Raw genomic sequence first — 144,179 nt, forward strand, 5'->3', positions numbered from 1 at the left:
AAGCGAGTCCGGAGGCTAGAGTCTGGAATTGGACTACGTATTGGCCCACTGGCCGAACCCCTTGACGAATTCTCAGAATCTCAGAAGAGGAAGGAGACTCTTCCTGATTCATCGAAGATTCGTCAGAAGGTAACGAGGAAAGTGGGGTAGTCAGAAAGCATGGGGTCGGAGCGTTCCCATAACAGGGACACCCAGTCCAGGGCTGGTCCGGTAAGCAAGGAGACGATGTATGCTACTTGCGACTTGGATGTGGGAAAATTGGATGGCTGAAGAGTGAAATGTACATCACATTGATTCAGGAAGCCCCGGCAGGCTTTAGGAGTTCCATCATATTTGCTTGGTGGGGGTAAATGAAGATGACCTGGTACAACTGGCACCGGGGTTGGGGCTGTTGCACCAGTGGCCGCAGTTTCCGTAGATGTTGAAGGGGCAGCAGTGGAAGTGGGTTGAGGTGATGTGAGTGTTTGGAGAAACTGGGCCACTTGCCGCTGTGAGGCCTCTAACTGTTCCAGGTGGGTCATGATGCCTTGGAGAAGATCTGTAGGAAAACTTGAAGTTGAATGGAAGCCGGAGATGCTGAGAACAGGCCCGAGAGGAATGGGAAGGACTGGATGAAACAAAGCAGACTGGATCGGACTGTATCGGCTGCATGGAGGACCAGACGGCTACAGAGCACGGAAAGCAGGGCAGGGATTCCAACAGGCACTAGGATCGCCAGGAGAGCTCCCAGAGATACAGCGGTACTCTCCCGGTTGCCTCTGGTACTGCAGGTCCCGCTTACCAGCCAGCCAGATTTAGGAAGTATGGTTACATGGATTTCCAGTAATACTAAGGTTATTTAAGACAAGTTTAATGAATGAACAGTTTCTGATGTATTTTTGTTAAATAGTAGTAAGTTAGCTCAAAGCAAAAGCTTCGAAAGCTAGTCTGCTACCTTCTGTGTTTGTGCATATGTGAGAAAGAGATGTAGTTTCACTCTCTGCCAACAGATGGCAGTGTTTCGGAGACTTACGGACACAGACATATATATATATAGATAACAGGTGATAGTGTAACTGTTTTGTATCATCAAGGCCATGCTACTGTAGCGATTTCACATCACACAGACTATATAGTGTATGCAGTACATACACATAACAGCATATTAAATCTGTGTTACAATTGATATGACTGGAATATTTTTAACCCAACAATGTTTTTTACCAACGCTGCTATGAGAGATGTGCAAAATATCCGCTAAAAATGCCAGGGCCGTAGTTGAGGAATATAAATCACTTTGGTTATTGCCGGCAAATGATTTGAAGCCATTTAATTGAAGTTTAGTTAAATATTGCGCCCCCCCAAAAAAAACAGTCTCTGTGAGCGACGCTGCAATTTTTAGCGGAAATTTTGCACATCTCTTACAGCAACATTGACACTCAAAGGTTTAATCAGGGTTCCCTACCCTCCCGGATTGGAGGGGAGGTTCCTGGAAATCGGGTCCTCCTCCCGGGTCCCCCCAGAAAGGTGGGTAATCCTCCCGAATTCTACCTCACCCTCCCAGCCGCATCGTTGAATTACCGCAATTTGTGGCAATTCGCCGGGATGGGGTTGGGCTTAATATGCAAATTGCGTCATTTAGCCCCCGACCATCCACGAGGCCCTGCAAATCGGGGGGGATTTACAGTGCTGGGGGTGGGGCTTAATGACGTCTACATCAGGCCCCTGCCCCCACACGTGATGCTGACATATTCCTCTCCAGGCTTCTCCCGGAGAGGAGAATTTAAAAGTAGGCAAGTATGGGTTTAATATCAGGGATCACCTAACTTCTGGCATGGGAACAGGCACCACCACTTCAACTATACTTCCTGGAAATTTGTCCCCTTCTCATGTACCATCCTCTCCATGCATGATGGTAAAAAGCAGAAGAGACATCTTATACCACTTTTACACCAGAATACCGGATCGGACCCGGGAAATTGAACACGGGATATTGCCAGGGCATGCCCTGCCTCAGACCCCATTTACACTGCACTTCAATCCGGGTTATTCCCGGGTAAGGCCCTTTCACACTGAAAACGGATCAGCCCTGTCTTTCCTTGCTGGTGTCATTAAAAATGGACCTTTGGGCTGTTTGAGATGAGGTCACAAGAAAGGGAAAAGGGAGGGGGTGGGTTCTGCTCCCAGCATTGCAGCAAAGATGGCAGACGGAGTAGCTGTGTTGCAGTTTGTGCTGTACTTTTCTGCAATAGAGAGTTTGAAGCAGCTTCTCACCCTGTGCTACTTGCTTCACACTTGGAGTAGGAGAGCACAATTCTTGGCTGAGAGGTCTAGATCTCGGCACCAATATTTGTGCCGCAGGAGAGCGCTGATATCATCCAGCCTTACCTCGATTTTGCGGCTGACGACCATGCGGGATCGCAGGATCTGGGTCAGAGACCGGTGCCACGGAGAAGCTTTCATGCAGACCGTGGAATCTTTTCAGGAGGAGCAGTGGATGGCCCACTTCAGGATGTCACGTGCTACCTTCTATTATATCTTGGATCTACTTGGACCAGTCCTGACTATGCAGACCACCCACTACCGTCGGCCCATCAGCCCAATGCGGAGATTAGCCATTGCCATTTGGTGGTATGCTACCCCTGGGGAGTACCGCACAATCTCCTGTTTGTTTGGAGTTGGTATTGCCACTGTCTGCAGGATCATTTACCAGGTGACACAGGCCTTTGTGGATACCCTGTACCAGCGGTTCATCTGTTTGCCGGAAGGACAGCGCCTTGATGACACCATCCAAGGCTTCCAGAGGCGTGGTTACCCGCAGTGTGCAGGTGCTATAGATGGGACCCATATCCCCATCATTGCTCCCCGTGACAACCCTGCGGACTACTATAACAGGAAGGGGTGGCATTCTATTATACTTCAGGCTGTTGTGGACCACCAATACCGGTATGTACATATTTACAGTTTCCTTATTAGGAACCTTTGTAAATGAATTTTAATAGCTCTAACGATGAAAAATATTTTTTTCCCCCATTTAGTTTTACAGATGTCTTTATTTGCTGGCCTGGGCGTGCACACGATGCTAGAGTGTTTGCTAACTCTCAGCTGTATGAGATTGGTGAGGACAAGCGTGGGGGATGGCTTTTCCCTAGACAGGTAAAAATATATTGTACACATTTTTTTCCTCAGATGGACCAGACTTGCCTGCCTGTTCCTCTCCATGCATGATTGCTATCACCTGTGGTAATACCCTATTTTTTAAACATTTACAATTAGCTCCTCGCAGGTGATTGCAATCTTGCAAGGACAGGATCAGGTGTGATGGGCCCATGTTTTTTATTCTACTGTGGTTTAGACGTGTGTGGTTTAGACGTGTAATATTTCTTTATAGTAACTATACTCTTAAGGCTGCTTTGTATAAATAGTGACAATCGCTATTTTTTTTTTTATAGAAATCTATTTTCATAGATGAAGTAGAGATCCCGGTCCACATAATTGGGGATGCTGCTTACCCTCTACTACATTGGCTCATGAAGGGATACACACAAAATGTTGAGTTGTCCACGGAAAAGATAACCTACACCCACACCCTAAGTTCTGCTCGTATGGTAGTGGAAAATGCCTTTGGCCGGTTAAAAGGACGTTGGCGCTGCCTGATGAAGAGGAACGATGTGGACCTACAGTTGATGCCCCACGTAGTTGCAACCTGCTGTATTCTACATAACATTTGTGAAATACAAAAGGACCACTTTCTTCCAGAGTGGAATGTGCAGGACACAGGGGGCAATCCTGAAGCAGCAGATTATGAGGGGGAGCATGTTGGCAGTGCAGAAAGAATCAGGGCCACCATTGCAGCAAACCTTCCCTCAATGATTTGAAATAAAAATCAGACACAAATCTTCCAGTTGTTTGCTTTATAATGAAAATATGCATCAAACTGTACATACATTTCACATCTTGTTTATAGATGTTATTCATAATGAAAGACCAAGATATGAGAGTCCAACTGGGAATAGAGAACAATTGTAAAACTTTGTGCCCATACAGTTTAACGTCATAGGACACATTATAAAATAGAACTGTATGGTGACTGCTCCTATATATAGAGAATCACACAAATCTTAAGAAATAAAGTGCAACCTTTCTAAAGACTATAAAAACATCAGTGCAACCTTTTGAAAGATTTGAAAAATAAGTAAAGTGCAACATTTTGGAACAATATTTTAAGACTAAAAGTTGAAAACTTAGCTCAAATTCCGGTACACGGAAAACTCTGGGGACTCTAGGATTGGTGGGTCACTACTAGCAGCACTATTGCCAAAGTTATAATTGGGCCCTCTATATTCTGGTGTCAGCTGGTTTGGTTGGGTGTTAGTAGATGTGGCAGGATTGAAACTGACACCTCTATTGTAATGATCATATGGGTTGGGTGGGTACTTAGGTGGGTGGTGGGGATGTGGTGCAGGTTGTGTGAAAAAACCGCCAAATGTACGTTTTAAAAAGGACATTTGCCTATCTTGCATTGCCAGCAATTGAGACATAAATGCCTGCTGGTTCTGTCTCTCAGCTTCCAAATATTTGTCCATGCGAGCATCCTCCTTTGCTTGGACATCAGTATCCAATTGGCGTAGATGGTCAACTATCACCGATGTCATCGCTTTAGCCGCTACTTCAGACCGATTAAGCTTTTTCTTTTTGGCAGGAACGCTGTACACTGTAATTTAAAAAAAAAATTAACATTATACTTCCATGTTAAGTGTTATATAATAAACAGCAGTTTTGTTTGCCAAAATGTGCTAGTGGCCTTCTTCCACTTGCATGCTAGCAACATACTGCAACAGATACTGGGCCTCATCCCGCCATAACCCCACGTTGGTTGTTTTTACTATGTCAAATGTGTGTAAATATATAGAATGTCTACTTACAATTAGAACGTAATGGAGTGCTTCGATTGGGGAGCGTCGTCTGACTGTTTTCTTCCACAACATCATCTGTGGCTGCTTGGGCGCTGTCAGACTGCATGGAAGCATCCATTATATTCTCTGCTGCACCATCATCACCAAACAGCAGCGGTGAAGCCGGGCTCATGTGTGCTGACATCTGCGTGGCTTCAGAAGGCGTTGAGACTGGCGGGGACAGCTGGGAAGCCTGGGTAGTCGGTACATCATGGCTGTCCTGGCTGTTGTCCATCTGGCTGCAATGGGGTGCTATGGAGGAGGACAGGGCTACAGGGTTGCAGAGTGCCGTGTTTCCAAAAGCACTGTAGCACAGGTCATAGTGCACCCAATCGGGCCTAGCTGCACCACTTTTCTTGCGCTTCTGGTCATTCACTTTGCAGAACTGCTTCCGCAGAGATTTTAATTTGTTTACAACCTGCTGTTGGGAGCGATGAATACCTCTGGATGCCAGCAATTCTGCAATATTGCGATACATCACTGCATCCCGAACGGTGCCGGTCATTTGGCGGCGAATCTCCTCATCTGCCCTGATTTGCAGGAGCTCACGTACCTCCTTGTCAGACCAGTTGGATGTATTGGACATGATGGCTCAGATCAGGCTTGGGGTCAGCCAAAGTGGAAAACACTGCACAGGCAGTGTGTCAGATCAGGCTTGGGGTCAGCCAAAGCGGTTAACACTGCACAGGCAGTGTGTGCTGCAGCAGATGAGACTGGAGTGTGCTTGTAGCGTGGTAGCGCGTTAACGCTGCTGCTGCGCTGCTACATGCGCCCTGTGCGGGTCTCCAGCTGATGACATCATCTGCCAGAGCCGCAGAAGCTCCAATCAGCTCTTTGCGCCCCTCTACCCACCAAATAACCCGGATAATGGCCGTTTACACTGCCCTGAGCCCCGGATAAGCCCCGTGTCCGACCCTGAACATTTGCCGGGTCAGATTCCCGGGGAACAGTACCCGTGTTATTTTTTTTCACCCCATTTACACCATGCCCTGCCCCGGACTGGAGCGGCAATATCCCGGGTCCAAAGTCTGGTGTAAAAGGGGTATAAGTGTTGTACTTTCTAATATAACATTCATTGCTTGCAAGTTATATTTGGGGAAACATTTGACAAGATATTTAAAGTGAACTTTCTGTCATTCCACTTGGAACACAGATTTAATATTCTGTTATGTGTATATACACTATAATCTGTGTGATGCGAAATAACATAGCTCTGATGACACAAAACAGATGCAATATTACACATACTGTATCTAATACGCCTTTCATACAGAAAATTAAATTCCCGGGTGAAGCAGTTCCAGCCGGGAATTTCATGAAATACACTGGTCCTTTTTCTGTGTGAAAGGGTCGATCCGGATCTTAAACTCCGGGTCTCTGACCCTGCAAATGACCAGGGTCGGAGACCCGGAGTTTAGGATCCGGGTTGACCCTTTCACACAGGCGAAAACCCTGTGTAGCTGAGCAAGAATTACTCTTCTGTGTGACGTATGCGATACGATATAGTCCAAATTGCATACAATAATTTTACAGTGTATGGGCACTTTTAACTCTGAATAATGGTTTAGTTTTAAATTCAATGCAAGGTTGACATTGAAAAGGTTGAAAGAGAATTCGTTTAGATGAGGCTTACCTGGCATAATTTTTTTAATTATAAAACTTTGTGTCAGAACCTGAATATTACTATATGTATCATCAGCATAAAACTATTAATGATGCACAAATTCAGGTTTTTATCCTTCTTGTATTTGGCTATTTATGTATCAGAGAATCACAGCTCAGACTTTTTGTCCTTTCACGGTCATAAATTCACCTCAGGACAGCCGGAGCCCTTTACACAGCCTCTGCTGGAAACAAATTAGTCTCAACCTGTCCTGTGACATGGACTGATAAACTTGTGTCTGCAGCTAAAATGAGCATTACAGGCGTGCCAGTGTCTGACACTCTCTCACGTGCTGCATCTCAAAGCAAACACTTGCCTTTCGCAAAAAGAGTCTGAACTAAAGGGCTGATTCAGGTTGGATTAACACGAAGTATTTTAGAACCGGGCCTGCGCAAGAACCATTCTGCACATGTGGGAGGGACAGGGGTGGTAACTGAATAGTTATAGTTATATTCAGATAACTGAATAGCTTTATTTTCTTACCCAAGGGGCCGGAAAATGGAGCATAGCTCCACCCCTGACACCCATAAAGCCCCCCCCCCCAATTAAAACCATTGATGGTCATACATCACATAGAATGCTACCATCAATGGACGTTTGCACTATCACCATAGATGAAAACCATCAATTGCAATAGCGTCGATGACCATCTCTAATCCTGGTACTTACGTAGTATCTGGGCTGCCGATTTTCTGATTGTATGCCCTACCTTAAGGCATACAATCAGATGCGATTCGATGCGATTTTGCATAGGATTCAATGTTAACAAGGTCCTGTTCATTTCCCCACTATCCAAGTGGGCATAGAGTTGATTTTTTTTAAAGCGTGGCGAGCGCAGCGAGCCACCGAGCCCGAAGCGTGGCGAGCGGACGCGGAAAACATTTTACGTAATCCGACGCCGCTCGCCACGCTTCGGGCTCGATGGCACACTGCGCTCGCCACGCTTTATAAAATCAACTCTATGCCCACTTGGATAGTGGGGAAATGAACAGGACTATGTTAACATTGAATCCTATGGAAAATCGCATCAGATCGCATGCGATATCGCATGCGTTATCGGATGCGATTCGATGCGATTTTTCCGACCCGATTTTAAAATCGGACGCCCAGATACTACATAAGTACCCTAATCCTTACTAAATCAAGCCCAAATTTCTCACACTAATAAGGGGTATATGTATGACCAATTTGTATATATAATAAAAATAATGTGAAAAAAGGGTTTTCACACCCGTTTCACATTATTTTAGTATCTTCTAAATGCATTAAAGTGTTTTTTAGCCGAAGATTTCATGAAAAACTGCTCCAGACCCTTTCATTCCCATTTTTTAAGTAACCAGATTGAATTTTACATAATGGGAAATGCGATCTGGCCGAATTTACTGAAATAGAAATTTTATTTAAAAAAGTCCTGAGCCCTGTGATAATAATGCCATCTTCTGCTAGCCTAATCACAGGGCTCCCTGTGGATTCCCTACCCAGGCACAGCTTTCTCTGCCCCCACTGGTACAGCTTTCTCTGCCCCCAGTTTTCTCTGCATCAGAGTAAGTTAACATTGCCGGTACTTGTGTAGTTTCACGGCGCCACCGCGTCTGTGTTTGAAACTTGGCAGCTTGCCAGACGCTGTGTTTACTGTACTCTAGCTGTTCTAGCACGTGCCTGCTTTACATATGTAATCTATGTTATCAGCGTAGCACTGGGCAGCAGCAGTGCACGCTGCCCAGCGCTGACAGGTCACTGTGGTACTTGTAGTTCCACAGTGAAATAGACAGTTCTGCACACCGCTGACAACAGGGGCATGTAAACTGGACACCCCGGCACACCGCTAATGTACGGGGCTTCTAAACTAGACACCCCGGCACACGCTAAAATTTAGACGCTTTAGCGTCTAAATCCAGACTCCCTGCACCCCGGCACACGCTAAAATTTAGACGCTAAAGCGTCTAAATCCAGACTCCCTGGAAACCGCTAAGAAGGGGGCATCTACATAGGGGTGCACTGTGCAAAACACTCTTAAACCTGTTCACAATGACACTAGTCGACGTAACAGCTGTCGACCTTGTTAATTCCACTATCCACGCCACCCCGAAGCCTGGCGAGCGCAGGGAGCCCCATGAGGGGACGTGGTACGCATCCGACCGACCTTTTCATACCCCCACTATCCACGTCGGTGTGGAGTAGATCTTATAAAGTGTGGCGAGCGCAGCGAGCCACCGTGCCCGAAGCGTGGCGAGGGGATGCGCATAACTGTGAAGTAATCCGCGTCCCCTCGCGGGGCGCGCTGCGCTCGCCACGCTTCGGGCGCGGTGGCTTGCTGCGCTCGCCACACTTTATAAGATCAACTCCACGCCGACGTGGATAGTGGGGGTATGAAATGGTCGTCGGACGCGTACCGCGTCCCCTCGCGGGGCCCGCTGCGCTCGCCATGCTTCGGGGTGGCGTGGATAGTGGAATTAACAAGGTCGACAGCTGTTATGTCGACTAGTGTCATTGTGAACAGGTTTAAGAGTGTTTTGCACAGTGCACCCCTATGTAGATGCCCCCTTCTTAGCGGTTTCCAGGGAGTCTGGATTTAGAAGAATGGATATATACATACATACATACACACTGTATGCAGTTACCCATTGACCAAGTTTATACTGCCTTTACTCTGTGTTTTGACAGTGTAATATTCTCCCATGCAGTGTGCGGCCAGTAATGACAAGTGCAAGGGGGCCCCCCTGGCTAAAGTACCCCGGGCCCCCAGAAGGCTTAATCTGGTACTGACCGTTGACCATGCCTCCTCCCATTAGCCAGCCTAATTTTACCAGGTCAATGTTCACTGTTCGCCGAAAGTGAACAGTGAATGCCGGCCAGTTCTCCGTTTCATGCTTGCTGCTATTCGCTGGTGTATTTCAATGGGGTTTTCACTGGGATTCGCCGCTAGGATGGAGAATTGCTTTCCGCATGATTTTCGCCATGATTCACCGTTTTGCATTTTACATCTTTTATGGTGAACTGGAAAGTGATCTTTTAAAATAAAGTTGTTTTTTTTGTGTCAAAAAATCTGAAAGTTTATCCTGTGAAGGGGCATATATTTAATTTTTTTTTTTTTTTTTGGAAAAACTTTTTATTGAGTCAAAGCATCAAAACAACACAGAATACATTACTGCGCTCTCAGGCATGAGAGTCATATATCAAAAATTTGAGTATACAGAAAGGGGTTACATAGGGGTTTATTCTAGTTCAAAATCCTTCTTAGATGGACAAAACCATGTGCACTGCAGGGGGGCAGATGTAACATGTGCAGAGAGAATTAGATTTGGGTGAGTTATTTTGTTTCTGTGCAGGGAAAATACTGACTGCATGATTTTACACTGCAATATAGATCTCACTTTGAAGAAAAACCCCACCCAAATCTAATTCTCTGCCCCACCCGCAGTGCACATGATTTTGTCCATCTAAGAAGGATTTTGTCAGAAAGAATGGACTAGAATAACCCCCATAGTAACAATAGAATTTCCCATTTTTTGTCGCATGAGTTCAAAACAATAGTCGTAACAAATGGAGTTAGTAGGTTAATCCAGGACTAGCGGGGGGTTGTTGAGTAATCTCTGTTCTTCGTACCAGTGGGTATTTTGGAAGCATTGGTGGAGAGTTTGTTTAGTTGATGTGGGTAGGGTTTCCATATAACTGTTCCAAGTGGCAAAGAACTGTTTTGTACGTGAGTCCTTTTGGAGGGAGGCCTCCAACCAGTCCATGTGGAAAATAAAAAACAGTTTATCTCTGAACATTGCCAAGGCTGGAGGGGAGTTTTGGATCATATATTTAATTTTAAATTTTTTTTTTCCTTTTTTTTTTACATTTTTTTATACACATTCGCCAGCAGGGGGCCGGGAGACCAGTGAAGCGGTTCCCTGCTCGTGTCCCCTGCCAGCTCTCCTTCTCCCCCACAATTTCTGAGGCAGGAAGTGGTTAAAAATTGCAGTCAGGGGCAGCGAGCCCCTGCGGCATTGAATAGGGTGACAGGAAGGGCTGGCAGCGAATGTGCAGGATTCGCTGCACATCGCTAGAAACTACATTGAATACTGGCCTAAGTAGGTAAGTATATATATACAGTAGCTCTGTATGCATCATTGACATGTAGACTTGTACCTGCTTTTGAAGTGTTCTTGGTCCCACTGTACTGTCCTTCATTGGGGAGAAGTTAATGATGTCAGACATCCTTTTAGCGAATCAGAACAAAGCAATTGCCCTTTAGTTTGCTGCATCATCTCATTGTACTGCAAGGCAGTATTGAGTGTTCTGTACAGACTCTGGGGCACTGTCCTGTTGTCCAAAGGTTTTTTTTATTTTCGGACTGTCTACTACATACTTCCTGATGCACATTTCTTTTTTTTTACCTATCGAGTCCTCCACAGATGGTGATTGTTTAACTCAAATACAATTATCAATAAAATAAACCTCATCCTCGACTCTGTACTGTCCATTCATCACATTCAAGCTGTCTCTAAATCATGTTACATGCATCTAAAAAATATATCCAAAATGACCGTATATACTCAAGTATAAGCCGACCCGAATATAAGCCGAGGCACCTAATTTTACAACAAAAAACTGGGAAAACTTATTGACTCAAGTGGGACCCTCACTCGAGTGGGGGGGCTTTTTCCAGCATACAAAATGGTCTGAAAAAGTAGGCTTATACTCGAGTATATATGGTACCTTACACTTTGCAAAAACTTTAATCCATGCACTCATTATATCTGACATTGACTATTGGAATAGCCTCCTTACCGGTCTTTCTAAGAAAAGACTCTCACCACTGCTGCGAGACTGATCTTCCTGGCTAGACGTTCATCGCCTGCTGATCCGCTCTGTCAGTCTCTCCATTGGTTGGCTGTATATTACCGTATTCAATATAAAATACTTCTGCTTACATACAAAGCCATCGCTCTGACTACACCGACTTATATCTCTTCACTTATCTCAAAATATATCCCAACCCGACCTCTCCGCTCTGCACCAGACCTGCGTCTCTTATCCACACTCATTACTCGCTTCCATTTACACTTGCAGGATTTTTTTCGGGCAGCACTAGGGATGGCCATCATTGCCATTGCCATCGATGATTGCGATCGATGGCAATTCTGCAACTGGCCATCGATAGTGCTAAACTATGCTATGGATGACCATCGATATTTTTACATATCGATGGTCATTCATTGTGTTTGTTTGATTGGTCTGTGGGCCAATCAAAACACGGGGGCGGGGTTTTGCGGGCGTCGGGGGCGGAGCTATGCTCCGTGTCCCAGCACTTAAAAAAAAAAGCAAAACATTGGGTACTTGTTTTACTAGCACGGCGCCCACGATATTCAGTCGTATGGCATTGTATTCAATTTAAAATTGTATACCATTGTATGGCATACAATGCAATAAGATTTTAAATTGTATATACAATCTTTAATTGTATAAGCACCTTAATAGGTGCTTACAATGTTAAATGCAGCCCCACGCCGCTGCCACTATCAACGCCAACCCGAAGCGTGGCGAGCGCAGCGAACCCACGAGGGGCCGGGGTACGTGTCCTCCGACCTTTTCATACCCCCACTGTCCACGAGGGCGTGGAGTTGATTTTATATAGTGTGCCGAGCGCAGCGAGCCACCAAGCCCGAATTGTGGCGATCGCAGCGAGCACCACGACCTCCATACCCGTGGGGGTATGAAAAGGTCGGAGGATGCGTACCGCCGGCGCTCGCCACGCTTTGGGTTGGCGTTGATAGCACGAGTGGCGTGGGGGTGCTTTTAACATTGTAAGCACCTATTACGGTGCTTATACAATTATTTATATTATAGGGGGCACATTTAACATTGAAAACACCCATTTGGGTGCTTATACAATTTTAAATCTTATACCATTGTATATGCCATACAATGGCATACAATTTGATGGTATACAATTTAAAATTGTATAACATCTGCTAACATTGTATCGCATTGCATCACATACCATCGTATGCCTTATGGTATTCGATGCGATGGGCGCCGTGCTAGGAAACAAGTACCAAACATTGTTTTGCTGTTCCATCGATGGAGGGAAACCATCTGGTTCTCCCCCATCGATGGCTAAAGTATTCGACATCGGCCATGAACCATCGATGATTTTGAATCATTGATGGTCGATGGCCATCCCTAGGCAGCACCCACCTTATGGAATGCCCTTCGACGCACATTAAAGGTCCATACACACACAACGATGTGTCACATCGTTAACTACCATCATTCAATTTCACCCTTGAAGTGAAAATGAATGACCTTAGCATTACAGGTGATTGCTGGTGCACGATAGATGACAAACCACAAAAACAATGCAGGACCTTTTTCTATTGAAAAAACAAACAATGTTAACGACCATAGCCAAATTGACCTGCATGCATGGACGATGGCTATGGTCTTTAACGACTTGCGGGTACGCACATCGTTGGTAGTTGTCCGTCATTCACAGCATAAACACTAGACGATCTTAAAAGATTCACCTCCTAAATGACCTTGAACTAAGTCATTCTGGGTTGTTCAGGAGGTGATCTATAATGGGGTCGTTCATCATCATTAAGAAGACATTGCCGTGTGTGTATGGGCCTTAAGACTCTTCTCTAGTCTCCAAATTTTCAAGCGTTCCCTGAAAACTCACCTCTTCAGGCAAGCTTATCATATTCAGAACCCCCACACAACTTCCAGTATCATTCTTATCTAATTGCATCCAGGGCCAGTGTAAGGCTTCTCAGCACCCTAGGCAAAACCTTAACCTACTTCATCCCCCCCCCAACAAAAAAAATCATGTGGCCCTCCCAGACCCCCAGGTAGGGTGGGCAAGTCCCCTGCTTTCCCTGGAGGCCCTCTTCACCCTCCCCTTTGCCACCCACAACAGTACAAGGAGGGGGGGGGGCAGCAATATAGGGAAGTATGTCTCAAGGGAAAGTATGGAGGTGAGGTCTTAGAAGTTCCACCCCACCACCTGCATTAAGTACAACAAGGATCCTCATAGACATCCTTGATTTTTTTGATTTTAAGACTTGGTGGCGCCCCCTCAGATCCCGGCGCCCTAGGCAGCGGCCTAAAGCTGCCTAATGGTAGACCCGGCCCTGATTGCATCCCATAGGGAGGTATGTCTCAAGGGAAAGTATGGAGGTGAGGTCTTAGAAGTTCCACCCCACCACCTGCATTAAGTACAACAAGAATCCTCATAGACATCCTTGATTTTTTTGATTTTCAGACTTGGTGGCGCCCCCTCAGATCCCGGCGCCCTAGGCAGCTGCCTAAAGCTGCCTAATGGTAGAGCCGGCCCTGATTGCATCCCATCAGGACTGTCCTGTAATCTGGTGGTAATGCCATGCTATTGAATTCTATCCTTATGTATCCCTCCTATTATCCCTATAGATTGTAAGCTTGTGAGCAGGGCCCTCCTTCCTCCATGTCGGTTTGTATCTACCCAGTTTGTTTAATCACTGTTGTTTCCAATTGTAAAGCACAACGGAATATGCTGCGCTATATAAGAAACTGTAAATAAATAAATAAACCTCTCTGTGATAATACAGTAAGGACATTACTGCTGTAGGGAGAAAAGCATAAAACACTCTGTGAAACATTTGCTTAGCTTAGACTTTTTCCATGAGGAACCCGTTTTGAGAAGGGGAAATACTGAAGATTACATTTGCCAGACCTTGTGCTTTATTGCAGAACAGTATCGCAGGGATCAAATAATATAAATATCTAACTTAAATCACTGGTGCTGAGGCTTAAGTTTAAGGTCATGGGGGTCGGGTGGGAGCCGGTCTGGTCAGGTGTTCCGGTGTCTGGCTCATTCTGGCTTTTACCAAATTGCCATCTGCCATACATCGGCTGTGCTAGATTGATGTCAGAGTTGATTGGTTGCTTTGGCCAACTTCTCCACTTTATATTCCTCCAAGGCTTGAAACATCTCCCCCATGGTGCATGTATAGATGTATGGTATGGTTAAGGCATCTCCCAGCAATAACCTAGGATCTCTGGGAGATGCCAGAGGATGGAATCCAAGTTGGGAGGAGCCGGGACCATGGTTTTGTGCAGCGGGTGCAGGGGTTAGTGAAACATTTCACCACAAATGTCATCATCAAGGCTCTGGTGTTTCCAGATACCTGGTCTACTCTTGTGAATCTGGGAGGGCATCATGGCAATTTGTGAGTCTCTCGGACAATCGGATGGAGTTTGTACGCATGACTATGATTGGTTTATGTAGATAAGTGTCGCTCTGCAGCATACAAACTGACATGCTGTCGTTATAACCTAGGGGTTATGGTATGTTATGGATGACCACTCTTCATCAAACCCATCTAGTTAGACACCTAAAGATATTCGACCGCATCTAGATCAACAATAACGGAAGTTAGGCGCAAGCGTTAGATCGACGGGAGCATGGACGAAGGTCACATGGTCAACATGAGTTTTTTCACGGTTTTTATGCCGAATGTCACAGGGGGCCCCGTGGACACTGTATATGTGCACAGTATTCCCTAGCATGGCTCTCTGCGCTTATCATGCTTTGGGCACTATTATGATCTCACTCTATGGCCCTTGTTCTGATCGCTTCTCTCGGACAAGAATTCGGCCAGTGTACCGATGTTGTGCATATACGCATGCGCAGAACCATTTCTGCGCATGTTTGTACCCAGGGAGCGAGCGAACTCTGTGAAAAGTCCGGTTGCCGAGTGCTCGTTCCTGGCCTTCCGAGCAGAGGGTGGAGAGGGGCGTTGCGGCCTGATCAGGGGCATTACCATACGTGCACGCCCTGCGTTTCATGGGCATTCGAATGAAAATGCAGGGCGTGCGTATGGAAATGCGGTTGTGACGTGCGCGTGAGGGGCGGACAGCTGGCTTAACCGGATGTCAGCTGCCCGCCCATATCCCTTCTTTTCTTCGCTCAAATGTACGAGTGGTCTAGAGTGGTCTAGACCACTCGTGCATGGGCGAGCGCTTTTCACATCATTCCATGGTCGCTGACCATTCAATGATGGAGGAGGTTCCCACAGGCATTCAAATGGATTTCACATTCCGAACGGCCAAATTTGGCATGCGAATGGGCAGCGCCGGCGATCCATTCGCTGGGCGGGGTTTGGTACATTCACTTCGGCCCATGCACGGGACCAAGCAAATCAATCAGAATAAGGTCATATGTCCTCTTGGATAGTAAATTATGAACCAAGTCGAGCTGTGACAATCGGCACCAAAACAACGTGAAAACCTCATGTCGACCATGTGACCATCGCCTGCGCTCTAGAAGCGCTCCACTATCTTTAGGCGCCTAACTAGACCGGTATGACTAGACACTGCTGTAGATCCGTTGACCGGATACGTATCCTAGGCACCCTTTGATAGGAGCAAGGAATCGTTTACAAGAAAGAAATAATAAATAAAATAAAATGAACTCTATGAATGGAAATAAGTTTAATTGAATGAGTAACTCCAAATATAAGAGAAGCCTGTGAGAGGTCATAGGGTGATAATAAATGAGGATACTTATCATAAGGATGTTTCCCAGCCTCAGGCTAGTTAAGAATGATGTATGTTGCAGTTGGAGAGCTGCAGATTTTAAACAATTGATGCAGAAGAAATGAACAAGGTCAATGTCTCCTTGTGACAGCTGTGATAGCTCCCAGTTCACACGTAGATCTGCGTACATACAATTTACATCTTAGCCCCCACCTCTTCTCCCCCCCCCACCCAATGCACTTGTTGGCTCCTGAAGTTACACCAATTTATTAATTCTTTACTATTTTTTTTTCTTGAATAGACAGAAGTCTGATCTATATTTAAACAGCGATCATAAGGAGCTTTCTCCCATTTTTGTTAAACTGAGGAAATGATTCACTGCCTTTGGAAGCGAAGTATGCCAAGTCCCATGCACGTTCCTATATAAGGAGTCTGGGGTGTGAGGGAGGGGGAGAGAGTTTATGAGGCTCCTCCTGTTAGGATCAGAGGTTTCTGGTCCTCTGGGAAGCAGTGTCTGATCTGCACAGCTTCGGGCAGGGGGTCTCACTCCTCCCCCAGGGAGTTCCCACACTGCAGGCGGAAGCAGAGGGATCCTCTTTCCATCAAGGAGGTATCAGACATGGGGTCATTTGCCCCATCACTTGATTCATTTCAGCACTCCATCAATGACACTGTCTCTGCATTACCCTCTGGGCAATCCAGCAATTGTTATCCACCTGTATCACTGCATCACCCATTCATCCTTTTCTTTATCTGCATGATTACATCACTGTACAAGTGTACATTACTGTACCGACATGATTACATCACTGTGCAAGTGTACATTACTGTACCGACATGATTACATCACTATATCTGTATAATTACATACTGTAGCTGTACCTTTGTACTTACAGCACCATACCTGTGTACTACAACTTACCTCACATTACCTGCATACTTACAGCAAAGTATCTGTGTACTTCCATAGCTGTACCAGTGTACTTACATCACTATACCTACCTGTACTTACATCACTGTATCTGTGTACTTACATCACTATACATGTGTACTTACATCACTATATAGTACATGTACACTTACAGCACTATACCTGTGTACTTACATCACTATACCTGCATACTTACAGCAAAGTATCTGTGTACTTCCATAGCTGTACATGTGTACTTACATCACTATATAGTACATGTACACTTACAGCACTATACCTGTGTACTACTTACATCACTATACCTGTGAACTTACATCACTATACCTGTGTACTTACAGCACTATACCTGCCTGTATGTACTTACATCACTATACATGTGTACTTACATCACTATACAGTACATGTGCACTTACATCACTATACAGTACATGTGCACTTACATCACTATACCTGTACTTACATCACTGTGTCTGTGTATTTACATCACTGCACCTGTGTACTTACAGCACTATAACTTTGTACTTACATCACTATACCTGTACTTACATCTCTATACAGTGCATGTGTACTTACATCATAATACTTGTGTATTTACATCGCTATACCTGTACTTACATCACTATATCTGTGTACTTACATAACTATACATGTGTACTTACATCACTGTACCTTGTACTTACATCACTGTATCTATACTTACATCACTATACATGTGTACTTACATCACTATACATGTGTACTTACATCACTATACCTGTACTTACATCACTATACATGTGTACTTACATCACTATACATGTGTACTTACATCACTATATCTGTACTTACATCACTATACATGTGTACTTACAGCACTATACCTGTACTTACATCACTATAAATGTGTACTTACATCACTATACATGTGTACTTACACCACTGTACCTTGTACTTACATCACTATACCTGTACTTACATCACTATACATGTGTACTTACATCACTATACATGTGTACTTACATCACTATATCTGTACTTACATAACTATACAAGTGTACTTACATCACTATATCTGTACTTACATCACTATACATGTGTACTTACATCACTATACCTGTACTTACATCACTATACATGTGTACTTACATCACTGTACCTTGTACTTACATCACTGTATCTATACTTACATCACTATACATGTGTACTTACATCACTATACATGTGTACTTACATCACTATACCTGTACTTACATCACTATAAATGTGTACTTACATCACTGTACCTTGTACTTACATCAATATACCTGTACTTACATCACTATACTTGTGTTCTTACATCACTGTACCTTGTACTTACATCACTATACCTGTACTTACATCAATATACATGTGTGCTTACATCACTATACATGTGTACTTACAACACTATACATGTGTACTTACATCACTATACATGTGTACTTACATCACTATACATGTGTACTTACTGTACATCACTATACCTGTACTTACATCACTATACCTGTACTTACATCACTATACATGTGTACTTACACCACTATACCTGTACTTACATCACTATACATGTGAACTTACACCACTATACCTGTACTTAGATCACTATACATGTGTACTTACACCACTATACCTGTGTATTTACATCACTGTACCTTGTATTTACATCACTATACCTGTACTTACATCACTATACGTGTGTACTTACACCACTATACCTGTACTTACATCACTATACATGTGTACTTACACCACTATACCTGTACTTACATCACTATACATGTGTACTTACACCACTATACCTGTACTTACATCACTATACATGTGAACTTACACCACTATACCTGTACTTAGATCACTATACATGTGTACTTACATCACTATACATGTGTACTTACATCACTATACATGTGTACTTACATCACTATACATGTGTACTTACATCACTGTACCTTGTATTTACATCACTATACCTGTACTTACATCACTATACATGTGTACTTACACCACTATACCTGTACTTACATCACTGTACTTTTTTACTTACATCACTGTACCAGTAAACTTACAGCACCATACCTGTGTATTTACAGAACTGTACCAGAGTACTTACAGTACATCACCATACCTGTGTATTACAACTTACATCACATTACATGCATACTTATCTGCTTAATTCCATAACTGTACCTGTGTATTTATATCACTGTACCTGTACTTACATCACTATACCTGTGTTTTTACATCACTATACCTGTACTTACATCACTGTACTTTTTTACTTACATCACTGTACCAGTAAACTTACAGCACCATACCTGTGTATTTACAGAACTGTACCAGAGTACTTACAGTACATCACTATACCTGTGTACTTACATCACTATAACTGTGTACTTGATAGTGTACTTACTGTCCATCACTATGGCCCTTATTCTGGTTGGTGCGGCCAGAGCCGCACACGGGGCTCCGGCCGCACAAACCAATCCCCGCCCACCCTACGGATCGCCACGGCCGTCCGTACACGGACGGCTGGCGATCCGCATAAAAATGGTGGAGGCATACACCTCCACCATGGTGGGAGCTGCCCCCTGCATTCGATGGTCGTCGACCATCGAAGGCAGGTCCGCACGCCCCGGCAGCTCCCGCAAGCTGAGACCACACGGACAATCGTCCGTGTGGTAGCTTGTATGGGGGCTGAAAGCTGACATCCGGCGACGTCAGCTTTCCGCCCCCATGAGTTGCGTCATGCCCTCATTACCATGCATACGCCCCGCGTTTGCATGGGAACGCCCATGAAACGCGGGGCGTACACATAGGGAAATGAGGGCATGAAGCCTCTCACGCCCCTATACGCCCCCTTTGCGGCGGACGAAATACGTCTGCGGCGAAGGGGGCTGCACATGCGCAGATTGACCTCTGCGCATGTGCAGAGTAAAAACATCGGCGGTACGGCCGCACGCGGGCCGTACCGTCCGAATTAGAATAAGGGCCTATACCTGTACTTACATCATAAGACCTGTGTGCTTGTCGCTCTCCTCTCCTGCTTCGCCTCGCTACTGAGGCGAAGCAGGAAGTGTTATATCGGCACTTTTACCGCCGCTATAATAAATCTATCCCTTAATTACTGTATCTGCATGATTACATCACTATACATGTGTACATATATTACTGTATCTGCATGATTACATTACTGTACCTGTGTACTTAAATCCCTGTCCCTGCATAATTACATCACTGTAAATGTGTGTTTATATAACTGTACCTGCATAATTACATCACTTTACCTGTGTACTTATAACAGTTTACCTGCATGATTCCATCACTGTACCTGTGTACTTATATACAGTAACTGTACCTGCATAACTACATTACTGCACCTGTGTAATTTAATTACTGTATCTGCATGATTACATCACTATACATGTGTGCTTACATTACTGTATCTGCATGATTACATCACTATACCTGTGTACTTATAACACTGTACCTGCATTATTACATCACTGCACCTGTGTACTTAATAACACTGTACTTGCATGATTATATCACTGTACCTGTGTACTTAATAACACTGTACTTGCATGATTATATCACTGTACCTGTGTACTTAATAACACTGTACTTGCATGATTATATCACTGTACCTGTGTACTTATAACATTGTACCTGCATTATTGCATGACTGTACCTGTATGCTTATAACACGGTACCTGCATGATTACATCACTGTACCTGTGTACTTAAATCCCTGCCCCTGCATAATTACATCACTGTAAATGTGTGTTTATATAACTGTACCTGCACAATTACATCACTGTACCTGTGTACTTAAATCCCTGTCCCTGCATAATTACATCACTGTACCTGTGTAGTATATAACTGTACCTGCATACCTCACTGTACCTGTGTGTTTATATAACTGTACCTTCATGACTACGTGACTGTACCTGTGTACTTTAATTACTGTATCTGCATAATTACATCACTATACATGTGTGCTTACATTACTGTATCTGCATGATTACATCACTATACCTGTGTACTTATAACACTGTACCTGCATTATTACATCACTGCACCTGTGTACTTAATAACACTGTACTTGCATGATCATATAACTGTACCTGTGTACTTATAACATTGTACCTGCATTATTGCATGACTGTACCTGTATGCTTATAACACGGTACCTGCATGATTACATCACTGTACCTGTGTACTTAAATCCCTGCCCCTGCATAATTACATCACTGTAAATGTGTGTTTATATAACTGTACCTGCACAATTACATCACTGTACCTGTGTACTTAAATCCCTGTCCCTGCATAATTACATCACTGTACCTGTGTAGTATATAACTGTACCTGCATACCTCACTGTACCTGTGTGTTTATATAACTGTACCTTCATGACTACGTGACTGTACCTGTGTACTTTAATTACTGTATCTGCATAATTACATCACTATACATGTGTGCTTACATTACTGTATCTGCATGATTACATCACTATACCTGTGTACTTATAACACTGTACCTGCATTATTACATCACTGCACCTGTGTACTTAATAACACTGTACTTGCATGATCATATAACTGTACCTGTGTACTTATAACATTGTACCTGCATTATTGTATGACTGTACCTGTATGCTTATAACACGGTACCTGCATGATTACATCACTGTACCTGTGTACTTAAATCCCTGCCCCTGCATAATTACATCACTGTAAATGTGTGTTTATATAACTGTACCTGCATAATTACATCACTTTACCTGTGTACTTATAACAGTTTACCTGCATGATTCCATCACTGTACCTGTGTACTTATATACAGTAACTGTACCTGCATAACTACATTACTGCACCTGTGTAATTTAATTACTGTATCTGCATGATTACATCACTATACATGTGTGCTTACATTACTGTATCTGCATGATTACATCACTATACCTGTGTACTTATAACACTGTACCTGCATTATTACATCACTGCACCTGTGTACTTAATAACACTGTACTTGCATGATTATATCACTGTACCTGTGTACTTAATAACACTGTACTTGCATGATTATATCACTGTACCTGTGTACTTAATAACACTGTACTTGCATGATTATATCACTGTACCTGTGTACTTATAACATTGTACCTGCATTATTGCATGACTGTACCTGTATGCTTATAACACGGTACCTGCATGATTACATCACTGTACCTGTGTACTTAAATCCCTGCCCCTGCATAATTACATCACTGTAAATGTGTGTTTATATAACTGTACCTGCACAATTACATCACTGTACCTGTGTACTTAAATCCCTGTCCCTGCATAATTACATCACTGTACCTGTGTAGTATATAACTGTACCTGCATACCTCACTGTACCTGTGTGTTTATATAACTGTACCTTCATGACTACGTGACTGTACCTGTGTACTTTAATTACTGTATCTGCATAATTACATCACTATACATGTGTGCTTACATTACTGTATCTGCATGATTACATCACTATACCTGTGTACTTATAACACTGTACCTGCATTATTACATCACTGCACCTGTGTACTTAATAACACTGTACTTGCATGATCATATAACTGTACCTGTGTACTTATAACATTGTACCTGCATTATTGCATGACTGTACCTGTATGCTTATAACACGGTACCTGCATGATTACATCACTGTACCTGTGTACTTAAATCCCTGCCCCTGCATAATTACATCACTGTAAATGTGTGTTTATATAACTGTACCTGCACAATTACATCACTGTACCTGTGTACTTAAATCCCTGTCCCTGCATAATTACATCACTGTACCTGTGTAGTATATAACTGTACCTGCATACCTCACTGTACCTGTGTGTTTATATAACTGTACCTTCATGACTACGTGACTGTACCTGTGTACTTTAATTACTGTATCTGCATAATTACATCACTATACATGTGTGCTTACATTACTGTATCTGCATGATTACATCACTATACCTGTGTACTTATAACACTGTACCTGCATTATTACATCACTGCACCTGTGTACTTAATAACACTGTACTTGCATGATCATATAACTGTACCTGTGTACTTATAACATTGTACCTGCATTATTGCATGACTGTACCTGTATGCTTATAACACGGTACCTGCATGATTACATCACTGTACCTGTGTACTTAAATCCCAGCCCCTGCATAATTACATCACTGTACCTGTGTACTATATAACTTTACCTGCATATACATATTACATCACTGTACCTGTGTACTATATAACTGTACCTGCATACCTCACTGTACCTGTGTGTTTTTAGAATTGTACCTTCATGACTACGTGACTGTACCTGTGTACTTTAATTACTGTATCTGCATAATTACATCACTGTACCTGTGTACTATATAACTTTACCTGCATAATTACATCACTGCACCTGTGTACTATATAACTTTACCTTTATAATTACATCACTGCACCTGTGTACTATATAACATTGTTGTTACTATATAACTGTACCTGCATAATTACATCGCTGTACCTGCTTGCTTATATAACTGTACCTGCATGACTACATTACTGTACCTGTGTACTTTAATTATTGTATCTGCATAATTACATCACTGTACCTGTGTACTTATAGCATTGCTAAAGTACCTGCATGATTACAGTGTAGGGTGGATTTTCACTCTTTCTGTGATCAGGTATGAATCAGACCCTAAGTGCAGCATTGCCACACCACAAAAATCTTCAACCATTCCTAATGCTAAACATCTTGAGTTGATCCCTACTATAACATGGAAACCATAATTGTAAGATTTCCTATTAACTTCCTAATAACACCACTTTGCTAAAGGTCAAACCAATTAGGACTAAGCGACTGTTATCTGTATTTAGCCTGTAAAATGCTCTCTGTACTCCTACAGAAGGAGGAAGGTGCACGTATACAGAAGTGATTTTACCATATAGTAATGGGGCTGTCCGCCGTCCCACGCCCCTCTCCACCCCAGCGAACAGAATGCGCTCTGAAAAAACATTGGCCCCCATGCGGATTCAGACTAGCTGCGAACAGACCAAAATAAGGTCCTTTATCTCCTCCATCCCATTGGCTTTGACCTTGTCCCTTATGACTCTACCTTCTGCAACCTATTCAGCATGGGTTTACCTTCTTCCACTCATCATCCAGCTTCTTCACTCATGACCTGATCTTTCAGTAAGTGGCTTAAAGTTCATGGAGTTACCAACATTATGACATTTTGCTTGTGGGTTCTTTACAACACTACCCAGATATACATGAAGTACCTGCAGCTGATGTCCGATATATGTTTCTGATCAACCAATTCAATCAACTGACATAGAAACATAGACAAAAGATACCCTGGATTGTTCTTCAGGCACAACAAATGGCCACGGTAGTGTGGGGCCTAACATTGTGGCAGCCTTATGGTTTAATGGAAGACTGGGAAGCAAATCAAACTAAAACTTGTATTTTCTGAATTCTGGCCTAGCTTAGGCCTCAGCACTCTACCGCCTAATGTTCCATTCATGGGCAGCAATGAAGAACTTACCTTAGAGCTGATCTTTCACTCTCCAGGCCAAGCCACGGACTCAACTGGATTGAGCTCTAGACTGCACGAGACTGGACTTAAGTAAAGTTGATGATGATGTGTATGTAGTTGAATTTCTTCTGATTCATCAGGAAATCATTATTTCCAATTTCCACTCCTGTTGTCCACAACTGGATAATAGTTCCCTATCTGGGCACTAACTATACTTCCCATTTTCCACATTTTCTTTCAGTTCCTCTGGCGAAATGTACAATTTTTTCATGTACTATAGTTTCATTGACTAATGCAAGCCACATAGCCACGTCTGGTCCCTCTCTTGCCATCCATTTCCTGGCTATGCAGGTCTTGGCCAATGTACATACAGATAGAGCCATCCTCATTTACCCTGTTCATTGGATTAAGTGAGTAATAGGATCACTATGCTAATCCCCTACTGTATTGTTCTATGTATTGTATTACTGCTGAGAACAATAGGATAGCCATGGCTGGCCATGGTGAGCCACGACCTAAGGAACAAAGTTGACAAGGGCTCCAACTGAATAAGATTTGTCTATAATTTTTATCTAATGAACCCTCTTCGAATATTGACAAAACACAAGTTTTCGGTGTGCAGCTGTCCATAGGTATACCCTTTAATATTAATATGTCAATGACTGCTGTCCAGAACTCAGTCAACTTCGGGCCAAGTTAACTTCGGGCCCAAAGCAAATGCCAGAACGTCCCATTATAATCCCGGCATTTGGGGCAATTTGCATTGTCCCTACCCCAAAATTTGTACATACATTCCAGTGTCATATAGGTTCTATGCACCAGGCATAATTGTATCTGTTGGAATCTTACTTGGTTTCTTGCTTTCCCTATATTGACCAAAGCTTTACACCATGCTTCCTCCATTATGGGTCCAACCTCCATCTCCCATTTAGTTTTTATATTTAATAACCTGTCCTTCTGACTAGTCTGGCTTAAAGCTTTATAAAAAAACAAGGTTTCATGCCTCATAGGAGCTTTTTTAGTTCATTTTGTTGTCAAAGAGTCATGCAGATTAGGTCGCCCTCTATCGAACTGTATTTCAAGACCATGTCGCAATTGAATATATCTAAACAGATATTTATTAGGGAGTGAGCATTTTTAATGAATGAAATGGTCTAAGTCCGTTTTCATCATACAGTTTTCCTATCTCTTTTATGTCTCTATCCCCCCAAACTCTCGTAACCTGCAACTCTTTTAGTTCAGTCAAGAATGGGCATTATGTAATGTTGTCTTTGTGTCTATTCCTTGACTCCCTAATAGACCTTCCACTTGCCTCCAATAACTACCTGTCTAATTATTGGGGGACATTTACACTTCAAATTACCACTTAGGAGAATCTGGAGGGGACTATGCCCTGGGCCACCATTCCCACCAGTACATATAACAAGTCAAACTCCCCCCCTGTCTGTATCCATTTTTTTAAGTGTACCAAGTGTGTCGAGAGGTAGTACAGCCAAAAATCCAGTAAAGCCAGTCCACCTTGCCGTTTACGTTTGGTAAGTATATCCATTCTGAGACGGGCTCTCTTATTGCCGCATAATAAGGAGGATATCAGACCCGCTATTAGCTGAAAAATGAGTCAGGGGAGATAAAGAGGCGAGTGTTGAAGTATATAAACTAATTTTGGTTGAATGATCATTTTAACCAAATTGATCCGGCCTGTTAATGTTAGAGGTAACTTGCTCCAAGGTCCTATTTTTGATTTTATATAGTCAATTTGTGGTGTTAAGTTGAGAGACTAAAATCTAGTGATTTCTCTTGAAACCCAAATGCCTAGATATTGGAATTCTTCCGCTATCTAGGCAGGGGGGGGGGGGGGGGGGGAGGAGAGTATCACTTAGAGGGAGAATACAGAATTTACCCCAGTTGATCTTGAGGCCAGAGTATTTCCCGAAAAGATTAATTATATTCAAGGCTTCAGGAAGTACCTCGGGATAATTTTGCATAAACAACAATATATCGTCCGCATGCAGTGCATTACGGTCTTCTCTTGCACCTATTTTTAGGTCCTCGATCAATGGACTGCCCCTGATTAAACAAGACAGAGGTTATATGGCAATTGCAAATAACCCCAGTGACAATGTCATGTGCCCCTCTCCACCCCGAAACTGGAAGAGATATAGCCATTGATGGAGACCCTTGCCACTGGGGCCATGTACAACATTTTTATCCAGTTAATAAAAACAAATAAATTCCCACCCATTCCAAGGCTTCTCATAAAAACCTCCATTCGATAGAATCGAAGGCCTTAGCTGCATCAAGAGATATCACTATTCATTCTTCCTTTTTTCCTTGCTGGGTCTGAAGATGGCAATAGAGCCTTCTCAAATTAAAACCTGTTTCTGTTCCTGTAATCTCGGGTCATTATCCTTTTTTAATAACACTACTATCAGTGCTTCAGTTATAGATGCAGGTATAACCTTGCTAGCATATAGATCATTAATTAAGTCCAGGAATTTTTTTGAAAAAAATTTCTTATGTTTTTTATACAGTTCCTGGGGATGCCGTCTAACCCAGGGGCTTTACTCCCAGGTATCTCCTTTATTGCTGCCTCTATTTCTGAAAGAGCTATTGGGCCATCTAGCAGGTTCCTAGAGTCAGTTGATAGAGTAGGGTATTCTATTTTCCTGAGGTATGAGCAAGTTTCTTTGGGAGTATAGCCCTGTTGAGATGTGTATAATTGTCGGTAGAATTTCCTAAAGTCCTCGCTATTTCTGGGGTTTGCCGAATCGAGCCCCCTCCAGAATCCCTAATCTCCATTACTATACTCAGACTCTGCTCTTGCCAACCCTGCCAAAAAGCTCCCAGGTCTATCTCCTTCTGCATATCTAGCATGTCCTGCAACAAATTCTCTATACATTGCCTTTTCTGCAAGGCACTTACGCCAGGCCTCTTGGGCTTCCGCCCATGCCCTTTTGCCATCTTCGGTTTTACCCTGCAAGTATTGTTGTTCCAAGGTGCAGCAGGATATCTCTAACCTCTGTTCCTCTTTTTTATAAGCAGCTTTCAGCCTAGCTATCTCTTTTTTTCAATGTACCTCTAAGGTTGGCTTTGAATGTATCCCAAATGATTTCTTCTGATGTTGAACCTTGATTCATTTCGAGGAATTCCTGCCCTGGAATTCTAAGCTATCCCCTACCTCTAAGTGTATTAACCAAAAAGCATTTAATTTCCAGAAAGAAAATCCCTTTTCCTCTCCCAGATCCAGACTGATCGCCAGTGGGGAGTGGTCAGATATGCCTCTTGTCAGCTATTTCACCCCCTGAATTTGGAGGATCCAATCAGCCGTGACCAGGGCCATATCAATCCTAGAGAACGAGGCATATGTACTGGAGAAACAAGAACATTTCTGTTCTCCCTGGTGTTTCGTCCTCCAAACATCCACCAGGCCCATTTTCTTGACCATGTTTGGATATCCATTTCCCTGGGTTCTGCTATTCTGATTTTACCTATTTTGCTTATCTAGTACTGGATCTAGTATGATATTAAAGTCCCCCAGTAGCAAAGCCGGGACATAAGGGAATAGGGCTATAAATTTGGCCGCTTTCTTCAGGACCTGGTAGTTAAAGGGCATATATAAACTGCCATTATTAGAAATGCCAAGGATCCTAACATACATTTAATAAAAACATATCTTGCCCCCGGGGACAGTGTGGACAGACTCTGCTGAAAACATATCTTGCCCCAGGACAGTGTGGACAGACTCTGCTGAAAATATAATACCCTTACGGATTAATACTGAAACTCCTCTGGAGGCGGTTGTGAAGGAAGAAAGAAATGCCCACCCAGGCTTTTTTGAGAGACAACAGTTTGTTCCCAACTAGATGTGTTTCTTGTAGACATATAGGGGGAAATTTACTAATATGAAAAACCTAGTTTTTCGTATTAGTATTTTCCCTACGACTGCATACGACTGTTTCAGTCGTATGCGAAGTCGTGTTCCGGAGGGGAAATTACAGTACTTGTGTATTATCACGGCTCCCACGATTTCCATCTTATGGGATCTTATACAATTTAAAATTGTATACCATTGTATATGGCATACAATGGCATACGATGAGATGAGATGAGATTTTAAATTGTACAAGCACACTAATGGGTGCTTTCAAGGTCAATTGGCCCCCCTATAAGATTTTTAATTGTATAAGCACCCTAATGGGTGCTTACAATGTTAAATGCACCCCCACGCCACCCCCACTATCAACGCCAACCCGAAGCGTGGCGAGCGAAGCGAGCCCGCGAGGGGCGGCGGTACGCGTCCTCCGACCTTTTCATACCCCCACTATCCATGTCGGCGTGGAGTTGATTTTATATAGTGTGGCGAGCGTAGCGAGCCACCGAGCCCGAAGCGTGGCGAGTGCAGCGAGCCCCGCGAGGGGACGCGTAATACTTTACATGTATGAGACCAGGGCCACAGACCATGCCTCTGAATCTGTATTGCATCTCTGAGTGGTAAGGACAAATGCAGAGACTGACAGCATCATTGATGTTCATCAACGATTGCACCACCTTTTGTTGCCATTGATGATGGCCATCTCTAGTGTCTATATTAATTGGACCGTAAACAAAAGTGTATTTTCTTAAGAAAATTAAAGCTTTATTACACCATGCAGAACACAGAACTATACTGCTATCTAATGTCAACTTTTTATACATGTGCTTCTGCGACTGTGATTGATTGTGCTTTCAATGGTCTTTTTTTAGAATCCAACAATGTCTAGAGATCCCAAAAGCAACAGCGCAGAGCAGGTTCCCTTTTTGGAAGAATGGAGGGCGCGGAGAGAAAGAATGAGGTTGCGCTCCTCATCATCTAGCTTTGCTGGGAGCAAGTCCATAGACATCCAGGTGACTCAAGATGTGGATCACCAAACAAAAACCTGGTCTACACATGCTGGGCAAGAACTTGGAAAAGAGGTTGAAGGATCAAAGATAACAGCAGCTCCCAACAAAAGTCAGACTCTTGGGTCTGCAGATATTGAAGCCCATGATCCAGTAACATCTAAAACCAAAGAGAAAAAGGAGAGTACACAAAAGAAGCATCGTACTCAAATCGAGAAACGGAAACTACGGGAGAAAAGGAGACCCACTGGAGTAGTAAATATGATTCCATCAGAGGCAAGTGAGGAGCTCTTATCATCTCACAGTTTACGGACAAATCTCCAGTTTTTAAAGACAAATGAATATAGATAAATGTAAAATACTTGTTTTTATTCAAGGCTCATATTTGGGTATGATACCATTAAGTTATATACCGCCATAACTTACACATACCCATTAGTCATTACTGACCTGGAGTACAGGTTTTCACTTAGTTTGTTGGCTATCCAGACATGTTTCTTCCTTCTTCAGGATTTTTCATATACGAAGCTATAGGGAGGTCTCGTCAGAGTTGGTGCATTTCCTGCCACCAGGAAGTAACATTCTGTTATAACATTGTTTCCCAGTTCTCAAGTTTCCCAACACCTCATGTTTAGAGGATTTCTGTCTGTGGAAGCAGGTAGGACTATTACTGTTCCAGCAAACTAGATTAACTCACATGATTATGATTAAAAATAAATACAACACATGGCTTGTTGGGGTTACTTGAGGACTGGAGTTGGGAAGCCATGTACTATAATCAGGGCTATTTTTGTGCAGGCTCCAGCAGGAACTGAGGCCCTTATTCTAGTTCACTCTTTATGACAAAATATTTCTTAGATGGACAAAACCATGTGCACTGCAGGTGAGGCAGGTGTAAAACCCCACCCAAATCTAATTATCTCTGCACAAGTAACACCTGCCTCACCTGCAGTGCACATGGTTTTGTCCATCTAAAAAATATTTTGTCTGAAAGAGTGAACTAAAATAAGGGCCTCAGTTCCTGCTGGAGCCTGCACAAAAATAGCCCTGACTATAATTATAAATAACTGTCCAGCATAAGTGTAGAACAGTAGAAGCATACACATTTAAATGTGGGCTGGCTGCACTGTAACACATAGACCCATAGTTTGGGGTAGCCCTGCTCCTGTCCAGTCTACTTTGTGATACCAACTCCAGTCTAGTTTACTTGTCTTCTACCATCACATGGCAGAAGTCTTCACTTGCTCTTTAATATTGTAAAAATCAATGATTCAGTGTATATGACCATATTGCCCCATACACTTTATAGCACATATCTGGTAAATGTAGGCATTTATAGAGTGGACCTGCTGCTGTTAGTAAATAACTCCTGTGGATACTCTACAGGACCCTGATGAGAATGAAGATGCTTCTGCCAATAATGGTCCTAAAGAGGGAGAAGCTGTAACGAAGGTAAGAGACAATGACATGAGCCATCACCAGTGAGGAACGATAGTCATCACCATACTGTCCCCTATATCTTCATGTTGTTGGCTTTGCCCATATCTAATGTGTGCCGTACATCATGCCTTTAGTTCCCTAGAATCACAGGAAGGTATAAAACTGAAAGATGAACTTTAATTATGACAAAAAGGTTCTGGCTGCTTCCTGTACCTGAGGAACATTTCAGGTCTGGCATTCTGGAAATAGAAGTCTCCTTATGCTAAATATACACTACTAGGTGATTCATCGCCCTATGTGCGCTCTTCACACCGTCGTAAGGGGCTGCGCCCCCTTAATTTGTGAACGTTTGTATTGTGAGACATATGGTTAGAATTGTATGAAAGATGCTCTGTATTGCAACTTGAGTTATAGGTGAAATGTCTTAAATAGAGAGCATATGATTTGGAAGGGGGTGTGTATTGTTTTGTTTAATTAAAAAGCAGTTACAAAGTAAGATGTACATTGATTGTGTGGATGGTACAGTGACATTTGTGTGTGTGTGTGGGGGGGGGGGGGGTGCAATAGTATAGTAGGGTGTTTTTGAGTCAGCGTCTCCCCAGTGGTGGAAGTTACGGTTCAGGAGAGCAGGAAGCTGGGTAGTGATAGGGGTGTGTGTGCATACGGGGGGACTAAAGAGGAGGGTGGGGGACACCGTGCAGCTTCTGCCAGTGGGTGAGGGTCCAGCGTGGCAGCACAGGAGTACAGGACGGTGCCCCTGAGTCAGTGTCTCCTCCTACTGGGTGGGAGTTAGGGTGCATGAGAGCAGGAGGCTGGGTGGTAAAGCATGATAGGTGAATGTAGGCAACACAGGGTGAGCGGGTCCCCACTGGTGGAAGTTACGGGGCAGGAGAACAGGAGGCAGGGCAGTGATAGAGGTGTGTGGGCATGAGGGGTAGTAAAGGTTTTTGCCTGTTGCAGAGTATGGATAGGCATTGGTGCAGACGCCATCGATGGTTGGCATTGATGGCGATTTTACACCCTGCCATCGATAGTAGTATAATATTACTTGGATAACCATCGATTGTTGTAGCTATAGATGGTCATCCATTATATCTGATTGAATAGGCCGTGGGACAATCAGAACTCGGTGGCAGGACTGTCGGGTGCGGCGGGGGCGGAGCTATGCTCCGTGTCCCGGCACCATAAAAAAATTTGAACCTTGATCGGTTCTCCTTTGCCATCGATGTAGGGAAACCATCTGGTCCTCCCACATCGATGGAAAAAGTATTCAACATCGGCCATAAACCATCGATGATTTGAAATCATTGATGGTTGATGGGCATCCCTAGAACTGGAGGAGGGTGGGCGAGCGTCTCCTCCCACTGGGAGGGAGTAAGGGGGTGCATGAGGGCAGGAGGCTGTATAATAGTGGTATGTGGGCAAGACATTGATAAAAGTTGTGGCGCTGGTGCAGAGGACCATGGGGACACTTCTGGCAGTGGGGGAACCTGCAGCGCGGCAGCCAGGGCCGGATTTCCCACCTAGGGGCGGCACCTGCTTGTGGCGGTACAGTATCCCCCATTCTCACGGGGGTACGTGAAATGCGGGAGTGGGATCGCGGGGGTCCGCTGGGGGGTGGAATTGCCGGAAGGGGGTCAGAGGGGTCTGCAAATTGCGGGAGGTGGGGGCGCGGGGGTCCGCGAATTGCGAGAGGGTGTGGGGGACCGGAAATCGCGGTAGGGGGTGCAGGGGGGGGCATGAATTGCGAGAAGGCGGGGTCCGCAAATTGCGGGAGGGGGGTTGTGTGGGTCAGTGAATTGCGGGAGGGGGGTAGGGTGACATAAACCACGTGAGGGGGGTTGTGAATCGCGGGAGGGGGGGCGCTAATCACAGGAGGGTGGCGCAGGGGGTCCGTGAATCACAGAAGGGGGGGTGCGTGGGGTGCCCAGATTTGCGGGAGGGGGGGGTCCGCGAATAGTGGGAGGGAGGGTCCGCAAATAGTGGGAGGGGGCGGGGGTCCACAAATCATTGAAAGGGGGCCATGAATCGCGGGAGGTGGGGGCGTGAATCAAGGGAGGGGGGCGCGGGAGGTCCGCGAATCACGGGAGGGCGGTCCGCGAATAACGCGAGGGGGCGGGGGTCTGCAAATCGCAGAAGGGGGTGAGGGGGTGCCGCTTATTGCGGGAGGTGCCCGCGAATCACAGGAGGTGCTCGCGAATCGCGGGAGGTGCCCGCGAATCGCGGGAGGGGGTCGCGGGGGGTGCCGCAAATCGCAGGGGGTGTGGCCCGCAAAATCACGGGAATGGGGCGGGGGGGCGCGAATGGTGGGGCACATTGCGGGAGGGGGGCTGGGGGGTGTGGCGTGAATTGCGGGAGAGGGTTCGCAAATCACGGGAGGGGGGGCCCGCGAATAGCGGTAGGGGGTCCGTATATCGCGGGAGGGGGCGTGGACAGGCCGCAAATTGCGGGAGGGGGTGCCCGCGAATCGCGGGAGGGGGGGGGGTGCCTGCAAATCACGGGAGGGGGGGCTGAATTGCAGAAAGGGGGGGGCCGCAAATTGCGGGAGGGGTCTGCAAATAGTGGGAAGGGGCCGGGGTCTGCAAATCGCGGGAGGGGGACGCGGGGGCTGCCGTGAATTGGGGGGGGTGGCCCACCCGGGCAGGGGGGCGCAGGAGGGTGGGTAACAGGTGTCCGGGGGATAGGGGGGTGTCGGGGTGGTGGCAGAGGGGGGGGGGGGTTGCAGGCAGACCTGCCGCTCACCTGGTGGCTGTGGAGTAGCAGTGTCTTTGCCTGGCAGCATGGGGAGGCAGAGGGTGTCTGGCACTGTGGGCTGGTTCTCTGTCACTATGTGAGTGTGTGTGGGCAGAGGCTCCACCCAGCGTTATAGACACACTCACACACTGAGTGACAGATGTAGCAAAATATATAAGAGATACGTATTATTTCCTTATGATTTATACCTAAGATACAATTTTTACATATTAAATAACAGATTATTCCAATTAATTCACAGGAAGCATTTATACTGTGTAATTTATTTGTTCATCCTGTTTCCTCAGGAAGTATGGCTATCTGAAGGAACATGCACAAACAGGTACTTTACTGCATGTGTTTGCTCTGGCCTTGTGATTTGCAATCTACCTAACACAATTCTTCAGTCTATTTTATTCCAATAGAGCACAGATTATCAAATGTATCCTCAGGACCCCATACAGTTCATGTTTTCCAGGTCAACCATGTATTTTTTAAATGCAACAGTTGGTGATGCACAGTGCAGCTGCCAGGTGACCCGGAAAACATGTGTTGGTTCTGATTAGGGTGGTCAATCCCAAAATAGGGATCAGCGGGATCCCAGGATTTGGCCGCAAAATTGTCGGCATTTCAAACCCGGGATTGGAGTTTGCAATTCACTGCTGCCTGCCCGCCTCCTGCATCATCACCGCACCCGGCTGCCCGCTTCTGGTGTTACCCCCTCACCTGGCCGTTCGCAACAATTTGGGCCGCACCCCTGCCTCCTGCACCGTCCTCCGCTGCACATGTTTTTTAGTAGGGAGGCCAATCCCAGGAATGAGCATTTTTCAATCCCGAATCTCGGGATTGAAAAAAATCCCCAGGACCCCTGCAATAGAGTAAATTGTAGCTCATACAAAATATTTATATCAAATTAACCAGAGTAGACAAACTTCCCAACATTAGTGATCAGTAAATCAGGACCCTTGGCCAAAAAAGGGATGGGGCCTTGAGAAAGGGGGTGGAGCAATGTGGTAATTGGGCATTACGACCCAGTGGATCTCCAGAAAGACACAACCTCTGTCATTTGCCTTCTTACAGGCGTGCCCCTGAGTACCTAATTGGATTGTATAACACCACTCTAATATCACTGCACACTATGGGGAAGATTTATCAACGAGTGATATTCTTGTTATTTCTTGTTACTTTGTTGTCGTTACTCTGCAAGCTCTATAATAGAAACTTTTAATTACATGAAGCCTTTGGTTCTATATTTCTGGGTGGGGTTTTCACACTGATCATTAGGATGGATTCGGTATGAAATCCCGACGGTTAAAATCCCAACAGGGTCATAATACCGACAAGAACAAAATCCCGACAAGGACAAAATCCCGACATTTAAAATCCCGACAAGGACAAAATCCCGACATTTAAAATCCTGACGGGGTCAAAATACCGACAAATAGAATGTACAGGTGAAACAGTCAACATGACTTTCCGTCTACAGGTTGCGAGGTCAACATGGGCCTTTTCACTGTTTTTTTACCCGAATTTCGACACAGTTGACATGGACACAGTTGGAAGTGAACCGCAGCCCCTCGCATAGCTCGCTTCACTCGCGATGCTTCGGGCACGGTGCCTCGATGCTCTCGGCACACTATTTTATTCTCCCACCACGCCCTAGTGGATGGTAGGGCATGAAATACTGCCTGTCAGCACATGTCGGGTCAAAAAACAGTGAAAAAACCCATGTCGATCTTGCGACCTGTCGACGGAAAGTCATGTTGACTGTTTCACCTGTACATTCTATATGTCGGTATTTTGACCCTGTTGGGATTTTGTCCTTGTCGGGATTTTGTCCTTGCCGGTATTATGACCCATTCGGGATTTTGACCCTGTCGGGATTTTGACTGCATCCCTTTAGGATGAAGGTACTTACTATTGTAGTTTCTTGTCAATTTCAGACTGTCAGACGTAAATTCTCTTCTGCCGGCTCCCGACAATATAGATAGCAGCTTCATATCAAGGCAGTCATGGATGGAGGAGCTTCAGAAGGTATGAGCATTCATTGATGCTGATTTGTCATTTTTATATTTACACTTTGCTAAAAGGTTACAAATAAATCATAGAGGCAGCAGTTGTCTGGGCTACTAATGCACACAGTGAGCATGCACAGACATTTTCCCCTGTACAATCCAACTGTAAGTGCTTTTAGAAGTGTAAAATATGACATTTGTAGAGATTTGATTGGCCTCTTTACATTCCATCCGCTGAGATTGGCCTCTTTACATTCCATCCGCTGTGATTGGCCTCTTTACATTCCATCCGCTGTGATTGGCCTCTTTACATTCCATCCTCTGTGATTGGTCTTTTTACATTCCTTCCTCCCTGTTTGGCCTCTTTCCATTCCATAAACTGTGATTGGCCTCTTTACATTCTGTCCTCTGTGATTGGCCTGATTCTCCTGTGAGCTTTAAATATATGTCACGCATACAGCTGTGAGCTGATAAGAGTCCTTGGGCAAGTCCAACTCCAAGCACATTATGGTGGATTGAGTGTATGGATAGTGGTGATGGGTGTTATGAGCTTTGTTTGTGTTTTATTAGGCAGTTAGAGGAAAGAGACAAGATAACCACAAACTGACTACCCAGCTGAATGACAAGGAGGGGTCTCTGCTCCTTCTCCAAAAAGAGATGAAGACCCTGAGTCAGGTAGGACTTCTGCTGCTCTCGGAATTCTAAAAGGCACTATGACAAGGAATCCCATACACTGGATCAAGATGAAGTCTTGGTCTTTATTTTTGGAGCAGGTCACAGCATTCCAGGCACACAACATAGGCAAGTATAGTTACAGCAAGCAGCATACAGGTAATCACAGCATAGTTCAAACTCTTCAGAATGCTCCAGCGGTCCCTACCATATCAGCCCACACCCCGGCTTATAACTTGGATACATATTCCACCATTTAGATCAGGGGTGGCCAAACCTGTCCTCAAGCTCTACCAACGGTGCATGTTTTCCAGGCAACCTGTGGATCTATAGTAGGAATGAATGCAGCAGGTTTGAAAATGTGACCGTTAGTATTGACTACAGCTGTGCACCAGCTAGGTGATCTGGAAAACATGGACTGTTGGTAGATCTCGAGGACCAGTTTGGCCACCCTTGATCTAGAGCAACCTACTGCATTGGAAACACTTTTATTAGGAAGCCACAGGTGCTGGTAATCAGCCAAACCTTGATCACATCCGTTTTCTTACTGCTACTGCTGCTCTAAAACCCGGACTGGATCTTCCACAATACTTTCATGTGTAAAGATGCTGTCCCTGCCACAGTAACATAGTAACATAGTAATTAAGGCTGAAAAATGTTAGTCCATCAAGTTTAACCTATTTGACTTGTAACAACTGACTTGAGTTAGTCATATCTATAGGATTCCCTTTGAACATACTAATCATATCACCTCTCAACCTCCGTTTCTCCAGTGAAAACATATTCAGCCTGGTTAACAGTATCAACAGGAACTCATACATTCCCAGTGTACCTATGTGTCCTTTAAAACTGTATTGTATAAACCTCTCGGTGCTGCTCAGTTGTGTTAAGTGTCTCATGCAGTAGCGTATTCAGCCTATGAGGGTTATTCAAACCTGATCGCCGGGTGTGTGAGAACACATTTGTACGTGAATGAATGAAATCAGCTCCTGACAAGTTTTGTGCATTAATATATTATTTTCTGAATTCTGTGTTTGCTAGTTTCAGGTTACGTGAAGAAAAAAGTAAATAATAATAAAAATAATTAAAAATTATGACACCGGTTTTATAATAAATTACCATCACCAATGCTATTGTAGGGCCGGCAGGGGGGCAAAGCTTGTGATGTCCCCATAACAGTTTGTCCTACCACAGTGATGGCTAACCTTGACACTCCAGCTGTTGCTGAACTACACATCCCAGCATGCCCTGCATCAGTTTTAGCATGAGCAAATAGTAAAACTGTAGCAGGGCACGCTGGGATGTGTAGATCAACAACAGCTGAAGTGTCAAGGTTAGCCATCACTGACCTACCACAATATAACTGACCCTAACAGGTCTGTAATACCAGTTGCACAAAAATTGTCCTCCATCCAAGGACCATCCAAATCCACGCTGAATAGCTAAATTTCTATTTACAAGTCAGAAATAGTACCAGCAGGACCTGCTTGGCAAGCACCAGCAGGTCCATCACTACGAGGAATTACTTGAGCTCAGGGGACCAGAATTAGAGTCACAGTCAAGAACGATAGGAAGATAGCCATTGCCGTTGCTTCCTGGTGGCGTGGCAAGATGGCTCACTCTGCCTTCAAGTTGCTCCTCAATCGAAACCACTCAGAGTCGGTGCTATGCAACATCTCTAGTTTGAGAGATCAAGCTCATCATGTGGGACATGTGCACCATGGGCAACAAGGGGGTGTTGAGGCTCTTAAATGGACATCAGGACCTGCATCTGCCTGATGGGTGGGGTGACGGTGCTGGTGGCCGGAAACTTCAGATAGACCGTACCTGTCTTGCTGCAAGGTACATGCACCAATAAGGTCAAGGCATGTTTCAAGTCATCCTACTTATGGCCAAGTCATTTTCAGAATGATAGAAAATAGGGAATGGCAAGATGTAGGAGGGGGGGGGGGGGTCCATATTCCTGAAAGCCTCTGCAATTTAGTCTACAACTTTAACGTTTTGACTGAAAGGATCTACCCGACCTTGAATGAGAATAAAGGTAAATGCATCTCTTGGCTGAGACAGAGGTCTAATCTCACTCCAACAAATGATTCAGCAGTTAATAGCATTGTGTGGAAGAAGCTGGCTACTGATATGGTAGGTATAAGTTGGTTGATTCCATGGTGGAGGTGGAGGACACCATTCATAACCCAGTAGAGACGTTTCTGCATACTCTGAACCCCCCGGAATACCACCTCATGTACTTTGTCTCAAGGTCGGCGCCTTGTGCAATGGTACCGGGCTGCAGGAGAAGACTCTGCACATACAGGTCATTGAAGTGACAATATTCACAGGCATCATTCCGAGAATCCCTCAGACTACTAATTGCAGGAGGCCCAGAAAAAGGTCTCTGGGGGCCCTGGACAACAAATTTGTGAGGACCCTTATCAATAAAATTGATATAATGGCGGTCATAAACACAAAGTATCGTTTATATATCAGCATTGTAATTGTATTCAATTCCTTAAGAAAGAATATTTAGTATATTTTTTTCAAAACCAAAATGCAAATCACACTTTATAAAATTTACCCTAATGTTGGGGCACAAGTGACAGGTAGGAGCTGATTGTCTGGTTGTTTATTACCGTTTTATAAATTTTTGTAGTTTGATACATCTGACCCATAGTATGTTACATGCTGCAGAGTCAGCTCCCCTGAAATCCTGGACATTCTTCAGGTTGCACGAACTGTTGGAGCACACGATCTGCATGCGATCTGCTAACGATCTGCATCCGATCCGTTCCCAATCCGATCTGGATTTGTATCCAGTTGAATGGATCTTTTGCAGATCCTACCTGCAGCAGGTCTGGTGTGTACCCTACAGGTGCAGCTCTCCTGAGTGTTTGTGTATGCAACCACCCACTAAATTCCCATAATTTGGACCATTTTTATGAATGCGCTAAACCGCCTCCCTGTCACCACCCTGGGACACCCACTGCATCTTCAATTTGTTAAAGCTGGAGAGCATTAATGTGTATACTCCTTGTTTAGTGTCCTCCAGGGAGGCTTCAAATCTCTAACCAATTTGATCACTGATTATACTTCTGTTCTTGTGCGCTGGCAACTTGTCATTGTGAGCGCTACGGTGCGAGACGGATCACTTTTTGAAGCGCAAACAGTTTTCAGTTTATAACAAAATATATATGTTCTAAAGTTTTATAGCATATGCTGAATTTAATAATTGAAATGGGCCTTTTGTGGTTGCCTATACTTCTTATTGGAAAGAAATATGAAAATGATTTTGGCGCATTTCACCTGTCCAGGCTTACAGGAGCCTTAAGATGCCCATACACTACTGCGATGTATCGCAACAATGTATAGTCCACCCAGCCCCCCTGAGCCGCTCGGGATCCTCCCGGGCGGCAGGATCGCATGCGATACATTGCATGCTGTATTTTTACATGAGATGAATCGGCGGGCTGCCGGTAGGGGGGCCAAGTCGGAGGTTGGGCGGGCATTAAGTCTGAACTCTGGCTCAGGTCTGATGCACGGGGGACCATGCATCGGACCCAATGAAACACCTCCGATTTGGGCTGATTGCTCAGCCCGATCCATCGGGTGAAATTGTCCCAGATCGGACAAGCGTACGGGCACCTTTAAAGATATGTGAACTGATTTGCAGATCTTTTGTAATCATTTGTTTTACAGAAAATGAAGAGGGCTGAGGATGAGAACAAGATGCTGAAAGAAGAGAACCAGATGTTGCTGAAGATGATGGGTCAACTGAGTAGCTAAGACAACACCCTGGATTTTCTCACCAAACGGAGCAGCGCAATAATAGGCATTGCTGCTTATTCACTAGCTACTTACCAAAAAAGCATTTCACAGTCAGGGACAGGAGACAATGAAAGCTGTAAAGCTTAGGGGTAGGAGCAAACATAACTTGTACAGTGAATTAGTAGACCATTGTAGAAACCAGGAAACTTCATTTTGAAGTAGGTTTCAAGATTTAGAAGAACAGATCAAGCTGATAACTACTACAAATATTAGCACATAATTTGTTGTAACGCCACTGTAAATAACTTACAGTAGGGTTCTAAAATTGATTAGCATTTTGCGTTCTACAATTAATATTTATGTAAACTATAGTTTTTACATTTTACAAGCTGTCCTCATCAGGGGTGTCACTGGGGTGAATGACAACTGGGGACAGATGCACTAAGCTTCAAAAGTGATAAAATGGAGAGTGATAAACAGCCAGCCAATCAGCTCCTACCTGACATTTTTCAAACACTGTGACATAGCTGGTAGGAGCTGATTGGCTGGCTGTTTATCACTTTTTAAAAAGTCGGCAAGTATGCCCCAACAGTTCACATTTTCCATGTCTCCATACAGAAGTAATTTTCTCCACCTGTGGATCTTTTAAAATGTGTCAGTGAATAATGAGTGCATCTGTGCACCTGCCAGGTGACCTGGAAAATGTGAACTGTTGGGGGGGTCCTGAGGACCGAGGTTCAGAACCACTGGTGTAATGGTTAGCATTACTGCCTCACAGCACTGAGGTCATGGGTTCAATTCCCACCATGGCCCTAACTGTGCAGTTTGTATATTCTCCCCGTACTTGTGTGGGTTTCCTCTGGGTACTCTGGAATCCTCCCACAATCCCAAAAAATATACTAGTAGGCTAATTGGATCCCAACAAAAATGAACCCCCCCCCCCCCATCTTTGGTAAGACATGACAATGGTGCAGACTTGTTGCCTGTGCTGCAGCTCCACAGAAGTGACGTTCGCCCATGCAGTATAACAGGGACATACTGTCATCAGCCTTAGCTTCCAAGGACCGACCGGGGATACTAGCGGAAGTGTGTGCAGGTAATGACACCGAATGACCCCAGGTGCAGAGGAGGCGAGGAGATTAGGGAGGGTGGCAAGGAATAGGAGATATGCTGTCACCTACGGTACGCAGCTGCAGTACACAGCCACCGCCGCCGCCGCCCACTACTACTGAGTGACAGCAAATTGTGTAATCGTACAGGACAGCAGGTATTTTTCAGTGCGCCCCGAGACTGCTGACTCCCCAAGCCACAGCTGTGGTTGCCACACCATAGTTACGCCACTGGGCAGGGACTGATGTGAATGTTCAAATGTTCTCTGTAAAGAGCTGCAGAATATCATACCTCCCAACTGTCACGATTACAGCGGGACAGTCCCGATTTTCGGGCGCTGTCCCACCCGCGGCAGGCATTGTCCCGCTGCGGGGGGTGGCAGTTGGGAGACCCCCAATCTAATAGAATAGACGCTGTGCGCACGCGCACAGCGTCTATTCTCATATGAAAATGAGGTTGTGGCTAATTAGCATAAGCCGCGCCCTCATTTGCATACGTCCACCCCCTTTTCGGGCGCTATTTCCCTATTTCATCATCACAGAAGTTGGGAGGTATGAGAATATGTGTGCGCTAAATAAGAAACTGTTAAAATAAATAAATAAATACATTTAGTTCACACTGTAGTTTAGATTTTAGTTTCTTGCCTATGCGACCCCCCCCCCCCCCCCCGGGCTCCTCTCCAGCGTGTGTCCCCAGCTTGTGACTTGATGACATCACATAACAGAGAAGCTAAAGCAGGATAGAGAGAGAGACCAGCAGACACTGCTGCTTTCCTTGGCTCCGATGCATCCCAGGCCGCCCTAGCATGCCAATCCTGTACACAGTAGCCAATAGCCAGCTCTGTGTACAGTCAATTAAATCAGTGGAGGGATTTGTCATCTCTGCCATGGCCACACCTGCGCTGCGGTTAACTCACCTCCGGTGCTCAGCAAGTGGGCAGGGGCAGGCAGCAACATGTCAGAGCGTCCAGCGGGTGCCGGCACCCACACAGACCCCACTGCTGGGGCTGCCTTACAGTAATTACGCCACTGCTTGCCTACCCTCCCAGAATGGCCGGGAGACTCCCGAAAATTGGGTCCTCCTCAAGGCCCCCGGGAAGGTGGGCAATTCCCCTGCATCGCCCCATAGCCCCCGCAACCCCCTTGCCTGCTTTACCAAATACCGGGTACTGTGGTGGAAGGAGCATGCAATGCTGCTCTGCATAAACTGCTCTTGGAGAGGGCTGAGCACGCCCCCATAGTGATGTGAACAGGGTGCAACAGGACACACCCATTAATCTAAGCCCCTTCCTCATTTTTTTATGCATTTAGGGCTAGATGTATCAAGCTTTAGAAATTGATAAAATGGAGAGTTATAAACAACCAGCCAATCAGCCCCTAACTGTCATGTTGCAGGCTGGGTCTAAAAAAATTACAGGTAGGAGCTGATTGTCTGGTTGTTTATTTCTCTACACTTTATCACTTTTTGAAGCTTGATACATCTGGCCCTTAGTGTTCCGTGTCTGGGCAGTGGTGTAGCTAGGTGCCCGGAGCAAGGGCATGTTTCGTGCCCCCCCCATTTGTAGTAGGCGGGGCTCTTGCGCAGTGAAAAGGTGGGGCTACCTAACATTATACCACACACCGTAATGCCCATTGCACATTTTAGCGAACTTTGTAATGCCCATTACACATAAGGCCTCATTAGATACTGTACTACATATGCCCATTACATATTATATAACAAACCGTAATGCCCATTACATACTATATAACAAACCTTAATGTCCATTACATACTATATAACACACCGTTATGCCCATTACACATTTGACACATAAATGCCACTTACCTACATGCTCATTGCTAGGAACTTCATGCTCTATGCCAGGGGCTTCATGCTCGATGCCAAGGGGCTTCATGCTTGTTGCCAAGGGGGACTGAAATTGCTTGTTGTCAAGGGGGACTGACCTTGCTCGTTGCCAAGGGGGACTGACCTTGCTCGTTGCTCAGACAGATAAACACATACTGTATTTAAAAAAAAACAATAAATAAAACATTTTACACTTATTATTTCACTATAGTAATATTGCTGCTGCTGCTGCAACATGTTGCCCAGCTCAACAGAGAGAAGCTGCGACAGCAGCCAGCATGACTGTGTTTTCCTGGATGGACCCTCACTGTCACTCTTTCCACACTCACAGCAGTCAGCCACTATGGGCTGGAAAGCCTGGCATGTGCATCCCGAGCCTTACCAATGATGGTGTGGGGGCCTTCCATGTCAGTGTTCCAGTCTCCTCTCAAAGCAGACAGGTTCCATGCACTGTTCTCGCCCACTCCTGCCCGGCACAGCGACACGGCGCGAGATACCCCCCCCCCCGCACTAATGAGCAGCAGCAGCTTATCCCCCTGGAGACCCCCCGCCACTCGGCACAGCGCCACACCCCGCACTGTGGGTGGGTGGCAGCAGGAGGCTAGCGGGTGGGCAGCGGCAGCAGGAGGCTAGCAGGTGGGCCCGACGGTGCACTCTTTCTATGACGCCCGGTACAGTGGGCAAGCAAGGTGGGGGAGCCAGCAGAGAGCACGGTGCTTGTGCTCCGCCGGCTCCTCCCTAGCTCCGCCCCTGCAGGGAGCAATGTTGGGAGGTATATTACAGTCTAAAGAAATGCAACACTGTGCACAGCCTTGCAAAAGTTTTCACACAAACTCTCTATTTTATTTAATAAACAAAGTGTACACTGACCCCCCCCCCCCCACACCCCCCAAAAAATGAAATAAATGAAGTTCTGTAACAACATAAGAAAAAGAAACAAATAAAATATGCTATTTGACTAAATCTGGCTAGCATACAGTATGTTATATACAGTATATATGTCTAGTGTCTGTGTGTAACCGAAACACTGCCATCTGCTGGCATTGAGTGAAAGTACATCTCTTTCTCTTTTACACAGGCAGAAACACAGAGGCAATCACACATACAGAAACACCGAGGCAATCCCAAGGTAGCAGACTAGCTTTCAAAGCTTTCGATTCAAGAGGGTTTAGCTACTTTTAATAATATAGAGCCAGTTTTTATAACAAGAATAACTATTGGGGTAAGTACGGGCTTTGTACATTTAAATTATTTTGTTCTATTTGGGATGCCCCAGGTTGCTGAATGCTGGGGCATCCTGATTTTCCCATATTGCCACAGATTTGTTAGATTATGACTGACACTTGTCGGAGGTAGATATGTTAATCCCGGGGCATATTTTACATCCTGGGATTAGCGATTGAAAAGTTATCAATCCCCAGATTACTGGGATACCTGGGATTGAGGCAAACAAGACAGATCAAGTCCATGTTGTGAAAATCCGTTCCTAGCTTCAGATGCAGTTCCCTGCTGCAGGGGGAACTGACACTCAGTGCAAAATTTAATAGGGTGCGATTTTTAGGCATGTTTAAAAATCACACCAAATCGCACTTTTTAATATCGCATTATTTGGCTAATTTTCGCATATTTAATGAGATACGAATTCGCGGCAAAATAGAGCGATAAAGTGCGATATAGTGCGATTTAAGTCATGAAAATGTGCGATTTTCAGTCATGAAAATCTGCACTTTTTCAGAAATGAGTGACAAAAAAAACGGCATGGGGTCCCCGCTTCAGAGCATAACTAACCCCGGGGTCAAAGAGCCAATCCTGGCTTATAAAATCACAGGGCAGAACAAATAGAGGTCCCCTGGATTTTACAAAACCAGCACCCCGTCCACAAATGAGCTGTTGTCCGGCACTCAATAATTAACACACTAAGCACAACGGGCAGCGTGTGCGTCGGCGGCTTACCTGCCCTGCGCTGCGCCTGCCTGCTCACCCGACACCCAGTCCCTGCCGCCGCGGCACCGATGACGTTATGCACGTCACGGTGACTCACGGCCTTCAGCCTGGCCAAGCTGCTGCTGCTGCTCGGGCCCTGAAGTTGAGGCCTGGGAGCTACCTGATGCCCTGGAGCATCCTGGATGACTTCCCCATGAGCCGTCCTAGCAGGACGCCGGGAAGCTGCGGCTGCCGCGACAGATGTGCGCCATGTGTCTGGCGCTACAGTGGGGCATTGAGGAGACATGGCTGGAGCTTTGCTGCCTGCGGAGGCCATTCCAGCAGATGGAGAATCGAAGCTCCTGGTGCGGGGAGGAGGAGAGGAGCCACAGCATCGGGAGCAGCACTGTCCTGGAGACTTTCCCCCGTCTGGCTCACTGCATGACCGCCCAATTGGACATGATGGAGAGGCCGCAGTCCAGGCTCCAAGGGAATGTGCCAACTTATCATCCTCTGCTCTGTGTCAGCAACGGGGGCAAGGTGAGTGGCCACTCATACTGCAGAGACAATAATTATCCTCAGTGTCAGTAATGGGAGGACAGGGTGAGTCTGCTGGTTGTCAGTTGGTTTATATGCAGTCTGCAATCTAGTGGGTACCAGTCAGTGTATATAGGGCAATCTTGACGCATGGGCATAATTATTATTATTATTATTATTATTATTATTATTATTATAATTTTATTTATAAGGCGCCACAAGTGTTTTGCAGCGCCGTACAAAGGAACAATACAGGGAGACAAAGCTTGGCATAACATTGAATAAATAACAAGAATACAGTACAAATAAAGAGCGCCACAGTTCAATACACATTACAGCTTGGATATAAGTAGTGAGGACTCAATCAACATACAACTAGAGGCTAGATGCCAATGATGGAGAGGAGTATGTGGACAAAGATGGTCACCGAGCGTTGGAGTATAGGAGAGCTGTGAGTGACATGTGAAGAGAAGAGGGCTTTGACAACAGGAGGGAAGAGGGCCCTGCTCAGAGGAGCTTACAATCTAGTAGATTGGCATAATGTGCAGTTGCCAAGGGTCCCATAATCCTAGGGGCCCAATACCCAAGCCTTCCATCCCAGGACATGTGTGTATGTATGTATGTATGGATATATATATATATATATATATATATATATATATGTGTGTGTGGTCCCGCTGCGCTGCTTTGCCCAGGGGTCCATAATACTGTTAAGATGGCCCTGGGAGGAGGAGGATGTTTTCTGCTGCCTCGTCGCCCTGCTGTGTCTCCTCAAGGTGGATTTTTTTCATTTTTTTAATATAGATAAATAATTATGGGAATAAGTTTAGGGGATTGGTGGGGCCTGGGGGAGGGGCGCAAAATATGCCCTTGCTCCGGGCACCATGGCACCTAGCTACACCGCTGTGGGAATGGCACTACATTCTCAGGAGCCTCCTGGCCATTCAGGAAGAGTGGGCAAGTATTCCTTGAACAATACATTGATTCTTCTGTATTAACAAATGTCTCATATACTTCAGGAAGGCATAGGTATAGCTGTTATATGGTCTTGCAGTACGTGGTGACTGTGTCATAGAATTAAATGATTGGCTTTGTGAAATAGAACACAAAAAATTATTTACATCGCTCAGTGAATTCTAGTTCTTCCCAATTCCCATACTTGTTACTCACATGTATGGAGAAAGATAAGTGCTTCTGGCATGTGCAACAGGTGGCTGATGCCGAGAGGGCAGAGGTCCTGTGCTATTTCACAGCAAGAGAGTCCTGTATTTCTGTACATATGTTGCTTTCCTATAAAGTACAAATGTTATCATCCAAAACTCGGTTTTCGTTTGAACTTTGGAGGACTTGTCCTAAATAGTTATTCACTGGTTAAGGTCATGTGTGCAATACCACTTAGGGACTCATGGTGGCACTAGAAGACTAATGTGAGAATTGGAATTGCATTATATAGAGACTTTGCTAGTCCGATATAAAGCATATACATGTGTTCATATTAATAAATTTCATGAGTTTTAAAACCTTTTAAAAGGACGTATGATGACGCAGATACCAGCCCCGTCATTCTTTTAATCAAGGGGCAACATGCCAAATGCCTCGCACGTTCCACCCTCCAGAAACGCAGCTTGTCAATCATGCTGCAACTGTCATGCACAGAATGGTTCTAGCACCAGAGGCGCAGACATTGTAGTTCATGCTTGATTATCCGCACCCAAGCTGACCCTCAACATTTCAAACAAAAATATCCCATTGGTTTACACACATTAATCATCTTTTGGTGAGTGATTGCAAATGGATTTGCAACTAATCGCCAATCTGTGACATTTTCACAAGCCTTTTGTAGCCTTGCACAGGTCAGGATTCCACTTTGACAGGATGGCGGCTATCTGATTACAGGGATTTGAAAATTAGCAGAGAAGCAATCAGGTCTGAATAACCCCATGATCTGTAGTGTGTTATTTGTCATGTGGCAATATAGTGGCAGAACGGCCATCGGTACTTGTTATCTAGAACGGCGCCGACGATTTTGATCCTAGGCTTCGCAAGGAAAAAAATCGCGTCGGTCGCATCGCATGCGGCCAAAAAATCGCATGCGATGCGACCGACGCGATTACCGCGATTTTACATAGGGAACAATGTAAATGGCCCACAGACCCCAAATACCCACCCTGAAGTGTGAAATGGCCCACCCAATTGTTAACGCCACCCCACGATCAACGTCAACCCGAAGCGTGGCGAGCGCAGCGACCCTGTGAGGGGCGGCGTTACGCGTCCTCCGACCTTTTCATACCCCCACTATCCACGTCGGCGTGGAGTTGAAAATAGAAAGTGTGTCGAGCGCAGCGAGCCACCGAGCCCGAAGCGTGGCGAGCGCAGCGAGCCCAGCGAGGGGACGCGGATACCTTCACAGGTATCCGCGTCCCCTCGCGGGCTTTACAGGTATCCGCGTCCCCTTGCGGGCTTCACAGGTAACCGCGTCCCCTCGCCACGCTTCGAGCTCGGTGGCTTGCTGCGCTCGCCACACTTTCTATTCTCAACTCAACGCCGACGTGGATAGTGGGGGTATGAAAAGGTCGGAGGACGCGTACCACCGCCGCTCGCCACGCTTGGGGTTGACGTTGATCGTGGGGTGGCGTTAACAATTGGGGGGGCCATTTCACACTTCAGGGTGGCTATTTGGGGTCTGTGGGCCATTTAACATTGTTCCCTATGTAAAATCAGGTCAATTGGGCAATTTAACATTGTTCCCTATGTAAATCGCGGTAATCGCGTCGGTCGCATCGCATGCGTTTTTTTTGCCGCATGTGATGCGACCGACGCGATTTACCTTTTACCATTCATTTCTATGTGAAATCGCGGGCATCGCAACGGTCGCATCGCATGCCATTATAATGGCATGCGATGTACATGCGATGCCCGCGATGGGCGCCGTTCTAGGTAACAAGTACCCGGCCATCTACTATGGGCTGCTTCGGCAACAGCCCATAGAAGGAATCTTGGTCCTGGCACCTGTACAATACAAATGACAGGCACCGGGACCAGCGCGTGCGCAGTACCGATATAGGTACTGCACATGTAAAATCGCCGTTTTTGCACGGCAGCACGCAGAAAGGGAAAGGAAAAGGGAGGGAACACCTCCCAATGGAACTGCCTTGGTGACTGGCAGGTCGGACTTCCAACAGGAAGTCACTGCCAGTCACAGTGAAGCCAGTGCAGTCTCACGGAGGGGTGTCCACAGACAGCCGCACTCTCAAATGTAGAGGACCGGAAACATACAGCCGTCCCGTGGCTAGCTCTAAACAGGGCATTGCCATGGCCGGCTGAGGCCATATTTAGTTGGGCCGGACGGACACCGTGGCCACCATAGGCAAACGCGGGGGGGGGGGGTTTCTGGTTGCCCGGAAACCTCCCTCCCAGTGTAACTACATAGTTGTGGGCCCCATAGCAAAAGTTTGTAAGGGCCCCTACTTTTCACCTAATGCTGAAAAATGTATACAGCACATGATAATTTGACAGGCAAAGTGGGACCCTCTAAGCTCTGGGCCCCATAGAAGCTGCACCCCCTGCACCTATGGTAGTTACGCTCTTGCCCCCTCCTCTTGGCAAGTGCCTTAAATTATGACAACAATAGCACTGGTATGTAATATGATCAAAAGAGCTGCCACCACATCATGCAGTGTAAGGGACAGAGCAGAGCTGCTGCACATGCCTAGTGTACCAGATGTTTCTACCACATTTACTGTATGTGTGGATCTGAGCCCTCAAACATTGCAATGGACCAGAGAGCAGCTGCCTGGAGGAAGACACAGGAGCTCTACCATATAGTGGGAGATTGTGAATTTAGAAAGTGCAGCACTGGTTCTATTATGTTTGTGTATTTATTTATGATGATATATTTAACCTTTTCCTGACCACTTATCTTATTTAAATGTTTGAAACAGCCTATACTATAGACCATCTGTACTTTTAAATATTAATACTGTATTCCATACAGTATACAGTATAAAAAAGACAAATTTTCAAGGCTGTTACGGCTCCCCCAGACTCTAATACTTACTTCAATGCGCTGCAGAGTGGGAGATTTTTGGATTACATTTGGAAACCCCCCTCTAAAAATCCTGCGTTTGCCACTGGCTGTTAACCGCTGTGGTAGAGGCACGTGCCGAGGGGCGGCACTTGGATGCATGTGATAGTACTATCAGCCTGAAATGTTCTAATAACTGCAAAATTTTTCCACTGTACTGCACCAGGTTCCATCTTGAATAGAGTGTAAATGGATAGGACATGCAGATACTGCCCCTGTAAGTTATCCTACTTAGTAAATATGTATACCAAATAAAAATAAAAAATCTTACAGTTGGTGGCTTTTTTATTATTCTATTAAATTGGCAATCATCAAATGAGGGCTTATAACTGATAAATAAAAATAATACAATTAGGCAGGGGGGCGGCCATTATTGTTGTGCCTACGGGCGCCCTCAACCCTAAAGGAGGGACCTGCACATGAGAGTTTATTATTTAGCTTGGTAGAAAATGAAACAAGCATCGCTTTGCTGACTAGAGATAGCCTTCGATCATCAATGAGTCAAAATCATTGATTGTTTATGGCCGATGGAGGATAGTTTTGTCATCAATGGGGGAGAACCAGATGGTTTCCCTCCATCAATGTCAAAGCATAACCAAACAGTTGTTTTTTTCTTAGCCAAGGGGTCGGGACACTGAGCATAGCTCCGCCCCCAACACAAGTAAAGACCCAGGTTATGACTTGCCTATTGGCCAGTCAGTCAAATAAAAGGGATGGCCATCGATAGTTAAAACCATGGTCATGTGCAATAGCAACCATCGATGGCAATAGCATTGATGTTCATTCCTATTGGTGTTCGGAGCTTAACTCCAGGGCCGGCGCTAACCACTCAGCAGCTCCTGCAAAGCAGGGAGGCGCCATGCTGAAAAGGAGCTGTCTCCCTTCCTGCTCTGGTAAAGCTGCCTCAGCCCTCACTGTCACTGCCTCCTGCACGCCGCCCGTAGCGCCTGTCTGACAGCGGGCGGCAGGATGGAGAGGCTGAGCACCTCCCTGCACCCACTGTCCTCCTACGACCTGCCCCCTCTTCCTCACAGACACTTGCACTGAGGCATGTAGCGCTGTCTGTGAATGCCTGGATGACTTGTCCTGTCCAGATCCTCCCCCTACCCATTGCTCCCTGCGCCTGTCAGCTGTCAATCAAATGACAAACAGGCAGCAGCGCCGCCTCCCCTTCCTTCCCTCTTCTCAGTGTGCTGTGCCAGTGCCGCTGCCAGTCCTTAACATTCCGCCCCCTCTATCTCCTCCCCTCTTCTTCCATCTCCTCCTCTCCCCTCCTTTCCCCCTCAGTCACGAGAGGGGTGTAATGTACTGCACATACTTTTTGTACTGCTTTCGGATCGCATTGCACACACATTGCATGCATGCTGTGCGATGCGATCTAGCCCATAACGTATGCGATTCTCGCAGCGTGTATAGACACCTTTAGTGCCTGCAAAATTTTGCGGACACAGCACTGAGATGGTGTATGCATACATGTACATGCACCCAAGATCCTCCATAGGATCGCATGTTGCATATACTCCCACAATCGGGCTGCAGCTTGTTGCAATGGCAATGTGAAAGGGCGCAAAATGTATGGTTTGCAGGAGGGCGCCGGACACCCTAGCACCGGCCCTGCTTAACTCGCCAGCTCTATTGAGAACGGATTGATGTGAATAGAGATTACATCTATTTTGCACATGTAGTACATATATATATATATATATATATATATATATATATATATATATATATATATATTATGGTTGCATATTATCACAGCTCAGGTGGATAATGTTAATAAATGCGTAGCTGATCCTGGCTTTGCCTGGGACTTTCTGAAGTTGTTGTGAGCTCAGCATTGTATGATTACTGCACTCTTCCAATTATGCTGTTATGTGACTTTTAGCAGTGAATCAGTTTAGTGCAGGTGTGTCACCTCTCATGCTTCCCCACCCTATAGACTTCATCATCATGTGTGTTTTCTGTGTAAATGTATCCAATGCAATCAATATTTATTTATTTTTATGCCTGTAATGAAACATAAAGTGCGTACACACTTAGTGATATTACAAATGATATCGCTCATTTTGGCCCTTCTGAGCAATATCATTGTAAAATCCCTTAGTGAATAGGCTCAATATCATTAACGTTGCACACTCTTGCATTAACAACCCACCCTGTCGCCTGTATTTACGGAGCGGGAACCCGATGACGTCACAGAACGGTATGGTTAATGATATCATGCAATGTTTTAGGACTACATCATTTGTCCAGGGGTTCAGGGGATATCGTTGACTATATTGCCCGTAGATGATATTGTATAGTGTGTTTGCAATTTTAGTTTATCTTAAATTGCTTGCTGTTTAAGTTATTTGTGTAGTTTGCTTAGTTTTTGTACTATTTGGTTCTAGTTATTATATTTCACAATTAAGGACATCAGTGGTGGCTCCAGAAGTGGGGCTGCAGCACATTCCCAAATTCGAATAGGGGAGCAACACCAATTGCCAGTTTGAAATGGCAGTTGGTGGCAGTTGCTGTGCCTCCCCTATTTGAATTTTAAACTGTGCTGCAGCCCAACCCCCTGCCTTTTCTGGAGCCTCCCCTGGAGGACACTATATTTTTTGTGCTGAATAAGGAGGCAGATAATACTAAGAATTGTCGGTACTTATGTATTATCTGGGCTCCCATGTTAAATGCACCCCATTTTTTCATACCCCTACTATCCAACTACGCATGGAGTTGATTTAATATAGTGTGCCGAGCGCAGCGAGCCACCGTGCCCGAAGCATGGCGAGGGGACGCGGTCTGATAAGAAAAACGGGAGCCCAGATATTACATAAGTACCGAATTGTCTTATGAGGCCAATTTTATTTTATTATTATATAATTGTTTTATTTATTTAGAAAATACTATTTACTAAATAAATGAACGGGGCAATGTTAATTGTTTGGTTTATTCAGTGGTTTGGTTCTCCAAGCCACCGGTGATGTCTACAGCTTCAAACTCTTGGCAAAACTGCTGTGTGTAGTACATTTTGCCCTTGATGCCTGGTCAGGTGCACACATGCATCAACAGCACTGGTGAAAACATTACAGTTTGATGGAATGCTGAACAATTGAAACTGCAATATTGCATTGTATTGCCTACAATAGTTTAATGGCTGCTACATTTGCAGAGGATTTAGGTTGTTATTATTTTTTATTATATTGCAATGTGGGCATATTGATGGTATGGCTGTGGGAGTGGTAGAGCTTGTAACATGGAGGCGGGGGAGGTATTGCTAAAACGTGGTGGGGCAAAGGTATTGCCAGGGGTGGAAAAAATTATTCTGCAAAGGTTTTTTTTGAGTCCGCACATAATCTTAATTTGGTGTTATGATGTAGAAAAAACCCAACATATACGTGAAATTAAGGTTAATCCTTGAATTAACCGGTTGGTGGTGCTCCCAGATAAAGTTCAGAAAATTTTCATGGAGGGTGGGGTCTTGCTTAGAGGCGCAAGAAAGTACTGACTATGTCTTTCTTGGGGCACACTTAATTTTGAATGTTGTAAAGATTACAACATTCAAAATTAAGTGTGCCCCAGGAAAGACATAGTCAGTCTTTTCTTTCACCTCTAAGCAAGACCCCACCCTCCGTAGAAAAATTTATTGTCAGATGTCTGAAAGTTGATAAGTGCATAGCGGATGTGAGCAAGGAGGGTAAATACGCATGTTGAATCCAAACCAGAGTAGGTTTTAATGAACTTACCAGGATACTGTACACATGATTGAAGAAAAACAGCAGTCAACATAATAAGGTATCACTGTCTCATGGGTTTAGTACTGTACAGCTCCAATAACACAGCAACAGACTTGCGCACATGTAGATACTTTTATAGAGGTATGGAAACCACCCTGACCTTTATGGTTGAGGTATAATATTTAATCAGACATGTGATGTTATTTAGACAGATGAGTCTTGCGTTATAATACAGTTAAGAGACAGCATATAACGATGAACTACTTAAATATATAACAATATTGTTGTAGTGTGGGGTGGTGGAAGAATTGCTGTAGCATAGGGTGGGCAGATGTATATCTGCTGTTGGGGGGGGGGGGTGGAGATATTGCTGCTGCGCTGATGGTGTGGTGGAAGTGGTATTCTTGCTGTGTGGGGCAATGCTATAATATGGAGGTTGTGCGATAATGTGGAAGGGCTGAGGAATATTGATTATGGTTGCTATAATGTGTTTGTACATACCTGGGAAGGAGCCTGGTATGTATTGAGGCAATGGGATGCTAGTAAGGTTGGAGATCTTTACAATAGATAGGCCTATTTGTTGAATTTGAATGATCAATTTACAGCTGGGTACACGTTTGTACTGTAAGTTGCACTACTTTCCAAGAGGTGATTATTACCAGGCCTGCTGATATTAGGGTGTGCCTGAGATCAAATTGCAAGGAAACATCGGCATATTTTAAGTAGCTCTCCTGCTGCCATTACCCTTTACAGCCTAGCTATATACTAATGATTTGTTTCCAATAATATTCATTTTTTTTCCCCTCCTGCATAGTGCGCACTTAAGGCCCCCTTACATTTGTCCGACTTGTCATAACGACAAGTCGGACCCGATTGTCCCAGCAGCTCCCCGGGAGGGATCACATGCGATGGCACTTCATGTGCCAAGTTTTGCATGTGATAAATCGCATGCGATTTATCACATGCCACTCCCGGGGAGCTGCAGGGACAATGGGAGCGGGGGACAGCAGCAGGAATATGCCCGCAAACAGAGAGTGGGCAGGGGGGGGTCGGGGTGCAGGGAGCCGGGCAGGAAGCCGCTGGGCAGGGAGCAGGGGGGGCGGCGGCGCAGAGTACCAGGGAGCCGGGCAGGAGAACACGATGCAGCAGCAGCACTTCCAAAAAAAAAGAAAAACCCCATACAAACGAATAGGAAGCCATTGATTGGCTGAGACCTCTCTCAGCCAATGAGCGATTGGCTGAGAGAGGTCTCAGCCAATCGCTCATTGGCTGAGAGAGGTCTCAGCCAATGAATGGCTTCCTATGTGTTTGTATGGCCCTTTTTTTTTTTGAAGTGCTGCTGCTGCAGCGTCTTCTCCTGCCCGGCTCCCTGGTACTCTGCGCCGCCCCCCCTGCTCCCGCTGATGCTACCCGGCTCCCTGCGCCTGACTCTGGTAGGTCCCCTGTTGTGGGGGAGCATGGCTCCGGGCAGCACATAAGATTTAGCAAATCTTATGTGCAGCCCATCCGACCTCCCATCTCCGATCCGATGCGCACGGGGCCGCGCATCGGGTCGGAGGGGATGTCACCATATGCGATTTGGGACGATTTCACGGCCCGATTCATCCGAATCGGGCAAAATCGTGCCCAAATCACATAATGTAAGGGGGCCTTTACTGTATGAAGAGAGATAAGTCATTTAATGCAATGAATGTGCAAAAATAGTTCATACCTTTATTAATCGTAATGCATGGAATCATGACTCAGGTCACACAGAGCTTAAATGAACCTCTATAATCATAATAAACCCAACACACTATTGTTCCCTTCCGCACAAGGCTGCTTCCCCATGCTTATGACAGTTAGGTGTATAAGCTTGGAGATAGGATCCCTAGGTATACCCTATTTAGGTTGACACATATTGAGTCAACAGGGCCGACAGGGCTTAGGTCGACACCTGAAATAGGTCGATACGGTTGGAACGTTAGGTCGACAAAGGGAAGGTCGACAGTCAAAAGGTCGAAAGGAGTTTTCACGTTTTTTTCTTTGAGCCGACATATGCCGACAGGCGTTATTTCATACCCTACCATCCACTTTGGCGTGGTGGGAGAATATAATACGAGCAGCAATCCATACGAGGGGACTCGGTACACTTAGACGTCCATGTGACATTTGGGACAAAAAACGCGAAAAACACACATCGACCTTAATTGTCGACTTTCCCATTGTCGACTTAATGCATATGACGACTTTCCAACCTAACCGACCTTAACCTTGTCGAGCTATTTCAGGTGTCGGCCTAAGACCTGATGACCTTCAGTGGTCGACCCATTGAATAAAATCTAGTGGTTATTGCTTTCTGACATGTCTCCTCTGATTGGTCAGTGAAACCTGGGAGATTGTGCTGTCAGATTAGCGATGTACATTTGAAAACTAACATTAAAAAAAAATAGGAGGTGGCTGAGGTCCCAAGACCATGTTGGTGGTACCCGAGCTCTAGTACCACCTAACCTCTAGTACAGGGCTGGGCAACACCAGCCCTCCAGATGTTAATGAACTACACATCCCAGGATGCTTTGCATTAGTTTTGCTATGTGGCCATGCTGAAACTGATGCAAGGCATGCTGGGATGTGTAGTTCATCAACATCTGGAGGGCCGGTGTTGCCCAGCCCTGCTCTAGTACCAACTAACCTCTAGTACCACCTAACCTCTAGTACCAACTATCCACTGAAGGTACACCTACCACTAGAACTACTTTCTTAGATGTAGAAATTATTTATTCACTATAATAAATAAACTATATACATGTAAGAATGTCCATTCAATGTACTTTTTGTTTAAATTGTTCATGTTATTACTGTGCATGTCCTGGAGTGTTGATTACAGGAAACATTAGAATTTCAGAATAGTTTTTCACAATATCATGCAAAAATGTATAAATATCATTGGAAAAATGAACAAATAGTAAAAAATGTTTTAATTAGGAATAGATTGTTTCATTTCAATTGTGTTGCTTCAAATGTCTGACTTGTTTTAAACTCATTTTGTTGAATATAAATAAAAAAACATTTAATGCACAAAGGAATGCCTCTGTCCCATTCTTTCTAGATTATATAGACGTGTCGGGGTGGTGCAGGGGCTTGGGTCCCGGGGTCCGTACTAGAAATCAGTCCTGGGCCCCACAATTCCTGGTGGCAGCCATGGGCCCTTATTCTGGTTGGTGCGGTCAGAGCCGCACACGGGGCTCCGACCGCACAAACCAAGGGCCGCCCACCCGACGGATCGCCACTGCCGTCCGTACACGGACGGCTGGCGATCCGCATCAAAATGGTGGAGGCGTACGCCTCCACCATGGTGGGAGCTGCCCCCTGCCTTCGATGGTCGTCGACCATCGAAGGCAGGGCCGCACGCCGCGGCAGCCCCGCAAGCTGAGACCACACGGACAATCGTCCGTGTGGTAGCTTGTATGGGGGCTGAAAGCTGACATCCGGCGACGTCAGCTTTCCGCCCCCATGTCATGGTAATGAGGGCGTCATGCCCTCATTACCATGCATACGCCCCGCGTTTGCATGGGAACGCCCATGAAACGCGGGGCGTACACATAGGGAAATGAGGGGATGAAGCCCCTCACGCCCCTATACGCCCCCTTTGCGGCGGACGAAATCCGTCTGCGGCGAAGGGGGCTGCACATGCGCAGAATGACCTCTGCGCATGTGCAGTGGCAAAACATCGGCGGTACGGCCGCACGCGGGCCGTACCGTGCCGATTAGAATAAGGGCCATGGAGCAGTTGTCAGGCCAGCACTCTGAAAAATCATTGCTGTGTTGAAACATGTCCTGACACAATTAATATCCCCCACACAAATAACCCGGGTCAACCCAGGTCGGCGTGCGGTGTGAAAGGGCCATTTAGAATATCCTGGGTCCAGCAACCCAACAATCTGACCTGAGGTAAAAGAAGTGTTATTGCCGGGTCGGACTCGGGTTGCTGGGCAGTGTGAATGGGTAATCCGGGTTGAGGGTCCCGTTCACTTCTTTGGAGGAGGCAGCATCATCATCATCTCAGTGCTGACTCTTCCCCCGCCCCCACCCCCTGGTAGGGCCCTGACAATAAGCTGGGTCGCTGTGAGCAGCTAAATACCGCTGCCGGGCCACTCCTTGGATGGGCCCATTGTTAATCCCAGGTGCGACCAGGCATTTGCAAAGTGTTTTCTGCTGAACAGCAGGTGTCCAACGGCTTTGGCTCCTGTTATTTGTGAATAAAGGGTCATCATTTATATTTTCGATCTTCTCCTACTCTGGTGGTTCTAATTCATGGAGTATCATCAGACCGTATTAAACCCCTAACTGAGTTGTGGATCTTATCACAAATAATTTTCTAACAATCTACTGGGCGCCAAAATTACTTTATAACTTCATAGATTATGGCCCTCATTCAGGTTGGTTCGATAAACTGTGAACATCGCAGTTTACTGAGTGCCAGAGATGCCGCCTCGCCAAATAGCCGCCCCCCCCCCCCCCCCCTTCGCCGAATCCTCTCGGTACCATGTGAGGGGATGTGTATGAGAATACATCCCCTTGCATGCCTCCGCTAGCAGGAGTAATCAATCGATGGTCGCCGACCATCGAATGGTGTGGAACATGCACGCATATCTAAGTGACTCTCAGGTCAATAATAGTGGTTGTCCTTAGTGGCGTAACTACAAATATAGCGCCCCCCCGCCCAGGAAAAATGAACACCCCCTCCTTACCCCCGTTGCCGCTTGCCGCCGCCACCTCTGTAACCAGGACACGCAGCGGTGATCGGTCCCGGCGCTTCTCCTGGCTCAGCTCCTACTATTGTGAAAAATCTCCCAGACAAAATGTCTGCCGCCTTACAGCAGACCGTTTCTTTGGAGGCTAGAGGAGGCGGCAACCTCCTCTAGCATCCAAAAAAACGGTCTTCTATAAGGGGGCGGACATTTTGTGAGGGAGATTTTTCATAATAGCAGGAGCTGAGCCAGTAGAAGCGCCGGGACCGGTCATCGCAGAGAAGTAGATCTGCGTGTCCTGGTTAGAGGCGGCGGCAAGCGGCAACTGGGGTAAGGCAGGAGCGGAACAATAGCCCCGCAGACGCCCGGCCCCCACACTTTACTCAGCGACTCCCCACCGCCGCAGGGTCTGCGGGGCTATTGTTACACCACTGGTTGTCCTATAGGCTGTAAACATATTTTTTACTGCAATTGTGTACAAAGTAATTTCTTCAAAATCGGCAAATATGCGCATGTGCAAAACCCAGAGTGAATACTTGCCTGAGCGTTCGCTCAATGATGGACGGGCAGGGGGAGGTCGCTGAGGTCCGCCCAGCATTTCATGGGTGTGCCAACAAAAACTGTGGGTGGATTCATAGTAACACTGGGTCAAACCCGTCAGAACGCTAGCATGTGGATGCCTGCTTGTGGCTGCCCCCATTTAAAGTAAGTATAGAATTTTCATACCGAAGGGTGGAAAAATCATTTGATAGTAATCAACCATCAAATGATTTTTCCTCCATGCGGCAGTATGTGAGCGGATGTGTAAGCGTGGGGGGGGGGGGGGGCATTTAGCGGGGTGGTGTTTACAGTGAATAAATATACATTGTCTAGCGAGCGGGACTGAATCGGGCCCTTAGTTATGTCACGTGTACCATTTGGAGAGATTTGGTAAAGATCTATATGACGGTGCCTTGTGTAGCGCTGCACAAGCTCTGCAGTAATGTGTAGGAAAATGTATATTTCCTACCGGACTCAGCTTTGATCTCCAGCTGAAATATTGCTCATATTTCTGATTGTTTTGGTCCAATTCAAGCAGATAGTGAGCCAGTTCTTTTGCACTAGGAAAATCGTCAACGTGTATGAATGAATCTGAAGGAATAAACCTCTCATAATTTTCTCTCGGTGGACCAAGAACTACGGGGACTGCTCCCGATAGGAGAGCGTTTCTCCACAGTTTTTCCGAAATATAGTCCTTATGTAGAGAATTTTCAAGAGATAAATAGAATTTGTATTGTGATAAGACAGTATTGATGCTCTCAAAGTCTAATGGCAGATGCTGTCGGCCATAGATATCTATGTTTATATGCTTCTTTAGTTCCTCGTAAAACTGGACCCGCTTAGATTGAGGGTTCCAGTTACTCACAACCCAAGCCACTAACTTCGACTTTTCTGGGATAGTAAAGTTATGGCCCAAGTCTTTTTTCTGCAGCCATCCGTAAGGAGAGAAGATGTCGGAGTCACTACGGTAAGACATTGTGAGGTTCATGAGGTTGTCCATAGAACTTAGGTTTGGGCTATGGCTTGGTGACTCCAAGTTAAACCACAGCCAGTACTGTCCTTCTGGCCTTGGAATCTGAGGCATCTGGTTTCTGGATTCACAAACATCCCTGTGATGGAAAATGATAGCATCTGCTCTAGAATACCAGGTACGGTTGGTTGTCATGTAGCACTTAGGTATATTGAAGGGTTCTTTACATTCATTTAAAGGGAACTCAACGCCAAAAGGCCATGTCCATAATAGGACAACCAAGTCCACATCTATTTGGGAGGTGAGGAGCGATGTTGAACAGCCTGAGGTTATATTGATATCTTTATTGATGTTGCTGTAAGTAATGATTACGAATGTGAAGGCCAGTTGTATGAAGAATAGAAGGAGATATTGATGACATTGTCTTGATTGCACTACAGGCTTCATTTCATACCTAGAAAGAAGAAACATAGACACATTTATAGTACGCCGGAAGCAAATCCCTAACATCATGTTCCACAAAAACTAAATAGAAGTGGTGTTCTCTTATTTATAGAAGAGCGACCACTGAAGGTTGACATGGCTTAGGCCGACACATGATATAGGTCGACATGGCTAAGGTCAGCATTCAAAATGTCGACATGGGTTTTTCACGTTTTTTTGTTTTGAATCGACATGTGCCGGCAGGTGGTATTTCATGCCCTACCATCCACTAGGGCGTGGGAGGGAGAATAAAAGGGAGAATATAAAAAACGGTGCCTGTGTTGACTTGTGACTGTCGACCTAACCATTGTCAACCTAATGCTTGTGTCGACCTTAGCCATGTCAACCTATTTTATGTGTCGACCCAAGCCATGTCAACATAATATGTGTCGACCCAATGACCCATACCCAGAAGGGGGATAAGAAAGGGCAGGAAAAGGACAGGTAAGTCAAAGGGGGTGGTGTGTGTGTGTAAAAAGAGTGAGAGGGGGGATGGGGGAGAGAAAGATAGAAGTAGTGGGTGGGGGAAAAGAGAATGGGGGGGGGGGCTGAAGCTAGCTAGTGACCTAGCAAATTATGTATCTAAAATGCTAGTGCGAATTAAATGTATTTGAATACAGTCACAGGTTGTCCTTCCCTTTACAAATCAAATGGATGCCTGCTAAGGTGATGGTTTATATTCTATTACTTGGTGAGCTTTAGCTACAATCCGGCAATCTGCTGCTGCTGCCTTTTGTCACTAGATACTGAATGCCTTCCAGAAATTCCTGTCCTGACATTCCCCTATGGGTCTGGTTCTGGTTCTACCTCAGTTGCTTTTAAGAGTAGTTCCTGTCCTCCAAATATTTCTCTCGTATGGAGCATCATCACCAACAAACTGTGAGGATCTTTCTCTTTGGAGAGATTATGGAAATTCATTTGTCAAAAAACAAAAGGTGTGGAACATTTTTATTCATCATAATAACCTGTAAGTTTACCTTATATAGAAATATTATATTTTTTATACAACATTGTTTATTTGAATTGATATAACAAATGTGAGCGACGCTGGAATTTTTGTGTGTGATTATTTTGCACTATGACCCTTATTCTGGTTGATTCGGTCTTGCGAATTCGCACAGGGGACTGATGTTTTACTGTCTACCTATTTACTGTCAACCTATCAACCAGATACCATTCTATTTTTGGACATCCCTGGGTAATAGCTGCTGTGAAGACGTAAAGAAGAACAATGGATTATACTCACCATGGGCATAACAATAGTGGGTATAAGGGGCGCCATTGCTATGGGAGCCGGAGGCCTAAGGGGCCTGGACCCAGGTTATAAAGTTGCATACTAATTTCCCAGATTTACCTGCTGTGCAGTTGGTTCTGATGCATTGCCTGAATGATGGGACAGTACATTTTCATAGTGTGCAGTGAACATAGGCGTGCGCACGGGGGGTGCCAGGGGTGCACAGGCACCTTCTAATGACCGCTGGCACCCCCCACACAATGGCACGCAATAGGTGGCTTCCAATCCTGTAACAGCAGCACCCGGTTACTGGCCGGCGGTGGTCAGGACTTCTTCAACTTCCTGAAGCCGCAGGCAGCAGACCGGATGTTGTGACTGTCGCTGTGGACCTGACTTCATATGTCAGTCCCTGCCTCTATAGAGATGTCACTGCACACAGCGTATCGCGGTGACACCAACCAAAGCGGGCACACTTGTCCTCCCGCCCGCACTCCATCCCGCCTCCAGTGTTGAGCGGGGAAGCACACGCCACACTGCCATCGTCAGCACACCAGGCAGGAGCCAGCCTGAGCCACAACAAGTGCTCCTCCTAAGAGGAAGCAAGATACATAGATCATAGTCATGCTTTGCTTGGTGAGAATAAAAAAAAAGTGAATAAATGTGATAAATGTGACATACTGATTTAACTGTGGTGGGAAGGAGCTGCTGCAGCAGTCACTGAGTGTGTGCTGCAGGCATCTATTAGGGAAGAGAGGGCATTATGTGTAATGGTTATTACAGTGTATGGCACTATGTGTAATGGACAATGCAGTGTAGATTTTTGCTGATGAGGCGGTGATGGGCACACCCATTAGGCGGTGATGGACACGCCCAGTAGGTGGTGATGGCCACGCCCCTAAAAAGGTGCACCCCCTAAGAAAATGGGCTGCGCACGCCTATGGCAGTGAATATTACAATGGTAAGACAACACCGTAATATGGCAGATGCTTAGTGATATGTTGTATTGTTATGTGTGTGGGTGCACTGCTGAGGGATGTGTTGTATTGTTATGTGTGTGGGTGCACTGCTGAGGGATGTGTTGTATTGTTATGTGTGTGGGTGCACTGCTGAGGGATGTGTTCTATTGTTATGTGTGTGGGTGCACTGCTGAGGTATGTGTTGTATTGTTATGTGTGTGGGTGCACTGCTAAGTTATGTGTTGCAGCCCACCTGCATCGCTGTGTGGGCTACACACATAGCGATGTTTAACCATTTTCTGAGTGATTTAGTAAAATTATGTAAAATCACTCAGAAACTGGCTGAATATCGCTCTGTATGTAGGGCCCATCAGTCTTCAGGACCCCACACAGGTCACATTTTCGAGGTCACCCGACAGGTGCACTCATTACTCACTGGGGGCCAGATTCTCTAAGCTTCAAAATTGATAAAATGGAGAGTGATAAACAACCAGCCAATCAGCTCCTACCTGCCATGTCACAGACTGTGCTTGAAAAATGTCAGACAGGAGCTGATTGGCTGGCTGTTTATCACTCTCCATTTTATCAATTTTGAAGCTTAGAGAATCTGGCCCTGGCACATTTTAAAAGATCCACAGGTGGAACTAATTATTTCACTTGATTCTGTGAGGAGACCTGCAATACATGCACTGTGTGGGGTCATGAGGACCCACTTTGAGAACCTGTGGTTTCATATATACTCCAGTATGCTTGCTGGGGCAAGAAGCAGTCTTTCATTTAGTTGTACATTTCAGAATGACATTGTAAAAAATCAATGATTCATCCCTGCAATTATCAAAGCAAAAAAAAAAAGGAAATAAAAGTTACCGTGTGTTTTTTTTAAACACTATTCCAGTGGTTCCCAAACTCTGTGCCGTGGCACCCTGGGGTGCCTCAGAGCACTTGTAGGGGTGCCCTGGGATGGTGGTCCAAGTCCAATTCATTTTATTTATGGTCAATGTAAGGGATGCAGTTAATATCCCGGCGGTCGGGATCCCGGCGTTCAAAATCCCGACGCCGGAATCCCGACCGCCAAAATACCGACATATTCTCCCTCCGTGGGTGTCCACGACACCCCTGGAGGGAGAATAAATTAGTGTGCCGAGCGTAGCGAGGCACCGGGCCCGCTGCGTGGCGAGCGCAGCGAGCCCGCAAGGGGGGGCGATCCACGTCCCCCCCTTGTCGGCATTTCGGCTGTCGGGATTCCGGCGTCGGGATTCTGAACGCCGGGATCCCGACCGCCGGGATTCAGTACTGAATCCCAATGTAAATATGTAAACAAACCAAAGTGAATACTGTCCCTCACAGTATTATATATAACTGGACCTAAGGATCACATATAAACACAATTAATTAATTTTATTTATTTAATTAATAGAAACTTTTGGCCATGGGGTGCCACGAAAAAATGTCTGATACTCCAGGGCGCCGTGATTCCAAAAAGTTTGGGAACCCCTGCACTATTCTATAGTATGATGAGCTTACTTTCAAGTAGAACTAAAACAGATAAAATGTATTTCTATAATGTAGTAATGTTTCAACTTTTGCAACACCTCTGTTTACAAGGAAATTTATTGGCATATAATCATACATTAAGTCAAACAAAATTTGGAACATCAACAATAAGGCGCAGTGTGTACTTATGACTTTGAGATATTATCCTTTTGTGTGGAACAGGTTGTTAAGTGTATGAAATCTCAAAGCTTTTCCTGCATCCCAAATTATTAACTTTGCTAAGAAAAATAAAGAACACTTCTAATTCTACATTTATATATAATAAATGTTATGTGTGTTTTTGTGTGTTTCTGACTTTACCATTACTCCAAAGTGTCTCATCTAAAGAGAGCAGAGATTAAATTTCACTTTCTTGAGAAACAAAACAATGAGTTTCTAAATACTCCATACAGTAATTACTTTTAAATACAGAAGCAGAGGCAGAACTTTGGGAGGCAATGGAGCCATCTGCCGCCGGGCTCCTGCTCCCAAGGGGGCACTTCTCCTCCCCTGCAAGTTTAAATCAGTTAATTGAAAGCCGCAGATATCACTTTTGTCGCTGACTCTCCCTCCATAGATGTCACACTCACTGTATTTTAAACATAAACATAACATACATACATGCATACATATATTTATATAAGGCTCTGTGTGTGTGTGTGTGTGGGGGGGGGGGGCACCAATATTTATGTTGCCTCCAGGCAACTGGGAAGAACTTACGCCACTGCACAGAAGTAAATTGTTCCAACTGAGACATTTTAGGGACATTTACGCATTTCTGTCCCTTATCTTTACTCACCTGTATTAAAAGGCTTTTCCCATAAGCTATCTGATTGCTTTGCAAATGATTTGTTTACTCAGTATTCTGTTAAATAAGAATCCAATCTCAAGTTACTGCAGCAAATACTTCTCTGGTTGCTCTATAAATCCAGATTTCCCTTTGCCAGGAACAGTCGAGTCTGTTTAAAGCAGTCTGCATGTGATGTAGGGGTATTATGTATAAAGATGAGTTAAAACTGGAGTATAGCTTGGCTTTGATACAACACTACACAGTTGTTAGAGCAATGCTACATCACCAATAATTGTCCCCCCCCCCCCCTTCACTTACGTAACATGTAGGTTCATTTGGCTCAAAAATAAAAATAAAATCAGTGTGATTGGTTGGCTGTCTAAATATAAAAAGGAATTTCCATGCAGACAGAGTCACACGCACACACCGTCGGTCACACCAGCTCTCACACCACTTCTGTTTTTAAGTAAACCATTGTTTCTGGACCAAAGGGTTATGTTGTCTGCCTACAAATTCACATGCAGTTCCAAATAGAATACGTTTCTCTTTGGTAATTATTAGCAGAAATGTGTTACAAGAAACTCTATATGTTGTTATTTATACAGCATGAATCATACCAAGCAGGATAATGGTCAAAGTATAGAGAGACAGGTGTATCAAGCTTCAAAAAGTTGGGCTGTTACCAGGGCTGCCATCAGGGGGGTGCCCTGGGTACAGCTGTCCCGGGCCCCAGGCTCTGGAGGGCACCGGGCAGCTGCCAACAGCCCCCCGCACCCAGAATCCCCCACCCGGCGCCGGAGGGCAGGCACGCACAATACACAATGCAGCCTGAAGAGTGCCATGCCTATGACACAGAGGGTTTGGCGCTCTGCAGGCTGCACTGCACTGTGCAGTGTGCACTCCGGACCTGACCATGGACACTGAAGGAGACGGAGGAAGATGCGCAACGCGGGTGATGGTAAGTAATAGGGATGGGGTAGGGGGAGGCGGGGTGCAGGCAGGGGCGGGCGCGCGCAGGGGGGAGGGCGGGCACGCAGGGGGGGTAGGTGGCCGGAGGTATGGTGCAGTGCCGCTGGGGGGCCTGGACTGTAGGTCAGTCCTGATCCCCAACATTTCTAGTGGTGGTCCTTGCTGTTACTGCTCCTCCAGGATCGCATACTTATTCCAATGCAGAGTGGGAGATTTGGATTACATTTGGAAACCCCCTATAAAATCCTGCGTTTGCCACTGAAAAGTGATAAAGTGGAGAGTGATAAACAACCAACCAATCAGCTCCAACCTGTAATTTTTCAAACCCATCTGTAAACTGACAGTTAGGGATCAATTAGCTGGCTGTATATCACTCTCTATTTTATCACTTTTTAAGCCCATAGGGCCAGATGTACTAAGCTTCAAAAGTGATAAAATGGAGAGTGCTAAACCACCAACCAATCAGCTCCTGCCTGACATTTTTCAAACACACCCTCTGACACGGTAGTAAGGAGCTGATTGACTGGCTGACTATCACTCTTCAGTTGACCACTTTTAAAGCTTTAAGGACACACAAAGAGAAAAATTCCCGCACCAGTGTTCTTTTTATTGGTGATCCTCTACCCCCAGAAATTTTCCTAAATGGGGGAGAAAATTCCTTCCCCACACTAGGTCTGAAGGGTGCTACCCACTACTTAAGTACAGACATAAACACCCACAAAGAAAATAAGTATTCTTAAGGATGCACCGAGGACCAAATAATTTCATACATAAAAATTAACTTTTAATGTTAAGGTGGCCATACACACGCAGATTTATCTTCAGATCTGTCTGGTTGGAACAAAAACATGGTTATGGATGAGAGCAAATGACAGTTGACCATTTGCTTGGAAATACTGGAAAACTGACAAAACTGTCACTCATCCATAACCATGTTTTTGTTCCAACCAGCCAGATCTGAAGATAAATCTTACTAGTGTATGGGCACCATTAGTCTCATAAAAAGTCTCATATAGAAGAGAAACCTAATTTCCTTGATGTGGTGAAATATTAAAAGATAGATTGTGAATAAAGAGAAGAAAATCTACGTGAAATTCATTAAAAATAAGATAGAGAGGAATACAAATGTGTGTGTATGAGTCTATGGTTTTAATATTTCACACTCTGTGGTGCTATACCATAGATCTCAATAAATTGATGCTCTGTATTTTCAATTGGAAGTGATTTCCTTTTTTAAATGGAATTTATGCCTATATGTGTTATGAGGGCTTGTTTTACTCACTGGACATAACTTTTAATATTTAAAGGAGACTTCTTACTCCTAGAGGTCCAATAGTGTGAGTAGCCCTTCAAGTTCACCTCAGTGTATTAGCTGATATAATTCCTCATGAAGTTATACCCTTTATCCATGTATTCAGATATGATCAATCTGACCATTTCAGTGAGGAGTGCTTGCTCCAAGGATCCAGACAGAAGGCATGAATATCCCAAATTAAATGCTGCATACGTCTAAAATTCCTATTACAGGCGTTGTATATTCATAGGGGTGTCACTCTAGTATAAGGAGTACAGTGTCCGTGTTTTAGCGGTTTATCCGCCGGATCTCTGATTGAAAAGATGGGGCATTTAATAAAACTCAAGGTCTGATGTTACTATTATGAGTCCAAAATGGATTTATCACCCATGTAATAATCGGATAATGTCATTTAATATATAACTATCAGCCTAAAAAGTCAGAGTTTATTAATATAAAGTTTATATGCCGTGCCCTCTCATATGGTGAAACACCCCTATTGATTACCCGTTATTTAAGCGGTTCACCGCCGGGTCTTATTATCAGGTGCACTTATTTGTGCACTTATATGTATACAGGCTGGTTATATGTTTCTTATAGTGGAGTTATGATGTCAAATCACTTGCATTTCACATATAAATCTGCACCCTCCTCACTAATAACAGGGTACACTTCACAAGATTATTAATAACGGAGAGCAATTTTTAGTTCTATTGCCGGTGCCGTGCTATGCTGGCTGCTGGCTCAACTAGCCTGGAGTATGCAGAGATTGCTGCAATGCGTGCTTGGCAGCGTTAGTGACGGTAAGCAGGTATAAAGGGGTTTGTGTTATTTTACACACTCTACCCTTTTTTTTTTACTGCTAGGCTATGGAGTTTTCAAGTAATTGGCTTAATAGCCTAGAATACACGCCGCTATCATTGTTCGGCGGTCTCCGGCTATCCAGTCAGTGTTACTCCAGGGTTGCCGACCCTCCCGGAATTTGCAGGAGTCTCCCGAAAATCGGGTCCTTCCTCCCGGCCCCCGGAAGGGTGGGCAACCCTCCTGGAATCAGGGGGACCCCCACTGAGCCCCCCGATCGCGGCATTTATATGCCGCAATCCGCGGGTCTCAGGGGAGGGGGCGGAGCTAAAACGGCACAATCGTGACGTTTTAGCCCCGCCCCCTCCATGGATAACTGTTATTTCGGCTATTTGGGGTAATGGGGGCGGGGCTTAATGACGTCACAGTTAAGCCCCGCCCCCAAAACGCGTAATGCAAGAATCCTCTCCGGGCTTCTCCCGGAGAGGATTTTTTGAAAGTCGGCAACCCTGTGTTACTCTGATTTAATCATACACACTATGCAAGTTGTTTATACAATCTGCGATCAGCACTTGCGGTTCATACATTTATTGTAGCAAAATTATAATGCCAGAATTTCAATACATGTCACATGTGAAACTGCATTTTTATTTATTTGCAAACAATGGACAAGCGGAATCATTTGTATATATCAGTGCCGTGCTCTGTCGGCTACTTCCTCAGCTAGTCTCAGATGAAATATAGGTGACTGCAGTAAGTATTTGGCAGCGTTAACGGTCATCCTGCAGATAGCAAGTGTTGTATTATATACTCTTCCCCTTCCACTGCTAGGTTATCGTATTTCTCACTGTTTAGCAAGGTTTGCCTAAGATACACGCTGCCACCGCTATAAAGTGATCTCCGGGTTACACAGTAAGTGTTCCCCCGGCTTGAACTGCGTGCTTCCTTGCTTCTCCTAGGTTAACACTAGTAACATTTCTGACACCATATACTATGGGCGGTATTCAATGTGAATACCAGCGATGTGCAGTGAATCCTGTTTAGGATTCGCTGCACATTCGCCACTGCCCGCCACGTTACGGAGCCTCGACGGCTCCGGTATTCAACGAGTCAGGGGCTCACTGCCCCTGACTGGCGAATTTGTGCTCCTGCGGCGATGCCGCAGGGAGCCTTAGGACGGTGGCAGGCAGGGAGATGGAAGTCTCTCTGCCTGCCCCAGAGCGTATGTGGGGGGGAGGTGGGCTCCCCGGGTGCCAGGCAGCACAGGCTGCCCCCCGGGGGTGCCAGCAGGGGACCGGGTATATTCACTACACCCGATAACGATCGGGTGCAGTGAATATATGAATATCTAATGAGCGGCTCGGCTCCGGCGCCCCCTGCTGGCTGCTGTGTAAAAAATAGCACATGAATAAAAATAGCATGCCCCTCCTCAGAATAAAATTCCTGATTTTTTTTACACCAAATGTAAAAAACAAAACACTTTATTTTAAAAGTTCACATTCCACTTCACCATAAAAAGATAGCGATTGCTACTCGGTGAATCATGGCGAAAAAAACCTTGAAATGTATTCGCCATCTGCTCATTGAATAGGGTGATTCACCGTTTTTGTCAAAAATTCGCCAAACAGCACAAATTCGCCATAAAAACATGGCGAATCAGCCTCATTGAATACCGCCCTATGTGTCAGTTAGCTAATGCTGAGATTTACTGTTGCAAAATGGATACATTGACATTTACCATGTAATACATTCTAAGCTATCTACACACACATAGTTTCCTCTCTATCTAAAGCCTACAATCATTTTACACAAGCTTTTTCAAGGCATCGCTGTAATATGGTAATACTGGTTGTTAGAAAAATATCAATATATGTTCAATTATTACAGGTAATGCGCAATTATGCGTGTGCTGCTCCACTCTTTACAGTGTTGTAACTGGTGTTTTATTAGTACACAGATAATTGTAATAAGATCCTAGCCTACGCACATATATCCTGTAGGTCACCAGCCTGGACCTGGTCTTTTTTTTTTTTTTTTTTTACGATTTTGGCCTTGTTTAGGGTGCAATTTTTTAAATTACATTTGCTATTTTGATGTTATGAGAAAACAGCTGGATGCGATTTGTAATGTAAAACATCCAAATTCTGGGAACACAGCATACTTGCCTACTTTTGGAAACTAGTTTCAGGGAGATTATAGTCGGTAGTAGAATTTTGCACAGTGCTCCATTGAGGGGGGTGTCATGCCCCACCAAAAGGGCGTGTCTAGTTCCATATATGGAGAGATTGTGAAAAGAGATTGTCAATGTGGCACCTAGAAGCGTGGGTGTGTACTGCTACATCTGAGTGGAATCTTTTAAAATGACTTATATCCAAAAGTAGATGAGCCCCAAAGCAGTTTGTAAGAGCTACTATACTTGGTAAAGTGCTGGGAAATGATGCTGATGATTCAATATAAATGTATCTGTCTCTCATTCATTTTTTCCCAAAAAAATTTAACAGTGTAATGTGGGCTAGGTGAAATGAGGGAGATTGGTAGACTAATGAGGGAGAGAGGGAGATTGGTACTATTTCAGGGAGTCTCCTGCAGAATGCAGGAGGGTAGGCAATTTTGGAACACAGAAGACTTTCAGGAGTACCTTAGCTTAGCACAAATGGATGAACTTCTACATATAAGAAGAAAGAGCTGTCCAAATTTGTTAGAGGGGTGGGATGCTGGCAGAACTCATATGTTTTTTTTAAAAGTGACAAGCATTTACAATGCAAAACCATGCCTTGCAAATTATTGCTACTTTAAAAAAAGGTCAGAGTTCAGCTGGCATGCAGCTCTTCTGGCAAACTAGGACTCTATTACAACCCTCCAGAAAATAGCAGCACCTCTGGTAGCACAAGGGTACTGCAGGCCAGATAAAAAAAGGTGGAAATTTACTAAGATGGTAGTTCTATTTCACATGGGATGTTGATATGGGAGACCAATCAGATACTATCTTTTATCTTATAGAAGGTGCTAAATGAGTAGATTCGGATTGGTTGCCCATAGCAACATCCCATGTAAAATAGAACTCCCATCTCCAAAATGTCCTAACACATTTATATTTTACCTCCTTTCGTCCTCTCTGATCCTCTGCTGACTGCAACCTCACCTTGTCTCCTGTATCCAAGTGTTCTCCCGTGTTCCCCAGCTGATCTGGAACTTACTTCTTACCTCATATACGGCCGGATGCACCAAGCTTCAAAAAGTGATCATCAACCAGCCAATTAGCACCTAACTGCCACATTACAGGATGCCTGAAAAATGTCAGTACCCGTTTTCACATGAAAACAAATGGAGCCTGGGACATGTTCCTGGACCTTTGACTCTGAAGGTTGGTTATCAAATTTTTTGTATGCATCACATGCCTGAGGAACGCAAAGTATATTCCTCCATCTCAGGGATAATTGGATAACCTCACCAGAGAAACCATTAGCAGCTGCCTAATGCTACCTATTAGCAGCGCTGGCAAAAGGGGGGGTCAAGGGGGACATCCCCCGGCAATCTGAAGGGCCCCAGAGCCCCACACACTTTTTGGCAGCGGGGGAGCAAAATTTATAGTTATGCCACTGATTAGTTGGGGGGGGGGGGGGCAGAAATATCAGTGTGCAGGGCCCCAAGATTTCTGTTGCCGGCCCTGCCTATTAGTATAGCGGGCCCTGGTGCTGTGCAGCTGTGGGCCTCAATTTGATACAAAGGTGCAAATATTTTAAAATGCCCTACTGATTTCTCCACTGGGTGGCACAAGTGTTGGGTGCACGAAGTGTACAGGAGGAGCACCGTGAGTCCCTCATCTAGGAACTTAGCAGTGTGATCACTGACTCCCACCTGCAGACAGAGGAGACTGCTGCACTAAGCAGCACTCCAGCAGCATGTGCTGGGCTGAGAAGTGGTGTTGCTGGTTATAAGGTAAGACGTTGGTGGGTAGCCATGCACCCAGACCCCTGACAGGCCCCTATAACAGGCCCAGGCCTGGGTAATTAGTACCGGCTCCCTCTAACCGCTCAACACCAGTGCTTACAATGGGGCAGATGTATGAAGCTTTAACAAGAGATAAATCCAAGGGTGATAAGGAGAGATAAACGTCCAGCCAATCACCTGCTACCTGCCATGTTACAGGCTGTGTTTGAAAAAAGTCAGTAAGGAGCTTATTGGCTGGACGTTTATCTCTCCTTATCAACCTTGCATTTATCTCTTGTTAAGGCTTAATACATCTGCCCCATTGTGTGCAAAATGGATGGGTTCTTCCAGAGGTGGTGAGCTTTACACAGTGGGCAGGTTCATATATTTGTCCAAATGTATGCTAACAACTTCATAAATAAAATATAAAGGAATATATGTTAGCAGTAATGAGTGCATAGTGCACCGGCAAACCCCCTCTGTTTTGCCACCAGTCCACTTCTTGTTACCATACTAAGGAATAAAAGAGGTGGCCCTGCAAAAAACTTTGGCCATACCTCTGAACTGTCCTGATTTTTGCAGGACATTCACGATTTTCTGTGACTGTCCCATGTCCCACCTGTGGGCAGAAATGTCCCGTGGTGGAGAAGGTGGGCAGTTGGGGGTCCCCCTGTCACTCACCCAGGGTCAAATACACTAATCTTCAACAATGATAACATGGTAAAGTGATAAACAACCAGCCAATCAGCTCCTACCTGCCATGTCACAGACTGTGTTTGAAAAAGGCAGGAGCTTAGAAGCTTAGTGCATTTGTCCTACAGTGTCTACTTTCTGCAGACAGAGAGAGAGAGAGAGAGAGAGAGAGAGAGAGAGGGGGGGGGGGGGGGTATGCCAGTTGATCACAGAGAGCTTTCCATTCCAAGGATTGATACTGTACAACTCTTCACTGATTTTTACAAGCTATACTTTTAGTAATAAATTGACAAAAGGTTCTAAAAATTAAAACAGGTGATGTTTCCCAAGGCAACCAATCAGATTGTGTGTATCATTTCTCAATGGCATCCTAGAAAATGATAGACAGAATCTGATTTATTGCTATGGGTAACATCAGCCCTTTTCATTTTTAAAACCCTAATTTACTCCTGAGAGATCTTATGATTTTTATTAGAATATATTTTGTGCACATTTTGCCTAGAGTTAAAGCCCATTCAGCAACCTCATAAGTCGTAAGTGATGCTAAACTTAATTGAATGACAAAAAAAAAATATGTCTACATTGGTTGAGGATTAGTGTTAAGCTGGTATGTGCTGTCAGGGGAGGCAGTGCCTCACCTGTCATAAATGATTTACGATACTGTGTAATAAATTTCTCATTTGTATTTTTTATTTTTTTATGATTTATGGAACACTGTGGAAAGGCTGGGACCCCCACTCACTTTGACCTCATATTTAGGGAACCAGGGCCGACTTCAAAAGCCTGGGTGGTGCGGGGGTGAGCCACTGACCTCACCGCACACCACTGGTGTTAAGGGGCATGCACACGGGTTGATTTTAACCCCATTTCTAAGCAATCTGACTAGATCGCTTAAAAATGAAGCACGGATCACTCAGTGTATGTATATGGTGCCCCGGCGATGTGCAGTCCCGCGTGTCGCTGTTGCCCACAGAGACAGTGCTTGAACTGTGCTCAGCACAGATTGCTCAGCATACATTGCGGGTATACCACTTGCAGGGCCGCCGAGAGGCAGGGGGGGTGGGTACATTTTACCTGGGCCCGGGCCTGCCAGGGGGGCCCGGGTCCCGACACACACACACAAAAAAAACCCACTGTTTTTAAAAAAAAAGGGGGGCGTGGTCACGGGTCCGCGATTAGGCCAAGCCCCCGAATTAAGCCCGGTCAGCGATGGCTGTCCTGCTCCTGCTCTAAGTTCCTGTTTCAAAAGGTAATGCCGCCCGCAATGCATGGCTATGGACAGGGGGAACAGACAAAAAGCGTGTGTGTGTGTGTGTGTGTGTGTAACAGGCTTTGTATGTATGTATATGTGTGTGTGTAACAGGCTGTGTATGTATATATGTGTGTGTAACAGGCTATGTGTGTGTGTGTGTGTGTAACAGGCTATGTATGTATGTCTATATGTGTGTGTGTGTGTGTGTGTGTGTGTGTGTAACAGGCTATGTGTGTGTGTGTGTGTAACAGGCTTTGTATATATATATATATATATATATATATATATGTGTGTGTGTGTGTGTGTGTGTGTAACAGGCTATGTTCTGTATGTGTGAAGGAACAGGCTGTGTATGTACAGTATATGTGTGTGTGTGTGTGTGTGTGTGACAGGCTGTGTGTGTGTGTGTGTGTGTGTGTGTGTGTAACAGGCTATGTGTGTGTGTGTGTGTGTGTGTGTGTGTTTAACAGGCTATGTACTGTATGTGTGAAGGAACAGGCTATGTGTGTGTGTGTAACAGGCTATGTATGTATATATGTGTGTGTGTGTGTGTGTGTGTGTGTGACAGGCTATGTACTGTATGTGTGAAGGAACAGGCTATGTGTGTGTGTAACAGGCTATGGCCCTCATTCAGGTTGGTTCGCTCCCCCGCACGGTCACACAGGGGAGCGATGTTGTGCATGTGCAGCCACTTTGTGTGAGCGAGCAAACCGATTATTTGCCGCCCCGATCGCATGCAGCAGTGTGGACGGAAGCGTGGGGTGGTGGATATGGGTTGTGCCCATGGGAACTCCCATGACGTGGGTGCCGGGGGAGGGCAGCTGATGTCACCGGATGTCAGCTGCCCGCCCTCTTCTCGTACAGGAGCGCCACAGATCTAAGACAGCAGAGACTGACTTAGATCTGCGAGCGCTTGAGAAATCATTTGATGGTCAGCGACCGCACTGCCCTGCACACAAGCTGCAAATCGATGATGTAAAACATCCGTTCGCATGCGTGAAATCTGAGGTATTTAGATGACCCGCAAAGCTGCAAATTTTGCAGCTTTGTGGTCAATCAGAATGACCTCCAATGTGTGTGAAGGGAACAGGCTACATGGGGCCCATTTATGACGGATCATATATGGAATGCGATCTGGGTGGGCCCATACTGCGCAGGATCACATGAGATTAAAGAAGTTGGTACTTCTTTACTTTCACGGCGCCAGAGTCCCCTTGCGGGGCTCGCTTCGCTCGCCCACGCTGCGGGCTCGGTGGCTCGCTACGCTTGCCACGCTATTTAAATTCAACTCCATGCCAACATGGATAGTGGAGGTATGAACTATCCATCTTGGCATGGCGTTAAGTTCCTTTATTTTACATAGTTTGTGGCGAGCGTAACAGCGGGAAGTAGCACGGCGCCATGCTGGCGCAGTGAAAGTAAAGAAGTACCAAGAGGTTTAATGGACACAATCCCCCTCTCCCTCCAGCACTAGCGTCGACAATAGCTAGGTCGACAGTCAAAAGGTCGATGTGGGGTTTTCACCTTTTTGTCCCAATTGTCGACATAGTCAAAGTGTACCGCGTCCCCTGGCGCCGTGAAAGTAAAGAAGTACCAAGAGGTTTAATGGACACAATCCCACTCTCCCTCCAGGTGCACATACCGCTGGCCATCACAATGCAGCTGCTCTTGGTGCCGGATCTGTAGCTTTGGGGGACACAGCAGATATCGGCAGCTCATCTCGGCGATACTGCAAGTAGTGGCATCTGCTGCTTTTTGCCAGAACTGTTGCCGCTTTCCCTGCTGCGTGTGTGAGCTTGGGATCCTTATACTCCAGAGGCGGTGCTTCAAATGGGGATGATCGTGCCAGTCACAGATCTTGGGGAGAGGAGCCGTGGGCTGGCCACCCCTGCTGTATGGCATAGGGGTCTGGGCAGCGCAGGGGGGCAGAGGGTTCCTGTGACGGATGGGCAGACAGCAGTGGGGTCCTTGCGGAGGATGGGAGCTATTACCTAGTTCCCATCCTCCGCAGGGACCCTGCCGCTATCTGCCCATCCGTGGCCACGACCCCTTACTCCCATGGGCGCAACCCATATCCACCACCCCACGCTTCTGTCCACACTGCTGCATACGAACGGGGCGGCAAGTAATCGATTTGAATTTTGTGTAGCATAATGTGTAAGGGGCTAGTATAAGGGGTCTACTATTGTGTTGCATAAAGGGTATATGGTGTGGTACACACCCCTATATCCTTTAATGGCCACACCTATTTTCTGTTGCTCGCCACTCCAGGGGGGCCCCGTGATGCTGTTGTACCGGGGCCCAGGATTTCTCTTGGCAGCCCTGACCACTTGTGTGCCAGGCGATCTGTGTTTAAGCCGGCTGGCTCAGCACAGCTCCCCGTCTCCCCGTTTGTAAGGGGCGCTAGAATATTGATGCTATTCACAGAGCACCTCTGTTTATTTTTCCAGCTCCCTCTTAATTTGCAGACGTGTCTTTGGCTGCTAAACCAATTTGTGCTGTGCAACTCCATTGGTGGGTCCACTCGGTGCACCTGTCTTTTTCCACAAGATGACAAAAGCTAAGAGTAGGTCATTAGTGACTTGAACAATATTTGATATTTATTTTCACCTAAGCAGAACCAACTTCTACAAATGGAAACAGAGTTCATGTCAACGTATGCAGTCTGCAGCGTGACTGAAAATGGCTTTTGGGCACATCCCCACTTTTCCCCATTATCACCCAAACCTACAGAATCACTGGAACCACTGTCAGGTGCACAAAGTGTCCCGTACTGGGCCTGATTCAGATCTAATCACTCATTTGCTGAGTTGCAGATGACTGCGAGTAGTTTGCCGCCCAGACAGAAAGAAAACCTATTCTGTACAAATGTGCGATTGAAACGCGAAAATATCGCTATTTACTTTTTACCTGCAAATCCATACTCAATTCCCAAACCATCGAATGATTTTTCCAGTCTGTGCAAAAGGTGAGCAAGTCTGTTCCTTCCACGGGTGTGGATCGTTAGGTCTACAACAACTAGGTCGACAAGCATTGGGTCCACACCAGGTCGACATGGGTCTAGGTCGACACGTGTCAAGGTCGACATGTGTCTAGGACTTTAGGTTGACACAAGCATTAGGTCGACATGGGCAAGGTCGACAGTCAAAAGGTCGACATGGGTTTTTTCACAGTTTTTTCACCCGAATGTCAACACAGTCGAAATGGACACAGTTTCAAGTGCACTGCATCCCCTCACATCGCTCGCTTCGCTCTTGAAGCTTCGGTCTTGGTGCCTCGCTACCTTCGGCACACTATTTTATTCTCCCACCACACCCCAGTGGATGGTAAGGCATGAAATACCGCCTGTGGGCACATGTCGGCTCAAAAACCCTGCAACAGTGACAGGCTGATCAGGACCAGCACTGATGTCGAAGACCCTTGTTTAAACCGCCTGGGCACGCCTGTGTTTTTTCTGACACCAGAAAACGTCCAGTTCCACCCCAAACAGGGGATTGCCATCAGATCCATACGCTCTTTTTGAAGGTATTTGGGCTCGGCATGTGCGCTATGATCAGTACATATGTACAGTCATTCGATAGCTGAATGGACTGTAGATTTGCACAATAGGGATCAATTCTGAACCAGGCCCACTCTATGTACTTTACAGATAAAACAAATGGGTATGGATAATTGGGTCGACCAACATTACGTCAACATGCATTGAGTCGACCACTGAAGGTTGACACCTGAAATAGGTCAACAGCCCTAAGGTCAGCATGGATGGAAGGTCGAAGCAAGCACTAGGTCGACAATAGCTAGGTCGACAGTCAAAAGGTCGATGTGGGTTTTCACTTTTTTTGTCCCAATTGTCGACATAGTCGACATGGACACAGTCAAAGCGTCCCCTCGCATGGCTCACTGCACTCAGCATGCTTCGGGCACAGTCCCTCGCTACACTCAGCACAATATTTTACTCTCCCTCCACGCCCTAGCGGATGGTAGGGCAAGAAATACTGCCCGTCGGCACATGTCGGCTCAAAACAAAAAGTAAAAAACCTTATGTTGACCTTTTGACTGTCGACCTAGCCATTGTCAACCTAATACTAAACAAATTGCCTTCAATACAATTAGCTTTAAGCAACAGCTCTATTAAATGACCGGCTATTCAAATTTTTGGCCTCAACATTTTTTCATAAAACAATTTAATTAACTTTTTATTGAAACAACTGTAATATTAAACTAATAAATCAGTAACGATAAATACAAGCAGTAGATCTGTGTTTAGTTATATTGTATTGACCTCACATAAGAAAATATAATTGATATTCTGCAGGTAAGATAATAGCTTTAATTATTACCAAGACTGCCAAGATCTGACATTTAAATAATAAATCCCTAAGCTCATAGCTTGCTTAAGATTATTTGAAGCTGTAAAGTCCGCGGTATACACTTTCATGTGGTATTCACATTTTTAAAGAGTAAATATTAAGCTAAATATATGTTGGCTGAATCTTACAATAGTCACATAAAACAAAGTCACCCGGTCATTTTGTAGGTATACCTTCTGCAATGTAGATTGAATAAACTCACCATCGGCAATCTTTATGCCCCACACTTTAATAAACTTATCTAAAACCTTAAAACTAACACAACACTAAAATAACGAGACAGACAGACACAAGTGCTGGCGTTTCAAAATATGATGTCAAATTTATTAATTGACAGCTATAACTTGACTATAAAGGGTGGCGGCCCTAAAGAACGGTCATAGAAAAGAGAGAGGGGTAAGATCACAACACACCATTCATACATCATTGGTGTCCAACTCTCCCCTCGCAACCCACCCGTGTGGATGGTGCAGCCCATCCCCTGTCCAAGGGGCATGGGCTAGAAACATATCGATGTCGGGAGAGCGCACCCCACTATCTTCATACGATATTCATTTTAACATGGACCGTTCTTTATCGCCACCAAGAAATAGAAAGTTAGGGAGGGAGGGTGGGGAAATTCCGACCAGAGAGGAAGATCACCTGACTTCCTGACTACTCCTAGCTCAAGGAACTCCTCCCTTGATACCTAATTGTCTATCACTGATCTTGTCATAACACCCTAGCGACACACAACCTAAAGTGCAGGCAGCTCAGACTCCTTCGGTGGTTTATGTCACCTCTTGCTTAATCAGCCCTCGGTTTTCTTGTAGTTCTGTGTTGTTATAGCAATATTTAATGTACAAATGTTTTTCCGTAACATCCTCAAGGTACTTATTTCCTATTAGTACAACCAAGGGCGTAACTACCATAGGAGCAAGGGCTGCTATGGGGACCCAGAGCTGAAGGGGGCCCATCTTTGCTGTCTAACTAATATGTTTTACATACATTTATCCCCATCAGTTGCTAAATAGGGGGCCCTTACAAGCTTTTGCTATGGGGCTCATGAATATCTAGGTACGCCTCTGAGTACAACTTTATCCTACATATTTTATTTTCTAATAACTTACCCTAAATTTTGCATACATTTGTGAATACATTTTTTGTTCAAGGTTTCTTGCATAGGCGTGCGCAGCACATTTTATTAGGGGGTGCACCGTGAAAGGGTTGTGCCTAGCACCATCTATTGGGCGTGTCTAATACTGCCCATTGGGGGTGTCTAACACCACCCAGGGCTGCCAATAGGGGGTGCTGTAGGTACCGGGCCCCGGCCTCTGGAAGGGCCCGGGCAGCTTATTTTGCCCACCACAACCCCCCCAACTGCCTCTGCTGTTGTGCGCTCAGTGCGCTGAACAAAGCAGGTCCCAGAGGGCAGGCTTTTTCAACCCAGGACACCGGCAACCAATTAAAATGCTGCAGCGGCTTTTGAGGTATACAGAGCTTGCATACCGGCAGCCAATGAGCATCCTGAGTTAAAGAAGCCTGCGCTCCGGGACCTCCAGGCTGCAGCTCAGCAGAAGAGGAGATGGGGGAGTCAAGTGAGGATGGGGGGGCCCAGGGCCCAGACTGGAAAATGAGTCCTGGGCCCCAAATTCCTGATGGCGGGTCTGACACCGCCCATTGGGTGTCTACCATCATCTATTTGCACTCACTACAATATAAAACGTTTTTCAGCCACACCATAATCTCCTGCCTATTTCAGTTTTAATCTTTAATTACTATGTGTAACAGTACATGCTAATAACGTAAAAAAAAAACATATATGGATGACGCAGGTATGTAGTGATATGACAATGGTCTAGTTCCAGTAACAATGCATACACATAACTGATTGATGGGCGCTTTTTTTAATGGAATACAGTTATAAAAAGCAAAAGTCTTTGGTAAAAAGTATTGCTGGTATTGCTAGTGGCAGGGAGGTGTTTATAAGGGTGGGCAGAACATTAGGGGGTGCCTGTGCACCCCTAACACTCTATCTGTGCACACCTATGGTCTCTTTAAGGGGGTATTTATAAAAGTGAGAAAGAGGGGAGAGTGAGAGAGAGAGAGAGAGAGAGAGAGAGACTGTGTGATTTTGCTTGCGATTCGTTCCCGATTCAATTGGGATCTAATTGATCAGGAAGCAAAACGCATTAGATTTGGACTATATACAGTAGTACAGGTCTGGACGATAGTCTTGCCTGCACAGTCTATTTCGATGCCGCAGAATAGGGCATCAGGATCGAATCGACATCGAATGTGGCAGAAAACCATTTAATTTCAAGTCCATTTCGATTAGATTTAGTTTGTATAAGCAAAATCAAATAGAAAAATAGACCAAATTGACTTGTGTGATTGGGGCAATAGTGCACCAGCCAATCACCTGTTATTTTTCAAAAACACTGTATAAAACTTAAAGCTGAAGTTGATTGGCTAATACTTTTTCTCTCACAATTTTATCTCTCGACAAACGTTGGAAAAATACCCCCTAAGTCTTTTTAATATGATTAAGGACAAATAAATATAGTATTTTAGCATGAAATACAAATGTTCATGTAATATAATATTATGAGAACAGTAAATGCTGGGAATACTTATTTAAAGGTGACAATCATATTGCTCTTACCTCCAAACGGAGCTCCTTCAGTGTACACGATGTGCATAAGTGGTACAGGTGATATACTGAGACAGATTTGGAATAGCATTATTAGAGTTTACCTAGGGTGGGGATAGGCTCCACCTGGCTTGTCACAGTTGTTAGTAATGCAGTAATTGTGAAAATAATCTTTCCAAAACATACGGCTCATGTTAAAAGCCGTATACAGTACAGGAAGATTCATTCATGCAGGTGTCAATGAGCCGACTTCACAAACAAACTAATGGTAATGTATTGGATTTTTTTGTGTGTGTTTTAATAGAAACTTTGAAAGATTGACAGTAGTCAAAAACAGTAAAAAAGAACATGTCACTGGGTTTAAAAGTACTTAGAAAATAACATAACTTTAAAACAGAATACACCTGTTGGTACTTATGTAATATCTGGACTCCCGTTTTTCTTATGAGACCGCGGGGCTCGCTGCGCTCACCACGCTTCGGGCACGGTGGCTCGCTGCGCTCCCCACACTATATAAAATCAACTCCATGCGTAGTTGGATAGTAGGGGTATGAAAAAATGGGGTGCATTTAACATGGGAGTCCAGATAATACATAAGTACCCGCCTGTTTAGAGAAATATAGAAAAGGATTAAACTATCATAAATTACCATATATACTCGAGTATAAGCCTACTTTTTCAGAACATTTTTTATGCTAAAAAAAGCCCCCCTCGGCTTATACTCGAGTGAGGGTCCCACTTGAGTCAATAAGTTTTCCCAGTTTTTTGTTGTAAAATTAGATGCCTCGGCTTATATTCGGGTCGACTTATACTTGAGTATATATGGTATTTTTTTATTTATAAAAACCTACCTTAAGCAATTAATTTTGTTATTTACCTTAACATATGTTTTATAATGACTATTTTGCAATGATCAATTATTTACCTTTTTTTATTATTATTATTCAGATCAGTAGTATATGGCTGTAATGCAAATGGCAGCAACTCTTGTTCTGAATCAATATGTTGGACTACTATGTAATGCAATTTTTGTAGTCATAAATAGGTGGTACGCCCAAAACATTCAGCAATTGTGACTGGATACAAGGGGGTTTGTTTGCATAGACGCAAACGGAAAGACAAATGTGTCTTTTGGGCGCACTCTTTAATACAGTAATAATTCTATTGATTTAAAACATAACTTTTATTAGACTTTTACATCTAAATGAAAGTGAGCGTTTGCAATATTTAAAAAATATAATTAAACATTATTACACAAACTGAGCGCATTCGCTGTTTTGACTTATTATTCATACAACAAATTAATTTTGTCGGCGAAAGTAAATGATTAGGGTCCCAATTAATTTAAATCAATATTTTTTGCCTTAGCGTATACATTAATTAATGGGACCGGTTACCCCAGGTGGTCCTACACTGTGATAAACTCTGTCGTTTACTTCCTTTATCTACTGAAAAAATGTGCTCTCCTGGGTGTCTGCTATACAGAAAATATTTTCAAAGAGATAGTCTGCGTGACCTAGTGCTCCCACAATCGGTGGCTCCTGTGCATCTGCTATTTAAGCACTAAAGGCCCCCATACACTGTGCGATTTGGGCACGATTTCACCCGATTTGTATAAATGAATCGGGCCGTGAAATCGGCCCAAATCACATATGTTAACATCCCCTCCGACCCGATGCGCGGTCCCGTGTGCATCGGATCGGAGTCGGGAGGTCGGAAAGGCTGCACATAAGATTTTCTAAATCTTATGTGCTGCCCGGAGCCGTGCGGGGGACTGCAGCTGGCGGGGGACCTACCAGGAGGGAGCAGGGGGGGCAGCGCAGGCAGCCGGGCAGGAGGAAGCCGCTGCTGTCAGCAGGGGGGGCGGCACAGGCAGGGAACCAGTGAGCCGGGAAAGAGAAGACGCTGCAGCGGCGCAGCGGGAACAAAGCACTTCAATAAAAAAAAAGCTGACTACATCTAGACGCGCACCCCAGCTATTTACCATATGTCTATCTCTAGTCACCCTGCCGGCTGACTACATCTAGACGCGCACCCCAGCTATTTACCATATGTCTGTCTCTAGTCACCCTGCCAGCTGACTACATCTAGACGCGCACCCCAGCTATTTGCCGTATGTCTGTCTCTGGTCATCGTGCTGACTGACTATATCTTTTTACGTGGCACTACAAGTACCTGTGCAACAGGGGTGTTAACCATCATGCAATGACAATGACAATCGAGAGAGTGTGTACAGTGGTACAATCTTTTTCTTGCGACTGTTTGGACGGGAGAACATCGGACGTCGCAAGTAAAATTGTACAGGGGGGTACGCGAGTCTCGGCTGTTGTTTGTGGACGGTCCGACGTGTCTACGGTTGGTCGAACGGTCGCAAGAAAACAGGGATTGTATAGATGTGTACCCAGCTTTACTCTGGGAGGCAATGCTGCTATCTGCCCTAGGGCTCCTGCTCGCAATTGGACACCCCTCCCCCCTTGCAAGTGTTACACCCTGTATTAGAACGAATAACCTTGCATGTGTTCGCATGGGGGACTGATGGTGAAGTACTGCGTATGCGCATATTCTCATATGTGCATGTTCAGGGCTTCTGTGCGGTCACCTTCGCCGACCTGCACAGTCAGCATGGCGGTTGCACAGGGCGGGGCGGGATGGGTGCGGTGGCGGTGCTGGGACATGGGAACGGCCAGCGATTCATGGGGCTCCTTATGCAAACGCTGGATGTTCTCATGCAAATGCAGCCGTGATGCAGTGTGCCGGGGGCGGGCGGCTGGGGTCATATGACGTCAGCCATCCACCCTGTCTTCGTCCTGTAGCCTTCAAATATAAGTCGGTCTTCACCGACTTATATTTGAAAGCCCAGGAGAAATCATTTGATGGTCATCGACATGCGGGGGAATGTCTTTTCATAGCACAACTCTTCGCATGGTTGCGAGGGGATACGGCAGCGAGGAGGGGCAGTTTCTTCCAGCATGGCGGGCACTCTGGGACTCAGTTCAGATCATTTCATGCGTTTTGAATACGATCACATCGCATGCGATTTGCACACAATTTGCATGCAATGCAATCCGAAACTAGTTCAAAAAGTATGTGCAGCACATACTTTTTGAACTGTGCGATGGGATGTGCGCAGGAGGGCGCATCACATCGCACCCGCAAAAAGCACCATGTATGGGGACCTTCATAATTATACACAGTCAGAATCTGCAGGGTTACTGTGCAGTAGCAAATAGCTCTATTAGTAAGGTGTCTGCCTCCAGTGAGACAGGTCATAAGTTGCAATCCTGGGCATGACTGCTAAGCAATGTACTTGATTCAAATAAATGATAATGTAAATAAATGTGATGCAATTCAATAATTTCTCGATTGTTTATATATATATATATATATATATATATATTGCAAAAAGAGTAGAAAAGACGCACCAATGAGCACAAAGTAACAGAATTTTACTGATCAAATAAAGCTCACGTACACAGGGGTTAAAAGTATAATGCTTGCCAGCCAGATCATAAAACCATCACAGCCCGGATACTCCTGTGGGGGATCATCGCTGCTCAGCTTCAGCCGCAGAGACCTCAGACCAAGACACCGCACCACTCGCACAGGACCAGAGGGGAACGCCGGCTGGAACACAGGTGGAAGAAGGACGTCTCCAACGTCGGGCCATAGAAGTCACGCCCAACTAGTTTCGTCACACAGAAGGACTTCACCCCCTGACGAAGTCCTTCTGTGTGACGAAACTAGTTGGGCGTGACTTCTATGGTCCGACGCAAGATTCCCCATGTCTGGATCTATGGCACGATCCTAAAGAAAAAGACTGCACACACTGGGAGTTGATGTGGAATTATTGACACTTAACACTGAGGACTTTTTGCGCTGGGTATATTCTTTGTTTATATATATATATATATATATATATATATATATATAAACATACATATATACAGTATATATATAATATATACAGCAAATTTTGTGGCACGCGTACCAGAAATCAGTTTCAGTAGTCAAATGATAATCTAAATGTTTCATTCTTTATAGAATTTCATCAGGATATATGATATATAAATAATGAAGCATTGAGACTATCATTTGACTACTGATGTCTGATTTCTGCGATGCCTGCAACACCATTTGCAATATATTTAACCCTTTGGGGTGAAGGCACCGGGTGAAGCCATTTCAGCAATTTGGAGTGCCGGACCAAAGATCGTGTCCATAGAGAGAGATTACTTCCACCTCTGTAATCCAATTGCACACTAAATGAGAAATATACATATAATAATCAGATAATACAGAGATCTTGGTTGCATATATCTGCAGATATAGGGCTAAGCCCCCAGGCCGTACGTCAAGGCATCTCTGTCACTGGGTATGGGTCTGGGTTTTTTTTCCTAACCAGATGTACCCCTCCCTGTTGGCACCTGAATGACATTACCTCTGATTGAGCAGCTTGCCAATAAAAGTGTTGTGCACCTCTGTAATCATATAGCAATCAGGGTATTTATATGTGTGTTGTCAGATGTCTGTCTATCATCTTCAGCGATGGAGGGACGGATTCAGTATTGAATCCCGGCGGTCGGGATCCCGGCGTTCAGAATCCCGACGCCGGAATCCCGACAGCCGAAATGCCGACAAGGGGGGGGACGTGGAACTGCGCTCGCCACGCAGCGGGCCCGGTGCCTCGCTACGCTCGGCACACTAATTTATTCTCCCTCCAGGGGTGTCGTGGACACCCCAGGAGGGAGAATGTGTCGGCATTTCGGCGGTCGGGATTCCGGCGTCGGGATTCTGAACGCCGGGATCCCGACCGCCGGGATTTTAACTGCATCCCTGGAGGGACTGTAGACATACAGATCAGGGCTGTCAAAGCATCCTGAGTTTATTTTGCACAGTGTCAATCTTATATAGGCATTTCAAGCAAGCGTACACAATAGAAATTACATTGCTGAATGTTACAATTAATTGGTTTACAAAAAAGAGTAATGTATATCAAAATCCCTCATTATTCCTTATCTATTGCTATATGTGAAAGCTTTATCTAGGAAGCTTGCCTCTCTGCACCTGCAAAATATTATTCCCAATTATTTCTAATCTGACACATTCCAATTCTCTAGCTGTCATGTGTTTAAAAAATGACAATTTGGAGCTAATTGTCTGGAGCCATTTATCATACACAATGAGTTATCTCTAGCCTTTTTCTCTGAGAGAGTCCAGCAATAATCCTCTGTTCACCATTTTTGTCTGATTTGATAAAATATGATATTACAGTAGGTACTGTATGTATCTAGTGGGAGGGGAAGGATATAATTACATGATTTATTATATATAATAATGTGTTATGCAGAAAAAGAAATCTTTATCTAGGAAATAAGCTTTTAGTGAATTATATATATCTAAAAATGTTATTTGATTTGATTTGATGAAGTCCAAATCAGCCGGCACTCCAAACACAAAGGACCTTATTCTAGTTCACTCTTTCTGACAAAATCCTTCTTAGATGGACAAAACCATGTGCACTGCAGGTGGGGCAGATGTAACTCGTGCAGAGAGAATTAGATTTGGGTGGGGTTTCACTTCAAAGTGAGATCTATATTGCAGTGTAAAAATAAAGCAGCCAATATTTACCCTGCACAGAAACAAAATAACTCACCCAAATCGAATTCTCTCTGCACATTTTACATTTGCCCCACCTGCAGTGCACATGGTTTTGTCCATCTTAGAAGGATTTTGTCAGAAAGAGTGAACTAGAATAAGGCCCAAAGGCAGCAACTTGCTCCGGTGCCAAATAGTAAATCAATACTCAGTCCAGCGAATAATGGCACTCCAGAAGCTTGTTTCATTTGATATGAATGTGTATAAAGTATTGTTCAGGTGTTTGCGCAAGTACAGGCACAGTTGGTAATGTAATGGCTCCCGGATAGCATACCTAATATCAGGATTCCAGCATGGTGTTCCTACCGATCACACCTCGGATATACTTGTACATATCAATACGGTAGGTCCCGCCACTGCTGGTACATTGGTGGCTAGTGGACTGGAAGTCTGTTCGCCATAATACAGAACAGCCTCAACAGAGACAGGGGCATATCCAGATTTGTGTGGGTACCATAGCAACACCTTGAGGGGGCCCCTTTCCCAATGCTTCTCGAGAGGGGATACTGTCATTAGGTTGACCCTATTTAGGTTGACATGCATTGGGTTGACCACTGAAAGTCGACAGGGCTTAGGTCGACGCCTGAAATAGGTCAACATGGCTAAGGTTGACAGGGTTGGAAGGTCGACAAAAGCATTAGGTAGACAATGGCATGGTCAAAAAGGTCAACATGAGTTTTTCACATTATCTTGAGCCGACATGTGCTGACAGGTACCCTACCATCCACTGTGGCATGGTGGGAGAATAATATAGTGTGCTGAGCGCAGGGAGTCATGCGAGGGGACGCGGCACATTTTGACGGTGTCCATGTTGACTATGTCGACAATCGGGACAAAAATATTGTGAAAAACTCATGACGACCTTTTGACTGTCGACCTTAGCCATGTTGACCTCTCTCAAGTGTCCACTTAGCTCTGTTGAACATCAGTGGTCGACTCGATGCATGTCAACCTAATAACCTATACCCCTCGAGAGACACCACTCGACATAACTTATTAATATTGTGCCCCATACATAACTTAATAATATTGTGCCCCATATTGTGCCAAATTCATAACTTATTAAAATTGTGCCCTAGTTTTTTTTAGAAACCCTTGTAGATCCCTAATTTAAATGATGTCACATTGTAGGACTGCCAATACACATTATGCCACACACTGTCCCCAATTCACATTATGAGAGCTCATTAATGTTCTATTACCATGCAGGTAATATACTAATATATTTAGTGGTTCTGTTACTTTCCAGGAATTGACCCCTTCAGTCGTGGGTTTTAGGGAGTGCTCCCCCCAAAAAAATTTGCCCAGTGGGGAGCGCTCCCTAAAAAAAAAACCAGTACGGGTCCAGGCAGCGCCGCTGAGCACTTTATTAGCTGCTGCCCGGCGTGCCCCCCGCAACACGGCTGTGTGAATTTTCTGGATTTGCCAGTCTGCACACTGGAGCACCAGGGAAGTGGTTAACTAAGAAAAGTGCTACATGTTTGACAAGTGCATGGCTAATCTAATACAGCCTAATAAGATAATAAACCTGAACAAAGATAATGACATTGACATTTGTTTTTACAACAGGAATACGTTTTGATCCATTGACCTTGCAATAGATAAAATCTGCTGCAAATAATGCTGCCCATACACTTAGAAACATAGAAACCTAGAATTGGAGGGCAGATAAGAACCATTTGGCCCATCTAGTCTGCCACTTTTTTATCCTTCAGGTAATCTCAACCCTTTTTAATCCTTATTTCTTTGTAAGGATATTCATATGCCTATCCCAAGCATGTTTAAATTGTTCTACTGTCTTAAGGCCCCCATACACTAGCCGATTTTGGTCAGATTTCGGCCAGATCATTCGGATCTGGCCGAAATCGGACCAAAATTGGCTAGTTTTGATGTCCCCTCAGATTCGATGCGCGGTCCCGTGCGCATCGGATCTGCGTCGGGTGGTCGGACCTGCTGCACGTCCGACCACCCGACTTGGGACCTAGTGGGGCGGCGCAGCGGTGGAGGGAGCAGGGGGGGCTGGGGACGCTGCGGGGGACACAGGCGGCATAGAGCCGGGCAGGGGGAGCCGGGAGCTGTCAGCACTGAATAAAAAAAAAAAGCCCATACAATGAATGGGCGGCCTGTGATTGGCTGAGCGCTCTCTCAGCCAGTCAGCAATTGGCTGAGAGAGCGCTCAGCCAATCACAGGCTGCCCATTCATTGTATAGGCTTTTTTTTCTAGTACTGACAGCTCCCGGCTCCCTCTGCCAGGCTCTATGCCGCCTGTGTCCCCCGCAGCGTCCCCAGCCCCCCCTGCTCCCACCAGCAGCCCTGCTCTGTAGCGCCCCCACCCCCGGGTTTTTTACATGTGATAAATCGAGACGATTTATCACATGTAAAAAATGGCACATCAAGTGCCAATCTAATCAAGCTCCCCCGGGGAGCAGCCGGGGAAGCTCAGGGGGATGTCGGGGGCGACTTGTCCTCAGGACAAGTCGCCCTAGTGTATGGGGGCCTTTAGCCTCTACCACCTCTGATGGGAGGCTATTCCACTTATCCACTACCCTTTCTGTGAAGTAATTATTTCTAACATTTCCCCTGAACCTACCTCCCTCCAGTTTCAGTGCATGTCCTCGTGTTCTATTACTTCTTTTCCTTTGAAGAAAATTTCCCTCCTGTACTATGTTAAAACCCTTGATATATTTGAAGATTTCTATCATGTCCCCCCTTTCCCTTCTCTGCTCCAAACTATACATATTAAGATCTTTTCGTTTATGTCCCATTGCATCTGATCACATCAAGTGGTGCCCAGTGCTGCACCCGATGTCACATGCCATCCTGCGATAGACATCGGGTACTGGAAGAGGGATGGTGTGGGGCTGTGTAGGCGGGACCGGAGCTTATCAGCAGTGGGACTTGTCAGCAGCAGCAGTGACTTTGAAACGCTGATTGGCTGAGAGAGCTCTCTCTTAGCGGCCTCAGCCAATCAGAGGGGCAGCCTCAGCCAATCAGAGGGGCGTCCAGTGTTTCAGTCATCTGCTGCCTCTGCCGCGTCCCGCCGCCTGAAAGCTCCACCGCTCCGGTCCCCGCTACACAGCCGTCATGCCTCCCCAGCCAGGTACCGGCTCCCCGCCAGAGCTCCGGTCCCCATCCCGGCCCCGCTCCCCGAACCTGCCGCTGAGTCCGATTGCTCATGCAATTTGATAAATATTATGTGCAGCTCATAATATTTATCGATGCGACATTCGACGGCGTGCCTACGCATCACGTCGAATGTCAGATAAAAAATGCATGCAATCATTCGATTTATCGGCCAGATGTGGCCGAAATCGAATGATTGCATGCGATATCTCACATATGTATGGGCAGCATAAGGGTTTAGCAGTTTAAATGGTAGCTGGAATAGTTGGAATGTCCGTGTGGGTATTTTTAAATACTGTATGTGCATCTATTGTAAAAAACAAATGATCTTATTATAGTTTTGTTTATCTTCAAACTTTGCAATTAAATGTGTCATTTATATATATATATGAAACAAATAAAATATATTTATATTTTTGATTCTTGTTTTAAGATTCTAAAAGTGCTGTGACTTAATGTAATTATTTTTTGAGCCAGCAGACAGAGATCCAGGAATGCCATACACACCCCCACAGTGATGTCACTATTGCGGAATGCTGCACCAAGTGTTTCAATTAATAAAATCGTAGAATTTTCCACTGTTTTCATTTGTATTGCATTTTTTTTTATTGATATTGTTTTTTTTTCCACTTTGCAGTGTGTTTTATTGGTAATTTTGGTGTAGCCCACATATTTATTTATTTACAGTTTCGTATATAGCGCAGCAGTTTCCGTTGCGCTTTACAATAGTAGACAGTGATAAAACGAACGGGGTAACAACAGACAGACTTGGAGGTTAGAGGGCCCTGCTGCAAGATTACCATCTATAGGAGACAGGCACCAGTAATAGCATAGCAGTCCCACCAAGTTGCAAGTCCAGAAGAAAAGCTATATAATACATAAGTGCCGCAGAGGGTTATGCGTGTAGAACTTAAATATTATAGACTTGCCTGAAGAGGTGAGTATTCAGGGAACATTTGAAAGTTTGGAGGCTAGTAGAGTCTTATTGTGCGTGGAAGGGCATTCCATAGGGTGGGAGCAGCCCGATGAAAGTCTGGTAATAGTGAATGGGAGCTAGTGATCCCTGCAGAAGAGAGACGAAGATCAGAGTGGTCAAGATGCAAGATATATTGTGATAAGTAAAGAGATATATGCTGGTGCAGTGTGGTTAATAGCTTTGTATGCAAGTAGAAGTATTTTATATTGAATATGGTAAGATACAGGCCACCAATGGAGGGACTGGCAGAGCGGATCAGCAGACGATGAGCGTCTTGCAAGGAAGATCAGCCTAGCAGCCGCATTTAAAATGGATTGCAGTGGCGAGAGTCTGTTCTTGGGAAGACCAGTTAGGAGAATATTGCAATAGTCAATGCGGGATATAATGAGTGCATGGATAAGAGATTTGGTAGTGTCTTGTGTGACATACAGTCGTATTTTTATATATATTTTTTTTAGATGCATGTAATATGATTTGGAGACAGATTGAATGTGGGGAACAAAGGACAGTTCAGAGTCGAGGATGACCCCTAGGCAACGAGCTTGTGGGGCCTACCCCACAATTGTCGAGATTGTCAACAGTTGTGGAGATATTACGATGGAAACTGTTCTTGGCTGGTGGGAATATAATAATTCTGTTTTGGAAATATTGAGTTTGAGGTGGTGAGAAGACATTGAAATATGTACCCATGTGTTAGGATCTACCTATGTCAGTTGGAGGTATGGCCTGGGAAATGAGCCACAAATATTTCATTCCAAGAAGGCGAAAATGAAATGAGGTAGCACATTTTCCTCTGACAGGATCTAATTGGAACCTCCCAGGGCCATGTGGAGCATGGGCAGGACTTCTGGGTCATAAATCCAGAAGTCTTTGTGCAGCAAAAGAATGCTCTTATTGGGAGTGCTGTCCTTAGTGATTTTAAAGTCATAAAGTGTCCATTGTAACCAGCAAGTCTCCTGGATCACTGCCCCATGATTATGTTGAGCATACTGTAGTTCTCTGGCATAAATCTTAACATTGCTTTTGTTACTTTTTCTCATTACCAATATTTATATATAACATTTTGTGCACTCAGAAGTTTTTACTGACATCCCTTTGTCACAACCACCATGGCTGTTACCCAAGTCCTCTGTGCTGTGCCCAGCCCTAGGTCCTGCATCAGCGTGTCTCCCACCCTGGCGCTCACCTCCGCTCTTGTTCCTTGCATTGGTGGGGTACATGTTCCCGCACTGTCGCCGCGTGGTGACAGTGGTGCTGTGTGCTCCGGTGCCATCCAGGGCATGAGTGGTGTGAGACGTGAACCGCCATGTGTGTCTGTGCCTGGTTAGGCCTCCGACTGGAACGACGGCAACTGCGCAGCTGTGCACACTCACTGTCGGCTGGATTCTGTCGCCTCCGCTGGCGGCCGCCATCTTTCCGGATTCTACAGCCTGTAATGTGCGGCTCCGCCTCTCCCTGTCAAACGGCTGTCCAATAGCCGCACAGCTCACTCCTTAAGTACTTGTCTGGAGAAATGGACCAATGGGCGATGGAGGGTAGTATACACAAATCTCCGGTGTGTCTCTCAGGATCAGGAGATATATTTATAAAAAAATGAAGGCAAGTATCAGCAATGATGTCGTCAAGTATTAGGAATATGAAATAGGTTCCACACCGTGGGTAACTACATGCGTACCCCAACTCACTATTAGAAAAGTAGAGGGGTGCTCATAAAGGTATCTTTTCCTTTACAGGTTCACCACGCGTGCAACACCAAGATAAGGGGATGCGTACCGTACTCACACGACAAAGTATAAATACAGGCACATCTGGGTATCTTTTAAGGAAAGTGTGGTCCTCTCAGGGAATATCACAACTCCATATGCGGGTATAGAAAAAACAGAGAGCCCGCTTTTATAGGTAGATACAATTTATTTGGAACAGATAAAAATATACTGGGATATGCTAGATGGAAACAGAACACGGTACCTTGAGGCTGGGGTATTGGCCTTATACCCCAGTCTAACACCGTCTGCAAGCACAAAAATCCCAGTGGTATTACAGCAAGTGCGCTCCTCTCCTGCCAACGCGTTTCGACAGGGAACCTGTCTTTCTCAAGGCATGGAGAGGAGTGATCAGAAGGCCATATTTATACTTATGCACATCGCAATCAATTAAACTTACTTCCGCCGGAAGCGTTAAGCGAGCGGAAGTTGTATTAGAAAAACATAGATCAGAACTAGAGTATACTGGCTCCTTATTATTGAGCCTGAATGTAACGTATACTGCATAGTGGCCCGCTGTTTAAGCTGGGGAATTTAGAAGGTATTCACCTGGACGGAATACGGCTTATGGTGAAATCTCCGGGCGCAATGGAACGCACACAGACAACGTGTGGAACGCATTGCGGCTTCCGGCGTATACATCATTTCCGGGAGCGGGGTAATCACAGCGTCCGTCTCCTGACGCTGTGGAACGCACCGCTTCAAAGTGCTGGACCGCAGACGTCACTTCCGCATGTCGCGGTCCAGCGCCGTACTGATCACAGACTACAGCGTCATTGGTCAGCTATATAAAAGCTGGCCATTGCAATACGTCTTTAGGGGGCCTGATTCAGCGCTGTATATACAGCGATGGAATTTAAAATGACATGTGTCCATAGGGGGCCTGATTCAACGCTGCGTATGCAGCAATATTATTTAAAGTGACATGTGCATAGAGTAAAATATGGCTTTTACAATGTAATAACGAATATACAACAAATATATAAAGATACAGTTGATATATAGAAAATGCAGTGGATATATAAAAAGGGGTAATTAAAAGGATGTTATAATTAAAAAAGTTAAAAATTATAAAAACCATTTTAATTCGAAATCTGAATTAAGGCCATGAGGGGACAAGGAGTTTAAATCGTAAATCCACCTCATTTCTTTTTTGCCCAAATTCTGTTCCTTGTTCTTATGTCGCCAATTATCCTTGACAAGTTCAAGGCCCCAAAATCCTTTGATATGGTTTGGGGAACATTGGTGGGATTCCTTAAAGTGCAGTGAGAATGGGTGATCCGGATTACCCTTTTTTATATTCCTAATGTGTTCGGACCACCGGATCTTCAAGGTCCTGGTGGTCTTTCCCACATATAGTCGGTTACACGAGCACATAATGACATCTATGCACATGTCACTTTAAATAATATTGCTGCATACGCAGCGTTGAATCAGGCCCCCTATGGACACATGTCATTTTAAATTCCATCGCTGTATATACAGCGCTGAATCAGGCCCCCTAAAGACGTATTGCAATGGCCAGCTTTTATATAGCTGACCAATGAGGCTGTAGTCTATGATCAGTACGGCGCTGGACCGCGACATGCGGAAGTGACGTCTGCGGTCCAGCACTTTGAAGCGGTGCGTTCCACAGCGTCAGGAGACGGACGCTGTGATTACCCCGCTCCCGGAAATGATGTATACGCCGGAAGCCGCAATGCGTTCCACACGTTGTCTGTGTGCGTTCCATTGCGCCCGGAGATTTCACCATAAGCCGTATTCCGTCCAGGTGAATACCTTCTAAATTCCCCAGCTTAAACAGCGGGCCACTATGCAGTATACGTTACATTCAGGCTCAATAATAAGGAGCCAGTATACTCTAGTTCTGATCTATGTTTTTCTAATACAACTTCCGCTCGCTTAACGCTTCCGGCGGAAGTAAGTTTAATTGATTGCGATGTGCATAAGTATAAATATGGCCTTCTGATCACTCCTCTCCATGCCTTGAGAAAGACAGGTTCCCTGTCGAAACGCGTTGGAGGAGAGGAGCGCACTTGCTGTGATACCACTGGGATTTTTGTGCTTGCAGACGGTGTTAGACTGGGGTATAAGGCCAATACCCCAGCCTCAAGGTACCGTGTTCTGTTTCCATCTAGCATATCCCAGTATATTTTTATCTGTTCCAAATAAATTGTATCTACCTATAAAAGCGGGCTCTCTGATTTTTCTATACCGCATATGGAGTTGTGATATTCCCTGAGAGGACCACACTTTCCTTAAAAGATACCCAGATGTGCCTGTATTTATACTTTGTCGTGTGAGTACGGTACGCATCCCCTTATCTTGGTGTTGCACGCGTGGTGAACCTGTAAAGGAAAAGATACCTTTATGAGCACCCCTCTACTTTTCTAATAGTGAGTTGGGGTACGCATGTAGTTACCCACGGTGTGGAACCTATTTCATATTCCTAATACTTGACGACATCATTGCTGATACTTGCCTTCATTTTTTTATATATATATCTCCTGATCCTGAGAGACACACCGGAGATTTGTGTATACTACCCTCCATCGCCCATTGGTCCATTTCTCCAGACAAGCTTCCTTACATTCTGGGTTGAGTGGTGACCCAGTTCTGTGGATCCGGCTGAAGGAGGGCTTTGCGCCTTGGGACTTATTTCTGTTTGTTTTTTATATTGTTCTGCTTCACCTTATAGGTCCTAGGCTGCAATTATGTTTACACATCGTACCCATAGGGTTAACCTTCTATCAAATATATTTTCGTCTGATAATCTAGATTCTATAGAGTTATTAGATGAAACACTGGAATCAATTATGAATAGATTGGAACATACACTTCTGAAGGAAAACCGCGTATGGTGGGAGGTGGTTACTTTAGAAAAGTATGTTGCATCTAAATTGATACCTAAGGGTTTATTAATACTTAAACCAATGTCTTATACCAATCCTTCCGAGGATTTCCAACGGAAATGGGACCATGCCTTACAGACATGCTCATTTTCACTAATGGAAACCATTATTTCCGAAAGGAAAAAAGAATTGGAAACCTTAGATAAGGATATTAAATCGTTAGAGACACTTATCAACCCTTTTAAGGATCAATCAGAATTTAAAACCTTAGAAGAAAAGGTGAGATCCCGCATAAAAAAGAATGAAATGGAAATTATGACAAAGAAACAAAAGAAATTTTTGAGGGATTCTACAGTGCATAAGGAAGAGGTAACTGGGAGACCCGGTCCAGGACCACCAGTCACCTCGACCCAAACCCTAAATCCCGTATCTAAAAAGACTCCTAGAATTCATGCGGAGACATTTGTAAAATCTGCACCCACTCCTAGACTCCGGTATCAAAAACCAAATCCAAGATGGAATAGGTCGAACCAGAGGGTGAATGAGAATCCTAACCATTACACACCTACTCGGTATAGAAATTTCTCTAGACAACCGCAGTATCGGGATCAGCCAAATTATAACTGGGAAAGTAGGAAGAACCAGCGAGTATATTCCACACCAGAAAAATCCAGACCAGATAGAAGTAATGTAAGCACTCACAATAGATTCGAACCCCTTCAGTCCACCCATGAGAATGTGAATACTGATTTTTTATCCAGGAGAGTGCCTCGCTGGAGAGCAACATAGAAATACCAGCAAATTCCAAATCATACAGTAACAAAACCAAACGGGGCAAAAGGGGTGGTCTTAGGAAACGAGACAAGAAACATAGGCGGCCTAAAATTAATGATATCTTGACTTCAGAAGAAAATTTAACAAAATTTTTTAATTTAAGTGATTACACTTTGAGCCCTGAGGAATACTCAGTACTCCAGAAAGGCCTAAAGTTTTGCCCCAGCAATCAGATTAATTTCTTTGACTTTTATATTGATGTACAGAAATTTATCAGACGTCTATCCTTAAAGAAATTTTTCTTCAAGGAAGGCGAAGTTTCAACTGCCCCTGACTCCATCAACCCTTTCAAGAAGAGTTCAAGTTTCTACCCAAGACACATCAAGGGATGCTTTATTGAAAGTTTCCACAAAGTTGTTAATGAGGAACTCAATAGCCTAAAAAATAATCTACCTCTGTACCAAAATAATTTAAATACAAAGGAAAGAGAGGCTTTAAAATCACTCAAACAGAATGATGGGATCATCATTAAACCCGCCGATAAAGGCGGGGGGGGTGGTAATTTTAAATAAATGTATGTATATCGAGGAAGTTAACAGGCAATTGTATGACGGAATCACATACAAAAAACTTAGAACTGATCCGTCCACTTCTGTGTTCAAGAAATTCAAATCATTAATTGACAAATATTCTGATTTGAATACCATAGACAAAGATATCTCAGAATTTTTGGTAGTAGAAGAATTTTCAGTGCCCGTTATATATCTTTTGCCTAAAGTGCATAAAGATTCAACTAACCCCCCTGGACGGCCTATTATAGCGGGGACCAATTCAATCACGTCCAATCTCTCTTTTTTTATTGACCACCATCTCCAGCCATTAGTGTGCAATAATAGGTCGCATCTTAAAGATACGAAGGATGTTTTAAACAAAATTAAAGATGTTACATGGGATGACTCTCTGTTTTTAGTAACAGCGGATGTTACATCTTTATATACTATTATTAAACACGAAGATGGGTTAAGTGCAATAAAACAGACATTGGAAAACACTGCGATGGAAGCCAATCTGCAAAATTTTATATGGGAAGGAATTCTTTTTATTTTAAATAATAATTATTTTAACTTCGATGGTTCCTTCTTCCTCCAACAAGTGGGTACCGCCATGGGGACCAGGTTCGCACCCAGTTATGCGAACATCTTCATGGCCAGATGGGAGGATACTATGGTGTGGTCTGGCCATGAGTGGGGTGCGAACCTGGTCCAATGGTGGCGCTACATTGATGATATTTTATTTATTTGGCGTGGGGAGGAATCCCTTCTTAATGATTTTTGTGGTTTTTTAAATACTAATTTATTAAATATAAAACACTTTTGCTATCAGCAAATCCAATATTAACTTTTTGGATTTAAATATTTATGTCGAGAATAATACATTACAAACGTCGGTATATACCAAACCATCCGACTCAAACACCTATATCGACAGCAAAAGTAACCACTTGAGCCGATGGCTTACAAATGTCCCCAAAGGGCAGTTTATTAGGATGAAGCGTAACTGCTCCAAACCTGAAGAATACAAAAAAAGTGTTCAAACCCTCAAATCTAAATTCTTACATAAAGGGTATAAACCAGTTACATTAAATAAAGCCATTGAAGAAGTTGAGGCCATTCCAAGAGAAGACCTCCTTACGACTAAAGTAAAAGAGATAAAAGAGACCGGTGCCAATCTGGCTTTTATCTCAAACTATAGTAGCCACCACCGTCAGGTAGAAAGGATTTTTAATCAAAACTGGAACCTGCTTTTACGTGACCCCATTTTATCTGATATTTTACCTAGGAAACCCAAATTTGTTTACAAGAGAGCCCCAAGCATTAAAGATAAACTAGTTTCGAGTGCCTTTATAGAGAAACCGTTAGGTGGCATTATTAGGAACAAAGGGTTCCATAGGTGTGGGGATTGTGCAATGTGCAAATCCTGCACCAGCACTCCCAAAAAAACAGTTGAACTTATGCTCAATAATCAACAGTTCAAACTAAATCACTTTATGACCTGTAACTCGAAATTCGCCATTTATGTCATTATGTGCTCGTGTAACCGACTATATGTGGGAAAGACCACCAGGACCTTGAAGATCCGGTGGTCCGAACACATTAGGAATATAAAAAAGGGTAATCCGGATCACCCATTCTCACTGCACTTTAAGGAATCCCACCAATGTTCCCCAAACCATATCAAAGGATTTTGGGGCCTTGAACTTGTCAAGGATAATTGGCGACATAAGAACAAGGAACAGAATTTGGGCAAAAAAGAAATGAGGTGGATTTACGATTTAAACTCCTTGTCCCCTCATGGCCTTAATTCAGATTTCGAATTAAAATGGTTTTTATAATTTTTAACTTTTTTAATTATAACATCCTTTTAATTACCCCTTTTTATATATCCACTGCATTTTCTATATATCAACTGTATCTTTATATATTTGTTGTATATTCGTTATTACATTGTAAAAGCCATATTTTACTCTATGCACATGTCACTTTAAATAATATTGCTGCATACGCAGCGTTGAATCAGGCCCCCTATGGACACATGTCATTTTAAATTCCATCGCTGTATATACAGCGCTGAATCAGGCCCCCTAAAGACGTATTGCAATGGCCAGCTTTTATATAGCTGACCAATGACGCTGTAGTCTATGATCAGTACGGCGCTGGACCGCGACATGCGGAAGTGACGTCTGCGGTCCAGCACTTTGAAGCGGTGCGTTCCACAGCGTCAGGAGACGGACGCTGTGATTACCCCGCTCCCGGAAATGATGTATACGCCGGAAGCCGCAATGCGTTCCACACGTTGTCTGTGTGCGTTCCATTGCGCCCGGAGATTTCACCATAAGCCGTATTCCGTCCAGGTGAATACCTTCTAAATTCCCCAGCTTAAACAGCGGGCCACTATGCAGTATACGTTACATTCAGGCTCAATAATAAGGAGCCAGTATACTCTAGTTCTGATCTATGTTTTTCTAATACAACTTCCGCTCGCTTAACGCTTCCGGCGGAAGTAAGTTTAATTGATTGCGATGTGCATAAGTATAAATATGGCCTTCTGATCACTCCTCTCCATGCCTTGAGAAAGACAGGTTCCCTGTCGAAACGCGTTGGCAGGAGAGGAGCGCACTTGCTGTGATACCACTGGGATTTTTGTGCTTGCAGACGGTGTTAGACTGGGGTATAAGGCCAATACCCCAGCCTCAAGGTACCGTGTTCTGTTTCCATCTAGCATATCCCAGTATATTTTTATCTGTTCCAAATAAATTGTATCTACCTATAAAAGCGGGCTCTCTGTTTTTTCTATACCCGCATATGGAGTTGTGATATTCCCTGAGAGGACCACACTTTTCTTAAAAGATACCCAGATGTGCCTGTATTTATACTTTGTCGTGTGAGTACGGTACGCATCCCCTTATCTTGGTGTTGCACGCGTGGTGAACCTGTAAAGGAAAAGATACCTTTATGAGCACCCCTCTACTTTTCTAATAGTGAGTTGGGGTACGCATGTAGTTACCCACGGTGTGGAACCTATTTCATATTCCTAATACTTGACGACATCATTGCTGATACTTGCCTTCATTTTTTTATATATATATCTCCTGATCCTGAGAGACACACCGGAGATTTGTGTATACTACCCTCCATCGCCCATTGGTCCATTTCTCCAGACAAGCTTCCTTACATTCTGGGTTGAGTGGTGACCCAGTTCTGTGGATCCGGCTGAAGGAGGGCTTTGTGCCTTGGGACTTATTTCTGTTTGTTTTTTATATCACTCCTTAAGTACTGACTGGCCGGGCAAGACCGGCAGTCAGTACAATGATGTCCATGCCTAAGCATCATTGCTCCCTCCTGGCTCTGTAGTACTCGCTACAATCCTTACGCCTCCGGTGAAGTATTCCACTGATCCTGCTGTTCGTTTACTGCTACACCTGTGCACCAAGGAACCTGCTGCCGCCATTAAGGACTGGAAAAGGTTAGCCCCCCAAAGGGGTATTATCTTTATCCTCACTCCCGATGGTTATTCTCCACGGTCACTCCTGGTATTGCAGCCACGATCCAATCCAGCAAGGACAATAGGACTTCATAATTTATTCATCATCCAATTATTCTTTCAACCATCCAATCCTCATCCAATCATCCAATTATTCTTTCAACCATCCAATCCTCATCCAATCATCCAATTATTCTTTCAACCATCCAATCCTCATCCAATTATTCTTTCAACCATCCAATCCTCATCCAACCATCCAATCATTCAATTCTTCAATTCTTCAACCAATCCTCCAATACTTCTTCCAACTGCCACGCATACAACTTGTACCGCAGTATCTTTATTAAATACGATTTATTTTATCTCATTGCTTCACTCCCTTCTGTCGTTGATGCAACAACCTTATATTAAAGCACCCAGCCTCCGTTACACTCCAGCTGGTGCTTCACGAAACGTGACAGTTTGTACTGACTCCATGGATCCAGCATCAGGTCAGGAGCGAGGCACTGCTCTGCTACAACAACTTGCGGCTCGCCTGGATCAACAGGAGGCCGCTCAGGAGCAAGTCATTCATGCCCTCCAGGGCCTGACAAAAAGACTGGACACCCTTCAAACAACGTTGCAAAAAGGCCAAGGGTCAATAGTTACATCGGCGCCATTGCCTAGACCCATGTCTCCAACGACAGGAGTTACTGCTCATCTTCAACTTCCTACTCCAGCTAAGTTTGATGGCAACCCCAAAAACTGCAGAGGTTTCATCAATCAATGTGAAATTCATTTCGAGCTTCAATCTTCATATTTCCCTACCGAACGAACCAAAGTAGCTTACTTGATATCTCTCCTTACCGGCTCTGCTCTCAATTGGGCATCCCCCTTGTAGGAAAAAGCAGATCCTCTATTAACAGACTATGCTTGTTTCATCTCCACATTCAAAATCATTTTTGATGAACCAGGTCGTCTTAGCTCAGCTGCTACAGAAATTTTACGCTTGCGTCAAGGATCCAGGACTGTGAGTCAATATCTAATCCAGTTTAAAATTCTGGCAGCTGAATTGGCTTGGAATGAGGAGGCATTTCTAGCAGCATTCATGAATGGACTCTCAGACAAAATTAAGGGTGAGCTTGCGGCTAGAGATCTGCCTTCCAGGCTAGAAGATCTGATCTCCCTATGCACTAAAATTGATCTGAGACTCAGAGAGAGGAATCAAGAGAGAAATCGAGCCAATCCTAACCCAATTTTTCTTGCTTCTAAACCTTCCTTTTACCGGCAGAAGAACCTATGCAGGTCAACCGCTCCAAACTAACTTTGCTGAGCTCAGCTGAGCGTAAACGTTGTCAAGATGAACGCCTTTGTCTTTATTGTGCTGATCCTCAGCATGCCGTCGATTCCTGTCCTAAGAAGTCGGGAAACGCCGGAACCTAACCTGTAAAAGAGAGGGCAGGTTATGGGTTGTTGTTACCTCTCTAAGGGGGTTATTCTAGTCCATTCTTTCTGACAAAATCCTTCTTAGATGGACAAAACCATGTGCACTGCGGGTGGGGCAGATGTAACTTGTGCAGAGAGAATTAGATTTGGGTGGGGTTTTTCTTCAAAGTGAGATCTATATTGAAGTGTAAAATCATACAGTCAGTATTTTCCCTGCACAGAAACAAAATAACTCACCCAAATCTAATTCTCTCTGCACATGTTACATCTGCCCCCCTGCAGTGCACATGGTTTTGTCCATCTAAGAAGGATTTTGTCAGAAAGAATGAACTAGAATAAACCCCTAAATAACAAAGACTGTATTCTTCAAGTTTCCTTACAAGTTAAACATCAGCTCAGACAGTTGCCAGCTCTTCTCGACTCAGGAGCAGCAGAGAGTTTCATCACCACTGATGTTGTTAAACGTTGGCATCTACCTACCACCCCTCTTCAGTGCCCAGTGTACCTTACTGCGGTAGATGCGAGTCATATACTAGGAGAGACTGTCACATTGAAAACTCAACCATTAACTTTGCAAATTGGTCTACATATGGAGAAAATACAGTTATTTGTCATTCCCAAATCCTCCTACCCTATCCTCTTGGGTCTACCCTGGCTACGTACCCATAATCCCAGTATCAATTGGGTAACGTCCCAGGTTCAAACTTGGGGTACCACTTGTACCAAATCGTGTCTCAACTCTATGGCACCTACTCGTCAAGTCTCCCTTCAGATTCCAGAAGGGTTACCTGCCCAGTATCAAGACTTTTTCAAAACAAGCCACTGACAAATTACCTCCCCATCGTCCATGGGACTGCTCTATCGAATTAATACATTGAAGAAAATTTGGCCAAAGGGTTCATCCGCCCTTCATCTTCACCTGCAGGAGCTGGTTTCTTTTTTTTTGTAAAAAAAAAAAATAAGATGGAGGATTGCGGCCTTGTATCGACTATCGGGGTCTAAATGAAATTACTATAAAAAATCGTTATCCGCTGCCACTTATCACGGAACTCTTCAATAGAATCAAAGGAGCTACTATCTTTACAAAATTAGATCTTCGCGGAGCCTACAATCTCATTCGCATTCGTGAGGGGGATGAGTGGAAGACCGCTCTTAATACAAGAGATGGACACTATGAATACCTTGTCATGCCTTTTGGTCTAAGTAATGCTCCAGCGGTTTTTCAGTCTTATATGAATGAACTGTTTCGTGATCTTCTTTTTTTTTGCAAATACATTTTTTATTGAGTTTTAAAAGGAAATGACACAAATAGATATAATTTGCAATAGTAGAGCTTGAGCAAACTGACACATAAATCGAAGTGTTCGCCAGAATGGCGTAAAGGGTGTCGGACAGGAAAAAAGAGGGACAGCTGAAGAGAGAAAACAACTAGAAAGGCAAGAAGGGTAGAAGAAAAGAAGTAGGGGCTGTGTCCCCCTGGGAATCTAATCATTTGAGAATAATAAAATATATAGAGCAGTTACAAAAAATGCTTTAGGCCCATACACACTTAAAGATTTTCATTTCAAAAGACTTTCCCAAAATCTCTGAAAGATATATCTTTCACCAAAGTAGTTCGTACACACTGAGCTATTTTCACCAAAGAGCGAGAGATTTTCAGCCGGCGAAAGACTTTGATGAAAATCTTTCATTATAAAAGGATATTTACATAATGGGCGGGGTTTATATTCCAAGAGTGGGAGCAGGGGCCCTTTAATTTCTGTGTGTTTCTGTTCTTGGGTCCTGATTCAGAACGGATCGCTGGGCTGCAAATATTGGGAGCCCAGCGATCAGGTAAACGCGGCCCTGGCGGTTACCGCTATAATATACATTGGTGGGCATATATATGGGATGCGGTTAATTTCCCGGCGGTCGGATTCCCGGCGGTCAAAATCCCGACGCTGGAATCCCGACCGCCGAAATCCTGAAACTTTCTCCCTCCGTGGGTGTCCACGACACCCATAGAGGGAGCCGAGCGTAGCGAGGCACCGGGCCCGCTGTGTGGCGAGCCCGCAAGAGGGGACAATCCACGTCTCCCCCCTTTGTTGGGCGGTCGGGATTCCAGCGTCGGGATTCCGACCGCTGGGATTCCATACCGAATCTATATATATATATATATATATATATAGACTTTGTAGGGGGGTGGACGAAGCACTCCAGACTTTGTTCAATGTCCAAAAAACGAGTTTATTTGAATCAGCAACGTTTCAATGCTATTGCATTATCATCAGGGACGAAGCACTCCAGACTTTGTTCAATGTCCAAAAAACGAGTTTATTTGAATCAGCAACGTTTCAATGCTATTGCATTATCATCAGGCTCCTGATGATAATGCAATAGCATTGAAACGTTGCTGATTCAAATAAACTCGTTTTTTGGACATTGAACAAAGTCTGGAGTGCTTCGTCCACCCCCCTACAAAGTCTACATGATTATTGGGACCAAGGCACCCGACAAGTACCAGCACTAGGAGGAAGTGCCCGGCACCACAACAAAGTATATATATATATATATATATATATATAGATAGATAGATATATATATATCGATATATATCTATATATAGATATATATACAGATATATCTATATATAGATATATCTATATAATATATATATATATATATATACACATATAATATATATATACACAGTATACACACACACATATATATATATTAATATATATATTAATATTAGGAAGCCTTGCATTGGTGTCAGTGGTTTTATATATATATATATATATATATATATATATACACATATACATATATATATATATCATTTATTTATTTGGTACTTGTTTCCTAGCACGGCCACAATCGGGAGTGGTCGCGGCTCTAATTTAGTGCACTTTAAGGGCCGCGATCACCCCCGACGGACGCGATTCTCTTGATTTTTGCTAATCCTGTGTATCGTGTACCATGCTTCAATTACCGCGACACGACCGACGCGATAATTGAAGATTTTCCTGAAATCGGGTGGATTACCAGATATCGGTCCCATCGGGAGCACTAAATGACAGGATTTATTGTCCCCGACGCGACCGACGCGATAATTGAAGAATTCAACGATATCGGGTGTTTTACCATATATCGGTCCCATCGGGAGCACAAAATGTCAGTATTCAATGCCCCCGACGCGACCGACGCGATTTTTTTTATCAAAAGCACCCATTTTATGGTTTTACATGGCTGCTTCCAATAGAACCCCACATTTACACCCCCATTTACAAGTTGCACCCTATTTTTAACTCCACCTCAACTATCGGTCCCATCGGGAGCACTGAATGTCAGTATTCAATGCCCCCGACGAAATGTTTTTTATTGCAAGCACCCATTTTATGGTTTTACATGGCTGCTTCCAATAGAGCCCCACATTTACAAGTTGCACCCTATTTTTAACTCCACCTCAACTATCGGTCCCATCGGGAGCACTGAATGTCAGTATTCAATGCCCCTGACGCGAGCGACGAAATGTTTTTTATTGAAAGCACTCATTTTATGGTTTTACATGCCTGCTTCCAATTGAAACCCACATTTACACCCACAATTACAGTTTACACCCTATTTATAACTACACCTGAACTATCGGTCCCATTGGGAGCACTGAATGTCAGTATTCAATGCCCCTGACGCGAGCGACGAAATGTTTTTTATTGCAAGCACCCATTTACAATTTACACACTATTTATAACTACACCTGAACTATCGGTCCCATCGGGAGCACTGAATGTCATTATTCAATGGCCCTGATGCGAGCGACGCAATATTTTCTATTGCAAGCACCCATCTCACCACATTTACACCCACAATTACAGTTTACACCCTATTTATAACTACACCTGAACTATCGGTCCCATTGGGAGCACTGAATGTCAGTATTCAATGCCCCTGACGCGAGCGACGAAATGTTTTTTATTGCAAGCACCCATTTACAATTTACACACTATTTATAACTACACCTGAACTATCGGTTCCATCGGGAGCACTGAATGTCATTATTCAATGGCCCTGATGCGAGCGACGCAATATTTTCTATTGCAAGCACCCATCTCATGGTTTCACATGGCTGGTTCAAATTTAACCACACATTTACACCCAAAATAATAAATAACACGACACATGATAATACATTTCAACACTTTTATTGAAAAGTTTTTTTTTTTTTATTTTTTTTTTTTTTAAACGTATTGAAAATTTTTTTTTTTTTTTTCCTTTATTTTTTTTTGGACGGGAAAAAAATTTAAGAACATAACATACAAGAGAATCAATAAATACAAATATTATGTTTTTTTTCTTTTTTATTTTTTTGTTTTTTTTTGTCTTTTTTAATTTTTTATTTTTTAACAATATAAATGTCATTTTTGTTATATTTTGTGTCATTTTTCTTTTTGATATTTTTTTTTTCTTTTTTAACAATATGAATGTCATTTTTTTTGGTTTATCACAATTTTTCACAGTTGACACACAAAATACAATCTCAGAAGAAGTTGATCGATCAGTACAAAGAGAATAGATGCCTGGCTATCACAACCAGGCAAATTGAAATGAGGCGTGGGAAGATCACGGCACACTACAAAACAGTGCCCACTAATGCAAACAATCACATGAATCCGAAAGAAGTTACAAATATGCAGAACAGTGGTTAGTGAAGGAGCAAAACTAGTACAGCCATCGCAAAATTCAGGAAGACCGCACTGCAACGTTCACCAACCAAAATTGTAGTACATGACTAAAAACTCATTATTGTAGAGTACTCAGAAAGGAAGAGAAACAAGAACATTGCTGCCAAATTATAAATTAAAAGTCAAATTAGCCGAATTAATAATTTGAATAACGCTCTTCGCCTGGGGTGGGGGGCTGCACATTCCGCAATGCGGAGTACACAGCACCAGGCAAAGCCGAGGGATCAGTGGGAGGTGGCATAGGGGGTCCCGGCGCATAGTAAGGGGCAGGCGGAGGAGCAACCGGCGCACTGAACATGGGGGGGTGATGTGGGTGTGGGCGTGGTGACTGTCTGTGCGCATTGCAGCATGACGTTCCGTTGCAGTCAGCACAGATATCATCCTCTGCTGCCTGCAACATCAGGCCATACAGCACACGCTTAAAGTGGTGTTGTGTTGATCCCTTCCACTTTCGCATTTCTGCGCAGACATGATTCGTGAACATTTTGCAGTCATCTGGGGGATTGTTTACTGCTTCCTCCTTGTATGGGCAGCAATATTCCTGGCCGGTAGCAGCAGGTCTTGTCGCCCGTCTCCTTCTACGCCTCCTGGGGGGAGCTGATGAGGTGCTCGCCACCACAGGAGGCGCCACCTCCGACAACGACTCACCCTGCTGCGACGACTCAGAGGGAACTGCTACGTCAGCACTCTCCTGTGCACTGGATGAAGAGTCTTCATCCGTAGCAGCTCCCTCTGCTTCCCTCCTTCCTTGCTCCTCCACAATAAAGAGCATACGGTCGTAGTACCACAACTTTGGCTGGTACACATCTGCAGGGTCAGTTCCTGAAGATCGCGACTGCTGGACCCGATTGTGCTCCTTCACCAGCACTGTCCGCATATTAGTGAACTTCTTTCGGACCCACGTGACGTCTGCATTAGGGACACGTCTCAAAGCGTAGGCCGAGATCTTCCTAAAGGCCTCATTCCTCTTTGCCTGGTTGTGAAAATCTATGTGATCTTGTCGCCACAGACATCTATTCTCTTTGTAGAGATCGATCAACTTCTTCATGAGGCTTTTATCAACCTGACGGGCCATTCTGTAAAAAAAAAAAAACAATTACAGATGGCGCCGGCCTTATTATTGCCGCCTGGACGCCATGGCGGAGGTTCTGGCGCATCGATATTTTTATGGCGCTGGCGTCCGCCAAGCGACATGGTTGCTCGCCATGTAATACAATCTGCCACCACTGGGTGGCTAATGCTCCATCAAGATACAGTCGGAGTGATTCCTCCATTCGCCGTATTACTATACTGTATGAGAAGCTCGTGCGCGATTAGACGCTCATGCACGATGAGGTGCTCGTGGGAAATGATAAAGTACAGTACAGTACAGTAAAGTAAATTAAAATGAGACACTAGTGAACGTACAATACAGTACAAGTGAGCAAATGGAGGAGGCGCTGAAGTCAAAGTGCCTCCTGCCTTTCCAGAGTTGGACGGTATCGACTTGCGCTAAAATAAAGTACAGTACTACAGTACATGACAGCACTAATCTATGAAAGGACAAACTCAGACAATCCATGAAAGAACTACAGGTATCAGACGCTGGCGGGCCGTCCTCGGGGTTCTCGCAAGGGGGGCGTCTCAGAGGCTGCAGGGGTACTGGTTTTGCCATCACATCCTGCCACGGATTACATGACAGTACAGTAGTCTAGTGGTTAGCTGCGCGGCAAACCAAGCAGGAGGCCCGAGTTCGATTACGGAGGGGAGGGGGTTGTAAGATAATTTTGATGTTTATTTATTTATTTATTTATTCATTTATTCATTCATTTATTTATTTATTTATTTATTTATTTATTTATAAATGCACAGTAATCAATAAAGCTAGCGTAGACCACTAAATGTGTACTGAAGGATTCACAAGCCGAGTCCTGACAGACCAGACTTCACGGAGGTTCAGGCGCATCTGCGTCCGAATCTAGATAGTACACTCGGGAGATTTAGCCGCTAATGCGACTGAACCTCCGCGAGGACCAAGAGTTACAGTATGAGTTGAAGCGTCCAGTGCGAGGTTTGCCGGGGGTGACTGGTTTAAGAAAGCCCTATTTCACACGCTGCAATACTGTATTGTCTCTTGCAAGGAGTAATGAAGTCAAGCGCCTCCTCCCCTCCCCCCAGGGGTGGAGGGGGTCGGCTAATACAGGTCATTACACTTCAACATCTCCTGCAGAGCAAAGAATCCACGAAGGGGCGGGCCGTGCCGTCCTCGGGGTTCTCGCCAGGGGGGCGTCTCAGAGGCTGCAGGGGTACTGGTTTTGCCATCACAACTGCTGCTCCTCCTCCTCCTGCCACGGTTTACATGACCGTGCAGTAGTCTAGTGGTTAGCTGCGCGGCAATCCAAGCAGGAGGCCCGAGTTCGATTACGGAGGGGAGGGGGTTGTAAGATAATTTTGATGTTTATTTATTTATTCATTCATTCATTTATTTATTTATAAATGCACAGTAATCAATAAAGCTAGCGTAGACCACTAAATGTGTACTGAAGGATTCACAAGCCGAGTCCTGACAGACCAGACTTCACGGAGGTTCAGGCGCATCTGCGTCCGAATCTAGATAGTACACTCGGGAGATTTAGCCGCTAATGCGACTGAACCTCCGCGAGGACCAAGAGTTACAGTATGAGTTGAAGCGTCCAGTGCGAGGTTTGCCGGGGGTGACTGGTTTAAGAAAGCCCTATTTCACACGCTGCAATACTGTATTGTCTCTTGCAAGGAGTAATGAAGTCAAGCGCCTCCTCCCCTCCCCCCAGGGGTGGAGGGGGTCGGCTAATACAGGTCATTACACTTCAACATCTCCTGCAGAGCAAAGAATCCACGAAGGGGCGGGCCGTGCCGTCCTCGGGGTTCTCGCCAGGGGGGCGTCTCAGAGGCTGCAGGGGTACTGGTTTTGCCATCACAACTGCTGCTCCTCCTCCTCCTGCCACGGTTTACATGACCGTGCAGTAGTCTAGTGGTTAGCTGCGCGGCAATCCAAGCAGGAGGCCCGAGTTCGATTACGGAGGGGAGGGGGTTGTAAGATAATTTTGATGTTTATTTATTTATTCATTCATTCATTTATTTATTTATAAATGCACAGTAATCAATAAAGCTAGCGTAGACCACTAAATGTGTACTGAAGGATTCACAAGCCGAGTCCTGACAGACCAGACTTCACGGAGGTTCAGGCGCATCTGCGTCCGAATCTAGATAGTACACTCGGGAGATTTAGCCGCTAATGCGACTGAACCTCCGCGAGGACCAAGAGTTACAGTATGAGTTGAAGCGTCCAGTGCGAGGTTTGCCGGGGGTGACTGGTTTAAGAAAGCCCTATTTCACACGCTGCAATACTGTATTGTCTCTTGCAAGGAGTAATGAAGTCAAGCGCCTCCTCCCCTCCCCCCAGGGGTGGAGGGGGTCGGCTAATACAGGTCATTACACTTCAACATCTCCTGCAGAGCAAAGAATCCACGAAGGGGCGGGCCGTGCCAGACGTGCTTCCAGAGCTGGCGGGCCATCCTCAGGGTTTTTTCTATTGGAATACAGTGTGTACAGTATTTTGTAGAATGATATTTAATAAAACTATACAGTACAGTATGTCCTAGCGATTTAGTATCTCCAAACTCTTTTAAATAAAGTTTTGGGCGCATGATGAAAGTCATGTGTCTAGGACCCCCGCGCCGAAATTTTGCGTCACCTGTGCTTTATTGTACTGTATGCTGTGCACCACTGCATTGTACAGTACAATGGCGGAGCGCAGAGAGGGCCCGTACAGCACCCGGGAGCTGAGGCACCTTGTGCGCTGGAGAGACAGGACTCTCTCCAGCAACAAGGAGAAAATGAAGGCCTACAGAAAGACCCGCAGGGCTATCCTTAGGGACACTGGCCGTCAGCGGTCTATCCGCTCCTTAGAGCGGCGCTGGAGTGACCTGGTCAGGAGGGATCCTGAGAGACTTCAGGCCATCAGGCGCTGTAAGCACAGTACTGTACCGAGGGGGGTACAGGGAGGGGGGGTTGGCGGCTCTAGAGAGCACCGTCGATATGGTCTGTGTGGGCCCTGGGCAGCAGACCATATCAACGGCGCACTTTCACAGTACGGGATGCGGTCATAATGTCGAATGACATAATGTCGAATGTCAAAATGTCGACACCACAATGTCAAATGTGTAAAAATGCCCTAAGCATCGCGAGCGAAGCGAGCGATGCGAGGGTCCGATTCACTATGTCAATAGTGTCCATGTCGACACTGTTGACATTTCGGGCCAAAAAAAACCCAAAAGAGCAATTCGACATAACCCCAGTCAACATTATGGCAGTCGACATTTTTGAAATGTCGACATTAACCCATGTCGACATTTTTACACATTTGACATTGTGGTGTCGACATTTTGACATTCGACATTATGTCATTCGACATTTCAATCCACACCCTACAGTACATGTACTGTACAGTACACCATAAACAATTGGGGCTGTGTGTGAATAGGGATCAACAATGCGGTGTACTGTAGGAAGGAAGAGGAGGATGAGGTGGAGCAGCAGGAGGACCAGGAGCCAGGCAGTGAGTACAGTGGTCCGGTGGAGGGGGTGCTTTGTGGGATGCGGACATAGGCGTGCGCAGCCCGTTTTATTAGGGGGTGCACCATTGGAGGGGGCGTGTCCATCACTATCTACTGGGCGTGTTCATCATCTCCTATTATTACACATAATGAAACACACTAGATATAATGTCACGCACAATAATGCCCATCACACATGCCACACACCGTAATGCCCATTACACATTATGTTAGGGCTTAAAAAAAAATATTATTAAAACAGGGACAATAGGGACTGTGCACGTCGAAGGCGCGCGCCAAAAATTAACACATACTTACATGCATATTACACATCACACAGCCATTACTGTACATAGTATACCACATTCCATAATGCCCATTACACGTTGTACGTGTAATTCCCATTACATGTTACGCCTCACACCATGATGCCCATTACACGTTACGCCTCAGACTGTGATGGCCATTACAGATTATGCCATGGGGGGGGATGTGAAATGTTCTTTGCCAGAAGTCACATGCTCCCTGGGAAGGGGGTGGTTAAATGCTCATTGACAAGGGGAGTTTCATGCTCATTGCTGGGGGTGCGCATTGCACACCAGTGCTCCCGTGAATCCGCACTTACGGGTAGCGCTGTGCACTCTTCTTATAAGATGCCCACCGGAGCCGCAGCCTCCTTCCCTTTTGAGCCGCTGGCCGGATGCTGCACGCCGCACACTGAAGCTACTTTACCTGTCAGCGGCAGGCAGCATCTGGTCAGCCGCTCAAAAGGGAAGGAGGCTGTAGCGGGCACGGGACACTTGTACCCCAAGTGCCCAGGGGCAAATGCCCGCCCGCACACATAGTGTACACACACACACACACACACATACAAACAAACAAAAAAAAACGGTTTAACCTCAATATCCCTGGAATCAAATAATCCATATGGATCCGCCTGGTATCAGATTGAAGGCCCAGCGATTTGGGTTCGACTGAAATCAACCTCGAGCTTCAGTGATGCCGAAGGGGGAATTGGCAGCCATTGAACTGGGTGGGGGTCGGAATTAGCGGGTCCCATGTTATCCTATAGGGAAAACGTTCCAGCTTTGCCTGGCAGTATCTCCGGTTCCCAGGGGGCTAGAGACACGGGGCTGGGCTCGTTGGAAAGCCCCATCCCTCAGCTATGATTAGGAGGTGCCTGTGCACCCCCGGCACCCCCCTTGCGCACGCCTATGGATGCGGAGGTGGGGGTTGGCTGTTGAAGTGGTTGGAAGTGCAGGTGGTTCTGGAGGAACTGAAGATGCCGTTCAGCGAAGGCATTCACTTTGGGGTGCACTGCATTGAGTGTCACGCAGCCTTTGGGCCTTTGCTGGTTGTACAGTACATATGTACACATCCCAGCATGCCACTTTTTGTATACAGTACAGTATGATGGATTGTTAAAACTGTGGCATGGCATGCTGGGTGGGATGTGTACAGTACTTCCACAACAATTGGAGGGCCATGACTTTGACACAACCGTTCTATGGAGTTCTAAAAGTAGAAGGGAATTTACTGTACAGTACAGTACGTTTACAATGTTTTTTTTTTTTTTTTTTAATGCAGCATTACTAGGCCACACCCGGGAAGAAGAGGCGGTTCCCCTCGACACCGAGGAGGAAGAGGAGGATGAGGTGGAGCAGCAGGAGGACCAGGAGCCAGGCAGTGAGTACAGTGGTCCGGTGGAGGGGGTGCTTTGTGGGATGCGGAGGTGGGGGTTGGCTGTTGAAGTGGTTGGAAGTGCAGGTGGTTCTGGAGGAACTGAAGATGCCGTTCAGCGAAGGCATTCACTTTGGGGTGCACTGCATTGAGTGTCACGCAGCCTTTGGGCCTTTGCTGGTTGTACAGTACATATGTACACATCCCAGCATGCCACTTTTTGTATACAGTACAGTATGATGGATTGTTAAAACTGTGGCATGGCATGCTGGGTGGGATGTGTACAGTACTTCCACAACAATTGGAGGGCCATGACTTTGACACAACCGTTCTATGGAGTTCTAAAAGTAGAAGGGAATTTACTGTACAGTACAGTACGTTTACAATGTTTTTTTTTTTTTTTTAATGCAGCATCACTAGGCCACACCCGGGAAGAAGAGGCGGTTCTCCTCGACACCGAGGAGGAAGAGGAGGATGAGGTGGAGCAGCAGGAGGACCAGGAGCCAGGCAGTGAGTACAGTGGTCCGGTGGAGGGGGTGCTTTGTGGGATGCGGAGGTGGGGGTTGGCTGTTGAAGTGGTTGGAAGTGCAGGTGGTTCTGGAGGAACTGAAGATGCCGTTCAGCGAAGGCATTCACTTTGGGGTGCACTGCATTGAGTGTCACGCAGCCTTTGGGCCTTTGCTGGTTGTACAGTACATATGTACACATCCCAGCATGCCACTTTTTGTATACAGTACAGTATGATGGATTGTTAAAACTGTGGCATGGCATGCTGGGTGGGATGTGTACAGTACTTCCACAACAATTGGAGGGCCATGACTTTGACACAACCGTTCTATGGAGTTCTAAAAGTAGAAGGGAATTTACTTTACAGTACAGTACGTTTACAATGTTTTTATTTTTTTTTATTTTTAATGCAGCATCACTAGGCCACACCCGGGTAGAAGAGGCGGTTCTCCTCGACACCGAGAAGGAACAGGAGGAGGAGGTGGAGCAGCAGGAGGACCAGGAGCCAGGCAGTGAGTACAGTGGTCCGGTGGAGGGGGTGCTTTGTGGGATGCGGAGGTGGGGGTTGGCTGTTGAAGTGGTTGGAAGTGCAGGTGGTTCTGGAGGAACTGAAGATGCCGTTCAGCGAAGGCATTCACTTTGGGGTGCACTGCATTGAGTGTCACGCAGCCTTTGGGCCTTTGCTGGTTGTACAGTACATATGTACACATCCCAGCATGCCACTTTTTGTATACAGTACAGTATGATGGATTGTTAAAACTGTGGCATGGCATGCTGGGTGGGATGTGTACAGTACTTCCACAACAATTGGAGGGCCATGACTTTGACACAACCGTTCTATGGAGTTCTAAAAGTAGAAGGGAATTTACTTTACAGTACAGTACGTTTACAATGTTTTTATTTTTTTTTATTTTTAATGCAGCATCACTAGGCCACACCCGGGTAGAAGAGGCGGTTCTCCTCGACACCGAGAAGGAACAGGAGGAGGAGGTGGAGCAGCAGGAGGACCAGGAGCCAGGCAGTGAGTACAGTGGTCCGGTGGAGGGGGTGCTTTGTGGGATGCGGAGGTGGGGGTCAGCTGTTGAAGTGGTTGGAAGTGCAGGTGGTTCTGGAGGAACTGACAATGCCTTTGGTGTAGGACTTCACTTTGGGGGGGCTCTGCGCTGGGTGTCACGCAGACTTTGGGCCTTGCCTGTTTGTACAGTACACTACTGTAGGTGGGTGGTGCCCGCTTGGAGATGGTGTGTAGACATTTCAATCTACACCATTAGGACCTTCTTCTATGGAGTTGTACTGTACAGTACATGTTCAGTACAGTACCTGTAAGTAGGCAAATGATGTTTTTTTTCCTGTACTACTGTATTTTCCTTTCTCCACTCAGACATCATTGAGGTGGAGGCCATGGAGCTGGAGGAAGATGAGGAGGAGGACGATGAAAGTGGTAAGAATTACTGTAGTACTGCACTGTAACCAGAGGTGTAAAAGTGATGGGCAACTGGTTTCCAATGGTAGAGGGAACTGAGTTCCGCCTCTGACACAGTCCTGAACAGTAATTCCAATAGAAAAGCCTGTCCCACCCACCAGCTTCTTCTTTTGGCATGGCATGCTTTATTTTATGGCATACTGTACAGTACAGTACGACCACCACCGTTGAAGTGAAGAAGGGCCACTAAGTGGAACAGGTTCTGTACATGCTGTATTGTAATGCTCACTTTTTCTCCCACTACAGTGCCAATCGTCCATGGGGGCCCAAGACACCAACTGCGGATAAGCCAGCACAGGCCAGGATCAGACTCGCAGGGGCCTGGCCCGGGTCCCGGCCCCAATTATAGAGGTACAGTTACAGTACAGTATGTCAGTGGTTGGGATTGCTTTTGTAGAATAATAATACAGTACAGTACAGTACTTACCGTACAGTACACTATAGTAACGTTAACATTTTACTTCCCCACCACAGAACAACAACAGAGGGCTCAGCGGCTCAGGGCGCTTGAGGCGGTGCGGGTGCTGATGCACCAGTTCATTGATTTCATTTTCCAATTTTTAGTTCGTTTAATTTAATTGTTATTCTGGCGTTGTTTCTTTTTTTTTCATACTGTATTTATAAATATTTTATTGTTACTCCAATGTATCCTTGTCTTTTTTCCAGCGTGAGACGATACTGTACAGTAACTTATTGTATGCTACTGCAAATACTGAATACTGTAGTAAACACTTTTATTGACAGCAGATGGATGATATGGCATACAGTACAATCAGTGGGGAAAAGGTAGCAAGGTACAGTACAGTACAGAATAGAAAAAAAAAAAAAATCACACACAGATTATTTTTTTTTTTTTATTTGTTTGGGGTGGGGGTTCAGCAAGACACACAAATACAGTAAAACAGACTGTCTACAGTACAGTACATTGCACCGAATCAACATTTTTCTACTTGTTATCCACATGTACAGTACAGTAAAATACTTTTATTGACAACAGATGGATAATATGGCATACAGTACAATCAGAGGGGACAAGGTACAGTTCAGTAGCAAGGTGCAGGACAGAATAATAAACAAAAGGTACTGTACAGCAGTGGTGCAGGTAGAATTTTTTTCTTGGTGGTACAGTACTCATGGGCTCTACCAAATACTGTATGGGTGTGGCCATGTGTCATGAGTGTTCGTGGTCACACAAAGCTAGAAGAGTGACTAAGGGCCTTATTCGAATTTACTCTTTCTGACAAAATTCTTCTTAGATGGACAAAACCATGTGCACTGCAGGTGGGGTAGATTTTACTATTGCAGAGAGAATTAGATTTGGGTGGGGTTTTACTGTACTGTACTTCAAAGTACAGTACAGTAAGCTCTATATTGCAGTGTAACAATAAAGCAGTCAGTATTTTTCCTGCACAGAAACAAAATACTGTAACTCACCCAAATCTAATTCTCTCTGCTCATTATACTGTACATCTGCCCCACCTGCAGTTTTGTCCATCTAAGAAGAATTGTGACAGAAAGAGTGAATGCGAATAAGGCCCTAAATGACAATAGTGGCGTGGCATCAGGAGACAGGGAATGAGAAGCAGGAAATGACTGGGGGTCGGTTGGCTCTTGCTTGGCGGAGAGCTGGGCAGATTGTGCTTACAATTGTGGAGCCTGCTCTTCATGCTATCGCCACTGCAGATGCCTGTCAGTGTGACAGGCTAAATCAGCAGTAGCGGTAGCTACGCCAATCATAACGCTGAGTGGGCGGGCTGCGGATGTATTATATTTAGACTTAAATTAAAAATAGAATTGACAGTGGGTCAGGGAGTAAGTGGTACTGCGTACCTGCAACATACTGTATTTCTTACAGGTACTGTACAGTACTCTGTACCACACCGTACCCCCTTGCTTGCAACACTGCTGTACAGTACTGTAACATCACACACACAACTTTTATTTTTATTATACAGTATTTTGGGGTGGGGGTTCATAGAGAAACACACAGAAAACAGACTGATTAAGTACTTCTATACTATTTTAATACAGTACTACATACCACTGGGTTGTCCATTTATTTTGACTATAACAGGCAATACTTTATATAGATGATTTATGCAATTATTACAAATGTCCGGTGTCAGCACTTCTTGCCAAAATTTACGGATCCCATCCAACAGCTGCTGTTTTGTTGTCGGCTTCGCAGTGTTCCTGATGTAATACTTCATTTGAGCCCATACCAATTCAATTGGATTCATGTCCGGGGATCTAAAGTAAACAGTATGATACAATAAAGGTATTTCAATAATGTTTCTTTTAGAACATAAAAGTACAGTACAATATTAAAGCAATACTCACTCTGGTGGTGTGCGTTCCCAATTGATGCCTTTCTCTTCCATGAATTTTGCAGAGGCAGAGTGTTTAGGATCATTGTCCTGGAATAGTCTATGATGCGATGGGAAACGTTTCCGCACATATGGCACCATACATCCCTCTACTATTCTTTCTTGAAAGAATTGTTTATCCATGATCCCTAGAGAAAAAAGCAGTATTGTTTATTAATAACCACTGCATTCAATTTTAATTATTGTAGTGTACAGTATAGTACATTATTTCTTACAAACACAGACAACGCATGGTACTGTATACTGTACTATACTGTACCTTCGAACATTAACAATGGGCCAGCTCCCAATCGTGATATGGCTCCCCATACGTGGACTTTCAGTGGATGCTTTGGCCGTGGCTTCAATGAGATATGGTCCTTCTTACGGAATGACATTCGCGAGAACCTCTCGAGTGCAACTGAGGATTCATCGGTGAAAAGGACATCCTGAAAAGTTTCACCGCTCTCAATCCAACGACGTGCCTGTTCCACTCTCTTCTCTTTGTTGACATCTCTAACCATGGGAGTTATCCTGTCAACAGCACAAAAATATACAGGTAATTTAATACAGTACTGTATTATAGACATCATTAAACAACCGTGCAGTACTGTATGCAAATAATGTAGGTATTAACCACTTGAGTGGTACTGTACTGAATGCCTGGAGATTTTCCGGATTCAGCTGTGCTGGTGCAGTGGGCTGTCCCGGAAAATCTCAAGGCATGCCACTATACAGTAGGTGTACGCCAGTGGTGTCCTTGTGTGCACCACTGGTGCAGCACCTCCAGTCAATTCCCCCACCCCTCCCCCACTGCCGGGTATGGTTGGTGCGGCTTGTGGGGGCTGGCGAGTGCTCAGGCCGAGTCCTCCAGAGCTGCCACGAAAATCCCTCATCATGACGCCATTGTCACTATGAGGAACAGTAGCATCAAGCTCTGCCGCCGCTGCCCTGGTACTGTAGGTTTGTACAGCAAAACCCACCACTCAAGGGGTTAATGTGAAATGGCGCGCATTACTGCTCTATACAAAACTCTTACTGTACTGTACCTTGTAGCACAATATTTCCATCCCATTCTCCGACGCATTTTTCGAATGCTGGTGAGTGATATGTCAAAATCATACTCTGTTTTGAAGATGTTTTTAATTTGTCGAGCAGAGATTTCATCATTCTCACGAGTTATTTTCTCCACAATTTTTTCAGCTCTCCTACAGTGCACACAGTAAATAAGAGTTAATGTACAGTACAGTACAAGGCAATGACTGAAACGTTTCATGTTCTATATTACTGTAGTACAGCAAAGGTTAATACTACTGGACATACTGTACAGTACAGTAGTTTATACAGTACCAGTTTAACAAACAATACAGTACAGTACATTACAGGTAATTTACTACACAACACTGATCTTACCAAGAGCACTTTGGAGCAAATATTTCCTTTCTGGCCGTTGTTCTCTCGAAAGCATGATAGCGCACTGTTTGTAAAGTGACTACAATCCCACTTTCCCTCAGCCAAGCCTGGATCTCTTTGGTAGTTTTATTTTCTTTTTTCATGTTTGCAATTATTTTGCTCATCGCCTTGTTGATCTTAACTGGCATTTTGGACAGCTGTACTAGAGACTTCCCTGTATGAAGAGAAGACAGTACATTTAGAAATACAGTACATGGACTTTTTCGCAATACAAATTACTATAGTACATTAAACATTTTTTTTAAAAAATGTTACAGTACCTTTACCCCCCCCCTCCCCCCCCCCCAAAAAAAACAACGTTGGTGGTAATAATTGACAATGATGTACTGTACAGCACTCATTTGCTAATGCGTCAACTTCTCGTTAGCTCGAGCGTCTCATTAGCTCAAGCGTCCCAGGCTCCGGGGAGGAGGGGTCGGTGTGCTATACGGGCAAGCGTCGGTCGCTCGATATACCGCCAAACGCCTAGGGGCCTCGTGGAAGCGGGGGGGGGGAGGGAACACTGGGAGAGGTTTGGGAAAGGTTGGAAGCACAGAGAAAGGACGGGGAAACCAGGGCCGTGCGACGGGGAGCGGGCATACAGTATCCCCGGGGAGGAGGGGCAGCGTCGCTCGAGAGCGCTCGAGGCAGTTTCGCTCGGAGGCAGGGTTACACAAAATGGCCGCCAAATGTCTACGGGCCTCGTGGAAGCGGGGGGGAGGGAACACTGGGAGAGGCTGGAAGCATGGCTGCACGGAGAAAAGACGGGGAAAGCAGGGCCGAGCGACGGGGAGCGGATACCGTCGTTGCTGCTCGAGCGTCTCATTAGCTCGAGCGTCCCATTAGCTCGAGCGTCCCATTAGCTCGAGCGTCCCAGGCTCCGGGGAGGAGGGGTCGGTGTGCTATACGGGCAAGCGTCGGTCGCTCGATATACCGCCAAACGCCTAGGGGCCTCGTGGAAGCGGGGGGGGGGAGGGAACACTGGGAGAGGTTTGGGAAAGGTTGGAAGCACAGAGAAAGGACGGGGAAACCAGGGCCGTGCGACGGGGAGCGGGCATACAGTATCCCCGGGGAGGAGGGGCAGCGTCGCTCGAGAGCGCTCGAGGCAGTTTCGCTCGGAGGCAGGGTTACACAAAATGGCCGCCAAATGTCTACGGGCCTCGTGGAAGCGGGGGGGAGGGAACACTGGGAGAGGCTGGAAGCATGGCTGCACGGAGAAAAGACGGGGAAAGCAGGGCAGAGCGACGTGGAGCGGATACCGTCGTTGCTGCTCGAGCGTCTCATTAGCTCGAGCGTCCCATTAGCTCGAGCGTCCCAGGCTCCGGGGAGGAGGGGTCGGTGTGCTATACGGGCAAGCGTCGGTCGCTCGATATACCGCCAAACGCCTAGGGGCCTCGTGGAAGCGGGGGGGGGGAGGGAACACTGGGAGAGGTTTGGGAAAGGTTGGAAGCACGGTACAGATGGTGAGAGCCCTGGTGTTATACTGTACAATACTTACCAACCGCGCTCAGAGACTCCTCCTCCAGCTGGGTGGGGGCAGAGGTGGCCCTCTCCTCCTGGGTGGCGGCTGGGAGGCTTTCTGGAGCTGCAAATGTCAAAAAAAAAAAAGGACAAAATAAAGAGGGTGTATCGTGCAAGCAGGGGTATTTTTGAACAGGCTCCAGCAGGAACTGATGCCCTTACTCTGCTTCACTCTCTGACAAAATCCTCCCCACAGTAGATGGACAAACCCATGTGCACAGCAGGCGAGGCAGTGCAAAATGACACACCCAAATCTACTGTACAGTAGATACTGTAATTCTCTCTGCGCAAGTCCAGTAACACCGGCCTCACCTGCAGTGCACATGGGTTTGTCCATCCAAGAAGGATTTTGTCAGAGAGTGAAGAAGAACAAGGGCCTCAGTACATGCTGGAGCCTGTTCAAAAATACTTTTCCGGTACAGATGGTGAGAGCCCTGGTGTTATACTGTACAATACTTACCAACCGCGCTCAGAGACTCCTCCTCCAGCTGGGTGGGGGCAGAGGTGGCCCTCTCCTCCTGGGTGGCGGCTGGGAGGCTTTCTGGAGCTGCAAATGTCAAAAAAAAAAGGACAAAATAAAGAGGGTGTATCGTGCAAGCAGGGGTATTTTTGAACAGGCTCCAGCAGGAACTGATGCCCTTACTCTGCTTCACTCTCTGACAAAATCCTCCCCACAGTAGATGGACAAACCCATGTGCACAGCAGGCGAGGCAGTGCAAAATGACACACCCAAATCTACTGTACAGTAGATACTGTAATTCTCTCTGCGCAAGTCCAGTAACACCGGCCTCACCTGCAGTGCACATGGGTTTGTCCATCCAAGAAGGATTTTGTCAGAGAGTGAAGAAGAACAAGGGCCTCAGTACATGCTGGAGCCTGTTCAAAAATACTTTTCCGGTACAGATGGTGAGAGCCCTGGTGTTATACTGTACAATACTTACCAACCGCGCTCAGAGACTCCTCCTCCAGCTGGGTGGGGGCAGAGGTGGCCCTCTCCTCCTGGGTGGCGGCTGGGAGGCTTTCTGGAGCTGCAAATGTCAAAAAAAAAAAAGGACAAAATAAAGAGGGTGTATCGTGCAAGCAGGGGTATTTTTGAACAGGCTCCAGCAGGAACTGATGCCCTTACTCTGCTTCACTCTCTGACAAAATCCTCCCCACAGTAGATGGACAAACCCATGTGCACAGCAGGCGAGGCAGTGCAAAATGACACACCCAAATCTACTGTACAGTAGATACTGTAATTCTCTCTGCGCAAGTCCAGTAACACCGGCCTCACCTGCAGTGCACATGGGTTTGTCCATCCAAGAAGGATTTTGTCAGAGAGTGAAGAAGAACAAGGGCCTCAGTACATGCTGGAGCCTGTTCAAAAATACTTTTCCGGTACAGATGGTGAGAGCCCTGGTGTTATACTGTACAATACTTACCAACCGCGCTCAGAGACTCCTCCTCCAGCTGGGTGGGGGCAGAGGTGGCCCTCTCCTCCTGGGTGGCGGCTGGGAGGCTTTCTGGAGCTGCAAATGTCAAAAAAAAAAAAGGACAAAATAAAGAGGGTGTATCGTGCAAGCAGGGGTATTTTTGAACAGGCTCCAGCAGGAACTGATGCCCTTACTCTGCTTCACTCTCTGACAAAATCCTCCCCACAGTAGATGGACAAACCCATGTGCACAGCAGGCGAGGCAGTGCAAAATGACACACCCAAATCTACTGTACAGTAGATACTGTAATTCTCTCTGCGCAAGTCCAGTAACACCGGCCTCACCTGCAGTGCACATGGGTTTGTCCATCCAAGAAGGATTTTGTCAGAGAGTGAAGAAGAACAAGGGCCTCAGTACATGCTGGAGCCTGTTCAAAAATACTTTTCCGGTACAGATGGTGAGAGCCCTGGTGTTATACTGTACAATACTTACCAACCGCGCTCAGAGACTCCTCCTCCAGCTGGGTGGGGGCAGAGGTGGCCCTCTCCTCCTGGGTGGCGGCTGGGAGGCTTTCTGGAGCTGCAAATGTCAAAAAAAAAAAGGACAAAATAAAGAGGGTGTATCGTGCAAGCAGGGGTATTTTTGAACAGGCTCCAGCAGGAACTGATGCCCTTACTCTGCTTCACTCTCTGACAAAATCCTCCCCACAGTAGATGGACAAACCCATGTGCACAGCAGGCGAGGCAGTGCAAAATGACACACCCAAATCTACTGTACAGTAGATACTGTAATTCTCTCTGCGCAAGTCCAGTAACACCGGCCTCACCTGCAGTGCACATGGGTTTGTCCATCCAAGAAGGATTTTGTCAGAGAGTGAAGAAGAACAAGGGCCTCAGTACATGCTGGAGCCTGTTCAAAAATACTTTTCCGGTACAGATGGTGAGAGCCCTGGTGTTATACTGTACAATACTTACCAACCGCGCTCAGAGACTCCTCCTCCAGCTGGGTGGGGGCAGAGGTGGCCCTCTCCTCCTGGGTGGCGGCTGGGAGGCTTTCTGGAGCTGCAAATGTCAAAAAAAAAAAGGACAAAATAAAGAGGGTGTATCGTGCAAGCAGGGGTATTTTTGAACAGGCTCCAGCAGGAACTGATGCCCTTACTCTGCTTCACTCTCTGACAAAATCCTCCCCACAGTAGATGGACAAACCCATGTGCACAGCAGGCGAGGCAGTGCAAAATGACACACCCAAATCTACTGTACAGTAGATACTGTAATTCTCTCTGCGCAAGTCCAGTAACACCGGCCTCACCTGCAGTGCACATGGGTTTGTCCATCCAAGAAGGATTTTGTCAGAGAGTGAAGAAGAACAAGGGCCTCAGTACATGCTGGAGCCTGTTCAAAAATACTTTTCCGGTACAGATGGTGAGAGCCCTGGTGTTATACTGTACAATACTTACCAACCGCGCTCAGAGACTCCTCCTCCAGCTGGGTGGGGGCAGAGGTGGCCCTCTCCTCCTGGGTGGCGGCTGGGAGGCTTTCTGGAGCTGCGACATCCACTGGGACTGCGGAAAAGCACACAAAAAAACTACTATAAAGTACAATGTGTTAAGGTACTGTATCAACACTACAGTACATACTGTACTGTGCAGTACATAACAGTACAGTACAGTACAGTACAGTACCTGCCAAAATGACCCATTCCAGGAGGGATGAAATGCTGTGGTCCTGTACAGTATCCCACATGTTTGAAAGTCAATATGCAATGTTCCGCTCTGTACTGTATACAGTATACTGTACTGTACTTACAGTGGCGGTGCTGTCTCTCCCGCAGCGTCATCCTGCTGATACCTGGAAAAATAAGAAATACAGTGCGTAAGGCATACTGTAATTACTGCAGATACAGTATTTGTAGGCCCCATATCAAAAGTTTGTAAGGGCCCACAATTTACTGTACAGTACTGTACAGTATGTCATGAAAACCAATGCTGTAGGAAATCACCCATGGCAACAAGCATGTACTGTACAGCATACAGTAGTTGCCTTCCCTCTTCAGCAGGAGACTCCCTGAAATACTGCACAGTACTGTAGCAGCAATCTCCATCTCTCTCTCATTAGTCCTACACATTATGCCATACTGTACACCAAAATACTGTACAGTACCTACTGTATTACAGTACAGTATGTACAGTATTTTACCACATTCCATAATGTCCATTACCCATTACTACACACACTATAATGCTCATTGCATATTAGGGGGTTAACATGCTCGTTGCCATGGGATGAACCTGGTCTTCCAGGTGTTGCACACTATGGAAGGGATTAACATGCTCATTGCAAAGAATTTACTGTACAGTACATGATCTGCCATGGATTCCGGGGGTTAACATGTTGACATCACCCCAACCATGGGCTGGAAACCAGGTCTGGTGGCTGCAGGAATGGGAATGTAAGAAGTGGGGTCCAGGCCCTGGAGTTGGAGAGCGGAACAATGCTCAGAAGGACCTGTCTAATACTGCTCCCCCCAAATCTGTATCAATACCACTGCTGAACAGCTGACTCTGGCGCTCTCAGACCCGGTCCAAAAAACCTCTCTGTCCAGGTCAGCGCCCCCCCCCCCCCACACAATACAGTATCTCCATGTACAGTACAGTAGTGTACTGTATGGAAGTACTGTAGACACACCCTTCAGGTGGAGAATGACACACCCCCTAATTCTAAATTCTAATTCTAATAGCAAGTTCTGTAAAATCTACCTGAACAGTTGTACAGCAATCAGCACATTAAAAAAAAATACAGGTACAGTATACTGTAAAATCCACCATGGCAACAAGTAAAAAAATACTGTATACAATAGCACTCAACATTGTACAGGTACAGTATGTACAGTACTTACTTTGCCTGAGGGAGTGCAGCAGTTGAGGGTCCCGACGGACCAGGTCGGACCATCTCCTCTGGAGGCTCCTAACTGGCCTGTCTCTATGGAACCTCACCCTGATGGCTTGACGGGCCCCCTGGTAGGCCTCCACAATCTCCCGATTAGAGACCAGGAGCCTGTCCCGCCAAGCCACCAGGGTGAGGAGCTCCCCTCTGCCAAAGGGCCTTGCCCTCCTGACTCTGCCAGTGTCCGACATACTGTACTGAACAGATACTAGCGATACAGATAATGGCGCCTACAGTACACTGCATTAGCGTGTGCGCCGTGCGTCCTATGCGCCGTGCGTGCTATGCGCCGTGCGTGCTATGCGCCGTGCGTCCTGTGCGGAACAGCGTCCCATTCTGTGCGCCCGCCGCTGAGTAGTGGGTACAGTAGTTTATCAGTAGTTTATCAGTAGTTTTTATATACTGTAATAAATTACTTATACAATATACTGTAAAATGTAATACTATACTGTAAATATAAATAATTATATTTTAATCACACAGTATATTGTCAATAATTATATCTTAGTTAAAACTGTAAAATTTGATACTATAATATTAAAGGTTTAACGCCGTAATCGAACACGGGTCTCCGGCGTGAAACACCATGCAGATAACCACTACACTACAGCCAAGAACTGTACAGTGTAATGACTACTATACTACCATGACTGATTCTACACCCAGCCTGTAGCTTAACAGTCAGGAGCTGACGGGGAAAGCAGGGCCTAGCGACGGGGAGCGGATACCGTCGTTGCTGCTCGAGCGTCTCATTAGCTCGAGCGTCTCATTAGCTCGAGCGTCCCGTTAGCTCGAGCGTCATGCGTAATGCTGCAAAACCATATTGTGACCAAGTTTCCAATATTGTGACCGCCTTTAGAACAATACTGTACTGTATACTGAGACGCATAGCGTCCGTGTCGTACAACCTTTAGAACTACAGTACGGTGTTTGATGTTACGCATTAGCCTCTGTGCGGCTACATCTCCTAACTGTCACTGCGTCTATAGACGCAGTGACAGTTAGAAGCCATGACGTACATGTACGTCATGTGTCGGGAAGTACCTCCCGGCCATGACGTACATGTACGACACTCTCTGTCCGCATCAGCATGATGCACTCTCGGCTGAAGAGACTGGATCACGCTCGTGCCAGCGGCATTAGAGAGGTGCTCATCGTATAATAAAGTTCATGTAATTCCTGCGCATCATGCACGCGCTGAAGCACAAATCTTACGCATGCGCAAATGAGGTTTTTAAAAGTGACATCTGGTGGTTGGTCTGTGATATTGCACTCGTCGTGAAGCGCCACGGCGATTCGCTACATGTATGCGCCATGGCGTGTGTCGGAAACATCGCCATAGGCGGCAATAATAAGGCCGGCGCCATCTGTAGGTTTACACTATTAAAATGAACGCACTGCACTGTTATTCATTAACACACTACAAAAAAACCACTAATATTTACCTCAGTCAGTAGCAGGTGTAAAAAAAAAAGAGTTTTAAACTAATTCCCTTAAAGGGCCAAAAAATCACAATCAAACTGAAATAGAATCCACAAAAAAAAAAAGCTTTTATCTGAGATATTGATAGCATATGATATAATAAATGCAATTTACACCACATTTGACAACAGAAGTAATTATATATTTGTGTCCCTCCACTATACACACGCACCCGAAGCGTTGCAAGCGCAGTGAGCCCCGCGAGGGGAAGCAAATACCTTCACAGGTAAACGCGTCCCTTCGCGGGCTTCACAAGTGTCCACATCACCACGGACACCTGTGAAGCCCGCGAAGGGACGCGCTTACCTGTGAAGGTATCCGCGTCCCCTCGCGGGGCTCGCTGCGCTCGCCACGCTTCGGGCTCGGTGGCTCGCTGCGCTCGCCACACTATTCTATTCTCAACTCCACGCCGACGTGGATAGTAGGGCATGAAAAGGTCGGAGGACGCGTACCGCCGCCCCTCGCGGGGCTCGCTGCGCTCGCCACGCTTCGGGTTCACGTGGATAGTGGGGCTGGTACACTGTGAAAAAAAGTCATTTTGGGTACATTAACAAATTAATTAGAAGCACAATTTAAGCACAACTTACATTATTCTGTGCAAAAATGGAATTCGATTCCAAATTTTCAGGTGTTAATTCACCGAAAACCGCAACTGCAATTCCACAAAACAGATAAAAAAAAATCAATAATCAAAATGGAATGACATACAAATCCACCCCCACTATCCACGTGAACCCGAAGCGTGGCGAGCGGCGGCGGTACGCGTCCTCCGACCTTTTCATGCCCTACTATCCACGTCGGCGTGGAGTTGAGAATATAATAGTGTGGCGAGCGCAGCGAGCCACCGAGCCCGAAGCGTGGCGAGCGCAGCGAGCCCCGCGAGGGGACGCAGATACCTTCACAGGTAAGCGCGTCTCTTCGCGGGCTTCATAGGTGTCCACATCACCACGGACACCTGTGAAGCCCGCGAGAGGACGCGCTTACCTGTGAAGGTATCCGCGTCCCCTCGCGGGGCTCGCTGCGCTCGCCACGCTTCGGGCTCGGTGGCTCGCTGCGCTCGCCACACTATTCTATTCTCAACTCCACGCCGACGTGGATAGTAGGGCATGAAAAGGTCGGAGGACGCGTACCGCCGCCACTCGCCACGCTTCGGGTTCACGTGGATAGTGGGGCTGGTACACTGTGAAAAAAAGTCATTTTGGGTACATTAACAAATTAATTAGAAGCACAATTTAAGCACAACTTACATTATTCTGTGCAAAAATGGAATTCGATTCCAAATTTTCAGGTGTTAATTCACCGATAACCGCAACTGCAATTCCACAAAACAGATAAAAAAAAATCAATAATCAAAATGGAATGACATACAAATCCACCCCCACTATCCACGTGAACCCGAAGCGTGGCGAGCGCAGCGAGCCCCGCGAGGGGCGGCGGTACGCGTCCTCCGACCTTTTCATACCCTACTATCCACGTCGGCGTGGAGTTGAGAATATAATAGTGTGGCGAGCGCAGCGAGCCACCTAGCCCGAAGCGTGGCGAGCGCAGCGAGCCCCGCGAGGGGACGCAGATACCTTCACAGGTAAGCGCGTCTCTTCGCGGGCTTCATAGGTGTCCACATCACCACGGACACCTGTGAAGCCCGCGAGAGGACGCGCTTACCTGTGAAGGTATCCGCGTCCCCTCGCGGGGCTCGCTGCGCTCGCCACGCTTCGGGCTCGGTGGCTCGCTGCGCTCGCCACACTATTCTATTCTCAACTCCACGCCGACGTGGATAGTAGGGCATGAAAAGGTCAGAGGACGCGTACCGCCGCCCCTCGCGGGGCTCGCTGCGCTCGCCACGCTTCGGGTTCACGTGGATAGTGGGGCTGGTGTTAACAATTGTGGGGGCCATTTCACACTTCAATTACCAACCACTTTACATGCACATTACTATAAAGTAGACACAGCATACTGCCTGCTGCACCATTTCAATAACAAGCACAACACACTTCAAACTGCTCTATTTAACAAATATGTACCAAGAAATCATTACAGTCTATGTCACCATGCATTACTATCAGAAACAACAGACTATTCTGTATGTATTATAACACACAGTACATCATTTCCAGGCACATGATATTCTCTGCACATAAACCTGTGTTATCCATATTATCATTATTGCCATGACACTAAAGTCATACACTTCATAAACTACTGCACATAAACACTTTCTAGCTATTTAGATAAGCACTACCCCTTGAACATAAGCATTATCCACTCTATACAGCCAATGATAACCCCCTAATCCTCAAACAAATGATATATGAAGGACACATGTATAACCACAGTAAGCGCCCCTACCCCTCCAAATCCCCCCCCCACCCCACCCCCACCCTCCTAAGCCTGTATATATTGTTCACAAACCCAAAGGCCCACCTATGCTCAGTAAGTCTGTAAATCTACTTACTGTTTTGTGCAGGGGCAGGGAGACAGACACAGCTGCTGCGTAGTGCTCACTGATTACCATCAAAATGGCTGCTGATGTCCTTCCCCAGAGTGCTTTTGGCGCGTTTTTTCCGGCAGGCAGAAAAATCGCGTCGGTCGGGCGGTGATGTTACGCTCACGACAATGCATAAGACCGACCGACGCGATATTTCTTTGTATATTGACGGTGTAGCGCGTAATACGGGGAGTTACTTCGCAATTGATCGGTCGCGTCGGTCGGAGCCATTGTAAAATGCTCCCGACGCGACGGACATGTTAAGAACAGTATTAAGCACTGTATAGTGCTTATACTGATCGGTCGCGTCGGTCGGAGCCATTGTAAAATGCTCCCGACGCGACGGACATGTTAAGAACAGTATTAAGCACTGTATAGTGCTTATACTGATCGGTCGCGTCGGTCGGAGCCGTTGTAAAATGCTCCCGACGCGACGGACATGTTAAGAACAGTATTAAGGGTACTGTATAGTGCTTATACTGATCGATCGCGTCGGTCGGAGTCGTTGTAAAACGGCCCCGACGCGACGGACATGTTAAGATCAGTATTAAGCACTATATAGTGCTTAATCAAGTACATGTCACGTCGGTCGGCAGCATTGAGCTGTTAAGCTCACAGTACATTGCGGCCGACGCGATATGCTTTTAAACATGTCAACATGTGTATCATGTCGACATGTCGACTAAACATGTCAACTTCAAGTTGATCATGCTTAGTATGCTTAAAAAAAGTGGTTCTCTGTGTCCAAACCATGGGCCCTTATTCTGATCTGTGCGGAAATTCCCGCATTCTTACGGAGCGGTCCGCACGCCACGGTGTTTTTCCGCATGCGGCCATCGTCCGTAGAAACGCCCACGTGTCCTCCGCATTCGGACGGACTCACTCTTTAAGAACAGGGCGTGTTTACGGACGACATACAAATCATGCGTGTGCGGGAGAAACACTCCGATTCGGCACGGTATTACAGAGTATTACAGAGTATGCTCGGGAATACCGCATCCGAACGGGAGCCAAGCGGTGCTACCGCACGTAAGCGGAGGATTTCCGCCAAACAACCCACTATGAAGTATCTTCTGCAATACATCACATGACCCACTTATTCAATTACCTACCCTCATAAAAAACAGCTTATTTGTAATTGGAATCAATTAGATTCCAATATATCCTTACAAGCATGCCTAACACATGCATAGCACACATTAACCCTTACAGCAATGTAAGTGCAATGGTTTCTATTACACCCTGTGTCAAACATTATAAACATTCTACACATATACTATTTAAAGTGCTAATAAAACCAACAACTGTGAACTTGCATAAAGAATTTATTAAAATATCTATTTAACATAATGAAAAAAAAAAAAAGGAAACATTAAATGAGCAGGTCTTTTAGGTCCTGCAAGTCGGCTTGAAGGAGCCGGAGATGGTGCTCTGCTCGCAGGAGGGCCCCACGCACCCCCTCATCTGCCGGTGTGGTGTCATCTGTGGGCATGTCAAAGGGGCAAAAATTAGTCATGTTATTCATGCATACATTTCACATACTACGACATAAATTGCACAAATGCTAGGTGACATGTGTGTATATATATATATATAGAGATATATATCTATCTATGTAGAGAGATAGAGACACACATAGATAAATATATATGACACATACATATATACATACATGCAAACTTATTTACTACATACTGTCTATTTTGCCCTCGACCCTTAACTCTGCAGAAGACATAACAGTCATATTGTTTCTTCTCAGTCACAACCCACCCATGACTAACCAATGTCAAGCAGGTCATGGCCTACGTCAATAACAACTTGTCACAATCTGCTCAATCTAAGTTCAGTGATGGTTGGTGGCATGGGAGTTATGCAAATGTCAGGAATGCACAATACACATCCTCTAAATCATAATTCTGTCTAAACCAACCTACAATTCTGTGAGTGACAAAAATAAATCAGAACTACAGGGGGGGTTTAGGTAGAGGAGGCTCCGGGGACACTGCCAACTTGTGACGCCATTCCAAGGTAGGCCGGCCCATACTCCATTTCGAGCATACATCCTACAGTTTATAAATAACATTCACCAACAATATCGATGCCACTATTTGATGGGTCATAATCTACGCTTGCAGCAGGTGATTTTAATCCACAAATGATCCACTCATCCCTTTACTCCTGGATCCTGTTTAACTACAACGGTTATGTGGCAGTCCAAATGGACCTCCAACCCATCCCACAAACCTGTGTAATTGAGAGGTGTCCTGGATGAAAGTGATGCCTTGGACTCCCCATCTAACCCGTACCTGTATCTGTAGCTACCCACTTTGGGGTCTATATGATTAGTATGTGCCCAAAATTTTTAATCAACAGTGCTACATAACATATACCAGTACAACTACTTCATGAATGATGCATTATGTAAACATACCGATCTGCGGCGAGTCCGGTGCCTGGCACGCCTCCTCCCCCTCGGAACTTGATGTGTCCGGGGCAACCGTGGCCTCCTCAGCCCCCTCCTCCGCCATCTCCTCGACCACAACAACCTCCTCCTCCAACTCCTCCTCCACCTCCTCCTCCAACTCCTCCACCTCCTCCTCCAACTCCTCCACCTCCTCCTCCAACTCCTCCTCCACCTCCTCCTCCACCACCACCAGCACCTCCTCCTCCACCTCCTCCTCCGCCACCAACACCTCCTCCTCCGCCACAAACTCCTCTTCCACCTCCTCCTCCTCCACCTCCTCACGCACCACCTCCTCCTCCACCATTTGCTCCTCCTCCACTTCCTCCTCTTCCACCCTTGCCGCCACCTCCTCCTGGGGGTCTTGGGCCTCGTCCTGGGCCAGGCCTGCCTCCGCCTGTTCACGGGCCTGTCGGGCTCGGGCTCGTGCTGTGTGGTAGAAAAAAACATCATGGTCAATGTCGGCTCATTGGGGCACATTTATTCATCCATAACAAGACATACATGGAAGGGTGATAATGATGGCAAACGATGCAGGAAAGTAGCTCCTTACTGTTAATGGACTCCAAATTGTGACATTTAAATTATTATGTGATTGTTAGTCATTTGTTCACACATTACAACCCAGGCATTTATCAATGTGTAACACATATTAGATTGGGCACATTGTATGCATCAGAATCCTCAATGCTATGGCATGACATATAAAAGGCACATGACTGCATGTTAACCAGGAAGAAGCACACATAAGAGTCTATGGACTTTTAAACCCATGGACACCCACTTATCATGAGACACATTTTATTGCTTATATATGCTATGTTGTAAGTGCGAAATTTCATAGCTAAAATACTCACATTCAGCAATTTCGCCCCTTATTTGTGTGAGCAGCTGGGGCTGGCGCCTGCGGAGGTCCGACCACCGCCTCTCCAGCTGCCCGAGGGACCTCCGCACCCGAGTGCGGGCGTAAATTCGGCGCCCTGCCGCTCTGTACGCCCTCCGCTTATGGCGGTTTGTTATGAAGGGCCCCGCACGGCCCAGCCTTGTCTCCATGACGGAGACAAGAACCTTGAGCTCCTCATGCGTGAAGGGTTCTGCCCTTCGTGTCTCCGCCATGTTGACAATGGCATCTATCAACCAATCAGGTGGTGGCATTGGTTGATCACAGTTATTTGTGATAATAACTTTATTGTTCATTTTTACATTAACAGCGTCTCTGCGCCAACACAAATGGTGACAAATTCGCATGCCTTCAAAACCGTAGTGTTGATGTATGCCAATGAACAAATCTGATATATATAAAACACAGTGTGTATGCCCTTAGCAAATCCAATAAGGCCGCGCTCCGCCAAGCAACGCGTGCTATAGCTTAGCAAGGCATAGCTGTAGTTAGCATTACTTACTCTATGCATATATGTGTATGCGTACATTTATGTGTAAAAGACACATACACACACTTGCAGGTATCCTGAAACCAGCATTATACACCAGCCCTGCCTGCCTGCCTGCCTGCCTGCCTGCATGCTCCTTGAAATGTTGAAACATGTGAATAAATTCCAACATCATATATAGATATATATCTATATATGCAAACAAATCATACATCAACACAGGAAATAATCCCCAACACATGATAGAATAAATCAATGTACTCACCAGTCATCAGGGATAGTATCAACTACAATAATGAAGATATAACAAACACATAAGATCCCTTGTCCAAGGTATAATAATTAGCACCTATATTGAACTTCCCCCCAAACTAAGCACATATGATAAATATCTCCTATTTCTTTGCCATTAGGAGGGCAGGCTGGCTAATTTTCGTGTTGTAACACTGACAACTAACACACTGTACTTATTTGAAGGGGTGATTTGTACAATAATTGGTGTGTTCTGTCAACTCAATAACATGTACCTGAAGTATCTTTGCGCCACAGAGTCCCGCAGCTGGTATCCCCTCCGGCATTCAGGGGCGCGGGATGGGCGCATGGGCGGATCTTGCGGCTCAGATGGTACCTCCCACTCATCAAAGGGTATCTCACGCCGCACAGCAATGTTGTGGAAAAATATACACAGGCCCACGATCCTCGACACCATTTCAGGCGCATATTGTAAGTCACCACCAGTGCGGTGGAGCACTCTAAATCGACCTTTTAAAAGCCCAATTGAGCGCTCCACCACTTGCCTGGTGGCAACATGCGCCCGATTGAATGCCTCCTGTGGGCCCGGTGCTGGGTAGCTGTACGGCGTAAGTAGCCAGGGCGTACATGGGTAACCGGAGTCACCCAGAACCCACGCATCACGGCCTTCCAGCTCTTGGAGTCTATGCCATATCCCGGTTTGTCGGATGACATGAGAGTCATGGGCACTTCCGGGAAACTTCGAGTTGAAGGCGAGAATCTCCATGGATGGGCCACATACCACCATCACGTTCAGTGAGTGGAACAATTTGCGGTTCCTATATATCTTCTCACTTCGAGATGGAGGCACAAATGGTACATGGGTGCCATCCACAGCCCCTATCACATTAGGGAAGCCAGCAATTTGATGGAAGGCCTGCTGGCTTCTGCGCAGGGTCTCGGTGGCAAATGTCATGGCCATGAAGTGCCCCTTGCGCCTGAACATGGCCGACGTCACACGCCTCAGGATTCGGCAGAAGGCCGGCTGAGATATTCCAGCAAGTACTGCCACTACTTGTTGGAATGATCCTGAGGCGCAGAAATGCAACACCGCCAGCAGCTGTGTGTGAGGCGGAATTGCTGTCGTGATCCCGTGTAGAGGTTCCAGATCGCTCTGAATTAAGGTGAGCAGATCCAGAATGACATGTGGCGGTAACCGGTACCTAGTAAGTACCTCATCATCGGGCATAGCAAACAGAGTCACCCGTGTGCGATAGATTCTAGCACGTCCTGGCCTCCTTGGCCGACGAGTGGGGAGAGCCGCAAGTGCCCTTAGCCTCCTCTCCATGTAGCGCATAATAGCTTCTGCAACCTATAAAGAAATGAACATAAATACTGATGCACCTATGCACATAATGGCCATATCCCACTACAAATAGATTTGTAGCCTTCAATACGTACAATAGATGGCCGCCCCATGAAATCCCGCAGATCCATTTGACTCTCTAATGATGACACAATAATATGAACTCAATACACACCGTCCAAAACACACAGATAAAGGTGTCAGCATTTTTTGCCGACATCATGTACTATGACACATTTCATCTATTGCTGGGACATGTTGTCCTGCAATAGATGAACCCACACAGGTTTAAGCCCTGTGAGTGAAATAGTGAACATGTGACATGTTGCAATAATAATACACCACTTTGCTGGCCCAACAATCTGTAGTCAGTGAGGCAATAGTGCATACATTCATACACTTACATTGTTAATGGATATCATATCTACAAGGAGCATGGAAGAGCTTACCTTAGACCCTGACAAGTCCAGATCTGAAGACAAATGATTCTAGCAGGAAGACATTATTTATAGGGCTCTCACATGTGTGGTCTATAACAGTAGAGATGAGTATTGCATGACTTGTGGCCTGGATTCTCTAAGGGAATGGGCTACTTTTAGCTTGCACTAAAACGCCACAATACCACAGTAGTCATGAATGAAATGTCATGTCATGCTAGCAAATAGCATGTGTATTGAGCAATAGTCACAGGTGTATCAGAAGATTCTATGCAATGTTAGCATTGGTGACCAGTATTTCATGTCGAACTTTCGCCAGGTTTTACACAATGGAATTTCCGCCACCGTATGCGGCGCGAAAAACCAGCGACGTACGCTCACGCACGGAACGCAGCTGCCGCTGATGTCCGCCAAACAGATTACACAAACAGTATATAAAGGTGTATTAGAAGGTGACAATGTTGTTGCTAACATGTCTGGATCCCAACCAGAGGTGGACCCAGTGCTGCAGCAACTATTTGACCAGATGGACTCCAGCACCACCTATGTGCCACTGCACATGCGGACAGTGGGTAATGAGGAGGCTGCTGGCCCTTCTCCAGCAGGGGAACCTGCACCTGACCATTCTACAGCAGGGCAACCTACACCTGGCCCTTCTGCAGCAGGCCAACCTGCAGCTGGCTCATATCCACCATCAGCAGAATTGTTTGGAACACAACAGGGGACTTCACAAGGTAGTACCATGGCCAGCACTTCAAGTGCAGCAACTGGTGCCAGGGGGCGTGGCCAGGGACGTGGCAAGGGGCGAGCCAGTGCAACAGCGGAACCACCCAAAAAAAATAAGGCATATGAAGCACAGGAGCTGGCCATCCTGGTTCCCCGAGCACGTGATTGGATAGAGTGTCCATCCGAGAGGCTGACACACACACGCAGATGGAAGATTTGGGAACAGATAACGGCAGAGATTAATGAAGTAGCGCCACAAGTTCGTGAGACGGACCATGTGAAGAAGAGGCAAGTTGTTTTGTGATACATGTGGCCAGTAATAGCCAAGTAATGATTGAATTGATGCTTAGATGCATTTAGCAAATGGCCCGTGAGGTTGTTACGATACACATACATTATTGCCATGTAATTTCATTGTGAGTTAGAGTACGGTGATTGTGAATGTGTATTGTAACGGTTGATATCATAGTTGCATGTAATATTATATATGGGACAATAATCACATGTTGTAATATGTAGCACAGAGCAATGGCTGCAACAGCTAACATTGGGAGTGACATGTATTAATATGTCAACTTACATTGCAGGTGGCAGGACTTCAAAACCAACCTGAAGAGGAAGCTGACCAAGCGGTGGGACCACAGCCAGACATCTGGGGCCGGCCCCATGCCATCAGGGCTAGAGCTCACCCCCCTGGAGGTGATGGCCGAGAGCTGCATATCAGTTGAGGAGATCCGGGGGGTGAGCACTATGGATAGCGAGGCCCCAGCTGAAGTGTTTGCGTCTTTTCTGGAAGGTAAATATTGGTCATGCCATAAACTTGTGCAAGTAATTATCGTAGAATGTCTCCTAATTGTGTTTATCTTTGCCCACAGACACCCCACCGCTTGGTGACGACTCTGTTCAGGAGGTGGAGGAGTCCGTGCCACCTGGCCCCAGAGGTAGGCCTGTGCAGCAGCAGGCATCGGGCCAAGCCGATTTGGCCGCCTTGGCCGAGGTGCTTGGGGACATCAACCAGCAGGGAGACTTGGCATCAGAACGGGTGCGTAGGACCGAGGAGATCCTGGCGAGCTTGGTCAGCACCCAGCAGTCCATGGCTGCGAGCATGCAGGCCATGGCTGCAAGTGCTCAGGTGCTGGCCGAGCAAGCCACCCGCCAAAATGATCTCCTCCTCCACCATAATGAGCTTATGGTGGAGCTGGTTACCAGCAACAGGGTCCTAATGGCATCCGTTTCTGGTGCATTACCAGCGGCAACACTCCCTGCTGGCAGGAGGGGTAGACCAGCCAACCCCTCCACATCATCTGCTCCACCTGCCCCAGCATCTGGCCGTCCCCGAAGAGCTGCTGCACAGGCCAAGGAGCCTACCAAGGCCAAACGTGGTCGGAAATGAACTTGTGGCTGCATTAATCTCTGCCGTTATGTGTTCCCAAATCTTCCATTGTGCTGTGTGTGTCAGCTTCTTGTGTCCAATCACGTGCTGAGGGGAACCAGCTGAGGCCTTGCTTCATATGTCCTTTGTGGTTCCCCTGTTGCCCTCTTTTGCCTGGCATTACTGTCAGCTGTACTTGAAGTGATGGCCATGGTACTATCTTGTGAAGTCCCCGGTTGTGTTCCAAATGATTCTGCTGATGGTGCATATGAGCCAGCTGCAGGTTGGCCTGCTGCAGAAGGGCCAGGTGTAGGGTGCCCTGCTGTTGAATGGTCAGGTGCAGCTTGCCCTGCTGTAGAAGGGCCAGCAGCCTCATCATTTCCCACTGGCTGCATGTGCAGTGGCACATAGGAGGTGCTGGAGTCCATCTGTGTGCAATTATATTTGTTTTGTATTATTATTTATTTTGCGGCATTCCTGCCATGTTGTTTATTGTTTGTATGTATTATTTTATGGTCATTGCATCACACTGCCATTGACTGTGACATGAATATAAATAAATGTGTTTACTTTACCCAAAATGTGTGGTTTCATGAGTACATGTCAAATACACATGTGTATTGCTAGTATTAATATTCTGTCATGTCCATTGTTAGCAGTTTGAAAGTGTCTGACAAGTACAGCATATGTGGGTGTTTAGTACGGGTTCCTTGAAGCAGCAATGGTTTCAATTAAAGCACTGACAAGCGTCCTATTAGTGAGTAATGAGTAAAGGAGTAGATTCTATTGGGTTCAGGTGTTAATGGTTGTAGTCATTAGGCGTACGTTCGCCTACCGCATGAACGAGTGGTGTCCGCAAAGCAATAGTACACTTGTGGACACCGCACATTTCTGCCCTTTTTTCATCGCGTGCATTCGGAGTGGTTTCCGAATGTACGCCCCCCAACATAAGTGTACTCCCCCGTGTCCGCCCATGTTTCCGCCCCGTTTTGCCCACTTTGAAACTACGCCCATGTGTCATTCCGCATGACGCCCATAATACGCCCCTATTTCCCGACTGATAGCGGTGAACAGTTTTGGACGGGATTTGGCCGAACTGGTACCGAGTCAAGGCGTGGCACATGCGCGTAGCGTTCTCCACGCATGCGCAGACGTCATAAAGACGCGATCCGTAAGTACGCGGTAAAGTCCGCATCAATCAGAATAAGGGCCCATGGTGAGGGCCCCAAGCCCCAGAAGCCTATGAAAATTATAATGTTAATAACCCACACACGCTTCTTGGGGTTTGCTGCGCTTACCACGATTTTGACTTAGTGCTCCACTACACTCACCGCACTCCAAAAATTATTTGGATAGTGATGGTGTGACTCCGTAGCATTCATCCATCACAAATCATTCACCTGAGACAAGAAACACAAGTGTTTTAAAAGCATTTTTGAAAATTTACTTTTCAAATGAAAATAGAAAAACTGTATATAATCAATGGCAAACAAAACATATGACATGTGCATTAATGGGGGAAACAGAAATGGGGGTAAATCTCAAGAGTCCTTGGGCAATAAAGTCAGGGCAATTAGTATGCGGGCAAAAGGGTTCTCTTGTCCCAGGCTCTTCCGCCACATGAATTCTTCAAGATAACTCTGGAGCATATGCCTGGCGGTGCCCCTGTGGCGTTTATTCCGCCACTTACATGCCCCCCACATCCGTTCAACATTCTGGGTATGAACCCCTGTTGTAGGGTCTACAAAGTTATAACGGTGATTGACCTGGGCATGTTCATATCCTGCAGCATTCAGCTGGGCTGTACTGTAGGCTCTCCAGCAATCAGTGTACACATGAGAGCCCGGCTCCACAAACTGCAGGATAGCTTGCATGAGGGTGTTGGCGTCCCGAGTGGCAACCTTGGTGGCGAAACATTGGCCAGTTTCTCTGCATATGCCACCAAATACCAGTGCTGCAAGAGAGGCGGTACGGGGTGGTACGGCGTACCACTAAAACATAGGGTGCCGGTACCCCGTACCGCCATAAGAAATTACCCCCCCCGGAACATTGTGCGCATGCGCGCATATGTAAGTGGCGGGGGGCGTGGCCTGTACAGGTCCACTGCCCCCCGCCACAGCAGATTCCCTATGGAGGGGAGGGGCGGGGAGCGCATCGTGTGTCTCTCCTTCACTTCCTCCCCTCCCTTAGCAGCAGCAGCGGTGCGGAGGCAGCGGCGCGGAGGTGGCGGCAGGGGGAGGCAGCGGCTGGAGCGGGAGAGACCAGGCTGCAGCAAGCCAGCAACCCACCAACGGTGAGTTGTGCTGTTCTGCAGCTGACAATGTGGGGGGCATATCTGGCACTGTGGGGGGCATACCTAGCACTGTGGGGGCATATTTGGCACTGTGGTGGGCATATCTGGCACTGTGGTGGGCATATCTGGCACTGTGGTGGGCATATGTGGCACTGTGGGGGGCATACCTGGCACTGTGGGGGGGCATATTTGGCACTGTGGGGGCATATATGGTTCTGTCTGGCACTGTGGGGGCATATGGCTGGCACTGGGGGCATATGTGTGGCACTGTGTGGGCATATCTGACACTGGGGGCATATCTGGCACTGTGGGGGGCATATCTGGCATGGGGCATATCTGGCGCATATGTGTTGCACTGTGGGGGGCATATCTGGCACTGTGAGATGCAAATCTGGCACTGTGGGGGCATACATAGCAATGTGGGGGCATGTCTGGCACTGGGGGCATATCTGACACTGTGGGGGCATATCTGGTACTGGCTGGCACTGTGGGGGCATATGGCTGGCACTGGGGGCATATGTGTGGCACTGTGTGGGCATATGTGTGGCACTGTGGTGGGCATATCTGTGGCACTGTGGTGGGCATATGTGTGGCACTGTGGGGGTCATATACAGTGGTGCAAGTATGGCGGCCATAACAAATGCCCCCAAAAGTAGTCAATGCACATGTGCGCATATGTAAGTGGCGGGGGCCGTGGTATCCGCCGCCCCGCCACTGCTGAAAGCATTCAGAGGGGAGGGGAGCGCATCGCGCGTCTCTCCTTCCCCTCCCTGTGTCACTGTGACACAGACGCCTGCTCACCAATCAGAGCTCGCTGGGTGGCAGCCAGTCAGGAGCCAGCCCGCGAGATAGACGGCGGGGCAGGAGAGACAGAAGATGCGCTCCGCTCCCCTCCCCTGGGAAGAAGCAGGCAGCGGCGGCGGGGGACGAGAGTACCTGACCTAACAGTGAGTTGCTGCTGAATACTGTGGGGGCATTTATTTGTGGCACTGTGGGGGCATATGTTTGGCACTGTGGGGGCATATCTGGCACTGGGGGCATATGTGTGGCACTGGGGGCATATGTGTGGCACTGTGGGGTATATGATATCTGGCACAGGGGGCATATGTGTTGCACTGTGGGGCATATGATATCTGGCACTGGGGGCATATGTGTTGCACTGTGGGGCATATGATATATGGCACTGGGGGCATATGTGTTGCACTGTGGGGCATATGATATCTGGCACTGGGGGCATACTGTATGTGTTGCACTGTGTGGCATATGATATCTGGCACTGGGGGCATATGTGTTGCACTGTGGGGCATATGATATATGGCACTGGGGGCATATGTGTTGCACTGTGGGGCATATGATATCTGGCACTGGGGGCATACTGTATGTGTTGCACTGTGTGGCATATGATATCTGGCACTGGGGGCATATGTGTTGCACTGTGGGGCATATGATATCTGGCACTGGGGTCATACTGTATGTGTTGCACTGTGTGGCATATGATATCTGGCACAGGGGGCATATGATATCTGGCACTGTGGGGGCATATGATATCTGGCACTGTGGGGCCATATGATATGTGTGGCACTGTGGGGGCATATCTGGCACTGTGGGGGCATATCTGGCACTATGGGGGTATATTAGTAATGGGCATCAGTTGTGCGGTGCAATGAGCATTATGGTGTGGGGCATAATGTGTAAAGGGCATTATGGCATGGGTCATATGTATTGGGTGTGTGACGCGTAACAGGCATTACTGTGTAAATTATGGCCGTGTGCCTTTGGCGTGCAATATTCTAGCCACTCCCCTAGTGTCATATGGCCACGCCCCTAACCACGCCCCTAACCACACCCATTTTTCGACGCGCGCCTGCGGCGCGCGGCACAGTACCACTAAGTCGTTTTTCCTACTTGCACCACTGCCAAATACCCATTGCTGAGGCAGAACTCGGCCAACATTGGCTTGCCTTTTGACGAAGAGGGTCTCATCCACCTCAACGATCATGCCGGGACCTCCGATCCGGCGCTGCGGCTGCGCCATGAGGTCCAGCAGGCAGGCCTCCCTCATGTACTTATTGTACAGGACAGCCGTCTTCTTAGAGAGGGACAAATTCTTCTCACAGTAGTCAATGCTGGTATATTCCTGCACCCAGGAAAATACGAAGCGGACCAGCGTTACGAAAGGCAAACGACAGCCAGGAAAGAACAGTCCTGCTCTCAGACTCCTCTTCAAACGGCAGTCCCTCACGTTACAGCGCCACATGGTCTCCTTCAAATTCAGCCGCATCGGATGACCATTGTCGCATGTAGCCTCTGATGGCAGCAGATGATGGCGCTGCAGAAACGCCACTGCCTCCTCCTCACTTGTAGGCAGTGAGAACATATTCACCTCAGCCATCTCAGAGGTCTTGAAATCACCCACAGAGCACTCCACAGCAGACCAATCCACAGCTCAGGACTAACGATCAGCACGGCTCAGGGTCAGGATCAGCAGAAATCAATCGCAGAATAATCAGGATCAGCAATAATCCACTGGAACAGCAGCAATCCGCAGCACAAGGCTCACGAACAACAGCAAATAGTATTCAAAGCACAAGATCAATCAGGGAGATATCACCAACAAAGGATCAATCAGCCAAGAAATCACCAGCAACTGAATACACGTCTCACTCCTACCGAGACAAACCCACAAAGGCAGTAGGGGAAAAAAGAACAGAAGGGGCTGTCAAAGTAAGGGGCCGGACTATCACAATAAATATTGACATTGATGCTGTAACTGAGCAGATTACAGAGGGAAGATTTCATATTGACATAGAAACACACACTCCAACACATTAAAACATATGTTACTAGGTAGATTTTATAGGGGGTTGGACTATATAGATTAATTGGGCCTATTAAAAAGGGCCTAAACAGCGGGAAAATCGTTGGGCCAATGGGACAGATGAAAATCGTGTGCATCGTGAGCATCGGGGGGTTTTACTTAAACATGCGACGCGACCGACGCGATTTAATAGAGAGATCGTGAGAAAAGAAGTAAATCGGTAGTATCGCGTCGGTCGGGGGTACACAATTAAAAGGGCCACGACTCAATCAACAAGATGCCGATATGAAAACCGACGCGAAAAAAAGACATCGTGAGTACATAACTATATCGGGGGTATCTTATCGGTCGGGAGCATCGTTACCATACAAAAAAACCACCGATGCGACGCGATGCTCAAGACTGACAAGATTGATATCGGTGTGGCCGTGCTAGGAAACAAGTACCATTTATTTATTTATATAAACATATATATATCATTTATTTATTTATATATATATATATATATATATATACTTTCTTTATGTCGGCACTCCACTGATCAACTGCCCCGGTGCCATAGCCAAAATCAATACAGCAGTCCAGAAAAGAAGGCACTCGGAGACTGTGTTAAATGAATAAAGTTACATCTGTATTCAGGTTGAGTACTTTCGGGAGCTCAGTCCCGTCTTCAGAACCCTCTACAGTCACCCGGACAAGTGACACAGACATGAATAAATACCTAAGGCTTACCTGATCACGGCGTCCCTCTCAGCGCGCGCTCTCTCACCTTCCCGGAAGCACCAACAGCCGAACCTCCGGTCTCCGCACTTAGGGTTGCCATAGGAACCACTCGCGTGCGTTCCAAAGGCTTCTGCTGTGCGTTCCACCATCTTAAACAGCCGCAATGCGCTGGACGGACACGGTGTGTGGCACTTTCGCAGAGAGTTCACCCCATGACAGGCGCCTGTAACCAATAACAACAACATTAATAAATATACCCAAAAAAACAAGAAAGAAAAAAAGAAAAAAAGAAAAAAATGGAAAAGAAGTGAAAAAACGAAAGAAGAAGAAGCCATCCCTGGCGAGTTGGACAAAATGGTCACCAAATTTGCAGCACGAGGATATGAGTTAAATCACCTCAAAAATCAAAAAGAGATGGTGCTGTCTAAAAAGAGGGAAGAGTTTTTTAAAACCACCCCCAGAGACAAGGGTAAAACTATTCCCTTTGTCAGTGACTTCTCAACTGCCAGCCCCATATTGGGCAGAGCCATGAAGGCCCTTTGGCCCATTGTTTGTACGGACAAGGATTTGCCTGTACTTAGGGACGCTAGACCTCTCTTAGCATATAGAAGAGGTAGGAACCTGCGTGACAGGTTGGTACACGCTGATGTGACCAATGTTATCGATCCACCTAATGTCACCAAAAAACCACCCGGCTGCTATAAATGTAGCGGTTGTGTGACTTGCAAATACATGATTGCATGCAAGTCATTTAAACACCCACATGTTGATAAAACCTATGATATTCGACACGTCCTAAACTGTAATTCAACCTACGCGGTGTATGTGGTGACATGTCCATGCCACACATACTATGTCGGTCAAACTACCCGAAAATTTAAAGAAAGGATGGGGGGTCATCGATCCTCCATTGGTATGACCCTACAGGGCAAAGATATCGACCAACCGGTCTCGCGACATTTTAAAGAGGCTGGACATTCCTTGGAAGATATAAGATATTATATGATCGACCATGTCCCTCCGTCCAATCGTGGAGGAGACAGGTCCAAAGCACTTCTTATCAAGGAATCTCAATGGATCCTTAGACTTGGGACCACTAAACCTGGTGGTCTCAACGACAAAATTAATTGGAATAGCCTCACTTAAGTTTTTTCCACCTAAGTCGTCACTTTGCATAACATTTGTGTAGGTTCCTATAACTAATATCAGCTTGCATGTATTTTCCATTTTTTTATATTTTGTTTTTTCACTTCTTTTCCATTTTTTTATTTTTTTATTTTTTTCTTTCTTGTTTTTTTGGGTATATTTATTAATGTTGTTGTTATTGGTTACAGGCGCCTGTCATGGGGTGAACTCTCTGCGAAAGTGCCACACACCGTGTCCGTCCAGCGCATTGCGGCTGTTTAAGATGGTGGAACGCACAGCAGAAGCCTTTGGAACGCACGCGAGTGGTTCCTATGGCAACCCTAAGTGCGGAGACCGGAGGTTCGGCTGTTGGTGCTTCCGGGAAGGTGAGAGAGCGCGCGCTGAGAGGGACGCCGTGATCAGGTAAGCCTTAGGTATTTATTCATGTCTGTGTCACTTGTCCGGGTGACTGTAGAGGGTTCTGAAGACGGGACTGAGCTCCCGAAAGTACTCAACCTGAATGTAACTTTATTCATTTAACACAGTCTCCGAGTGCCTTCTTTTCTGGACTGCTATATATATATATATATATATATATATATCTATACTAGAAAGAGAGAAGAGAGCGCTCCATGGTGCAATATCAAAAAGACAATCTATGTTTTTTAGAATGGAGTTTTTCCAGCAGAGTCAGGTGTAAAATAACGTACCACAATGGGCGGTATAACAACCGCAAGATACTTGCATCAAATTGTGTTTTAAACACATATAGTGTTGGAGTGAATAATACTCAGAGTTTTCACCGATGAGTTAACACTATAAGGAAAGATGAGAGCACTCCATGGTGCGGTATCAAAAAGACAATTTTTATTTTTAAGACAAAATTTCTCCAGTAAAATCAGGTTTAAAATAACGTACCACAATAGGCGGTCTAGCCACCGCACGATATTCGCATAAGTGATGTTATAGACACGTAAAGTGCAGGAGCGGTTGTCTCAGGATCTCCTGTGTCTAAACACGTCTGGTCAAATTGAAACTGTTGTAAAGCAGCTAGGAGACAGGTTCTCACATTCAGTCCTCAGGACCCCACACAGTGCAAGTTTTTCAGGTCTCATCACAGAATCAAGACCTGAAAAACTTGCACTCTGTGGGGTCCTGAGGACTGAATGTGAGAACCTGTCTCCTAGCTGCTTTACAACAGTTTCAATTTGACCAGACGTGTTTAGACACAGGAGATCCTGAGACAACCGCTCCTGCACTTTACGTGTCTATAACATCACTTATGCGAATATCGTGCGGTGGCTAGACCGCCTATTGTGGTACGTTATTTTAAACCTGATTTTACTGGAGAAATTTTGTCTTAAAAATAAAAATTGTCTTTTTGATACCGCACCATGGAGTGCTCTCATCTTTCCTTATAGTGTTAACTCATCGGTGAAAACTCTGAGTATTATTCACTCCAACACTATATGTGTTTAAAACACAATTTGATGCAA

The 144,179-nt window shown here is 45.6% G+C and overlaps 2 protein-coding genes across 2 annotated transcripts; one reads left to right on the forward strand and one right to left on the reverse strand.

Moving 5' to 3' along the window:
• Positions 1-16,589: 16,589 nt before the first annotated feature.
• LOC146045859 (PRKC apoptosis WT1 regulator protein-like) lies at positions 16,590-41,031 on the forward strand. Its single transcript, XM_083164967.1, has 7 exons — positions 16,590-16,711; positions 29,346-29,756; positions 30,867-30,932; positions 33,962-33,996; positions 35,597-35,687; positions 36,239-36,343; positions 40,031-41,031. The coding sequence occupies exons 2-7, from the start codon at positions 29,355-29,357 to the stop codon at positions 40,115-40,117; spliced, it is 786 nt and encodes a 261-aa protein (XP_083021093.1). The 5' UTR covers positions 16,590-16,711; positions 29,346-29,354; the 3' UTR covers positions 40,118-41,031.
• A 6,312-nt stretch (positions 41,032-47,343) lies between these two features.
• Positions 47,344-91,666, reverse strand: LOC146045109 (4-galactosyl-N-acetylglucosaminide 3-alpha-L-fucosyltransferase FUT6-like). The gene is made up of 3 exons (XM_083163787.1): positions 91,344-91,666; positions 59,063-60,017; positions 47,344-47,403 (listed from the first exon to the last, which is right to left on the reverse strand). The coding sequence occupies exons 1-3, from the start codon at positions 91,664-91,666 to the stop codon at positions 47,344-47,346; spliced, it is 1,338 nt and encodes a 445-aa protein (XP_083019913.1).
• Positions 91,667-144,179: the final 52,513 nt, after the last annotated feature.

Source organism: Crinia signifera, chromosome 11, assembly GCF_055691185.1.
Source record: "Crinia signifera chromosome 11, ASM5569118v1, whole genome shotgun sequence".
NCBI lineage: Eukaryota > Metazoa > Chordata > Amphibia > Anura > Myobatrachidae > Crinia > Crinia signifera.

Excerpts from the sequence above, each read along its gene's own strand:
- LOC146045859 (XM_083164967.1), top strand. The coding sequence starts at position 29,355 with ATGTCTAGAGATCCCAAAAGCAACAGCGCAGAGCAGGTTCCCTTTTTG. Across the intron at positions 29,757-30,866 it reads TAAATATGATTCCATCAGAG|GACCCTGATGAGAATGAAGA; the intron begins GCAAGTGAGGAG and ends GATACTCTACAG. Across the intron at positions 30,933-33,961 it reads AGGGAGAAGCTGTAACGAAG|GAAGTATGGCTATCTGAAGG; the intron begins GTAAGAGACAAT and ends CTGTTTCCTCAG.
- LOC146045109 (XM_083163787.1), bottom strand. The coding sequence starts at position 91,666 with ATGGCGGCCGCCAGCGGAGGCGACAGAATCCAGCCGACAGTGAGTGTG. Across the intron at positions 60,018-91,343 it reads GGTGGTTGTGACAAAGGGAT|GTATGAAATGAAGCCTGTAG; the intron begins GTCAGTAAAAAC and ends TCTTCTTTCTAG. Across the intron at positions 47,404-59,062 it reads GGAGATCAAAGCTGAGTCCG|ATAGCCGCCATCCTGTCAAA; the intron begins GTAGGAAATATA and ends CCCTGTAATCAG.